At 36.3% G+C, this 124,098-nt stretch overlaps 1 protein-coding gene and 1 long non-coding RNA gene across 3 annotated transcripts; both read right to left on the bottom strand.

Annotated features, from left to right (window-relative positions):
• Positions 1 to 2,572: 2,572 nt before the first annotated feature.
• KCTD8 (potassium channel tetramerization domain containing 8) lies at positions 2,573 to 88,430 on the bottom strand. 2 transcript variants are annotated; one of them, XM_035325200.1, is made up of 2 exons: positions 87,490 to 88,422; positions 2,573 to 3,890 (listed from the first exon to the last, which is right to left on the bottom strand). In XM_035325200.1, exons 1-2 carry the CDS (start codon positions 88,331 to 88,333, stop codon positions 3,430 to 3,432), a joined length of 1,305 nt encoding a protein of 434 aa, XP_035181091.1. In that variant the 5' UTR covers positions 88,334 to 88,422; the 3' UTR covers positions 2,573 to 3,429. The 2 variants fall into 2 exon arrangements, with proteins under 2 accessions (XP_035181091.1, XP_035181092.1); XM_035325201.1 differs by lacking the exon at positions 2,573 to 3,890 and adding an exon at positions 83,594 to 83,985 and having other exon boundaries at positions 87,490 to 88,430.
• On the bottom strand, positions 3,897 to 22,763 carry LOC118166350. The gene is made up of 3 exons (XR_004750461.1): positions 22,753 to 22,763; positions 17,715 to 17,726; positions 3,897 to 4,278 (listed from the first exon to the last, which is right to left on the bottom strand). It is a non-coding gene; the product is annotated as an uncharacterized LOC118166350 (long non-coding RNA).
• Positions 88,431 to 124,098: the final 35,668 nt, after the last annotated feature.

Genomic DNA, 124,098 nt, shown 5'->3' with positions numbered 1-124,098 from the left:
AGAATAGAATAGAATAGAATAGAATAGAATAGAATAGAATAGAATAGAATAGAATAGAATAGAATATTTGAATTTTGTGAAATATTAGTTCAATTAGGAGATTGCTTCTAAAGGAAATTTTGTTTTATTTTTATCTGTTCCAAATCTTTAAAAACAGTTTATAATATAGCTTTTGGTATTGCTTAACATGTTGAAAATTAGGAACTAAACTTGGCAGAAATATATAAAGGGAGATAGTTTTACAAGTTAAATTCTCAATAACATAATGATTTAAGGTATTTTGTAGATTTAGAAAAAAACTTTCTGAAAACAAAATATTTTTTTCAAAAATACTTACTTTCCTTCCAGAAATAAGTTTCATTTATATGTTATGTGACCTATTAGTATTTTATCTTATATTGACTTTTATTTTTTTATGCATTTTAACAAAGCAATTATTACCTAAAACTTATAATATCATCTGCTGGCTAAAAGCAACTTGTTCTATAATGAGATAAAAGTTAATGTCATTAATCTAACTGTGAAATGACTGTAAATCCTTTAAAATAATATGAAAATTATAATTGAAATATTGAAAGAACTATAACAAATTTATTTTTGACATTCTTTTTTAAAAAAAATTAAGATTGAAAAAAATCAGTATTTTGATCAATCTTTCCTTTCAAAAGAATGTTTATTTTAAATGTATAAACTTCACATGGAGTGGGTTTTAATGTACTGACCACCTCTACTGAAAGCCAATAAGGGACACAGAATTCCAAGGTTTGTAGGCCTCCTCTGTAACAAAGTAGTTGGAAAAGAAAGACAATGAAAAAGACTGAAATGGATAAAGGAGAAAGAAACTAATTAGAAAAGTAAGAAAAAGAAGAGAAAGAAGGATGTAATCAAAAAACCCAGCTCTTACCACCTTCTGCTTCTATTAGAGAATTCTCTTATAACACTTGGGAATTTCGTGCCAACTCTATCCATCTAATCACCCACAAGCTCCTCAGTTACACCAAATGATGTGGCTTGCTATCTCCCTAATCACAGCCTGTAATCTTAAACCTGTAAATTAATAAACATATAGATGGGGTTGGAGCTGTAGCCGCATGAACTGTATGAAAAGTGTGACAGGCATCACAGAATGTGCCTGGAGGATTCACAGGAGCCATTGTTTTTTCCGTCTTTTACTACACATGCCAATTTTTCACTCTGAAAGGAGAGTGTGTGCTGTGCAACCCCCAGACCAAAACACTTCACATGAAGATGCTGGTGGGGTTGCTAAGTAACAGCAATGTGGTTTACCTGACACATCACTCGTACCTTGTGAGCACTTCAGTTCTCTTCAAGAATTAAATCTGAGAAATTTTAGGTAGTACAATAAAAGAAAAAAAAAATCTCATTAACAAAAAAATCTACATATTGACAAACTAGAAGGGATACACAGGTCAAACAAATACCTAGCCATACCATAGGCAGGTAGTGACTGAAATACTAAGAATAAGTAGCACAAAAAAGTCTCCAAAATCAATGGCAAGGTTTAATGGAAAGGTTCAAGATACTGTGTTAACCTAAAAGTCTTCATCCCAAATAGAAACAACATAAAATAAAGACAATGGAAAACTGCATAACCTGTGAGAAGCACTATGAAGTCAGATTAAAAAGGCAAGAAGAAAATTCAGCGTGAGATTCTCAATAATTCTCATTAGTCTTATTTTAAGTTATGAAAATGCTTTCAAAAGATGATATTTTGGAGTAAACTGATTAGTTGAATGGGATAAAGCAATAAGCTCCAGATAGTTAAAAAAAAAAAAAAAAAAAAAAAAAAAAAATTAATTAAAACACTTTTTTTAAAAAAAAAATTTTTAAAAAAAAAAAAAAAAAAAAAAAAAAAGGAAAAGCAAGAAGCCCTGTGTTGCCAGAAAAGAAGCCAGAAATAAAACATTTCACATGCATTTGTACAGTTCCTACAAAAGAATATGTATGGAATTGAATCCTGATAAATATGCAGGATAAATACCTCTGTTTGTGTGTTTATGCCCAGCTTTAATTTCATGTCTGTAACAACTCAGCAGTTCTCCTGCAGACCCCAGCAACCTTTACCCATTCCAAGTATGGTTGTCTGCACCATAGTTACCTTGTTATAATAACAAAAAAAAAAATAATAATTTTTCCTGTATCTGCTTTGAGAAATTAGGTTTGTCATAGAAAAGACTATTCACAGAAAACTTTATTTTGTAAATGTGTAAATTTTCTGTGATACTTTAAATCCTCTGTTTCTAAGATGATTTTTGTGGACTTGTCAAGTTTGGACTGCTTTCAGTTCTGCTAGTGAAAACACTCAGTGTTTTAGTTCATTTCCCCCCTGCAGCCTAGCATAGCTCTTCCTTCTGGAGTCTGTATTGTTGTTCTGATTAAATGGCACTGCACTAAACATTGTTCACCCACTCCTGAAACATGTTTTTTTTTGTTTGGCTTTTTTTTTTTTTTTTTTTAGCAAAGTAGTTATGAAAACATTAAACAAAACAAAACAAAAACAACTTGCTTGAGTATCTTAAAAAGGGAGAGGAGATAATGATAGCCAAGAAAATCTACCAGATGGTTCTTTTAATAAATACATTAAAGTCTTTTTTTATTTTTCTCCAATTTTAGCTACTAACATAACAGAAACTTTCAGACCATCAAACCAGTTTTCACAATCTGTCATAAGTTTGCATTTCACAGAAATAATCCTGACAAGCACTAATAGATGAACGTTGTTGGTGCAATAATAAAACAGTATAAGGCATATTTACACCATCCTTACATACAGAACACTGTACACACAAAAAAATCACAGACCCAGAACAAAGCAAATTCAATCCCTTAGACGTTTTACGTTTATAGGCTTGGTATCAAACAAATAATTCTCCAAGCAACAGACAACCTCTTGTTCTTGTGTGATTTATTTGTAACATTGTGCTCATGCAAAATAGGTATTTGCTTTATTGCATTAACATTGAAAGAACATTGGGAGTTAGTTCTGAAACCAGTTCAATCAAATTTTCAACCCTGTTTCTCTTCATCCATAGCAAGTCTGAGTCATTTTTATTTGTGACATAAAACGAGGCATTAACTGATGATTGAGATTTTTATTTGATAAATTCCAAAATGATAATGAAGCTCAACTGACTACAGTTCGAAAACCATCTTTCTTCACCATGCACATTTTTCTTTGCTATTATGAGGTGGTTTAGATGAGATACTTTTTTGTATTTTTAAGTTTCTATCTTTTTATATATATTTTTAAAGAAACCATGTACTATCCAACATCCACTGTTCACAGAAGGAAATAAGCAGCAGGAATAGCTCTGGTGGCAGAGTTGGCCAGGAGGAGGACATCAGTAAGTTAGTGGCAACTTATTAAACATCAAATGCCCCAGAGATATGTAATGAAAGAATTGAGTACTATAACCCATATTTCTGTAAGAGTTCAGACTGCCAGGGACGTTTGCGCTCTGGAAAGTAATCTGGAATGTGGATTTTTTTAAAATCTTGGATGCATTTTCTCATTTCTTCCTCAACACTCAGCTTCTCACACACTTTCTTTTTGGAAAGATTTGTTTCTCTGGACTTGCTAATGAGAGTTTGAAAGAGTTCACTGTTCCTGCGTTTGTCTGGCGGTGGCATCCACTGCACTGGGGCCTTCTTAGATGGACGATCCAAAGTCAGAGTATTTGGCTGGTGAGCTGTGGACTGCTGAGTGCTAGAAGCATTTTCTTGAGGAGTGCTTGCTTCTGAGTGGCTGTCACAACTCGAGGTGGACAACTCGTTACAGGAAGTCCCACTTTCACTACCCTTGTCCAAGACTTTGTCGTGCTTCCTGTCCTCATGGTCTTGTTTGGGGGAAACAGTTCTCTGTGGTGGCCCTAATACAAGGCAGGAAAGAAAAATTATTAAATATGCATTGGATTACACAGAAAACTGATCAGCTATCATTTAGAAAAACACGACGCGGGGTCTCAGCTGAGACAAAATGGAGGTATTTCCTTTTAGTCAAAAGAATTATGTCAGAGTGGTATGTGACTTCTAGTTCTGGTCCTACATGTGTGTTCAGTTGTCAATATCCTCACACCTAAAAATGTTTTCAGTGAGAATTCAATGCCTGCCTAGGAAGAATCCAGGCAATGATATGTGCATAATTCTCACAGATTATCTGCATCAGAAATCCCTGCAGGCAAGTTTGAAAGAGCTTTTTTGCCATTACATCCCAAAGAAGTTTATTATGAGAAATTAGATTTTGTAGTATTAGGAAAACTCTCTTTCCTTTGCTTAAAGAAAAATATTCCAAGGGCATTGATTTTTAAATTTTTATTTTCATTTTTTGAAACTAATTCATCTTTTCAGAACAGTCCACTGAAGCCATGCCCTACAGATGTCAGCTATGCAGAAGCCCCAGTCTCCCAAAGAGTATTAATCCCGGAGTAAGAGAGATCGCTCTGTACTGACAGTCTTTAGGCTTTTTATTGCTATTTAGTAGTTTTGTTATTTAGTTATTTTTGCCATATACTGATTTAACTTCCCTCCTACTGTCAGTTGTTATTCCAGATTTGCCTCAGTGCATGTTCAGGATTAGGTTGTACATCTCTTACTGCACAAGCTGGCAAGGAAAAGGAGGCTATGAAGTTATCAGCAATGAAGCACTCTGTAGCATCAGAGAGAGCAAGCTGATGGCCTATCAGCAAGAACTGCTCAGTGCTTCATGCGACTGAAAATGGGTTCAAGGCTTTATTCTCTCCAGATATTATTTTTGCTTTGAAGTCTTGAGCAGAATTATGAATGTTAAGATGGTTGTCGCTAAATCTGCACAAGTATTTTCATTTCCAAAAACTTATTTCAAAACTCCAGCTGTGAAATGATGTTATGCTGACATCATATAAACATCATGATGTCAGTTTGGGATACTATCTAAAGCTCACAGAAATATGTACAGAGGTCAACAGGCTTCAGATCAGAGCAAAGATGTTTAAACATCTAAATGAAAATGAAGAGCAGTATTTCAGTGACAGTTGTGTGTCTGCTAGGAACCCTGACAGAGTCCAAACAGCATCTAAATGTCTTATCAAACCTAGCTTATCCTTACAGTTTACCCAAACACCACAAGCATCAGCTACTGTCTTTGCTTGGACCAAAACTCTGGGTATGACAGCACAACCCTGAGTTAGTGGGACAGAGTTGCAAGGAGATTTTTGAGTCACTTATTATTCTGTTTTTCAGAATTACAAATTAGAAATATAATTACAATTATAAAGAATGCAGGAGCAATACAAACACTCTAGAGTCTTTTTGACAGTGCAGTTCTATGATTCAAAGGAATCTAAGAACATGGCAGTATTTTATGAGATGCAGGGGAAAACAAAACAAAGAAAAAACACAAAAACAAATATATAATAAACTAACAAAGCAGCACTCAACAATCTGCTTTTCTTTTGTTTAAGACAGCATCCCAAGATACTGTGCCACATTTCTGTAGTCCACCTGGAGAAATCCATGAACAATCAAGATCCAGAGAAGAGAAAACAATCTATCAGGGCTTCTACTTACATTATTCACAATGGAAATCACAACTGATTTTCTACTTCTTTATTAGAAAATATTTAGTGCACGGCTGCAGAAATTTCCCTTCTCTTTCTCTTCCAGAAACATGTTCACCCTCTTAAATAGATTTACATGTCTGCCTTCTATTATTGTATCTGGCATGTCATTTCATACCTCAAAACCACTGTATGAATATGCTAAATGTTGACAGTCAGCTGACATCATGGAATTACTCTGCCTGTGCAGCATGTGATTATAAAACTGAGCAGTTAATCAGATAATGTTTTCAGTATTGTTACTGTGATTTTCAATAACATAATTAACACCAATGTCTAGTTTACAATCATAGCTTCTTCAAATGTAACAACAGTCTGAGACTGAGAAATTAGTTTAGTGTTAGCAACACCCTGTAGACTTCAACTCTGTCTTTCCTGACCATTTTTTTTTTTTTGCTGTAACCACGTGAATCAGGATATTATGTCTAGTTGGTCTATTACTTCTTTATTGCTATTCCTTGTTTCTCCAGGGCTCAAACCTGCACTGGACTAAGGATATAATTCAAAAAAAGTATTGAAACACACATACATACTTCCAAGAATATATATATATATATATATATATATATATAATAAATCAATTTTACAGCTACAAGGTTATCCAAGTGCCTGATATTATCACGTATGTAAATGTTTATTTGGATCAGGGCCCTGAATTGGCTAAATTCACAATGAATTTAATCTATACACAGGTTTCTCTCACAACTCTCCTTTTAAAAATTAACAGATACTCCCTCAGAAAGAATTATTTATATGCTCCTGCACTTCTTTCTCAATAGCGCGTTATTAACAGAAGCAAAAGTCCTGCTGGATGAGCATGTTTTTTTTTCACAGTATTTTAGACCTGCTGAAACCCCCAAAGAATTTATAAATACACAATAAAGGGTCCTCCGAAGAAATTTGTTTTATTTTCAAAATAGGGATTATCAGATAAATTTAGATATCTCTCTGTTTCAGAAAGCAAGTCCTTATTGCCCTCATTTGTGACTGGGACTGTGTCATGGTGTGCTGGCTCCACTACACCTTCTCAGTCCTTCCAAAATATTGCTAAAGATGTTCATACCAGTCAGTCTACCTGGAAATATTTATTTTCCACAAGTACAGAATAGGTCTATAGAACAGAAACTCAGAGAAATTATATTTGCTCTACTGTGCATGTAACTAAAAAGCTTCACTGACTTCCAGCCTTCACCCTTTCCTGTCCCTCCTTTCCTGCCCTTTCCAGGACCTCTTACCTGCTGCTGGTTCTCCAAATTAAAGGAAGCTAGAAGTGAGTCACTGCATTTTGGTCCAATATGAGAATATTGGTAGTATGTGATTTGCATATGATTTTGCATGACATGCAGACTTTTATCTCATCATTTTGTATAGCTACATAGAATTTCAGTCTGGTACACAGCTTTGATAATAATCCTGAACGAAATTTTCTTCTACTTAGTTTCTCAAATTACATTATTACACAAATCCTATTGTTTTATGATTTATTCTTAAAAATCTAAGTAAAATTAACTATATTTAATAATCTATTGTAAAACAACAACATCAACAACAACAAACTCATCAAATCTCATATTATGATGGATCTTCTATCTTGTATATCTACCTTTTTTATTACTTTTTACCAACATTCAAAGTATTGCACTAAGCTAAAAGCTTAGAGAAAAGTCACCTGTGAATTTTTATGACAGGTTATGATTACTGTGAGAAGATTTTCATTAACAGACTTCTGAGTGAGTACTTAGTATGATACTTCCATGATAAAGGGATTTTTTTTTTTTTGGTCTAATTGCACCTTTATTTTTTAAAAAGACTTTTTTTTTTTTTTTTTTTTTTTAAAGAGCTATAACAAGATAGCTTTATAAACCCGATATATCTGTGGTTTGTATTGTTACTCTGATTTTCAATAATATAATTAACACCAATATCTAGTTTCCAATCACAAGGACACATACTCTGCCCCTGCGAGGCCTCACTTGGAATACTGCATCTAGATTTGGTGCCCCCAGCACAAGAAGGATGTGGACCCCTTAGAGTGGGTCCAAGGGTGGGCCATAAAGATCATCAGAGGCACGGATCTTTCTTCACGTCTCCTGTGAAGAAAGGTTGAGAGACCTGGGGATGTTCAGTGTGAAGAAAGGAAGGCACCAGGGTGACCTCACTGCAGCCTTTCAGTAAGGGGGCTTAAAAAGATGGAGAGCAACTTTTTGCTCAGGTGGATAATGATAGGACAAGGGGGAATAGTTTTATACTAAAAGAGGGGAGAGTTAGATGTTAGCAGAAAATTCTTCACTCAGAGGGTGGTGAGGCACTGGAACAGGTCGCCCTGAGAAGCTGTGGATGCCTCATCCCTGGAGGATTTCAAGGCCAGCTTGGATGATGTCATGGGCAACCTGATCTAGAGGTGGCATCCCTGCCCATGGTAGGAGAGTAGGAACTAGATGGCCTTTAAGGTCCCTTCTAACCCAAGCCGTTCTATGATTCTACAGTAATCTGTGGTATATTAATGATATTTCCACTGACAGGAGAAAATCCAGCTAATTCCTTGAGACCAGCATGAGATTCAGCTTGCCTCTTACCAGCAGAGTTGTAGATTAAAACTAGCAACTGTAGGTTCTGTGCTATATCATCTTATTGAAATCTCTTCTGTGAACATACACTTTCTGAAGAACTGTGCTTGATGGCAAAGAAGTTTACAAAAGGACCACTGCACTCGGTCCTCTGAAATGCACAACAAAATCAAGCTAAATCAACTGCTCTATGGCCAGAAAAAGAAATATTTATGTTGTGGTGTTTTTTTTTTGTTGTTGTTTGTTTGTTTGTTTTAATTGCAAGTAAAATAATTAAAAAGCAAATAAAGAAAGAAAGAAAGAAGTAAATACTCAGTTTTCAGCTTGTGTCTCTGGAACAAAATTTCAAACCGGTTTTTGGATTGAAAGCCAGATCCAAAGAATGCTTAGTATAAAATAGTGAAGTATTTTTCAGAAGGAGGATTGACCCAGCTGAGGCTTGGCTTTAGTCAATGCAAAGTAGAATAGCTTCAATAAGCTGAAGAGAATGTTCCCTTCACCTTCAATTACTCCGGTGCCTTCAGGGTAATATATACATTTGGAAGATGTGAGTTAACTTCCCTCAGGCACCAGAGAGAATTAGTATCTGGGAGGCTTTGATTTATTAATGCTTTAAGCCCTGAACTCTTGCATAAAAAGCCAATACTGTTGAAAAAACAACTTCAATACTGGGAGCAGAACCTAAATTTTATGTGACCTAAGAAAGCCAAGCAAGTCAGCTTGCAGATGAGACTGACACAGAAAGGTCTTGTGAATTACAGCATAGCTTCCTTAACATGAAGAATAGCACTTAGGTTACTCACATCTTAACAAAACAGTTTTGCAAATATGACCTTTGATCTGGCAAAGCTTCAGGTTCATGTCTTTAGGGTATGCAGATTGGTTTGGCTTCACTAACAAGCTGATTCTGATCTGTGAATCTGGTTCCAAAACTGCAGCCATTAAAAATAATAATAATAATAAATGTTTTAGACTAAAATGTTGACCCAATTCAAGTCAGAGACAACATAATCTGTGACCTTAAGTTATAAAAAAATTATTTCAAAAGAAAGAGTATTCATTGTAGTGTGAATGTATAAAAAAAAAAAAAAAAAAAGATTTAGAAAGATATATTCTTATAACATTTCAGTACTTTATTCAAAAAGTATATTTTTACTGATATCCCTGGAAAGTTTATCTTTAGTTGAAAACAAGCAAAATTATTGCAGATAATACTTTTGGCCCCAAATACTAGTGCAGGAACATGTGAAACTACCATGCTCTAAAGAAAACCTCACCAGAGCCTTAAATATCACCTTTGCTAATATACAGAAACTATAATAAATAATAGGGTATTCAATGAATCATTGTAGTAAACTAAAGAAATAATGAAAAAAATTATAAATATATATACATATATATTTATATCATGGCAATTATGACAGATGAAGGAAAAATATATTCCTTGATTTTTCTGATACATTTTACTACATTCAGAACTTAATAGGAAATACAAATTTCACCATATTTTTTTCCTGTCCTCTACTCACATGTTCAGGATACATCTCACACACTTTGATTCCAACACAAAATTTCAAAGTGGGAACTGTACACTTAAGTCTTACTGTTAATGTTTCAGAGCATTAGGATTTTTAGCAATGTTTACTTGTTGTTTGAATACGTGGATATTTCAATAGGAAGAATATGTGTGTAATTGCACATTTGACGAAGCATTTTATTTAAATCCCCTTACCTGCCATGAAAAGTTTAAATGTAGAGATTTTGTCTGTACTGGGCATAGCTCTCACAGGAGAAATTACCCTTTAATAGTGTTAAACTTGGTGGTGTGTGAATGTGGTACTTGAAGGGAATGAACCAATCCATCTTTCAGATTAGTACCACATGCCTGTAAGTGATAAGTGCTCTGTCTCAAAAGAAAAACAAAACAAAACAACACAACAACACAAAAATATTTTTTCTGTCACATTTACTACCACCTGATGTTAAATTAACTTCTAGAAAAGGTGTAGTAGAATGAGTTAAACATCATTTATTTATTGAAAATTTCTTTGTTTACTTCCAGTAAAGCTATATTTTAAATATTAACATTATTCGCAATGTAAAGAGATTAACTCATATAGAGGGAACTATATTTGTTATTTGGAATGACTGAAGATATGCAATAAGCACTCTGATGCCCAACTTGAATTCATTAGATACTTCAACCTAATCTTGTTCTGAACAAATAACAAAACCATACTCTTTCCATTTATTAGTTTTCTGACTGGGTTCTGACTGGGTAAGCAGAACAGTATATAAATATAGGAGAGAGTCAGAGAAATTCTGATACAATTTGTTGCATTCCAGTAAAACTAATGAAGAGTCGACAATTATAATTATTTTAAAATATATTAATCTGAAAATTGTGAAGATGTAACGAGAAATGTCATTTCTTGGACCCAAATCTGAAACCTTACTTAAGATAAATTTGATACTTAAGGACAACTTAGAAATGAGTGCATTGGTATATATAAAAAATAAAAATAATAATAAAAAAATCATAGAAACCAGTCATCTTCCATACCTTAATACCATACCAACAGTGAACAGACCAAACTGATTGTATTTCAGAAATATCTCAGCAACTTCTGGTAAACAACCTTGTCATTCATTTCCAAACTGTCAAGTAGGTTTGCATTCAGCTCTATGTGCTAATATTATCTGCCTCTTTTTGATTATTTTTCAGTGGCTAGCAGCGTTAAGAACTAAAATCTTTTGTTCTGTCCATGAGAAATGTTTATTAGTTTTCACAAAAAAGATCAATCTCATTCCTTAAAAAAATAGTTAATTGATATTAAACTATACCAAATCATCTACAAATTATTAATTTATTGATCTGAAATTTAATAAAAGTTATCTAGGGTGATATTCTCAATTGACCACAAAAAGGAGTGAGGAGAACAGTATCAAAAGCAGGACATTTTATCATGTAGTTCTTATAAACTCCCTTAAGACTTAATTGCTTCTTTCCCCTAGCTGATGCTGACAGAAAGCTTATCTTGTTACCATTGATCACTGGAAGAAAATTACTTAATGCAAATCCCAAGCTTCCATTTCCCTCTTAAAGCTAAAAGGAAAAGTGTCTTCTCAGTTCTTTCAACACCAGGACACTGGTCTAGATACTACAATAAAATCCCAGTTTCAAGGATCCAGATGTCTATAGGTTGTTCTGTTTTAACTATTTTCTTGAAAATACTTCTACCACAGGCTTAAATTACAAGAACAAAAAAAAAAAAAAAAAAAAAAAAAAAAAGTAGACAATGCACTTGCAAAAGCTTTATGGTGGCAGAGTGGCAGAGTGACAAAGACAATCATTCCATCTTCATATTGCAGAAACAAACCCTAGATGCATCTCCCTCCCAAGATTCATAGGACAAACTATAAATTACTGTTTAACCTGTGTGTTTATAGACTCACTATTCTCTTTCGTATCCTGTATCCTTAGGCTGCATTCAGAGAAAAGAGCTCTTGGGCTGGGGAAGGATTTTTAGACCCCTGTGCTTTCCTTGGATCTCTGAGTTTGCCAGATACTTGTGGCAACTTATCATTCACCTTCCTCACTCCCTTCCCCTTTCTTCTCAGAACATATTTAAGGATAACCTAATGAGGAATTTCAGTCTGTCATCAACTGCATTGCTGGCTGCTGCCTTCTGCTTTGTAAATATTGATATTGGTTGGGCATCTGCTCAACTGTGAAATAGTCTTTTAGCCACTGAATCTGTGTTTGGCAAAGCCCTAATCAGAGCTTTAGACAACATGAAGTTGAATCCCTTTCCACCAAGATAAGTAGCAATCCTTTTTGAACGACTCACATTTTGTTTTTCCTAAATTAGTTTTAACTTCTCAGCTGTCAGATGCGGCTCCCTGTGTGGCCACACAAATGCTTGTGCCAGAACAAAAGGCACCAAAGGGACAGGAAAGAATACAAGGGAAGGGATTGCACTTTTCAGAGAAGGCTTATGGCAACTTGAAACATACATGAAACTATAACTTGTCTTTTTGCTACACATACATACAGTCAATATATTGACTTAATAATGTCCTCATCAACATGTAGTTTACTTTCAATAAAAATATACTTGGAATGTAAAAAATACCCACTCCAATAAGATCTACCAAACACAATCTTATTTCAGTGGGACTTCAGGGATTCTGTCACTTCCAAAAACACTGCTACACCCACAGAAGCTCAAAAATTATTTCAGGACTGAAGGAGAGGGATTAAGACGATATCAGGAATCTTTGTTTTGATATTTTCTTTTAACGTAAATTCATTCACAACTCTTACATTGGTAAGAACTCTTCTCTTTGTGAAGGACAGCATGGGCAGAAAAAAGAAAAAAGGGACATAATCCATAATCTCAGACAATAAAACAAACATTTTCCTCCACAATTTTATTTCCAGTTTGTCTGGTATCATCTCACATTTTTTTGCTCTGTCAATTACATTGTCAATCACTTTAGGTAAAAATGTGTTATCTCCACTTCTTCCTTCCATCTCTTTCAGTTTCACAGGTTTCTTTCCTACTGGCATGCAAAATAAATTAATGTTAATGTGAATTTACAGAATGTGTATAAAACACACTAGCAGAAAGTTGCCAAAATACCACGCGTTGGCTTGAAAAAAAAAGTGTCTCATTAAAGAAATAGTTTAGACACCAGCAATTTTGGCAGGCTTACATGATACTAATGATAGCACTATAGGCAGTATTCAAGTACAAAATAATGATAAATACACACTCAAAACAAGTCTGTATTTTAATTTTGATTACTGACAGCTAGTTGAGAATTAAATGAACAGTTTAAGAGTCCACAGTGAATTTTCCTAAGAGTTGAAGAACTAACAGAGTGGCAATTCAGAATATACTCAGATAATATTTGTATAGTTTTATGCCTTTCCTTCCAGGTTCTTGGGATGTGTCAATCTTCAAGAATTCTGTGAAAGGACCAGAAATGTTTGTTGAAAGCTTTCCCTAAGTAACAGTGATGACCATCAATGAAATCTCTCTTACTTCTATGTACAAGCTTTGAAATACATTTCAGACTAACATTTCAGTAATAACAATGCCATTCATCTGTTTTATCATTAATGGCTGGTACATGGAAAATAAAGTAATATGAAATTAACGAGGCAACACATCCTAAACTATGTAAAGCACATGCTGATAATGGCACACTATCTTTAGATACAAATTCCTAGATCAGCCTTATGGAACATTCAAAGCATTCACTCTAATAACTACAGAAGATGTGAAAACATGCAGAAAAACAATCTTATTTATCTGGTATATATTTAAGTAAAATAAAAGTTGTTGACTATTGAATTCACTCCATATTTTCTCCTGTGCAAAAACAAAAAGAGTTTGCAAATGATTTGTATCTAAAAATATTACATATCTACACTTACTCAACCAAAATATTATGACTATATCACATAAACCCACAAACAGATACAAAGACTGAAGGCTGAATTCATTGAATAAATTCTCTTTGGGAAACAGTGAAACTACACAGATCACAACTGCAGTGCAGTAAAGGCAATGTGAAATTCTTAACAGAAATCCTGAGTACTTGCAGAAGAGCAAACTACATTTGTGACAACACAGAAGCAAAAGCATTTAAGGGACAGGAGTACACTGATCACATTTAAAAATTCAAAACATATTCCTAACAGCAATATATGAACCTTTGTTTTTCTTGCACTTCTTGGATAATATGTGAAGATAAGTGCAGCGTTATATATCTTGAACTAACCTAAATATGTTGTAATTTAATCTGATACAAGAAGTAAAAACGAAGACCCAAAATGGATTTGCTTTTATTAAAGATGTAGCTAGTATTAATAATAAATTTATTCCTCTTGCAATTGCAAACTATATGCTCTATTAATCACTTGCATTGTGCACAATGTAGTTAGGCTGCATCAGCATTAATTAATAGATGACCTTTGCCCCTAAACAGTTTAAAATCTAAGAACATGACAAGAAACAACAGATGGGAAGAGACAGATGGGAAAGTACCAAAAAAAATGCAGTTTAGGTCAGCATGATAGGCTGCTCGTCTCAGACCTCCAGCTGTCTAATCTTTTGTCAAGACTTATATGAGCAGCATAGAAACAGAGAGTTTTAAGAAGGATTTTGAAGGAGAATAAAACAATAGCAGTCCAGATTTAAGAGGAATTTTATCCTCAAGTAAGAAGCAGTATCAGCAATGACATGAATGTAAGCAATAGATAAAGTCACCATGGTCTGGTTGGAGCCATGAGTTACAATTACAACAGGAAATATGAGGGGCTAGGTGAAGATAGTTAACCAAAGGCCTGGAATGTGAGGACAAACCCACCTTTGATGTAAAACTGAGAAATTTAATGTACAGACTGAGAAACGGGTCAAAACAACAAACTTCTTTTTTAAAAAAATATTATTAATAGCACAGAGCACATGCTCTGTAAGGAGATAAAGGTATGTTTTCCACAGTTACATACTTAAAGTTTGGATGGAAGAGGAGGAAAATAAAGACCACTTCTTAAAAGTATAATTAATTATTCATGTTTCTAAGCAAGCTCATTTAAGTCTAAAAATCCATGTTGCTGTTAATATACACGAAAGTGCCTATAATCAGCTTTCACCCTATCACAAGAACCTGCTTCTTCAGTCTATCTGAATTTAATTTATTTCGGTAAGGTAGAAAATACCATTTGCCAGAAGATTTTTCTGTGTCCTCTGTTATGCAGCTATGTAGGCCAACGGAGCAGGCCAGTGCTGGTTAGCTGTTCCATGATTTCTTCAACGCTTCTTACAATACTCTCCTAAAGTGCTTTCTTGCACCACCCTAGGTCTTCCTAATGTAGTCCTCCCTTCTTCTTGCAGCAGTAATCAACAGCTAAATTACACCAGACCTGTTCTCAGCACTTTTAGGCTCTTAAGATCGGTCCTGCAGATACTACATATACTTCTGATTCTACTTAGCTTTCGTATGCAACACAAGGCACAAATTTGTAAAGCAGAGAGATCTTGCCTGAAATATTTATTTATTGCTAAAATCCCTCACCAAAAATATTTGCTGCAAGGTGACATCTAGTTGTGTCTAATTGTACTTACAATTGTAAGTACAATAACTGTAAGTTACAACAATTGTAAGTTACAATACAGTTGTGTCTAATTGTACTTACTTGTCTACTTGTACTTACAGGTAACATTTCCACCCCTGACCAAGTTAAAAAGACACTGGTTCCCAGCCCAGAGGAAACTAAGATTAGGATAGGTAGGAGGAATTCATCCTCCCCTTATTTCCAAAGTTTCAGATACCTTATCAGGAGACACAATAAATATGCATAAGTGAGATATTTAATCACTTAACACAGTTGCATGAATAAATTATGCCCATCTCAGACTGAAATGTGTTTATTTAAGCTCATTCTTTCTTGAAATATTAACTATATTTGAAAAGATCTTAAATAATAAAAATGTTAAATAATAAAACATGCACTGATTTTTCCACTATCCTGCAAACTGAATACAAAATGAGTCCAAAAGACTATAATTTCTTTCATTATTGTTAGAATTTTGGATTTTATGAAACATACCAAATCTTGAGAGATTCACAAAACTTGTCTTATTAGTGCAGAAATATAGATACTATTAGTCAGTTATCTAATTTAGCCCTAATAGAGGCAAAACAGACAAACAAAGAAACTACAAGAATAAATATGAGAATTTCAGAGAGATACACATTCATTTATACATTTTACAGCAATTCCAGTAAATTATTTGAATAATATTTGACTTAAAAGCAGTAACAACAAAAACAGTAAGAGCAGAAAAGAAAAATATATTTAATGTCATTTTGGGACAGTTGAAAATACTATTGAAAGTTATCACTTCAGATTTCATCTGCCAAACAAACCTGAGCAATTTTAATTTTAGCATAATTTTCATTTTTCCTACCTAATAGGAAAAACATTTCATAGAAAATTACAGCCTCACTCTGATTATCACTAACAGTTCTGCCTCAGTGTGACCAATGATAAGTCAATAATTTTTATACTAGAATTTCATTAAGTCTAAACTAATTTACTTTTATTTTATTTTTCTGTCTTGGACAGGCTCAACAGAGGATTGGCCAGCAGATGGAATAATTACTTAGGAATATTATCACCAAAAAGTTACTGGGTTACAATAGCTGCATTCGATGCATCTTAGCAAGTAATCATTCATAATGAATATAATCTCATTTTGTATTAATTGGCATCTTCATTGCATTCATCTAAGAGCTATAATATCTTAGCTGTACAAAAACACAAAAACATAAACATTAAGATTCAGAAGAAGATAAGAGGCAGCTGATATGAAAACACTTCTTTCTTCTAATGACCATAAGGTTTGGGAATATTTAGTCTTTCAGAATACAAGACTCATTTGTTACCTTCCAGGTGACAAAAAGAGCCTAGAATAAGTCGTGGTTCTGCATTTGGAAGTTTCCAACAGCATCTCAAACTGAAATCTGCTTTTGACAACAGCTGAGGTGGTGCTTATTTTCTGTCACAATCCAGAGATGACAAAAGACTATATGCATAAGGACTGTCAGGGGTGTATGATGTAACTTTAGTAACTCAGATTTCCAAGTGCTATCTGTGTGGTGATTAATTAAGGAAAGGCCTACATGTTACTTTTCTTCTCACTCTATTCCCCAAAAAGGAACCCAAGATCAAAATACTCCTCTCTTCATCGGCCTCAGGACTTGTTTTGCTTCCAAAATCTTGTTTCTCTTAATATTACTCATCTGATTGCCTCAAATGCTAGCTTCATTTAACCAAGTTTTACCAATGAGAGCATATCTTTCCTAATCAGCTGTACATTGAGCTTTCAAATGCAACAAGACATTTACACTGAACAAATTGGTTTTGTCTCAAAATGTTATTTTCTTCTGCTTTTCAATGTCATTATGAACGTCAGTGTGCCCCTGCCTTGGTGCCTGAGTTTCTCCATCTGTTAAATGTGGGTGGTCTCTTCTGAAAATGTTTTCAAGATCTACTGCTGAAAATATTGTATGATAACTGGATACTCATAATATTAAACCAGAAGAAATCTCACTGAGATGGGTTACACAATAAAGTACAGCTTGGGCAAAGAGAAAGTAAAATCAAGATCATAAACTCAGTAACAGGTTTATTTCTTGAGACTATAGAGGATATCCCCCTTTTTCATTCTTACTTGGTTCCTGCTCTGCTAATGAGTGGTATTCCATGGTATGACTGTGGTTTGACAAATTTAGGAAACCAAATGAGGCAACTACTTTGTCCTTAATGGAAAAGATGAATGAAGATCCAGTGATCTTAACGATGGTTCTTCTTGCTGCTTCTAATTGACTTTGATTTTCACTCATCAGTCAACAGTTTATGACATTGTTCCTTACTTCCTTTTAAAGAAAGTGCAAAGAAATTTGGAAAAGAGGAAGAAAAATGTGCCATTATGGAGTCCTGCATTTTTCACACAAAATACTGTAACTTACATGCTGAAAAACTAGCTTTCATGTTATCCTTAGTATGTATGAATGGCAGAGCTTCAGAGCTGCCTGTATTCCAGACAAGGTCACAGATGTGAGATGAACACTGGTAGGAACTTTTTTTAATAGAACAAAAATGTTGAGGTTTCCCTTGAAAGAGAATGTATTTAAAACAAAAACAACAAAAGAGGAACCAATTTCAGAACAGGAAGTAGTTCTGTCTTTTTATTTCTACAAGGACTTCTTCCACATTTCTTAAATTTCTTTCCCCTTATTATGATTATGAGGGTGAAGATTCTTGGCAAAATATATTTGTAATATCCAAGTCATAGTGGAGGTTTTACATTTTTTAAGTATATGACGGACTAGAACAAATTTGCTTCTTCTCTTGCTCAGGATGTGTGTTTTTGTGATTTTTGCCTTTTTTTTTTTTTTTGTCCCTTGTTTTAAGACAATTTTTGTCATTTCAGTAAGTTGCATTTATATATAATATATATACAATATATATATTAAAGATGAAATCCACATAAGTAAAAAAGTAAATGATTATTGAATTAACTTCCAATACCTTGGAAATTATCTGTTTTTCTTTTCTCTCTCTTTTTTTTTGGGGGGGGGGGGGGGGCCCCAAGCAAGGAATAAATTCATTTAAATCCATGTGCCTCAAATGTTTCAGCTTCTGATGAAACCCTTATTTTTCACTGAAAAAATATTTCAGCAGATTTTTCTGAACACAACCATATATATATATCCTCCTATATCTCCCTATGTCTGTAACACAACTGAAACAAAAGTTCTACAGATTATTATTTTATTATATATTTCTGAAGCTATTTAAAGTCTTTATGTGAAAGACTAAAACAAAGAAAGGGGCAAAGAATATGGACTGTTTTACAATGCATGGTAAAGTAATTAGAATAAGAGTATTTATGGATTATGCAGTATCTATGGATAATGTAGACATAGATAATGCAGTACTAAAAATATAGATATAGAAATACATTGCTACTAATGGTAAGACATTATATAATATAAAATATGACACTTTTTTTCCTCAGCAGGTGGAGGCAGGCAATTATTTTACAATCATCATATCCTTTGCTTCCTACTGCTATTGTTTGCTCAGTAATGAGAATTTCAGTTCTGGCACATTCATAGAGATACATTTTTGATAGCATGAATCAGATGCTGATCTGAGTTGCAGTACTGTAAATATAACTTCATTTCAGCAATGCTGAAGGAGGTGCTTTTGTCTTTCACCAAACTTAAAACAGAACATGAGTTCACTGACAACATCTCATTTATTATCATACATCAACCTGAATATATGCAAAAGAGACACAGTGTTATATTCAGCAATGTTATAGTTGGACCTGGAGGAACTTAACACCTTCTGAAACTTCTGTTTCAAAAAACTCACAAATGCATTCATAGTCATCATCAACCAGCACTGCTAGGATTGGAATTATTGTATTGCTCTTGCAGTTCATTTTTATTGTTTGTGTATTTAGATATGTTTTTAAGCATAGCTACTAGGAAAGGATTCATCATTTTTAGATGATGAATTATTTTCTGCCTTGTGGAACAATCTCAGTAGGCGGTCCAGGAACACAGACATCGAAAGCTAAAAGCCTGGAAAACAGAAAACTCTGCTATAGATTGCACAGTGAAACAATAGCTGAGTCAGGTTTCTCAGGACAACAATTTTGGAGTTGTCTAAGTTCCAGCATATATATTTAAATCTTCTTCTTTTTTTTTTTTTTTTTTTTTTTTTTAATGTGGTTTTCAGTTTTTCTGTAACTGGAGCATAGCTTAGAGATGTTTGCAAAACATTTCATTTGATTGAATGCTTCTCTCTTGTCATCTGTCATGTAAGCAATGAAAAATTTGGAAAATTTCCAGTCATGTTTTCCTCCTTCATATTTCTTTAATAAAGTCTTTACTAATTGTATTCAGTATCTCAGTTTAGCCAAAATGAAAGGAAAACCTTATGGCTGGGACGTAAATGAGTTAAAGAGGCTTAGAAATAGTAGTATATGGTGGTGTATGGCAGTATAAGGTACTATATGGTAGTATATGTGCCAGCTTGATTCCTTAACCCTTGTCCAAGCCTGGTTGTCAGGACAAAGTAGATTGATGTGAGAGCCCTCTTTTCCAAAACAAAAATAAAGCTCTTACTTGCATCAAGAGACACCCTGAGAATTGGCTCAGTTTATACAGAAGCAAATATTGCCTGATATGCACAATTTCAGACATAAGAAATAGTGCTAGTCAGTGAATGGGAGTCCACAGCATTAAACTAAACCCCCTCTGTGAGCAGCATGTCTTTTCAGGATTAACAATTTATGAAGTTAATGCAAATCTAAGTATGCAGCTGTCCTTTTCTATTTTTAATAAACAAAAAGAAAATGTCATGAAGCAAAGGGGGGAAAAAGCTGTTTCTCAGCTGCAACTGCACAGAAAACAGTGGCAGCATTATTCTCCGGGCTGTAAAATTGTACTAACCAGTTTTGTCATGGAGCTTAAGAATACAAGATAGGCCCTAACCTTTTAACTCGATTTATTGTGCCTTAGTGTTTTATTAAAGTGTTCTTCGAATGAACTTATTTTAACTGATCGTAAAATAAATATGAGTTTATGTGTCATGGCTTTGCATAAACAAGCGTTGCTGCTCTAAATATTCCAAGATTTCATTGACTTTTCTTGCTGTTTTATGCAAGAATTAATATAAATAATGTCTTAGTTTCCTTAAGCATTTAAGCATGAAGAATCCTTAACTGCTTTGCAAAATTATATACATGAAGGAAAAATTTGCAGCATTTAAGTGCAGCAGTCCTCTGAGTGGGCTTTATGTAAATATACATATTTTTCTGCTTGCCATGGATTTCTTAGACTTTGGTGATGGGTGCGCTAAAAATACGTTGATAGGAATAGAATCTGCAGCTGCATGAAAAGATGAATTCTGAGTAATAAATATTTTGCTAAGACATCAGCACAACTTCTCACTCATTTGAGGAGTATTGTGAAACTTTTGCAGCAATGATCTGCAAAAAGCCAGACAAGAGGAGGATGGATACACAAATACAAAGGTGGCAACCTCTGACTAAATGGGTGGTGAAGATGCATAGAAAATTGAATTTTTAAGCTAGAGAAAAGTGACAAGTGGTTTCCCTTAGGAATCATTCATGAGACGAGTATCTCATTTAGTATTTGTAGTAATGACCTCTGCACAGAAGCATGCTGCTAAAATGTGTTGTTGACACAAAGCTGCAAGATACTGCCATTAAAAGGGAAGCTGGAGAAACGAACTGATGCTGAAAACCAAAAATGTTAAAAATAGGATGAAATAGAACAGTATAAAAGGCATCTTGAACATTATTAACAAGAATTTCTTCCCTAAGTATCTGAGCTGGAAACAAAAGGATAGCAAATAATTGGTTGTGCTAATTGATCACAGTGCCTCTGAACAAAGTAATACAGACATTAAAGAGTAAGATGTATGCAATTCCTGAGCATGACAAGTCAGGCATACCCAGAAGAAAATGCTGATAAGCTCTAAAGAGAAGACCTGACCCAGAATACCACATTTAATTACGGCTTTCCACACTCTTAAAAGACAATTTCAAATCAAAGGAGGTGTAGAAAGAGCTAAAGAGCTTCTTTTTTCCTTCCTTCCTTCCTTCTTTCCTTTTTTTTTTTTTTTTTTTTTTTTAAAACAGAAAACAGAAATTACAGTGCTGGTACAAAAATAAGTTGATTTTAACTAATTATTAATATAGTAGTAGCTTTTTAACAAACAACAAGGTTTTGAAATTTGAAAAAATTGTTAACAGGATTCCATGTGGTTGCTTGTGTGATAGTATAGGAACAAATTCAGTAAAATGGTAATTGTCTTCAAGCCACATCTATGATGAGACATTCAGATCAGCTACAGCTTTGGATTTGCCTAGATATTTTCCTATTGGTAATTCTCAAAGGCTTTTACTAAATGAGAATTAACCTCCCCCCTCCACAAAAAAAAAAAAAAAAAAAAAAAAAAAAAAAAAAAAAGGGTTTCCTTGAGTCATTTCTGCTGGGGGCTACCAGACTTTTTATTTTTTTCTCAGATTTGCAAAACTTTACCATTCCAAGTTTCCAAGTGACCCTGTTATGGTATGAGGCAGAAGCAATATCCCTTCCTTTTCTCAGCCTATATAAAAGATCACAGTGTCCAAGCTTAAGGACAAACAAATGAAACACGTGCTGTCATGCCACCCTGTTAGAAATGAAGCTGGTCAGCTATACACAAAATATTAAAAAAAAAATCCTGCATTGTACTCACAAATAAAACACCCTCCCCTATAGGTATTTCTGAGAATTTATTAGCTCACAGTAGCACGTGTATTATATGTGTGATATTGAGAATATGGGGACCTTGGCCAAGCTCTAAGACCAAGACTGTGTGCCTTCCCAGGCAAAAAGAGGCTACAAAATATTTTGAAGTCAGATGAGAATAATGGGAAAAAAGCAGAGTCAAAAAAGTATTTCACAGTTCAAACTCTGTACTGATAGGGGAAAAGATTAAGCTGCATTAGAAGAGCTGCTGGATTTGACTAACTTTCATTATCTATTTAAAGCTATACATGATTCTCTTGATCACTTGGAAACAGAAGCCTGTCCTAACAGCTCGGTTTGGGTGTAATGGTAGCGGGTCCACCTTTCAGTGAAACCCTGTCATCATAATTGGTGAATACATATTCTGCATGCTGTTGATTTCATAAGATTTCATCACGTTCATGGCTGTCAGTCTCAGCACTCTCAACAAAGTGTTTCTTCCTCCCACATTCTCTTTAACTTCTTTAGCACAGGGCAGGTAGTAGAGCATGATGTTTATGCTGCCATCTTTGCTGCTGTTGTTTCCACATCTAATGCATCTAAGACAAGTTGTTAAATCATCATGAGAATAACATACATTATGAAGCAGATTATTCTAAAAAAAACTATAGAGTAATGGTATTTTTTACATAAAGCTAATTTCTCTTTATCACTACAATCTGCATAGGGCTAATTAGAAGTCTAGTAAAAATCAAATCATTAGTACTACAGGTTATTAAATACATTCATAAATTCATATGAAAACCTTTCTTCTAGTTCAGTAGGGTAACTTTTGAGGTTATGTTAATAACTTGTACAATTTTTCAATGCATCTGCAGTGGTTATCACTTACTCTGAAAAGAACTATACTGTGTACCTTTCCAGGGCAAAATTTAACATATTCCTATCTTTTGAAGGTCTCAGCAGCAACTGAGTATAATACAATATGCAATGATCAATGAAACTAAGTATCTGTTCATGGGAGAGGAACTTTAAAGATTTCCATGCTCAGTATGAAAACCTTATATTCACCCAACAGTTCACAGATCTGTGATTCCAGGGGGAAAATTTAGACTTCCCAGTCCCTCTGGAAACCACAGTGATGCCATGACATCACTGTACATGTACACTTCTCTCTTCTTCCCAGTATATTTGTAGGGCAGATGCGACCATACATCAACTAAAGTGGTCATCAACAGGGGTAAAATTAAGGGCTGTATAAAGTTAAAAGGCATAGACATCTTCTGGTGAATCTTAATGAATGGGGACAGATCTTAAGCTTAATCTCATCTGTTCTCTGTGCAACTCTGGAAGAGGTTATAGGCCCCTGAAACAACAAAAGCAAACAATATGCCTGTATCTCAGATACCTTTCAAGACAGCCCATTAATCAAATCTATTAAAATTTATATACATATATATATATATAAATCAGTGTTGTTTTAAAGGAGTAAGCACTAATAAATGTTTTATTATTCTTGTTTGGTTCCATCATCATACATCAGAGTTGTTCCTTCTATCACTGAAATACCATATATTTCTAATGTAAACAAGAGTACAACCTGTCAATTTATATCATGTATTTTTTACAAACTGTTGTGCCAAATAATCATGTAGTCCATAAATAATATTCTTGGTGAACAAGTCTACCAATATGTACCAAATACTCATACCAATAACAGAATATTTTTTTATATAGATTCATGTTCTCTACAATTTCATCAGTAATACTTAACTGAAAATTTAGAGAAAATCTGAATAGGTATGCCACCTCATTAATTAGCATCACACTGTGTGCAAAACTCTCCATATAAATGCAAGATACTGTATGCTATGGAGAGAGTGCAAAATTATGATTTGCGTCTGGACTTTAAATATTGGATAGTGTCTATGTAAAATAGTCTAATTGTATTGATATCTGTGCTGTTATGACTGCTGCAGAAATCCATTTGGATTTATGTTTCTTTTCCAAATTTCTATGTAGCCCAACCTCACTTTTACTACTCTAAACAGACGTTTCAGTGTTGATTTTCTTTATGCTCTGACCTTTATTAATGAAATACTGCGCAATCTTCAGATTGTAGTTCAAGTCTGAATTATGCAAAGGAAAGCTCTACGGATAAATAAACACTAGTAAATAGATGAAACTTCAGCTACTTGCCAAGGAGATTGTTCAGAATGTGTAATTGCAAGCAGTTTTCTTTGAACAATTATACCCAATGCCAACAACCTCTTTTCCAGACAATAACCCTACAACAGCTCTGTGATACTTCACAGAGGTATCTGTGAGGCCACTGCCCAGGCTTAAGCTTCCCATAACAGCCCCACACATCTTTTAATGCTGCATTATGCTACACAGTCACTATTCTGATGCCTAAAGATACTCATGATGAGAAGAGAGGGGTCTGTCCTGCAGCAGTGTTTCATAATGAAGAAATTGGGCACTGCAGTTTAGCAAGATATTATAGATAAAAATCACTCAAAGTTTCTTGTGGCAGAATGGTTTGGAATAAAGAAGGCAATTCTAGCTTGAATGCAAACTTACATATGGAGCTGTATTTGTCAACTTGTGGGATGCATTTTGGAAAAAATATAGGTGGAGAAAAAGAGAGAAGGATATATAAAATGATTACAGCTTCCTAGTATATAAGCATACATTTCCATGACCTGCATACTTTCAATATATAAACTCCTATTTAAAAACTAACAAAGAAAAAAAAAAAAAAACAAAAAACATTCTAATTAAAAACAGATATGTTGAAAAACAAAGGAAGAAGCATTTCCTAATCCTATAAGGTAAAGTAATACAATGCCAGCTAACGGCATAATGAGATAAGGAATACAGGCTAATTAGTGATAAAATGTCAATATTCCAATAGACGCATACTAGCAGTCCATTAAAATTAATTAGGCTCTCTTCACAAGCAATAAATCATGTAAAAGACAAATTGAAAAGGAAATCAGCTGACTACCATGAAACACTCACAGGCTGGTTTACCAAAGCTAATCTTTGGGCAAATTAAGGAGTAGCCCAGACATGTTAAACAGAGGATTTGAAAAAATGACCAGTGTATAATATTAGTACAGGATTAAGAGATTACACCTGAAAATCTAAAGGCACTGTTGATCTGCTCATGTTTTAATTATGATTTCATTTACTGATATCATAAAAAAATAAGTATTAGGAAAGCTTTGACTGAAGGGAAGCACTAGACTGGAAAACTGGGCTGCTTACACACAGCCTTATTCTAGAAGCTGTTAATAATTAGTGTGCAGCATGTAGGTGCTACAGCTTCATTCCATGTTCAGAAGGGCTCAATGTACCTGTTTCTGTACACACTATCAACTGGATTTAAACCTACGGGGCATGAATGGAAAATGAAGTGTAAATGACTCAGAGGCCTCATTTGCAGAATAAGGGCAGAGGAGTAGGAAGTGCAAGATGCATTGGTTGAACGCATAAAAGCAAGCAGGCAGAGGGTATGTGACTCTGCAGGCAGAGGGTATGTGACTCTGAGATAATAAAAGCAGCATTTCTTGGATCACCACAACACAGAATAGTGTTGTGCCAATAGGATACAACATATCTGTCTAAATTAAAATTATTTTTAGATTGAGATCAATGATGGGATTTTATATTTCTACGACTATTCTCAGCTCTTTATCAAAAAATGTGTGAAAAGGAAAATGTGACATTTTAAAAAGTGAATGAAATGCAGGGCACAAAGAAGCAAGAGGGGTTTTTTGTTAATATTTGGTAGAGGCAAAGGCACGATAGGAATAAGAGGATACAAGGAAACACACTTGCTGGCCAAATCTGAAAATAACAATTGAAAACTTTTTTTTTTTTTTTCTCTAAACTAATCACAGTAATAAAAAATGTATCTGATGAAACTAGCAGAGAACTGACATGGAGCTCCCCTTTCCCACAAGCTAGACCTCCTCTAGTTATATGCAAAGCAGAGTAAATTGAATCATAGAATCATAGAATATCCCGAGTTGGAAGGGACCCATAAGGATCAGCAGGTCCAACTCCTGGCATGGCACAGGTCTACCCAAAAACTGTTTACAGGTAACAGCTTATAGCAAAAACTATCCAAAAACTGAGTACAGATAACAGTTCATAGCATCAGTAAGCCACATTGAGGAAAGTGAACCTAAGATGTTTCCAACAAAGAACAGTTTATAAAGGTTAACTGCTTTATTTCACTTAGAAAAAACACCCGATTACAAAAAATTTCCATTTTACCCAAGAAATATTGGTATAACAATGACGACTAATAACTAATCCTGAGACAATTGCAAATTTCTATTAGTTTTTATTTATCCAGAAATGATGTTCTGACACTTTGCATTAATGGTGAAAGAGGAAAGTTGGAGAGAACCTTTCTGGTTTTGTGTGGTGTTTTTTTTTTTTTGTGTATACAGTAAAAAAATCTATATTCTTTTAAATTTCCGGTCTTAATCTGCTCCCTGGGAAATTAGGGGGAGGAGGAAAAGGAGAGGAAGTTAAAGGCAAAGTTTGACAACTGTTTGCTGGATTTAACTATTACTTTGTGCTTGTTTCCTTTTAACTATATATTAATATTCTATGAAATTATCTCTGTGGTAAAAATGCTAAGTGGAACGGTGATTTGCAGTGAATAATGGAGAGTAGCAGCAGAAAATAAGCTTTCAATTTGTAATCCTGTAAACTCTCAATTTGTGTGTCTCTGTGTGAGATTGCCTTAATGTAGTATCAAAAATACTTTAAACCAAAAGTTAATAACCCATCTCTATTAACTTTCTTTCATGTAAAAATAAGTCGAATATTGGCCTTTTTAATAGTTGTGCTTGATGTCTGTTCAAAATTGCTTCAAGAAGAGAAATTTTGTACTCTGTTTTTTAAATAATTAACTGATCTTCATCTGTATCCTGCATCTCTCTGTTGGACACCAGTGTGATTTCCTCCAAGAAATTTGACCTCTCAAAAGAAGTCATATGCAGCACAGAAAAAGTGGTCCTGAACTATAGATCTGGATTGGCGATCCCACACCAACTAAGCATCCCCTTGAACAGAGGTCTTAGCTCCATGCTTTCATATGCTGTCTGCTTCGAAGAACAGGCTCTCTTGGATTTTTTTTTTTCCCATTGTGCTTCATTTCTTCACATGGCATATGGTATACCTCAAACCAGACTTCAAAAGCCCATGGATCACAAAGTCAACGACAGTACTTTAAGAAGAAAAGTAGTGCTTAACAAAATGTGCTGCAGTCATGAGTATGGATTTATTTTCTTAGCTTATGTACAAAACTCTCACTCTGATAACAATCACTGGCTCTGTTACGCTTCCATTTCAGACTATCCAAGTTACTGACAGCTAACACATTATACCGAGAATTATCTATGGCATATTTTCAGTGCTACACCTGAGCACCAGGGTAGCACTAACATGCATCAGGCATATCACTTCTGGCATCAGATGAGCTTCATCAGCACTAGCCTGGAGATGTGCTCCACTTCACCGTATAGACCTGTCCTATGGGAGGGAAAAGATATCCAAGCTCCAGTAAGCTTCAAGCAGCTCATTCTTCTTCATTTTGTTTTTCATTATTAATTTGAAGATTCTCCTTATATTTTCCATTTGTAGAAATGGAATTCTCTCTATACAACCTCTGCATGGTTATTATGTTTTATATGCATTACTATTATGTCAGCAACCAGTGTGTCCATGCAGGAAAATGTAATCAATTATTACTTTAGTATTGTGTGGTTTCTGGAAGACTGGGACTTAACACCTGTCACTTTCTGATACATAAGGACTCTTAAACTTCCATTTTTCAATAACTTTACTGTTAAAGTCAACGTTTTCCTAGGGAATAAATATATAGGAAAAGTTGAAATATCCATGTAAGTTTATTTGCTGGATTTGTTTCACAATTACCCTTAAGAATGCAGGCATACTAGAGTATAGCTTGCTGTCAGTTTTAAAGCACTTCCCTATTCACATTATTGAATGAAACAACTCTGGGAAAATTCTTTAGTTAGGATTTGCACCCCATAGATGCAGCCACTTTCTTAGATTAACTTAGAATACCTATAAAGATAGGCTATTTCTGGTATTAATTTCAGGATTTAATTAGTTTGATTATCTAATTCCAGTTCAGTAAAGACTAATTTGCTGATTTGACCTTGCCATGATAGAATGTTTTATATTTGCTCAGTTAAAGTTTACATACAGTAGCCTAGGTTTGGTGATGTGTTGTAAGTGTTTTATTAAATCTTACTAATACTGTCTTTTAATATCTCTTGATATTAGAGGTGACAACAGGTGGTCCATGGGAGACTGTGAAACCTATGTTTAACAAAGAAGTTCTAGTCAATAATAGGCTTTACTATTAATTCATACTGTTTCCTTGTTTTTAAGAGGTTACTTTCACTTAATTAATCTCAAATTAAATTGTTGGAAAGTGTATGATGCTGCTTTTACTGGCTTTACCAGAATTTTCTATCACATGGGCAGAAAATGTTAGATTCTCTGAACTAAGCTTTAAAGACCCACGAACACTACTTCTTTTACTCAGAAAGGGAAGGAGTTGGGATGGGGGAGGAAAGGAAAAGCTTTCTGGACAACTTTCTTATGGAGATTCACAACAGAGGTGGTTACTGAAGCAGAGGCTTCTTAGCATTTGTCAGGCTACCGGCAATTCATCAAAATTTACAAACCATGTATGTTAGCTCTGGGGAGAGCAAGGGAGTAGCAGATTATCCCAGTCTCCACTACTGTACAGAACGTAGGAAAGAGCAGGAGATACCAGAGTGTCCTAATAGGTTATTAATTTATCTCAAGAAACTTTATAACTTAATATAGTGTCATAATTACTGTGTTTGCTTCAAAGCTTTCTATTCCTCTATTGGTGCACTACCCGTCATCTATGCTGCCCTTAACCCTTCCTTCAGATAAAGAACTAAAATGCTTTAATATTTCTAAAAACTAATAGTTGTAAGGAAAAGTTATTATTAAACTGTCAAAATATTAAACTATTTTTTTCATAGCCATACCTGCGAAATGCAAAAAAAAAAAAAAAAAAAAAAAAAAAAGAGAGAAACAGGAGGACATGTGGACTATCTAGCATTATTTCTTTCAAAACATTAAGTATGACTCCAACCCTGCATATCTATCAGAAATGGGAGCTTCAGAAAAGAGTTCAAAGTATTCCTGTTTCAGGTATCTATGATACCTATGTGTCATCGTATCATTGTTTATATAGCATCACTGTAAGGAAAAAGTGTTTTACTTACTAATCGAGAAAAACAGGCAATAAACACTTATTTATAAAATGGAAAATAAGTGATTCTGAAGTCAGGGCCTGTTGGAAATATTTTGAGTGCTATACAAGACAGTTCATTTATTTTATTAATCGACGCCAGATACTATGAATAGGTATGAATATGTTCCAATATAACTAAATTTAACACCTATAAATATTCAGAAGGAAAATGCTTTTCCTTCAGGGCATATATTCATTCATTTGTTCTACCTAACTAGTATCACCATCCAGATAAATTCCATGATGATAAATTGATATTATCCATGCATAGTGTAAAGGCTGTAATTTGTGACGGAATACTGGATTTTATTTTATTTTATGAATATGAGGCAGCAATTTCCCAGTAGTGATACTTCTAAATGAAACTGAAGAATTCTGAAGGTTAGTACTTCCTGAAGTTCTGAAGGTTTTAAAGCTTAAATAATTTTTTAATTAAAAAAAAAAAAAAGAGAGAGAGACAGAGGTACGGGAAGGGCTGCAGTGTACAAGAAGCCTGAAGGAGGTTTTTAGGCTGGATGACATGAAGTAGGCTGCAGACCATGACTTCAAAGCTATTTGTACAAGGTACAGAGTAACATTTTGAAATCTTTGAGGTTTGCTTTTTACATTTTCATTTTTTAAAACATTTTGAGTCACAACCATATATGACTGAAAAAGATTGATAGCTTTACCTTTGATGATAAATAATTACAGTTCAAGGATATATTTATTTAATCTGTTAATCAAATAAAACCTTTATAAAAGCCTGGATTTCTCATGTCTTTTAAATATATGAGAAAACATTAAGAATAAGCATGTAATCCAGCACAAAAAGTTTTTAATATATAGGTATAGGTAAATTCTAATTCTAATATTCTAATTCATTCTGATTTTCCCAGGTGTAATAGACTGAATTCTGCAAAGAAAGTTAGAAGTAAAAGGAGCAAAAAGATTATCAAGAAAATAGTTTTAGAAACATTTAGAAAGCACTTTCTTGAAGGAAAAGGCTAATTAAAGCATATTTTCCAATTTATGGATCTTAGTGCAGGGACTATATATATAAAGCGGAGGTGTTACAGGAACAGGGCATGAAGCCTCTGACTTTTAGGACCCCAATCCAAATTTTGTCAACAACTACTGCAGAATAAACACCACCAAATGAGCACTGTCTTGGTGAAATGGGTGTTTATTTTCTCCTTACTAATTATCTACAGACAGGCTGACTGGCTCATTATTAACTCAATTGTGTGGAAAAATGTGAGCTGGAATTTCTCTGCTGTGCATAAACTCCTTTGACAATTTGAACAGCAGCATGCTTTGCTATTTTAATAAAATTGTACAATGTTCTAACTAAACATCTCAGCATCTGAAAAGTGAAAATGTAACATACAAGGAAGGTATATAGATTACAGAAAATTAATTATATTTTTTTATTGATCCAGATTCCACCATTTCCTATTGTGATGGGAAGGGCCATACTGCTCAGCTAGTCCTTAGACCTCTACTGCAGTGTGTTTGCTTAAACAACTGCAGAACTGAAGAAATAAGAAATCTCCATCCTCACAATGGAGATCAAGAAAAACTGATACTCCAAAAAGATGTGCTAAAATTATTATTTTTTATTTCTAACAATACTTAATATGACCAAATCTCCTCTAAGGGTTCTATAAACTATTTGATAATGAAAACTTACAGAAAGACCCTAGTAGACTTAAATTATTGCATTTTACAGTGAATACTAGCTGTCAGGAAAAAAATAATCAGGCATCTAATAATAAATGATAATAATAAATAATTAATGGTATCATTCTCAGAAACTTCAGTTAATAAAGTTGTTTTTTGGATACTGAGAAGAGCAAAACAATATGACATAATTGGACTTAAAGGCAAAAATGGTAAGTCCTTTATTACAGTACCCAAACTCAGCAGTGTGAGAGGCATCAGCATATCCTAAGAACATATATTGGAAAGAACTTTTCTTACTTTTATGTAAAAGAGAGCAATTAAAAAGCCAGCTCAAGTAATCTCCATTATACAAAGCACCTACAGCATGTCCACCATGGTTTTATGCCAGTAATCAGCAGTGGCAACCATTTTTTTCTGTTTCAGTTTAGGCATGGATGCATTTTCAGTCTGAATGATGAGACTGCCTGAAATACAACCCTATTCTTGCCTGACAACCATGTCAGCCAAATAGAGGTGAAGGTCTTCAACCCTCTCAAGAAGAGAACCATTGTTTGACCCTGAAAGACTGGACACAAAAGTCAAAGAGTACCAGTTATCTACTGGACCAGAGCAGTAATGGGTACGTGAAACACAATTATCTTAAGTCTTTCATAGACACAAAAAGGCTACGTCCCATATATCCCATTACTCCTCCCTACCCATCAGTTTTCATAGTTTTCTCACCTGCAACACATACACTAAAATGGCAGGAGACAAGAAGACAAATGGAAGAAAACCAGATGAAATGGATGGATTATTTGAGTAAGGAATATCATCCTAAGCAGTAGCTACAGGTGAGACAAAAAGGTATTTTGCCTCCTTCAAAATCCGGTTATACATGGCAGAGTGGACCTTGTCAGAGAGTTTGAATTTTCTGCATGTAGCTTTTTTTTCCAGGAAAGAAAGCTGTATGCATTCAGAAGTGATATAGCTCCCAGAGAGTTTTATATATATATATTCTTATCAAAATGCAGTAAGTCAAAACAGATGTACTTTACACTTTAAGAATGAAAACTGATAGAACAAGAATGTTTAAATTATCATAAGTAAATAAAAATCATAAAAGCAAGGTAATTCACTTTCCCTAGTGCTTCAGGCTGCTCTTTTCTTGAGAACTGATTGAATAAGAGTAGTTATTTGTCCACTCCACTCAGTATTACTGGAATTAGCTCTTAATATTCAAGTTATAAGAAGCATCCTCTTAGCTCACACAGTATAATCAACCATTTTATGAAAGAATGTATTTCATTAGTTTTACTTTAGACTGGCAGATCTTGAAGAACAGAGAGATGATAGATCGATTTTTCTTTTCTATATAATATGCTAAACAAAAGAATTGCAAGGTATAATTTATAGCTCAAAATGATGAAGTGCTTTGGAGACAGCTCTGAAATAGTGATTCCAGGATTTCTGTCTCAACTTTTTTTTTTTTTTTTTTTTTTTTTTTTTTCCTATCGTGCTTCAGCCCCAAATATGGAACAGTCTTTCATCAACAGGTCATTTTATGCTCTCTTTTCATCTTTAAGAAAGCAGCCAGTATGTTAAAAAGTTAGGTTAACTACTGAATTCCAGGCCTATACTAACAAAATCAAGAATGTATGTTATTTTACCAGCACAAGAACTGTTAACTTATATCTTTCTGTAATCCACTTTATTATGTTTCTTTAAAGAGCATACAGAATTAAAAAATACGTTGCAAACTTCAGAAAAGTATTCCTTTTTAAAATGCATATAGTTTTAAAAACCTGTGTTTACAGGTACTGTAATAATAAAGCTTTTTTACATTTGTCACCAACTATTTTTTTAGTTTTTTTGTCACTCAATTTTAAGGAAGAAGATTATGACAGTATGATTTTGCTTAACGTGCGCTGTCTATGGAGTCTGTCTGAAAATAATCTGTACTTCACGTGGAATGTGAAAATTTCACATCTGCTGTATCACAAGGTGAAAAACATTTTAAAGGAACAATATAAAGAACTGGCTGGAAAGAGGGAGCAAAAATCCAGACTAAAAAAACAAAACAAAACAAAACAGAAAAAAAAAAAAAATAAGCATCAGAGTGGAACTTGGACAGGTTCCACAGAGTGGAACATGCTTCTTAAACTGATGATTCAAAACCTCTTTAGAGTTTATGAGTTTATTGCCCACAAAGGAGGCAAAAACCTATTGGCATCCCAGTATTCAAGTGCTGGCTAAACTTGAAATTCACCATACGTAGGAGGTAATTAGGCCTCTGGCAAAGTCAAAGCTCTGTGAATTATTAGATACAGAAATATAGTATTAGATTTCCAATGCACTTTGACAATTTTCTAAGGTGAAGCCTCACTGTAAAAGAGTGAAAACCACTGGTACACAAATATAGGCATACACACATTGGTCACCTGAGCCAAAACTAGATGCTGTGCAACATTTGGATCAGAGCTAGCTTTGAAGGGCAAACTTTACCTGCAGATTACCCTCAGCAGGTTTCATCTACAAATTACCCTAGAACAGAGACCACCTGCAATAGGGATGAGAGGATCCTTAATGCATCTCTCAAGGGCCTTAGGCTCACTCACTCAAAGCATCACATAGTCACAACCATTTGCCTGTAAATGACTCCCAGAAATCTGCAACTCTACCTGTGTAATATTCAGTACTGAAAAAAACACTAGCAAAGATGCTTCTTTCAGAGAAGTTATGCAAGTATTTCTTCGTAGAGGATGAAAAAGATGCTGTCTGACTGAACAGCAGCAAAAGCATCTACAGAAGGAACCCAAGGGGCTAACCCTACAGTCTTCATGTTTTGTTTCATTAAAATCTTACTATATTTTGTTTCATTTCATAAGAAGATTTATGAGCACCCTGAAGAAACACTATCATTTTTAGATAAATTCTATCTTTATCTACAGCAACCAGAAGACAAATCAATTTTAGAATACTAATTACAAGATGAGAGATACAAGTCAAGACACCCAATCAAAATCAGAAAAGCAATAGGGGCAGATGGCCTGAAAAAAGAATTCTTTCATGCAGTGCAAAATCTCTTAATCCTTAAAATGGTGAAAAAAAAAATCAGTTTCTAAAAGTATTTACCCTAAAGAGTTATATTTTTCATGTGATAACTATTTCTGATATTTTTCTTTTTATGCAGCCTTCAGTGTAGGCTGTAATGTATTTTCAAGAACTTCTATGTTTGGAAAAAAAAAAAAAATTACTTGAAATAGTTCAGTGGGATGAGGATTAACAATATTTCATTGTACTAAAAATAGTTCTGATAGGCTGTATTAGAATTTAATTTCATTTTTGGTAAGATTTCCTATATTATTTGATCTCAACCTCTTCTGTTTGGTGATTCATACTAAAACAGCAAAATATCACACAAAAACCAGGAAAGATGCATCCATGAAGAACATATTCTCTCTGGAAAATGTACACACTGGCTGATGTAGGCCAAAGCAAAACAAGAGCAGAAGTTATCAAACAGAGCTCTAAGTCTAGAAGTGTAACTGATGATGGAACACATGTGATGTTCCAGTATGATGGAACACAACTGTGAAATCTTTTTAGAGTGGTACTTGTTCCATAAGCTGGCAAGAGTTTTTGGTGAATTCAGGTTCTTATCAGGGACTGAAGCTAATGACAGCAAAAGCCTCATAAATAAAGTCCAATTTTCAATTTCTATTACATTAGACAAACAAAGAGAGTAGTAATTAGCAACTGCTTCCTCAGCTAGGACCTGCTTGGTAAAGTTCATACAATCTCTTAAAACAAATAACTGTGGTGTGCTAATTATGATTCAGATAGGCAGATTACCATTTCAGATGACCAGAGGGTTTAAATGCCTAAAAAACTGAATTGATCCTATGAGATCAGTTATATGAATTTGTAGGACTGCATCTCACATGTTTAGAAAAGATTGAATCAACTCATACCATTATTACTAATAGGTGAAAATGAGTACCTGGCAGAGATGTGTTAATTATTTCATTAAACTTATACTTATGAAATAAAAGAATTCCTCCTAATTCTTATGATATCACTCCACTCTTTAGTAGATTGGTTTCATTATTGGATTTAGAAGTTGACTTTTTTGACCTTATTTTGTAGGGAACAATCCAGATCGTATAACCTGGGTGCTGGCAGCACTAGAGATGAAGCCGACCTTAGCTCCTGTTAAATTCTTGCCTGCTTTTTGATCACACTAAGCAAGGTTGAATTCATTTTACCTGAAGGTGTATCCTGCAAAACTTAAAAGAGTAAGTGCTACAAAGAAGCAACAGAAGCACACATAATTTAAATGACAGCATGCTTTATACAGAGGGTTGTCAAGGAATATGACAAAACTATGAAGCAAATTGAACAGAATTTAAGGAATCTAATGCAGTTGGTAAAGCTAAATGAGAAAGATTAAAAATCCTAAATGAAAGAAAGGTCAATGGAAATTAAAATAGCTATAGATGTACAATAATTTTGGCAATTGCCTTGCACATTTCTAGTATTTTACAATTAAAAAAATGCCAATAGGGAGAAAATGGTTAGTAATAGCTTAATAAAGAAAAGAATTGGAAGACAGGAACTAGAACAAAACTTTGATGAGTCAGACTGCAAACAGTATTTCAATTATTGGTAGAGGTTTTCTTGCTAGTTGAAGTTCTCTTGCTGATGAAAATGTGTAAGGTTTGCCGACACGGCTCAAGTGACCTTTTATGGGTGTCATCATGAAGATGCTGTATGAAGACATAATTTAAGCAAAAATGGAGTGGTTTGCATTCACTTCTTCACATTTTTAGTGCAACACTATGCAACATTGACTCAGGCATTTTATTTGATTTGCTAATGGTAAATAAAACACGATTCTTTTTCTCTCTCCAATGCATGCACATACACACAACAATCTTAGAAAATTCTTGATTCTAAGTATCAAAGTACTGCAAAATTATTTATCTAAAAATAAAACTTTATGCTCTAATTATCAACAAGCTCACAAGAGATAAAACTACAGTAAGAAAAATGAGAAGAGCCACTGAAATGAATGAAGCAGTGCAGACTTCCTAGGGATAGTTTCCATCTGTACTCATGTCCGTGAGATGTCCTCATTTGCCTGGCAGTATCTCATTAAGATGAATGGGCCACTTCACAAGTCTTTGGAGAGTTTCTGAAAGGGCACAGAGACACGAAAGAGAAATGATAGTATTTACCTTCTGCACCATTTAATGGTTATTTACTGGCATGGGGATCAGGTGCTTTGCATTTTAAAGAAAAACAACAGAAAGATCCACTCACGTTCATAGGTTTCAGTGTTCTTGCCAAACCTTCCCATCCACTCTTAAGGGTTTTTGTTTTGTTTTGTTTCTTTTAATTAACTAGTTTCCTTTCATGTTTCTAATTCTAGGGTGTAGTAAAAGGCAAACTATAAAAAGTTACTATTAATATTGGTAACCCTCAAATATACCTTCATGACAGGAAAGTGCTAGCCTAAATACCTTCAGTATGTATAGGTTTAATTGTAATACCATTAAAGAAGCACATTTCCTTTTGGTACCTAAGGCACATTCTCCAGCTGATCTGAGAGTTGTTAGTTTGTCTTCAGAATTAACACCGACTGAAAGGCAAGCAGTACTTAAAGCAGCAGGATAAACCTGCTATTAGACTAGATTAATGGAATTTCAACCCACTTATTAAAAAAGAAATGGCGGTAGGTAGAAAGAAATGGTGATACGTAAAGTTCTGGTATGGATCTAATTATGCCAATGTTATATCCTGGGGAGCTGTAAAGGCTTAGACAATTTCAAATCAATCTCCTGTTCAAAATAAGCAGAGTTGGTACCTCCATCCACCACACTTTCTGGTGGGATTTAACCATGCACCCTGTCTTCTAAACCAATTGGCTCTGGATGAAGTTGGAGATTCAGTGATTCTGTGAAGACTGCCTTGCTGCCTGGGACTAATGGACTTTTCCTGATGGAAAAAAAGGACATCCCACAAAACTAGAGTCACTAGTGCACTTTCTAATTCGGTACTGATTCCTTCTCTGCCTTCCTAGAAGTAATTATAAAAGTAAGTCATGGTGCTATTTTTCCACTGCTAGTTTGAAGAGATAAAAATAATTTAGCAATACCTAACATCTCCTCCAACATTTGAGTGGGAAAAGAGGAAAGTGATTGACCCCATAGCTATTTGACGGATGGGTACACATGATGGAGCCAAATGCCTGATAAAGGCAGGAGATGTATCTTTGCAGCAACATGTGGCAGTCTGGGATATTCAGGATGCACATTAGGAAAAACTTCTGCACCGGGAGGGCAGTGTGACAGTGGAACTACATAGCTCTGAGAAGTCATGAAACCGCTTCCTTTGCAGTTTTCAGGACTCAGCTAGACAAAGCCATGTCTGACCTTGTATGAGGCTAGTTACAGGCCTGCTTCTGGCAGAAGACTGAAGTAGACAACCTTGGGAGACTCCTTCCAGACAACATTTCTAAGATTCAGTGAGAATTACAGACATAGAAAGCCCAGGTAGGATGCCTTATATCAAGAAACGGAACAATATTTGTAGAACTGGAAGTCAGATGGTTTGGAGGCATTTGAATCTCCTTCACACTGGGGCACTCTGGGATCATGGATTTATTTCTAATTAGGTTCTTCAAGTATGCCACGTTCATCAGTCCATCATAGTAAAGCTTTATAGTCCTAAGGAATCTGTACCTCTCTTGGTGAGTTTGTGAAAATGAGATCTGAATTCCTTTCTCCTGTTTTTTTAAACCATTGTCAATGCTATAGCATGTTACAGTACAAAAAGGTAACAGACTAATTTTTTCCTGAATTGGAATTTCTCATACCAACATTTTAAAAATCACTGGATATAATATGGCAGTCACGGAGCATTTAAGTTTTCACACTATTTTAAATTTGCATAAAGATAATTATTTATGTAGCTATATAAATAAAATTATAATCCAAATGGTTAACTGGAATTTATCTATATATGCTGAATATATTTGATTTTCAGAATTTTCAGCCTCTGTTGCTCTGGAGGATCAAATCTTTAGCACCACAAGATTTTGTGGCACACAAATGACTTTGTGGCACGCAAAAGGCTTTGCATAAAAATTTCTCAAGAAGTGGGAAATTTTCAACCTGATGAAATGTTTGTAATATCATTTTTCTATAGAAAGTACAGCTTACATAAATATTGCTCGACAGATGAGTTCATTTTTAAACAGTCCTTCTAATGCTTCAATCTTTTCTGTTTAAGAGCTGAAATGATAAAAAATACGCACTTTAAGCCAGTTGGGTTTGAGTCAACTTTGTATGAATACAGGTAGAATAGAGAAATTAGAACACTTGTAAGCAACTGAATAAATAAACATTAGTTATTCATGAAACAGAACAATAAATCTATGGACATTAATTTTGTAATTAACATGAGTTACAATATCAATGTTGGGTAGCCAAAGAACACTATTTACTAAAAGATTGATTTTAATAATTCTCAGATAAAGGGAGTAAATTTGGGATTCTCTCTTTTCCCCAGCTTTTAAAAAATCTAGTGATAAGAACAGCTCATGTGGAGTCAATTAGCTTCTCTTTTTCTATGTTGATGTCAGTTTTGCAGTTATACTTGGCATAACAGCTTTGATTAAGCATTTTATATAATTGTAAGCTTCCTGAGGGGACTTAGAATGGAGCTATCAGGTGCTTGGGTTACATTCCAGATGGCAAGAGATTTGCTCAGCTTCACACTCGTCTTCCCACTGATGATACTAAACCACTGTGGAATTCATTTGCAAGTAATTCCGGGAGCCATCAGGTTGAATTTCAAAGAATTTTAAATATCATCAACTCTGCTTTAAAAAAAAAAAAAAAAAAAAAAAAAAAAAATAAAAAAAAAGCAGATGAGTTGCTGTGGTTGTTTTTTAAACAATTCCCAGGTTTTCCCTTGAGTAATTTTTAAACCTGTGTCTGCATGCATTACACTCTAAAAACACTGCTGCTGGGGTAAGGCTATAAGTGAACTGAAACAGCCACCTACAGTTAATCCTTTTCTATTCCAAATTTTATGTGAAACTAAATGAAGTAGTCAACATTATCTAGAAGCAGATAGGTATGATAAGGGAGTCAGGAGAAGGCAGCCCATATTCAGATTGATTTGGGTTACCATCACACCTGGGCTCTATTTAGGTGAACCTACTTTAACACAGAAAATTAGCTTCTGCAAGTGAAGGAAAGTTATAAGGAAGTAATCTTCCCTGCAGAGACAGCAATGTTAAGGACATGTAGAAGCAAACCTGGGGACACAGCCACTCCATATTCCTGAGAGCTTCAAGCATGGACGGCTGCGAGGACAAACAGAATGACCATTCTCAGAAATCCCTAATATCCTGCTCCATGTTTTTTGTTTTTTCTTTCTTTCCTTTTTTTTTTTTTTCCATTTCACTGTTCCTAGTGGGCTGTTGATTGGATATACGTGTTTCTGAGTTGAAAGAACATTTTAATGTGTGTTTATAACACATGCAATGATAGAGATGAACTGGCTTCTGGATTTTTCCTATCCCGTGAAAATGGGCATCTAGAATGGGACTTGAGCACTGTGTAAGTATTTGCACACAAAGCTGCATCCCCCAGATTTTCTTTGAATACTGAAGATTACTAAACTCAGTAGGCACAGTTTAGAAACACTGCTTCTGGTAGACACAAAACTGACCCAATCTGAGCCTAGGCCCTGTCTAGCCTGAATTTGGCATTATTTGACTTCAGGTATCCTAAAAGACTTCATCAAGAATTTTAGGCTTAACAAGAACTGAGCCAAGTTCAGCAAGAGAACTGTTTTTGTTTTTTTTTTCCTCCCATGCTCAATAACACATGGCTGTGACAGCTTGAGGATGTCTAAGGAAGAGGTCATGGAGGATTCAGTGCTTTTTTTGCAGGAAATGACCAACAACCACAAAGTGACTGTCCTGCAAGAAGTCAGAAGAGAGGAGTTTGGAAGGATATTTTTTCTTGAACCAGAACCAAATTGTTATTCAGCATGCTGAACAAAATTCTCATCCAGAATGAGAACTGAATGAAAACTAAAAACTACACAGAGGTTACTGTCTATTAATAAAAGCTTATTAATTATTACAGATGTTGCTATTAGGGAATCACTCAAAGGTATTGCAACAGGTAATGGCAGTGAAATTAATGCCTGATAGCCAGGATGGAGAACAACAAAGACAGAAGGGAGTTCTTCAGTCCATGTTATCCACTTCTTTAGCTTATGATATGAGAAGGTAGAAGACCAAATACTTACATAAAACATAGGTTGACTTGATACTTACGGCAAAAGCTACTGGGGGAATGGCACAACTTTGAGTGGACTTCACTAGTATACCAGTAGAGTGTAGTTTTCAACTGAAGATTTATCAAAATCCTGTCTGACATAACTCATTATGCTCTGTAAAACAATCAAGGAATGTAACTGTGGGTAGTGATTTGATAAATTAGAATCAGCAATCTAGTGTCAGACTGTTTTAACAATGTAAGTCAAAGCCAAGGAACTCTTAAATTCTTTTTTTTTTTTTTTTTTTTTTTCTTCCCCTTTACACAGCTATTTCAAATTCCCCTTGCCTCTGCATGAGCAGAATAGAGAAACATTACACTGGAGCATCTTAATTTAGTAATAGTATGAACATGTACGGTTTCATTCTGCAAAAAGATCTCTGCTTTCTTATCACTAAAGTTTGCAGGTGTTAACTTCAACTGACAGGAGAAGAAAATGTTAAAACGATGTTTCACAACAGGGGATTTTTTGAATCAAAGAATTAAGTAATGTTAAATACAGAGTAAAGGTCAGATGAATACGATCTTGAAAGATCAGGATGATGAACTGAAAGTCTTTAAAGCCTCTGAAATCTCAGAAAAAATTTAAAAAGAAAGGTCAATAAAGGATTTTGTCAATTTGATGATGAGTAACACTTTAATGAAAAATAAATCTTATGTTCTATCAGATGATTAAAATGTCATGCCTGAACTATATTACTTTCCACAGTTGTAGCAACAGTTCTAGCTACATAATTGAGAATTAAAAGAACATTTTTTCAACTCAAATAACGTTATTATCAGACAACTATTAGAAGTTTCAAACAGTGATGTATAGGTTTAGAGTTTTTCATTAAAATAATCCTTAGAAAACAACACAGTAATAATAGTAAAACCCATATAAAGCTGAAGTTAAAGAATTAATATATAGCCAAAAGGATATAACCTTGATAAGATTTTAACTTTGAACCCTGTTTTGAACTTACTATAACAGACATTTAAATGTATTAGTACTGATATTTTTTGTGTGCTTAGAGCTGAACTCTTGGTTCTAACATTTTCATCCCTCAGGTTTTGTTTGTTGGCTTTTCAAGTATGAAAATACCAGCCCTGTATTTGAATGAAGTCTTCAGAACAGAAGCACCAATTTTAGACCACTATTCTTTGTCCTATTGATTAAAACAAACAAACAAACAAAAACATTAACTAAGTCTGCCGTGATAGGAAACAACCCAACAAAAAAAAACTGTTTTCTGCCATCTTGGATATTTGAACAATAAACAATAAAGGATTCCCTTTTCTGCAGTTCTTACAGATGTTTTTGCTCAACAGAAGAGTCAAAAAAGCACAGAGCTCCTTCTGCCTGCAAGGAAATCTTCAGGAGCAAAATCAGGCAGGACAGCAGACCTTTGCAAGTTTGCTTGTGATTCAGCTGATTTCAATTTTTGAATTTCCTTTTCTCTTACCTACTTAAGTTCTATGAAAGATAACTGTTTTCAAAAGAATCTCTGAAGTTATTCTTTTTATAAATAAAACTGCCAATAATTATCTCATCCCATCTAGGAACTGCTGTGTAATTATATAGCATCCAAAATTTAGGAAAGTTAGATTTCGATATAGTAACTACTGAGACTTCATTTGCTCTTCATAGACTTTTCATCTATCAATAATGTTCTATAAAATGTAAATGCAATCACTCAGTTTATGCAAATAATTATTCTCTATTCCTATTGAAAGCATATAATCCACAGGCAATAAAAAAAAATAATTTTAAGCTCCACTAATTCTTCACATAAAACTATTTTAGAACCTATGCATTATATTTCCTCATACTCATGTTTTGTCACTGCCAATACTCGTCAGAAATATCTAAAGAGATAACATTCTTCATCTCAGAGCAATGTTCAATTTTTTTGAATTAGTGTGTTATCATTCCTCCTGAAATAACATAAGGGAGCATTGTAAAAGTTTGCTTGTTGTTCTTGTATGGATAACCCATTAGGTATTTGGAGGGGTTTGGGACCATGTGAAGTGCCAAGATGTTATGAAGACATCATAAAAATATTTGCAGCTATATGATGATACTACATTGATGTCTAGTCAAGAAATAGCTTTGTCATGACACCCTGCTACCAGTACTTTTTTAAACAATAAATACCTGAAACCTGATTAATAATTAAAAAACAATCAAACATTAAGCATCCAATGAATGTCTTCTGAATTTTCATTCTTGCAAAGTTTTCCCTTCTCAGCTTTAAGACACATTCCCTACCTCTGAGATGGAAAAGATGACTATTGCCTATAGTGAGATAGAATGGAAAGTCCCATCAATAAATTTTTTTAATGCATGAATAATTTCATAGCTAAGAATGATTCCTCCCTTTTTGGGACTAGATCAGTCTGAGCCCAAGGCAGCCTGACTGACTTGCTAGTCACTTCAAGTAATCAGAAAATTTGTGGGAAAGATGCATTGATAATGAAACCATTCTAGTGTTTTTTCTTTTAATGCACACTTGTATTGTCCGTTGCCTTTAGTTGTTTCAGGAGACACACATGAATGTTTCAAATAAAAATGCAGCAGTTTCTTAGGAATTTACATTACATATATATTTCAAAGAGCAATTATGGGTCAGATGGTCCCTGGCTTCTCTGAAACTGCAAAGAGCTGCAGAAAAGGGATAAATCCTCCTTAGCCTGCCTTGTGCAGCCATCTGGGAAGAACAGCAGATCCAATTCTGAATTACATAGCAGTACTTTCTGCATTTTTGAGCAGAGAGGAATCTCCGGACTGCTTGGACAATCCCTGAAAGGCATAAGGAAGTGAATTTTCTGTTCTCTTTTAAGAGATGTTGCTTGAGGTGCGTATTATCTGCATGCCATGCCTCTGTGAGGTCATTGAAAGGATAAGGATTTTGCTGAAGGATTCAAAGGAAGAAAAGGAAATACACTGGAATGCTGGGATTACTAAAACTCTGTTTCATGTGACAGTCAAGTGTAAATAGACCTGACCCTGTGACCCTGTCAGATGTTTCTGCGTGGAGAAAAAAAAAAAAAAAAAAAAAAATCTATAGAAATTAAAGGCCAAGTCATCACTTGTAAATTGGTGGCAAATATTAGCATAGTCTTTACCCTCGAGGCAAATGAGACAGCTCATATTAACAATGAAAACCTCTCATGGCAAACAGTAAATACAGGGTTGTCTTTTTCAGGACGGAGGCTCTGGGTCTGCCTAGCCAAAAGATCCAGCTAAAATGCATTGAAGTTAGCAGTATCTTTTTTCCTAAACTTAAATAGGATCACAATGAAATCCCACAAATGTTCAAACTATTCTAAGAAAATCAACGAGTGTTCTTTTTTTTTTTTTCCAAATGGACTCTTGAAGCAAAATTGTCTCATGTCCAAAATAATTTTGTGATGAGAACTTTCACAACAGAGAGAAAGAATTTAAGGACAATGAGAAAATATATCAAAGTATGCAACACTGCAAGAAAAGGGGCAGCAAATCACTTTTGGCTGCTATTTTAGGCCAATGTTTTTATTAACTAAACAACCACAGAGAGTCAGCTACAGTAAAATAAATGTTAAGGAAGAATGAGTGAAAAGGAACAGAAAATATAGAATGCGACTATATATTTTTTTAAGAAGTACTTAAAAAAATGCACAAATCCCATGTTTAAATTTTCAGATGTGCATTTTTCCTGAATACAAATACTTGAATACTTGTATAGTGAATGACAGGCACAAATAATGTGATTTTTATGTAATTTTTGCAACTAATAAACTAAAAAATACCAATGTCACAGGAAACTATAGAAAAAGAATATTTTGACATAGAAATGACAACAGTGTAGCTTTAACTTTTATTCATGGAGGTGTTTTAAACTTTGCATATCTAACCTTTTTAACTTTGCAATATCTAACCTAAGAGATACCTTTATCTAATAGATAGATCTTATATATCTATTACTATTCCCCATGCATCCCAGAGCTCTGTACATCCCTAGGTAGCACTGTTTAGCCATTTCTCATTTATTAAGAAGGTTATTTATTAAGGGAAGGTTTATTAAGGGAAGGTTAGCACTGTCCTTTCACATTGAATGCACTTCTTTTGCCAGAATGGCCAGAGAGCGATCTCCTTCAGCTGAGCCCCTAGCTATGCTTTCTTTGGTGTGTGTGCATCCATAGCACAGTGCCAGGCAGATTTTCACTGTCAGTTACATAACTAGTTGATACTATACCACCAAAAATGGCAAATACCACCAAAAATATACAGCACCACTCTTGATTGAAGAAGACAAGAAACTTGAAAGGTCCAATGCATTCCTAAAAAAGACTTACAGTAAAGAACCTGTAAATCTTGTTAACTTCTATGTAGCTCTTACTACAACCAGTAAAATTCATACATCAGCAGACTAAACATGCAGTGCTACAGTGGTAAATTGGGACTGCAGGACTCACTCATCTTTTCTTTTCTGCTTATTAAGACCAGCAATTTTATTTTTGTATTTCTACTCAGTACCTTTATTCTCTAACACAATTATACATAAGAGATCAAAACATGGGGAAAAAAAAACACCTAACACTATCAAATCAATTATTAAAACTGAAGTTGTTTTTATTGTCTTGGCCTCAAATACTTACTAAGGTTATGAATTTTCTATAATTATACCTAAGGAATTAAAAACATGGTGCTAACATGCATTTCTGCTATTAACATTTTTATTCTAATGCCATTTAAATTAAATAATTTGTACAGTTTTATCCCTAAAAAATGAGGTTTATTTTTTATTTTCCAGGATAAAGAGTTATCAGTTTTACATTCCATTTAAAACAATCGTTGTAGCAGGCACTTTCCAGTTGAATAATTCCCTCCCTGCCCAGGTGTTCACACGTCCCTTGACATATGTCTCGTTTCTTGCTAAACATTTTTTCCAGCCAATGGTATAAGTTGGGTTTTCAAGTGCTGTGACTGAAGCTATCAAGGCGAGGAAATAAAAGATGAGCAGGTTCTTAAATGCCTTTATATTCCTTATTACTTTATTTCTATATTCCCTCTTTTCCATCTTACGAAATAATCATAAACTCATCAGCCATCCTGGGACCACAAACGCCAGGCGGCAGATATTAGCAAATCCCAGTATCTCAGGAGAGGCTGTACCCAGAAATATGATCGGTGTGGTTGCCCAAGAGACCAACACTGCTCAGTACAAAATGCTTCTTACCCACATCTGCCATAAGATAAAGTTATAATCAAAAAGCCTCCCATGAGTTCTCATGCAGTATTCTCTGAGATGCAGGACAAAATATGCCTGACTTAAAAATTACTCCTGCAGGCAACTTGTAACTATGTAAAACGCCCTTCTTCTGCCCAAACGAGCTTTCTCCCCAAAATACCATATTTTTTCCTTACTTATGAAACATCTTGCATGATTCACTTTTTTGAGTAACATCTTACATAGATTAAAAGTTTAACAATGTTTTGATACAAAGAGCCTTTGCATAATTGCTATAGAAAGACATAAAGCTAATATTAAATACAAAATTGTGTCACATTCTATACCTTAAATCCAGTTCAGTTCTGACAGTGTCTTTCAAAGCCTTCTTGCTCTCCCAGTGTTTACTTTTGTGTAAACTAAGTTCATCCCTGCAAATTATGGCAGTTGTCAACAACTTTAAGCTACTTGCAGTGGATGAGGAATGGCATTTTCGAGGTTACCAGGCCTGTGCCCTGTCTGGGCTTCTATTTTGTCACCTGTGAGGGCATGAATAGAACAGAACAGAACAACAGTTGGAAGGAACCTTCAACATCATCTAGTCCAATTGATGTCTGTATGGCCATTGCAACAGCCCTAAATTAATAATATGCCACTCCAGCAATGAATAGCAAAGGCTCTGAACCCCACAGTTAAGCCCATATTGTTTTGAGAATCCTGTTAACATATATGATGCTCCTGATACAGAAACAACAATCTAATAGGCAATTAAACTGATTACTAATTGCAATGTTTTAAGAAAGAAAAATTCCTGACCTCAGTTATACCAGTACCAATCTATTGTAACTTTCCAATAATTCATTAATGTGTTGTGTTTTTTTTTTTTGTTTTTTTTCTACAAGGTTCCAGACTAGCTATGAAGTACATCTTTTATTGTTCATTAAATAAAAAACATATTTTTTTACATTAATCAATTCAGTTTTCTGGATTCCAGGATGCTAACAGACATGAGCACATCTGCACCAGAAAAAAACAAAACAAAACAAAACAAAACAAACAAACAAAAAAATGCCCACTTCTAGAGCTGACAGCTCACATAACTAACACTTCATCTACCATATGATCTATTGGAGACCTTGATCAATCATAACTGTGATCTGCAGACTTAGGCATTCCAATTCATGTTAAAACTTTGCAATGTAACACAAGACTATTATACCTATCAGTTACAGGAGTGCCGTGTTCACTGAATAGGGTCTCCATCATCTGCTGTTTCCTGGCATTTCCACCTTTCCCTTTCTTCCTGGCCCACTAAGAAATTGGAAAACTACATCAAACTGTACCAGACTATTAAACCATGCGCCAGTGACAGCAACCCTACTGCAGAATTCCTCAATATAAGCAAAATATTTTGTTGATAGTTACATATGACAAATTTATCTCATTCAATCTTGTTACATATACTATCATTATTAATGGTTTCCTGATAGAAAACCATTCATTTTGCTATATTTTTCTAAAGTAAAAGATGCTTGTGTATAATACATTGAAGTCAATATATGCACTGTATTTTTGTTGTCCATTATGCTAATATTTTATTCTGAAACAAATCTCCAAAGGCCTGCTATAAGCAGACAGCAGATGGAGCTGATGAATGCAGCCATACATAATCATGGCTACTTTTATTCTCTTTATTGGCTGGAAAACTTCCATATGAAATATGTATTTTGTTCATGTACTCATACTCATTTCTGATCTACTTTGAGAAGTTCTCAGAATCAAAACTACATAGAACTGGAACTGAATGTATTTTCCATGTTCAGGGAAGACTTATTCTTCAGAAATGTGCAACGGAAGACTTGGGAGCATTCATTCAGCAGTGTTGAATGTTGCCTGTGAGGATGTGAACTTTTTTGACTTTGTGGAAAGTCAGTGACGATGGAAACACTCAGGACTTTGATGCTAAAACTGACCTTTGATAATTAGTTAGAAGAAGGGAAAAAAAGCAATCTATTACATGCATGAATAACCTTATCTTAATTGCCAGCAAATGAAACCAGCCTTCTTTTTTTAATGCCTCAGACTTCATTCACCTTAAAAACTTATGCTTATACTTGCAAGTTGGTACTTGCAGGAAACTGAAGCTCAGGAGAGTTCATTTAAGATGACTAGAGCCAAATGGACACATTTTGGTACTGGCATGGACAGACCAAGAAAGGGTAAATGCTTTGATCTGAACCCCAGCTCAAGTGAGATACAAAGCACATATAATGAAACCTCATTACAAAGCACTGAACCGACCAGTAAACTGTTGCCAAGAAAAGGATTTCACTCAGGTAAAATGTTAGATTAGCACTGTGCTGATTCAAGATTTTGGTTTATTTTCACATCTGTCTCTAGAATGAAATAAGGCTATATGGTAACATTAATGGAATATTGAAAGAACTATTATTAAATTTGGAAAAATGATCTTCTGGCTTCAGAACTTGACATTTTTACTGAAAAACTCACTCATCATGGAAGTTCACAACAATCTAGTTTCCCCCATGCTCTTCTCTAGGTTTTCATGTGCATGCAGGTCTTTCTGAAATCCCAGAGTTGCAGAAGTCATATGAATATGGTTGCTTTTCAAATAAGTCCCAGTCAGTAACAACTGTAAAATTTCACAGCAGGGTTAGACCACAATTAGGGTCATGTGCCCCCTGAAGAAGCATTTTCCCCCTTGTAGAAGCATGCCCCCCTTGTAGAATCATTTTCTACAAGCTTCAGATTTCATCCAAATATAAAAACCTGTTCATATTGTCCTTTTGATTATGCAAAGCTTTCAGGACTTAAATCAGAGTAAAAACACACCAAAAAAAATCTAATTGCTTTGACTCTGTGTCTTTCACACCAATGAAATCAGCAAGGGCAAAGTATAAAAAGAAAAGGGAAAAGTAGGAAGGATAATTTCAATGTAGTGATTAGATTCCTCATGTACTTGTCACTAAGGCACTGTGAAACATTAAATCATCGGAAGACCCAGCCACAGCACAGCTGTTGGTAGTTTAGCAATGTGATACACCAAGATCTCCCTCTCAGTAACATTTCTTTGTCTTTGCTCTAAGCAGTGGAAAAAATCAAGGGGTGGCATATCATTAAACTGAATTTATCAAGTAGAATACATTTTCAGTATTTAGTTTAAATACTTGGCAATTAGCATCAAAATTTTAGGATGTAATCCTGGGAAGACTTATGTACAAGCTTAAATTTACTCAAATGCTTAAAGTTTATAAAATGTATAAATAATTTTGATTGTCTAAGACATTCATTTAGTCCTTGTGATACAAAATAACATGCCTTTATATAAAGTATTACATTGCTGTCGTTATTTTTGCAATAGGAACTTATTGGAAGCTCACTCTGACTACATGGGCAAGGCAACATTTTCAAAAACACATGTGGATACTTCATGCAGGGAAATCTGGACACGGGAACATTCACATTTTTCAGAATTACAGTTCAAGGTTTACAAATCTCAGTGATTTGGGAATATAAAATCATTTGGCTGATTATTTATGGTTACAATTATGGCTGAGGTATGATCTGCCACAGACAATAAGATGTTAAGTTCTGAAAGAAAAAAAAAAAAAATGAATGGAAGCTTAGCCCTAAAAAACAAAGCACAAAAAATCAACTTACTCTTGTAAAGGCTCAACTGTATTTTAGAAAGACAATATTCACAGACAGCTTCCGTTCATTATGAAGCATGTTTCTAATTTCCTACTGCTGACTCACAGCAATTAAACTAGGAAACATAGTCCGGATAGAAAGACTCTGGCAGACAACTCACCGTTGGCTGATAAGCTTATTCACAATAGCAAATTTGGCTCTAGGGGCAAGAAATGAGGTGTCATGAAATCCTACAAAAGAACAGTTTTCATGTGCTTTAATTTGAAAATTACAGAAAATGGAAAGAGATGTATGGAATAATTATGCTGACAACACTGTGCTTTTAGTGACAGAAGACAAAGTCAGAACAAAAACAAGCAACTGAAAACAGAAGCAAGCTGGATAAAGCGCTACGTTCCTTTCCACCTGAATGTTTCTTTAATGAAGTAATAATCTGTCTCCTGCATTAAAGGAAAAGTTTTGCATAAAAAAATAAAATCACTGTTCTTCCAATATGAAAGCAACACATAGAAATAGAAATAAATAAATAAATAGAAACCACACATTTAAAGTGACAAGTTGCAATGGTGTGTAGCACAACAGAATTCAAGTAATAAATGGGGCTTTTGCATAGGATCTTTAGAGACATCCAGTTTTCAACAGTTAGACAAATATATACCCACAGAAGTTTCAGTAATGCTCTGTTGTAGCAATTGCTGAGACATTTCCAAATCTAACCTTTAATTGCTTGTGTTTTTTATTTCTTTATTCATAGAAATCAACTGTGAAACTAAGTGGCCACGGTACAAAATGACAGAATAGAGAAGCCTCGGGTAGCTGATTCCAGGCCCCGTTCCTGTGTTTGCACAGCAACTTTTTTTGTCTATGGCACATCACAGAAATGCAAGATCCCAGAGAGCTGCCTGTGACGTACAAGCTGGGACAAAACATCAATATTGCTTTCATCACACTCTCACAAGTATGACCAGGACAAGAAGTAATAAAAGAAAAAGCCACTTCAGCTTTTTCAGCTATCTAAACTAAGGGAACTTAACACCTTTACCTACATCTACAACCAAATAATAGCATTTTTATATTTTAGATGGTTCTGCTCTTTTTTTTTCTTTTTTCTCTTCATGTCCCATTCATCTCAGAAACCTTCCTTTAACAGGAGCTTTAGCTAAACCACCACCACCACCAACACATAAATTTGCTACCCAGTATTAACCCCCCCCCCTCCCCCTTTTTTTTAATCCTTTATAATGGTACTGTTTTCCATTTGGTAAAGAGTTTCTTCAGCTTTCAGAAATAGGTTCTCTCAAACACTGCATAAGTAGATTTTGTCTGGGATTTATACTTCTCTGCATTTGATATCATGTCTGTTGAATCCAATTGCCAAGATACACATTTTTTCTGGGTAAATGCTTTCTAAACTGTGAGGGGAAAACCATACATATTTTTTTCGTACAGCTAATTTTTACAAGCCATTTTGTCCATGTATCTTGTCTTCTATTTATAAAATAGGTGTATTTCAAATTTATTTGGGGTATTTCAAAATAGATTTATTTTTTACATAAGTGCCCTTCAAAGATGGAACAAATAGCACACGTTACTGATATTTCAGATCACCAGTAATAGAGGGTATTTTGTGTTGTAAGATCATGCATGTTGAAGAACACTAAGAGTTAGTTTATATTACAAAGAGTACTTGCAGGAGATAATATTGTAATCATCATTAAGGTGCAAATTGCAAATCTATTGGTCTGGGCAAGCCTTCCAGGCCAGACAGGCTGTACCTGAAGTCAGGGATTTCAACAGCCGAAGCAAGAAATAATTGTTTCCCACTCTGTCCCTGAGCATTTGGAGCTAAACAAATAAATGAAATAAATCTTTGATTGGTAGCCAACTGCAGAAAGAAATACTGAATAGTAGTGGAAACACTGCACAGGAACAAACACTATGTGCCTAGTTTTCTAAGTAAAAGTCTGCATCTGAATAAAAATATGTACATTTTAAGTAATAACATATGTGAAACTACAGAGCTTACAAATATTTTACAATCAAATACAGAAATGAATGTGATTTTTTTTCCATATGCAGACTATGTGAATGTCCATAACCATCTTATTGCCATTGAAAATTCTCAAGCACATAGTATTGCTTAGAATTCCAAGACTATTTATCATTTTCAAGGTCAGATGCTTATCTACAACCAGCTAGACCTTAATGAGTGCTACTGCTGTGTGACAGTAAAAATCTCAGATCACGGATACTTTTTCATGCTATGAAGAAAATAGGAGAGTGGGAAATACCACCTTACCTGAATATTGTAGAAGCACTTATAGTTCCCTACTACCAGTCTCTACTGCTTGTCTATACTTTTTCTCCTCTTACATTTCATGTCTCATTTATCCCATAATAAACTTCTCCTAAGCTTATAAACCTATATAAAGATTATACTCTATTTTTCATGAGCATTCTTCAATGAAAGAATTTCAATACCCTTGGTAATGGACCTCTGAACTCCAGACAGGAAATCACAGAGGCATCTGAAGCCTGAGACCTACCAGTCCTCTCAGTCGAAACATTTAAGTGTTCATGAATTCAATGACTAAAACTTATGAACTTACTTAAAACTAACTCCATTCTCAGCAAGTAAAACATTTGATAATTCAAAACTGTTCTATTCATGAAGGAGAAAAAAAATAAAATCAGCAACTACATTATGAATTATTTTCTCAGCTCTTTTCAGGACATTGTATTATGTGCTTTGTTGCCTCAAAGTTTTCTCTACATTAAACATAAATCATTATCATATTTTAAAATTTAATGAACAAGACATAAAGAAATTACAAAGGATCTGTGAATGAAAGTTACCTTAGAAGTGTCTTAGGTAGGTAAAGTTTAATGTTGGCTTTAAAATAAGTAGTTTAGCATCTGTCAACATAATCACCTACCTTTCACTATCAAAACACTTTCTTTTGGGTGAGATGAACTATATTCTATGGAAATTACATAGTTTGCAAAATTATTTTCCAAAGAGCATCCAGAAATCTATTTGCTTTGGTGTGACAGCATCTACATTTCAAATAGTAACATCAAAATATTTTTTCTGTCTTTATATATAAGTAGAGGAAGTATCACTATTGGATGACCAAGCATCTATACACTTTTCAGGGCATTTGATATTTGACATTATCTTACCTGTTCTTCATGCCTCTCCCTAGCTAAATACCCTATCTGTCCATATACATCTCTGATTAAATATTCTCCCCACCCACAATAATGTGGCTACTGACTATACGGTTTTGGTTTGAGACAGCACAGCCACATTAACTATAAGCCTTAAGGTGAGATATATAGTTTGTACTTCATTTGGCTACATGCCACTTTCTACATGCAGATCATCTTCCTTTTGATATTTCCATGTGCTATTTCCTCTAAATGCATAAACAGCTTATTTTGTATTACAACATTATGATTAGTTTGACAGAACCTCCTGAAAATATTTAAAACCTATTAATAATTTTTCAGTTTTATTCAGATGAAGCTTTACATTTGAGAGTATAAATTTACCCCCATGTGAAATGATATTAACACTAAAGGAGGTAATCTAATTGTCTTAAAAAAGATATACAACTTCAATCCTTCCAGAATCCTCTGGAGGTATCTCTCTGTCTCCCTTAACCATAAAATTAATAAATAAATAATTTTTTAATGACAGATGCTTTAAACCTTACCTACATTAGGTATTTAAAGGTTGCCTACGGTTCACAACATGGACATTCACGGTGGGCATATTCAAGGCATAGGCATGTCTTTGAAGTCCAGATATAACTGTTGGTATTTAGAAAAAATCATGGTATGGATAAGCTCACATATAAAAGAAAGGCTTTTAAAACACAAATTAAAGTGTTTGTGCAGTGGCCTGAACTTACTAGTAAAAAGGCCTTATTTGAACTGTGACCTAAAACCAACAATATCATTGCACCAACACCACTAGCAAGCATTTATTTTCAGATTATTAAAATTATATCCATAATAATATATATATATCCATCATAAAAAAATAAAATACTGGGATATGGTTAAAATTGCTTCTGGATAAATAATTTAGATATTAATAATATATTATAACTTTTGTTTAAATTTTTTATATTGTGCCATTTATTATTATTATTTCTTAAATATGTTTTAGCACCAGCAAGTAATTAATTTTCATCATACTTTCCAACTTGAAAGACTTCAAGAACCTAAAGGCATTCTGTGAAAGCTTTGAACTTTCTATTTCCTTTACTTTCCATTTCTCTCCCCTGTTCTGCTGGTTCATATTTACATGCTTAAAGATACAGCAAAAAGTAAAAAAGGCAGCTCAACCAACACCAAAAACAAAACATTATCAGAGCAAGAAGAATGAAAAGTAGTTCTCTATAAACATAGTTCACAAAGGCAACACAGACTGTTGTTGAAACAATTTAGTAAATGCCTCTGTAGTGACACTGTTGTCAGTAAAGTTTACATCACATCTCCCAAGCTACTAAACTGAATGTCCTTGGCATTCCAGTTTTCTAAACCATGAGTGAAATCAGTTCTCAAGTAGACTTAAATTACTACACCATGATGTTTTGCAAATTTCCCTATGAATCTGTGACTTTTCAAATGAGAACTTTTATTTGTTATAGACGTCTTGGAAACATAAACCATTGGCTATTCCCAGCTAGGATTGTCATTTTGTATATAAAGAAGTAAAATCATCCAAGTATTTTACATTTTACAGTATTCTGAAACAAACAAAAAAAAGCTACCAAATTTATTCCAGAGCATTTCCAAACATTCATGACTACATAATATCCAGGTGGAATAATCAGATTTCTGTAGCAACAGTTCAAAAAGTACAACTAAAATCCTCCAGAAACTTATTTAGGAACAAGGTGTAGTTTTCAAACACACGTGGGATGCCTTGACAGTTACATACTTTACTATGAATCACTGCTGGTGATATATGTATGGCACTTAAGTCTACTATCTCAGCTATATTTTGCATGGCTTTTGAATTAACACTATTATTTTTAATGTAGAGCATGTGCCCAGAAATAGATCTACTGGTTTTGTTAGCAAAGTGTTTATATATATATATGTATCAGTCATATTAACAGCACTATTATAATTCCTTTCTTTTTTTTTATGAATTAAAAAAAAAGTCAAGTTTCAAAGTATTACTGAAGGCAATTAGTAAGCAGCAAGTCTATTGCCAACAGTTTGCATTTTCAGTGCCAGTCATGAAATGACATATGGATAAAAGCAGACAGGCTGCTAGCTGGCAACAGGATACATCAACAATGAAAAGGACAACATTAAAACAGTCAACATTAGTGTTTTCCATGTTAGGCTGTTGATGAGTCCTTGAAGAGATTCAAGGACTAAGGAAGCAAAGGTAAATGGAAACCTTGGTACTGGTAAGTGCAAAGAGGCAACAGCAATAACGGCACTGGACTTGCTATTTTTCTCTCTGAAGAAGGCAGCAGACTCCTACACAGACGGGAAAATAAGAGCAGGTGGCAAAAATGTGATGTATGTGTAAAAGGACACTGAAGTTATTTGAGGTATGAATATCCAGATGAAATGCCACTGCTATATAAGCAGAATATAATTTCTTGCCTGTGAGGAAATAAGGTCACACACACTGTTCTTCTCCATGAAGATCCAGCTGGAGTGGTTTTGATCATGTTATTACCCATAAAAAGTCACATTTTCTTGCTTTCTGCTTCTTCAGCCCCACAGGTCCCAATCCCCAAACACCACACCAGGCCTGTGACATGAGTGGTGAAATGCTGCTGAGGAATAAACACAACCAGCAGGAGCATGTGGCATTGCTCCTCAGGGAAGGAAGCAGCAGCCCTGAGTGCAAGCACTCAGCGTAAAGGGCTGCTGCAGTCACTGAAATAACGTGCTTGCCTGTAAATTAGATCAGCCCAGCTGGGATGCATTGAGGAAGTCAATGTAAGTGCATTTGCACCATGGGATTTAGTTTCAGAATTATGTGAATTAGAGAATAATTTTGAAATGAGAGAGATTACTCCCAAGTAAAACCATGCGGTTCTTTCAACTGCCCATGCTTGCCATTACGGTTGCTTATTGTGCCTTCTGGGTCGAAGAACGAGGCATAAGATGATATCATAGCCAGTTACATTTCTGCCTGTGTCATCTGTCATTGATTGGAGATTTCAGTCCCATAAATTCAGCAAACTGATGAGAGCACTGCTGCCCCCACTGCTGAGCTCTGATGAATCATTGCACGCTGCGATGTTGGCCTATCATTCAACTACATGTTGTGAAGGCTGTTTCATCTCTACATTACTTCATTGCCATCCTTGTGGTGTTGCCACCGCTGCATTGTGCTGCCAGATCCTGCCACTCCACCTGTAGCAAATCTTAAAACATTAAGAGGTAAAAAAAACTCTGAAAAAAAGATTGAGAAGGGAAAAATCATACCACTATTCTTGAAGAAGACCACTGAGCCATCCTAACCACATTGCAACATATCCAAAAAATAATCTGTTTGAAAGCATATCCATAAGGAAGTGATAAATGAGTATATCACTACACAGATTATTTGATGTGACTTGCCAGATGCCATCCAAGAAGCCGGTTTTCTTGTATCTGTGCTGAGGCCTCTGAGCTTTTCCAAAAAGAACCTCCAGTCTGTGGCACTCTTAACTGAAATTAGTCAAGATTACAAACACCTACTGTAGCCGTTTCTGCTTTTTGACAGGTGTGACTAATGAGCTTTTGTCATATGCAATGGCCCTTCATTTGACAAAAAAATGAACTAGTTTAAGCTATCATCATCTCCAGTTGAACACTCTGGGTGGATAATGATGCAGGCAGTTGAGAGTGTCATAAAGAACTGAGGAAGACTGGCATGTGTCATGGTTTTGGCTGGGACAGAGTTAATTTTCTTCATGGAGGCTTGTAGGATGCTGTGGTTGTTTTTTCTGATGATACCACACTAACATTTTGGTTGTCGTTGAGTGCTTACATAGAGCCAAGGACTTTTCAGCTTCTCATGCTACCCTGCCAGCAAGGAGGTTGGGGGTGCATCAGGAGCTGGGAGGGGACACAGCCAGGACAGTTGACCCAAACTGGACAAAGGGGTATTGCTTACCACATGGCATCATGCTCAGCAATAATAGCTGGGGTAAAGAAGGAAAAAGGGGGAGGGAACATTGGGAGTAATGGTGTTTGTCTTCCCAAGAAACTGTTATGCATGATGATGAGCTCTGTTTTGCTGGGAATGGCTCAGCATCTGCCTCATGATGGGAAGCAGTGAATGGATTTCTTGTCTTGCTTTGCTTTGCACATGCAGCTTCTGCTTTACCTAATGAACTGTCTTTACCTCATCCCATGAGTTCTTCACTTTGCCTTTCCAATTCTCTCCCGTTCCACCTGGGGTGAGTGAGAGAGTGGCTGTGTGGTGCTGAGCTGCTGCTGGGCCTAATCCACAACAGCTTGTCAGATCCTACACCCCATAGCAGGTCATTTCCATAGCTGGACAAGGACAATCTGACAGCACAACTACAGCACAGCCTCCACCTGTGTCTGTTGAATGCATAGGATTTTATTCCAACACTGACCATCCCAATTGATATCCAGACACTCCTTACTCCCTGGCACTGTCCCTTAGGAGACACACCGCTGTTGTGCTCGAGGTACATGGGGGGGGTTGCAGTCTCCCATGAAATGTGCCCAGCTGAGAGTTGTGGAAATACTGCAGATACATCATGCGAGTCTATGTTGTGTGGATGGGTATTTCATACAAGGAGGAATGCATGTATGTACAAGGGAGGCTGCAGTTCTGGTGGACAGGAGGAAAGTTGACAGCATGTAGACAAAATAAAAATCATATACGTGGAAGAGATTAAACTGGACTTAAGAACTGCCCCCAGAAACCTCCTTGACAGACCAGGCAGTAGAGGCAGGAAAACAAAGTTATATATACCTAAATATGCATAATATGCTGTAGTTATACCTAAATATACATAATATGCTGTGAACAATTATACAGCTGTAGAGCCAGCTATACATAGCATTGCCCTGTGCAGATATTTGCTCTTCAGTGCAGGTGGGTTAATCACCAAGCTGGCCTAGTAAAGTAGCCCTACAGATCTTCTGTGGAGCCAACCCTATCATTAATGGCTAAGGTTCTGTCTAAGATATGAGAGACAGGAGGCTTCACTCACACTACTGCCAGAAATCTGACAACTTCTGCACTAGGGGTTTCAGAGAATCTGGAAGCACAAGACAAACATTTTAGAAGACAGTGGAAAAGCAAAGGTTGTGGTTATTTCACGTAATCTGGCTTAGAGGAACCAAAGATTGGCCAGATGATTTATATTCTTCTGTGCTTACAGTGTTGAGCACAGGAACACTTAAGGTGCGCCATCTATTCCAATTTCCACCCACTTGCTTTTTTGGAAAGGGGACTCTGCCAAAATGTGCTCTGATGAGAGAGACACATGTTTCAGCCCCATATAGTTTCATAGCCAGGAGGGATGAGCAGAGTTTAATGCATGCCTCTTCACCAGCTGTTGGCAGGCAGGAGATCACTGCAGGATTAAGTAAACAAAAGCAATGCACTTAATAGCAGATCAAGGTACCTGTACAGAACCATGCTGCAGGCTCGAGGACCTTAATCTAAAGGTGAATATACAAGCATTGAGAGGGAGTGCAAGAAAGAAGGACCCAAAACAGGACAAAAATCATTGTTTGGAAGCATTGTTATTGATGGAAATTTTTAAGATATATAGCTCTATGGATTTTACTTGGCCTCTTCTACAGACTGGAGAGGAATAATAAAAATTAAGGACTATATTGCAGGGACCCTTAGCACTCTTCCATCCCTTGCCTTCTCCCTCCTCTTTCTCTGCCTTGCTCCTATTCCTGTCAGCTCATCCATGCCTTTACACTTCTGGTGACACCTTCAAGGTGTGGAGCACAGCCAGACACTGGGGCAGGGTCCATAAGGTGAAGCTGATAGAGAGTAGTCTGTCACCATTTTGATGCTAAGACAGAAAGCTGCATCACTGCTTTCCATGTGTTTTGTGCACACTTCACAGGCTCATAGCTGCTTACACATCTGGAGGAGGCTAAAGGAAGAGGTACTACTCAAGACAAGTATCTTCTTCAGAAATGACAGAGGGAGTCTTGCAACACAGATTCAGTAGGAAGTTGCAAGGAAGTTTCACAGAGTTTCACAGCTGGCAATGACTCAACAACTGAGAGCTACTAAGCAAGAGGCAATCTTTGTGAACACAGCTGAAATGAACAGTCGGTTTATTAATGGCATGAAAGTTCACAAAAATAGGTCACAAACGCAACAGGCTGTAGTAGCATGGGAACAACAAACAAAGCACATTCTGCTGTGAGGCAGAGTCAGAAGTCCAAAATCTGAGTTGATATTGAAGTGTGAGTTACCAGTGGAGCTCTTTCCTAACAGAAATTGGTGTTTATATATAAATATATGTATCCTCCCACCATTTTTCTTTTATATATAATCATTTGCTAAAGATTATGATGAAAGTGTCTAGGAAATTGAAGACACTTTAAGAGCAGAAGCTACACTGATTTTACTGGTGGTTGTGTGCTGGTAATGAGGAATCCTGAAAACTAAAGATTTAAATATGAAACACACTCTTATCTTCATTACCACATGTTCCAAAAACAAATGCTACCTATGGTCTTACTAGCAACATCAAAGCTTTTGAAATTTTTGTGAAAGTCTTACATTTTCCATTTGGCTCAAAGACACAGAGGAAGGCTCTTCAAAGCCTTTGGGAACACATTGTAAGCACAGTTATATTAATAAGAAAATGTCCTGGCCTTGTAACAAAAAGACCAGCTTGCACATTATATCCAAGTCCACAGGGACATATGCAGGTGGACTAATAGGCAAAAATACCGATACCAGCTTATTTCCATTTCAACAGAAGCCTGATACAACATATTAGATGAGAAAGTTGGAAATCTTTCAAAGAAAAAACTGTTTGGTATTTTAAAAGCAACTATCATTTTAGCATATTATGTGGAACTGAAGGCCAGAGGAAAAGATTGTTATTGAAAATCCTCATCTTTTTTCTTTTCCTTCTTACTCAGATAGTGCCTGACAGACACATGTGAAAATGTAGATTTTAACCTTTCAGATATCTACTTCACATAATTTCAGTGAGTGTAATATTATACTGTCATATTTCTCCGTGAGGCAGTTGATGATGTTGATGAAACAAATGGCATCTCATGATTACAGAGGAAATGCCACTGATTGACCAAGAATTCAATTATAGGCAGCTCAGGGAGAGAATGTGAAAGATTCCACAGCACTGCATGTTAACACACAATACACCACTCTGGAAGTAACCAAAAAGTGTAAAGCTTTTTACCCAAAACAGAAGTTTCTCTCATACAGCTTTGAATATATCTCAAATAGAAATGGCTATGCTAAGCATTTAAAATTACTTTTGTCAAAAATAAAAAATAAAATAAAATCAAAAACTTCGTATTACTTGTAAAATTTACAATTCTATCTAACTTAAAAACATAATGATCATATCTTTTAAGTGGATTCCCATTCTACTATTTCCAAATAATGCTACAAGTAGTCCATAAATAATAAGCAAGATACAGATCAGTGTTTGTGGTTGAGAATCAATGGCTCTGACAGTGCCAATGATACCTTCTGTTAAAATAAAATATTGTTTCACAGCCAAAAATAACATATGTGAATGTGTGTATAATTGACACTAAAACTCACGGCATGCTATGAGAAACATTCAAAACAATTGATAAGAACTTTAAAATTCTGAATGTAGAAGTGAAAATATCATAAAGTGGGGCTTAATACTTGCTGTGAAAGGGATCTGAAACAAAACCGTGTGAAATTTAAATTGCATGCTACTTCCTATTTATTCCAAAGTGCATCTACTCCACATAAAGTTCTGAAGTGGACTGCCTTATCAATTTGCTTCAGAAGAATTACATTGCAGGAACAGTTTAAGTTCAGTTTTCACCAAAAGCCCAAGGCAAGCAAAATGTCTAAGTTAGTAGTAAGAATGCCTCTTTGCCGCTCGGAGAGATAATGAATCCTATTACTAAAACACAGCAGTATGCCTAATTGTGAAGTCACATGCAAGTTATGGCTTTAACATTAGCATTTTTAATTTTAATCCTATTTTTAATATAGTTTCCTAGCAAATTGGTACATAAAAAATGTAAAGAGGAAACAGCAGGCAACAATCAGCTCTTGATTATGCACTATCAGACTCTGAAGGGGTTGGATAACTTAAGTAACCCCAAACCATATATAATACAAAATATGAGTAATATTAGGCCCTAAGAATACACAGCAAGGTTGTTACAGATGAGCATGGAGTACAAACATCCCCAGGGTAGCACCCACCAAGCAGTTAGGAGCATATTGTGCATTCAGCTTGGGCATTGCTGCACTCCTGCAACAAAACCAGCTCAGGTAGAGCCAGCTCCAGTATCTCTGCACCAGAAGCACATTTAACCCTGAAACTGAGTAATGCATCCATGGAAAATCAAGACCTGGCTATACCTGGATGATCTGAGTCCATTTGTTAAATGCATCACCTCTAACTGTGGTTACAGCAAAAGAATGGAAGTTTCCCTTGCCAGGTATTGTGTATTGAACAGTGTTTTAACTGTTCAGATCTTCAGTGCATTAGCTATTTTTTCAATTTAAAGACTAAGATAACATTTCTCCTAAGAAACTTTCACCCAGTATTATGGATGTTGCTTTAGCCTACTATTTTGCTTCTATTAGTTATTAAGTTTCGTACATACACTCAGGATGGAGAAGTAATTTACACTTAATTGACTCAATGCATTTTCTTTCTACTTTCCTTTTCTTCCATTCTATATCAAACACATTTATTCATGTAATTCCTCACCTCAGTTTTAATTCTGCAATACACTGTAATCTTCACTTACTCACTCACTCAGCACAGCTCTAATAAATACCTTGCAGATTCATATTAACTTCTCTGATTGCCTTACACTATATTTAAAGTAAATGGTAATCCCAATATGTCCTAGAGATGATGGGAGCAGTAAATCACACATTTAAAGTGCATTAAAATCTTCAGGTGTGAGGGACTATAAATGTTTAAAATATCACTACTGAATACTCACTGTGGGAAATAAGACTAATTGCTGTTATACCTCCTCATAATCTTATACTGCCATTGTCTCTGGCAGAAAATAAACAATATGCCAGAGCCTATTTGTCTTGCTTCAGTTAGGAGACCTAGAAACATTTTTAGTACAAACTGTGGGAACAGCTATCAAATACAAAATATGACTGAAGGGTACTGCTAAACTCACTGACTAGTTGACTGAGTATCACGTTAATGTTATTTTGTATTTACCTGTACAAGACATAGAATTTTGAGACTACAACCTACTACAATCTTTCCATTAACACATGCTAAATTTGTAACTTCCCCTTATAATTACTAATATTTAATGAATCATGTAGTTAGTACCATTTGAAATACAAAAATTGAACACGACTTTTAAAACATCCAAATGTTTAAGAATTCTATGCAGTTAATTTTCCTGAATATCTACATTAAAGCTCAGTAATAATAAAATTCAAAAACAAGAATGCATTGGGTAACAACATACTTATTAAAAATTTAAAAACATATTTTAATGACAGGATAATTCAGTGCTGAATGTACAATGTAAAGTCATTTTAACCTTAATGTATACAGCTGTATGGGTACTGTGGTTCAGCAGCACAGTTAAAAAAAAAAAAAAAAACGTAATTAGACCAACACTTTTCTACAGAGAAATATGCTGCTATTATCTCAGTGGGAGATAACCCTGGCCTTTAACTTGAAATAACTCAGCAAGTTACCTTCCTGATAAACAATGCAATATTAATATCACAGCTGGGAGCAGTTCTCTGAACACTCACAGCAGGTATCAAATTTGTTGCTCAATTTTTATTGGAAATATAGCATTCCTTTCAAATGGACATATATTTAGCTTCAAGAAAGAGGAACAGGTAGAGTTCAAGATATAATTAATTTAATATTAAATTAAAGGACAAAACAAAACATGGAGCAACAATCATGGCAAGAATAATGTTAAAAACTGTTCAAACCACGTGTGATGGTAAGATTCTTAAATTGAATATACTTCTTAGTAATACACAAAGAAGCATATAAAAATTGAAAAAAAACTTAGGGAAATGCTTGTGAGTGAGTTCAGTTTATGCTGAGATTCTGAGACAAAGATCATAATATATTATGGTCTCAGAGATAACCAACTTTTTTTTTTGAATCCACTTCAAAATACATCAGTGATAATCCTAAGCATTTTCTACGCTTCTAAAATACAAGAAACAACGCTGTTTTGAATTGGAAAGGGTGAAAAGTCTGACATGGCTATTTATTCCACTTTTGAACATCACCAATCCTAACAGACCACTTCTATACCTTTTAAACCACAAAAACATCAGACAACGAACATCATTTTGCAACAGACTGAAATCAAATACAATGTAGAAGTGCAGTAGACTACTCTACTCAATTTCCAGATTATTGCTACTTGCATAATCAAGGAATTCTCTTGAAAAAAAAATAAACTGTACTTATCATGAGATTTTCATAACAAGATATTTTCCAATAGCGAGTGGTGACAAACGCAACTAAATGTTATGTTATTTCTTTCTAAGCTTAATTTTAACCATAGCTCACTTTGGCATTCATCACAGCTCTTCTTCCCTTCTATTAACACCTGAGATGCAAGTGCACTGAAAAACTCAAAAATGGAAAAACAGAGTTTTCCAAAGGAAAAACGAATGCTGCAGGCAAAATTTGAAAATTGCTGATTCTGTCTCTGATGTTTAACTAATAACACTTAATTATGATGGGCACATTGTGAGGATTTTTGTTTTGCAGTATTCAGAGTTTTAAAAGCAACTTATACGTAAATTTCAAAGAGCAAACTAGTATCTGTTTGAGGAAAAAAAAGTCTTTGTGAAAAAAATACTTTATTCTAAAATATGTAAATGCTGCAATAATTATAAAATCTCATTGGATGTATTCTATACAATTCTAACTCTTTTTTTTCCCCCTGAGGCTCAGATGCAGAAAATAAAGGCACTGGGAAAATCAGAGGAGTGGTAACACTATCAAATAAGAGTACACAACAAAATCATACCTTGATCGTGTTAGCAAACAAACACAGAAAGAATACAGCTGTTCCTAGAACGGACAAGAAGGCCTATGTGAACTATCAGCAAATAAGAGCAAATCACAAAAAGAATAAACTGATTCTGGGTAGAGGTAAGGCTGGACATTTTAAGGTGGCTTCTAGCCAACTAAAGTATTGACACTGGACAAAGTGATAGGCTTTAAATTGACACAGACATACTAACAGGACTACATAGGCTTATTTATTGAGGCAAGGGGCTGGACCTGAGCATCTGCAATGCCACGTCCAGGCTTTTGGCTTACTTTCCTACAAACCAACCAATGTAGCTGAAAGTTACAATAACAAAGCTATTTGCTCTGTTGTCTCAATAGCTTGCTGGAGGAAATCTGTTTTATCTTTATCCTTTGCCTTAAAATGCAGAACATATTCCTAAATAAGGATTGAGAGACAGATAATTCACCTCATCTGATTCTCAGTGATATTTGATTTATAATTATATTTTGTTCTTTATTGATGAGATTTGGGTTACCATACCTTTCTTACAAATGTACACACTGGATTACATAAAAGAATTTAGGTGCACTTCTCAGAGTGACTGCTAAGAGCTTTGCAGGAAGGAAGGCTGACTGTGAACAGAGGAAACAAAGGTGCTGTCATTCATCTCCCACACAGCTGTGCTAGAAAGAACTGAGAATATCTAATTTCTGCAGACCATAGCAGAATGATTGCCATCAGCTCACAGAAATAAAATTATTACTGTATTATATTAATTTACATATGCTTTAACCTATGTGAAAACACATCAGACTGTAACCAGTTCCTCACTGGACCTTAGCTGGATACAATCCTTCCTACTCTTCCTCAGCAGAACTGCTTAAGTGTTAAGAATTTGTATTTTGGGGTCCACTGCAGTATTACAGGAATTACATCTGCCACACAGGTATTGCTTTTCAGAGAACAAAACAACGAGGTGTACAATGCTACAAAACAGGCAATTTTGGCAATTTCATAACACAAAGGCATGCAGTGCTAATTAAAATATAGGATTTTCATGTTTTATTACATGTTTTTCATAAAAGTTCTGTAACAAAATGAAGCTAAATGCTGCAACTATCTTCCCTAAGCTCTTCCACCCTATAAATACAACAGATGAATAAAACTTTCAAGACAATGAGAAGTTAAATCGTCTACACAGATTGCCACTGAACACTTCTGCCTTCATCTGTAGTCATGCTGACTGCTGTTCATATTGCCGGTATGAGCCAGGACCCAGAGAAATGCAAAGCATAACTCATGATGCCAAACGGATCTGTTCATACCATACAACAGAACCACATAACAAAATCAAACTTTTGCAAGTGTTCTATACACAGAACTATGGAAATCTAACATTATTTTTATTTTCAGAGAGTCCATTTCCATTAGTTAAAAAGTTTCAAAGTTCTTATAAGTGCTTAAAACCATTTGTAAGCTGAAAGGAGGCGTGAGGTAACATTTCATTTGACAAAAATTATACTCCATAAAAAAAAAAAAAAACTCCAGTCAAGAAAAGGAGAATCACAAACACAGGGTGAAGCTAGCCAGACCAGTGAATCGGCAACCTCTGTCTAAAGATTTTTTGGTAAATACTTCAAAAAAAAAAAAATGAACAACCCCACCACTCCCCAGTGATTTAAAAAATGCAAACAGATAGGAGGATCAATATATGATACATCCTTTACAAACAGATGGAAAAATGTGATGTGACTTAGAAAAAAATCTAATTTCCCCATGTTATTTCATTCTTCATTGTGTCATACAGAAACATGGAGCTGCTCTGAGGGATTTTCAACTGGTTTCTGACAGAGTAAATAAACAGTTATTAGCACTAAAAGGTATGGATTGAAGGTTTTAGGGCAGATATTCTATTTTGCAAAATTTGTTTCAACTGATTCTTTAAATGTCAAATAATAAAGCAGGTACACTAAGAACACAAATGACAAAATATTAGGCATATCCACAAAGTCCAAGAGGAACATACATGTGAACACATCATGTTCTGGGGTTTGTATTACTGTTTGATTAAATAAGCTTTATTTAGCCACTGTGAAAAGAAAATGGAAAAGGTCTCTCCCAAATACTTCTGTCCTCATTCTCAGTTTCCCATGTCTTTGAAGCATCTCAGCTCCCTTCCTGCTGTGACAAACTTGGCTTTCCCAAGCCAGTCCAAGGAAAAACAGCACTGGCACAAGCTGCCCCCTCTGGAAGTCAGAAGCGAAGGCCCTGTGGTGGGCAGCAATTTCCAACAGGCTGGCAAGCCTCCAGTGTAGCATCCCAGACTGAAAGCTGTCAGCACTACAATTGTGAACTAAAAGAAAGAATAATTTTAATAGTGATACTTAGTATCCTCGGGACCAACAATTCTGGATATTTAAATTAAAATGCCAGTTCTGTTTTTGCCTCCTGTCTGTATACAGCACTGTGATCATCACATCATAAATATCCTGTCTTTTGTTGCTGACTTCTTAACACATGGCATGATTGAATATGATCTTCCTTTTCCTCTCAAAGAATTCCTCTTGAATTTTAATGGCTTGTGATTCTCTTGTTGTCTTTGAAGAAAATATTGTTTTCCATAAAAACTCAGTTCAACATTAAGTTTCACAAAGTTAACATGACAATGAGGTAATGCTAAAGTTGCACATCTAAAGCCTGAAAATCAAGTCCACAGAATACAGGATGGGGAATAAAAATAACTGAGCGTGAATTTTTAGGACAGATGTTTTCTGTGTTTTCTTAAATATTTTTCAAGTTGGATAAAATTAGCCATTTTCCCATTAATTTTTAGGGATTTTTTCCAATAAGAAAATTCATTACATAATTGCATAGCAATATTAGCACAAATTATTTTATTTCAATTTTGTAAGTTTATTGCCTCTAACTGGGAAGGACATAAATCTACCTCTCTACCTTTGCTGCTTTTATATGAAGTGAGGCAGAAAGTAACTGCAATAAACAACAACATGGAGAAAACCAGACAAATATTGTAACAGCTTTTATTTTATTTTTTTTTTCTGTAATAATAAATAAAAATGCAGAAAGTTTTACTTTTTATGCTATAAGGGCAGCCACAACTTGGCTTTTCAGCTGGACTGAAGACTTGAATCTAAAGCAGAAACCAAAAGTAGTGAATGGAAGCAAAGGACTTTGAGTGTGTTGCAGAACTTTACTCATGAAGAAATAAAAAAAGGAAGGATTAAACAGCGAGATCATGTATTTCAGCCTCCATTTTAAAACATGAATTGAAAGAAAGAATAAGGAATCATGACATTTTACAAAGAAAATACAAACCTCTTTATCTCTACTATGCCACCCCAAGAACTTACACCACTGTGGAACAGAATATGACCATGGGAAGTAACAGTTAAGGCAGAAATCAGGAAGACAACAGGAGTGCATAATGAATATTTTGCAGGAGTATCTGTGACAGGAAAAGCCATTCAAAATTTAATTTATGATAGGATGCTTTACCCAGATCCAATGAGTTGGAAGGATATCTCCCAGATGATGTTTAGAGTAATTCAAGTGTAATCTGCAGAACTCGACTGGTAAGCAATTGGATGACATAAAAGCCATCACAAGGAATGCTAACGTGAATGTAGCAACAGTAATAACTCCGTGTGGAGGTGACATTTCAGATCCAGGAGGAGGCAAGCAAAACACTGGGGAGGGAAAGAAGTAGTAGGAACCCATAATTAATGTGTTCTTCATGAATGTCAAGATTATCAAAACTGGATGGGTGTGACATTTTGTTTTGTTTTTCAAAAACACAGCCACAGCAAACCCAAGAAAATAGTCTGGAAGAGTACATTGCCTTTTTGAGGAAATAAAGCTTGGATTATGGGTGTGCAAATTTAACAAATGTGTATTACTTCTGCTTTCAAAGCCTGATTCTTGTGAGCAAACCGTTTACAAATAAATCACAGATATGAGTAAAGACAAGTCATTTGTGTGGTTTGAAGAATCCTGTCATTCATTTGTTCTTCAGATCTAATCAGAACTGCCATATGAGCAAGATAAAAATCTGCTATTAGAGCAAGATGCTCATGGATTGCCTGAACACAAAGATTGCTGCTTCTTCTCCAAATGCTTAACATTGCTGTTAAAAACCATGAGAATGGCTACAAATCTACTGATGAGATAAACAGATTCTAATGAGACTCTCTAATTATTTTTAAAATAAAGTAGATGTTACATATCCTTGCTACTTACATTGAATATTTACAATTTATCTTTCTTCTTTTTAAGCTCGATTTTGATCTGCATAGTACCTAGCTTGGTTATCAGAGCCTCTGAAAATTCAATTATGTTAACATTAAGGAAATTCTAGCAGAGGGGTACACAGAGGGACCCTCTATCTCTGGCTACCATGTATCATCCAGTATGTGAAACTGTGTGCTCACAACAAAAGACTGAAAGGAAGACAAAGTCTGGGAGTAGTTCACCTACTCTCCGACTTCTTTTTTTCAGACTTCCCAAAGATCTGTATCAGAAAGAAAATCCAAATTCATCATCTGACTACAAGATGTTTGGGGAAAAAAAAAAAAAAAAAAAAAAAAAGAACATAAAAAACAACAGCAGCAGCAGCAATAATTCCCCCCATTTTAAAATTCTGCATAATACTGTTCATATAAACAAATATTGACTTTTATAAATATTGATTGCATAGATATTATTTTTTTTCCTTAAAATATCTCAGACATTTTTCCTCCAACAGCTCTGTGCCATGTCTCCTCCTGATGGGAAGAAGAAGCCTAATTGGAAAACAAGTTTCTGTTTTATATAAATCTTCAAGGCACCACTTTTATATTTGAATTCAGAAAAAAAAAAAAAAATGTTGCAAAGTGAGTAGGTATTTTTCTTGACAACCTAACCTGATGATTAGAAAAGTCAGAGGTGGGAGGTCTATATTCAGTCATTTGTTCTCTCTGATTTAAAGAACTGGCAACTTCTACCTCCCACATAATTGTCCTAAGAATTAGGCTCACTTTCTAGCACAAAGTTCCTGACAAATTCTGACATAACACCATTTGTTGCTTTTCCTAACAAATAGAGAATAGTTTAAGTCAAATACAATTTGAGCTGCATTTTTATAGCAAGCCATCTGCATCTTCTGGCAGAATTATGTAATAAATTATAGGCAGGACTACTGCTTTCTGTGAACTACAAAAAATTACAGCAAGTAACAGCAGCACATTTGCTAAAAGATAAAGTTTCTGTGAACATCATGGTAGAAGATAGGCAAACATTCCTTTGGCTTTCCTGCCAGCAGTATTAATGAAATTTCAGCTCGTGTGGCAGACCTAGTAAAAACCACTGAGAGAAAATTTGTTTTCCTGCATTTCAATTCGTTTTTATCCAGCTCATTCAGTAGGGATGTTGCAAAAAAATAAATCCAAATAAATAAGGCAGAAGCTGCATGCGTTGAGGTCCCAGGAGACACCAACTTTAGTTAAATTTTCTTTAAGAAAATATATTCATGGCAGTAGTCTTCCCAGCCCCAGGCAAAAACTTTCCTGATTTTAAAATGCTTAACCCCAGTGAGCAAGATAAAGGTGGTGCAGCAAATTTATCTCCTTTAAGTATAAATTTGAATGAAACTTGAAACAATGATCTTATTTCTGAGCAAACCCCACCATGAAGAGACTCTTCAGGAAATCCACATTGAGAAAGTTATTTCTTTGGTAGCTCCTGACTTCCTGATAACTTTTTTTCAGTCTCTTTTATGCCCTCTTTTTTCCAATTCTTTTTCATACAATCAGTTATTCCTGCATCAAACCTATTTTTTCTTTCAACTGCTACTTTTCTTTTAAAGTGTTTAATTTCTCCTGGTACTGCATGTGACTTTTTAAACTGCAGTCTATTCATATTTGCCGTTTTTCATAATCCTAGTGTTCTTACACAGGAGGATCAAAAATGAGAGACAAGGGTTGTAGTGTTTTTGTTTTTGTTTTTTGAGGGATCTGGTTTTTAATAACCTTACGTTTTTAAGCCCCTCGCCCATAAATTTCAAGCATTGTATCTTAATTTCAAGTTAAATTTCAACTCCAAGCTTCCTGCTTTTAGATTTCTCTCTGAGTGCGACCATCCAGCCAATTCCTTGCCCACCAAGTGGTCCACCCATCAAATCCAGGTCTCTCCAGTTCAGGGACAAGGATGTCACGCCAGACCGTGTCAAAGTGACTTTGCACAAGTCCAGGTAGATGACATCAGTCTCACTTTTCTTATCCACCAACACTGTAAGCCTGTTGTAGAAGGCCACCAGATTTGTCTTGCATGATCTGCCCTTAGTGAAGCCATGTTGTCTATCACCAATCACCTCCTTATTTTCCATATCACTTTGCACAGTTTCCAGGAATATTTGCTCCATGACCTTGCCAGGCACATAGTTGAGAGTGACTGGTCTGTAGTTTTCCAGGTCTTCCTTTTATTTTCCCCCCTTTATAAAAATGGGTGTTGTTTCTCTATTTCCAAACAGTGGGAACTTCATTGGACTGACAGAACTTCTCAAATACGATGGATAGTGGTTTAGCAATTTCATCTCTAGTTCCCTCAGGACTTTTGGGTGCATCTCATCCCATGGGCTTGGGCACCTTCAGGTTCTTCAAATGGTCTCAAATCTGACCTTCTCCTACAGTGGGCACTTTTTCATTCTCCCCGTCCCTGCCTTTGGATTCTCTAAATTGGGTGGTATGGCTAAGGCCATACCTAGGAACTACCTTCCCTTCCCCCCCCCCCCCCACCCCAGTCATCTCCCTCTGCTCTCCATCCCCACCTGGTTTTCTTGGAAAGAGAAGGAAGCTGTGTTTTTTTTTCTCTCCCTGACTTCTCAGTGTAGACAACACATGGCTCAAAACTGTGAGGCAATCTGCTCTGAGTCTGGATGTATTCTCAGTTCTAACTCAATAAAATGCTTCGTCTGAAGTTCCTATGGATGCAATTCTTTAGGGACAGCACAGAGAGAGAGATCTGGTTCATCCCACCTACAGCCAATGCAAGCCTAGTTCAATCAGTTTGAATGGATTGGCTTTTATACAACAGAAGAGGGGAAATAATTTGCATCTTCCTTTGCACACCCATATGTGGCTGATTGTAATCCAGTCTCCTCTGCAATTCTTTCAGCTATGTATGTATAAGGAAGCAAGAAATAGAAGCATTTGTTTCCCCCTGGATAAATTAAATCAATTCCCCTATCATGCACTAGTGCTAATGCACTGCCATCTAGTGTGTAAAATCAATATAACAAAAACAAAGCAAAAAAAAAAAAAAGGTTCAGCAACATGGTAGATGAAATGCTCTCAGGTTCCACCAAATGTTTTGAACCTATATAAAACATTCAATTCATACTATTAGTCACTCTTCTTTAAATATATATATATATATATATAAATCCTGCCTTTTATAGAAAACTGCTTGACTTGACAGACTGCAATGGCTTCCATTAGATTGTACTGTGTCAGGGCAGACAGGTTCATCAGAGGTCTTCATCCCTGTAGCCTCATTTGAAGTGATTTTGTAAAGCTAAAAATAAAATTCTACAGTATTTAACACCAATAATTTTTTGGTAAAAGAGCTTTTTCTTAATTAGCACAAACTTAATTTCAGAACAGACAATTTCAAGGCTTTATTCTCTAACTCACGGTCTATGAAAAGCACTGCATCTTAACAGATGGACTGCACAAGGAGAGATCAGGGACTCTTCAGTTTCGTCTCTTCATCAGCTGAAGATCTTCTCATATGTTTCAAGAAGATTTCTCTCAATACAGCCCCAAGTTTTTGTTGTTTTGCATCCTGTGCAATTATCTACAATTGCTCAATGGACACACAAAGGACCTGACCTGTTTTACTTGGACCAAATTTGCACTGATGAAGTTATGTACAAATGATATAAACCAATAGCATATGGCATATAATTTTACAAAGACTGCAGATTTTTTATAAAGACTGATTATCATAAATTGTTTCTTATTTCTGTAACTTGCTATAACCTCTATGTTACCACTCTGCTTATCAAGAATTACTCAAGCAACACTGCATTCTGCCTCTTTCCCAAACTATACAATGACAGAGTTATTTTACTGGCACAGATATTTCTTATCATCCCCACCACAAGAAAATCCTGCTTTGAATCCAGGCTGAACCAATGTCTCTTAGAGTCCACATAGCTAGTTTCTGCATCTTGATTAAAATGTAGTCACTTTTTTTGTCAGTATTGTCACTTTTTTTTAACAGTATTTTTGAAATACTGTTAATTTGGAGGAGAGAAAAGAGAAAATGTATTTATGTGCCAGTGACACTATTTTCCTATCAAATGTTATAATATTAAAAGAGAAATAAGTGGATAGAAAATCCTGTATAAAAGTAGAAATCAGAAAGAAGAATTATAAAAAGCATAATTACTTTAGCACAATCTTCTATAATTGATAATATATTTTTATTTGATGCAGGATTTAGCACTACATACAATGATTGCTGAAATCAATAACTGTATTTTCATACAATTTATATATAAATATAAACTGAACTAAATGCAAAGCCTTCAAGAAGCTTTCTCCCCAGATGAAACAAATAGTTCTTAGTTTATGCAAAATTATTTAGGAATTCTTTTGTGTTACAAGTCATACTGTAAAAGAAATTATTTCAACATTAAACATTCTAATAATCATGAAGGATCAATGAGATATTTGTTTGACTATTTAAAAATGTATGAAAAAATAACAGGCATATATGATATGGCAATAACATCCTGAAACATACTGGTGCAGCTATCTACTTCTTAAATGTTAATAAAAAGAAAAAAAGCAAAGTATCTTGTCAAGAATTTAACTCCTGTCAATAATTTTATAAGGGAAAATACTTTTCGTAAAGTACTTTATTTATATTCCTCCCAAACCGCCACAATATGACTCAGAGTACTGAGCCAGGGTATCACATCTAGCTAATGCCTTTTCTTTAAACATTTATAGATAGTTAAATATACATACAATATAAGATATATAGATTTAAGGTTATGACATCAGATTTAAGAAATATTTGGAAATACTGCATTGATAATTTGTTACTGTAGTTTCAATGGTAATACACAAATAAAGGTAGAAAGAGTACTGAAAAGAGGTCATAGCATCAACAGACACTAAGCTCCTCACTCGCATGATCATGCATAAATGAAAGGCTTTTATCTTTAAAATAAAAAGCAATTATCTGCCCCTCCAGGTTTTCTTCCTCCAGGAAGAAAGGATGACAGACATAAACAGAGTAATGAGATCAATTAAACTCATCCAGAGATGAGCCTAAAAAGTCCTGAAATGACAAAGTCAGCCCACGCAAATCACTGAGAGGTTAAACTCCATGGCTCACTGCATCTATGACATAACACCAACTTAGGCACAGAAAGGATCTACCAAAACCTCATGGCTGCTCTTCCTCAGGAACCCTTCCTTCCCTCTCTGCTATCATGAACAACTGGTCTATATGTAGAATTGTCCTATCCTAGACAGAAGTCAGTTCTTTGCTTATGGAAAGAAGAAAATGGAGCTCATAGTTTTGAATGTCTAGCAGTTTCTTCTAGGTGTACTACAGCAGATGAAATAACAGCAGGAGAAACCCATAATAAATTTCTTCTTTTATCATAGACTGTACACAATCAAGACTTTTTCCTTTTGCATTAATTATTTGCATAATTAAAAACAACTTAAAAATACACACATTTAAACTCAATATAACTTGTAAGGCAAAAAACTGTATCATGACAACATTTTTTTGGTAGCATCTTAGCATTTTATTGAAGATGCACCACAATGCATCACAATATGGTGGACATGAAGCCTTTAAACATCAATAAAAGGGAAAAAGTTCTAAAGCATCTTCTTTTTTCTTCACAGTTTGTTAGTTTGTCATGGTGGTAAATCAGACATAATGATAAAAAAAAAAAAAAAAAAAAAAAAAAAAAAAAAGACTTTCTAGCCACTGGAATACAAAATCACAAATACAACACTACAAAAAGCAAAACAGTTATTCCCCCAGTGAGGTTTGTGACACTTCCCTATTAGGCCCTGGATAGCTTTAGAAATCCACTATAGATCAGGCATATCTTAGGATGAAGGTATGAATTAATGAATCAGTACTTACAGATAGATTAATATAAATCCAGGAGAATCACTAAAAAGTAATTCAGCATGGTTCATGTTTGCTTTATGATTTGTTTCTTAAGTTTTCCAAACTACCAAAAAAAATCTGCTCAGCATATTTTCAGTTACTATGCAAATTGACTCAAGCTGTGCTGGGGAAAAATACAGAGGCAAAAGTATGTCACACTAAAGAAACCAAACACCAATCAAAAATATAAAAGTAAGGAAAATCCCAAAGAAATCCAAAGTGATCTGTCACATTTTTTTTTTCAAGAATTGCAATTGAAAATGGTTAGAGATTTAAACAGTAGTGATTTACTATATTTTCTTAACACATCTTTCTTCAAGCAAAAGGTGATCAACTACCATAGTAACATCCAACATTAATTTTGTAAAATTTGTGTAAGGTACTTTCTTATATGTGGCCTGTTCAACATTCTATGGTTTTGAATTTAAGTCAGAAAGTCCTGTAAAAAACATTTTCCTGGAGTATTTGTTTCAGTTCGGACTAGAGGTAAGATACAAAAAAGTAAGTAAAATGATAATGTTAAGTTCAGATTTTGAACCTCGTGACATTTGGAGCAGTCAGAATTTAAAGCTCTCTATAATCTACTTCATTTACCTGAAGCAGTTCCAATACTAAGTTAAAACACCTAGCACAGAATCACAGGGTAATTGAGGCAATCTCTAATCCAACATTCTGCTCAAAACTCAAAGCAAAAAGAAAGGTCTGGCATCTATGAGGCCACACCAGGTTAGCAGAACTTGATCTTGTTGAGTCTTGAAAACCTCCAAGGATGCCCAACATACACAGCATCAAGGCACAGCCTATTCCAATGCCTGAATGCCTTAATGCAGGAGACTTTTTCCTTCTATCAAGGAACTTATAAGTCTATTAAGAAAACTGAGTGTTACACAGCTGCTACAAGTAATACGGAATAGTCATAATTTACTGATCCATAGTCTAACACCACATACCTTCTTGGACAGCAATTATGGCAACCCATTCTGAACAACCAGTAATTACCCAGTAACTTGCAATAGCTTTACTATACAACTACTTGATAGTAGTAAATAGCTTTTACTACTATTGCTGTTATATGTACCGCTGCTATAAACTGATTTAATTGAGCAAAATAATGACTGAGAGGTAAACACTGAAAACTAAAAAAGGTAAATTTTGGTAAAAATGTCAATTTCTGTATTGCTAAACCTCTGATATAACCACAGGATAAAGAAGTCAAACAAGTATGTTTTTTTCTAAACCAGCAACATAAACTTCAGTTCTTCTGTTCCTATTGTTTGACTGGTACTCAAGGTGCAGATGCAAATTCTCCCTGAACTTTTCTGAATTTTCAGAAAATATATTCAAGACCACATGCATTGATTTGGAACTCAATTTTAGACTCATGCTATTCTCAAATGTGATTAATTATATGGTTCATTAAAAAGGATATCTGTTGTTGCTAGTAGCCTCAATATTGATTAAAAGAAGATAACTGTTTCCAAAAAGATGTATTAAAGATTTAAAAAGTGCATCTTCTGAAACTTCAGAGTATTTTTACTGTTTTCAGAAAATGCAGCTAAGCAACCCCCCAAGCTCCTTTAAACATTTCATGCATCTTAAGTGTGACAACATAGACAGGCTTGCGTGCAGTCACTTTGTCAATACTAATTAAAAATCAAGAGCTTTTACGTAAGTCTAAAAAGCAAATATTTTTTTTCCTAGGTGTTTTGTTTCCAGGTTACTTATAACACAAGCCTTTCTTTTCTACTCCATATTTTGTACCCAAATGTAAAGAATATTTGGATCAACCTTACAAAACTGAAGATCACTATTAAATAGATGATGGTGAAGATCACCAATAGATGAATGGTGAAGATCACCATTTCAGCAGCACCATTGAAGAAACTCAAATAACGCGCTTCGTCACTGAATAAACATTTGCTAGGTATAACTCTTGCCTTCCTGGTGTCTTTGACCAGAAACCATTGCTTTTCATGTGTAACTGAAGGAGTTATTTCTCATTTATTTTGTGTCATAAGAAGTTCATGAAATTGAATGGAGGAAGGAAAAAAAAAAAAAAAAAGAATCACTGCCCTGGGATTTCAAGGCTCTGAAGCAATGCCGTGATGGTGGCCTGCCATGAGTCCTCGGAGGACACAGCTCTTGGATTCTCTGCTTGTAGTCCCAGAAAGCAGACAATTGCAATTTTTTTCCACCCACTGCTGCCAGGCCTGGCTTTAAGGACCCTGGCCACCCACATCGGTCTCCTGCACAGGCCAGAATCCCCTATCAGGTCCAGGACCCCCAGCAAGGCCACAGCAAGGACAGGTTCCATGTCCCCAGAGCCCAGCCCTGGGCCCCAGGCCTACAGCCCTGCTCAGCCCATCTAGCCAAAGACACCGAGAGGCCCCCACATATTTTTGGCAGCACTGACCCACATTCAGCTCGCCCCTAATATGTCACATCCCTCAGACAAAAAAAAAAATAAAACCTCTGAATAGACCCAAACATGTACTTGCACAGACCACGCAGGCTTTATTCATCACCTCCACAGCAAGAGGATTTAGGAATAAAGCACTGCCAGAGCTCAGCCACCAGGGATGTGATTAGACAGGCAGCATTTACCCTAATCTCTTCTACAGCAAGTGCCTTCTTCTTCCTGTTAATTAAATGTGATCACAGATGCAGTTATTTAGGGGCATAATTTCACCAATTTAGACACCAAACTACTTCCATTGCAGGTGGAAAATGCAAGTAATGAAAGGGTGTGAGTGAAAATGTGAGTGTTGTTATGACTGGAGGCCAGGCTGATGTCTAATGATCATATGAATATATATAATCTTGGCAGGTTATGGGATAAAACAAAAATTCAATCAGTACTCAAAATGTCACATACTAAATAACCCATAAATTTCTGAAAAGTTTGTATCTTTTATCTAAGGAGTTACAGCATTATTCTAAAGCTTACAGATATTGTTATCTGTTACCCTCAATTTTTGGAGGGGAGGGATGGTAGCTTAAGGATATACATTTTGTCTATCATTGTCTATAACATTTAGAAATGTTATATTCATTGATTACATCCCCAGAGACAAACTGACAGCATGAAAAGATTTCATATGAAAAAAAAGAAAATGGTCAGAAATTGATGTTTGAGTTATGGCAAAACTGAAACAAGTAGCAGCTATGTGTAGCTTTCTAAGGAATTGTTAACATAAAAAAATTAAACTCTACAGGTATTAGAAAGGAAAAAATGCAAGCAGGATTACAAATTAGTGCTCATAGTTATATTCCTTTCATGTTTTTTGTTATTGTTTTAATATGACAAGGCATATGTCCATACACAGATACTGACAGTTCCTGCTCTCAAGAACTGGTTCTAAGAATGGATGCCAATTAAAAAGGAAGGTGGGGGGTTTGATGCCAGAAATTTGGAAACAAGAGGACATATCCAACCTTACTTAAGCAACTGTCCTATTCTATCTTGCATCATATATAGCTGAATTGTTTTGATATTTTTTCGTGAAGTCCAAGTAGCTTCAGTAATATTGATCACCCTCCCTCTTACAAGATTGCGTGCAGTTATTTTTAGAAGGATGGAATGAGTGATATTTTTATTCCTAAACACTGGAAAGAGACAAAAATAGGTGAAAAGGCAAGACCAGCCATGCCTCCACTTTGTTTCTGATCAACTAAAAAGCCACAGTAGGCATTAACAACATAAATAGCAACAGCTGTCTGCAAACAACAATACTGAGAAGTTACTGGCTATAAATGGGTGACTTAAGAAAAAGGGAAATAAAATGTCTTTATTAAGAAAGACTAGCAGAGAATGTTTTCTAGCTTTAATGTGTAGACAATACAGTGGAGAAAGACAACCCTGATAAATTTTCCAGACTTACTTTATCTGCCTTCTAACACTTTTGTAGTTTCTTTTCATATTATTTAGTATTCATGAATTCCAATGAGAATGAAAGAACCTTGGATTAAAGACCACAAGCATTACAGAATACTTCTATTTAAATATAACAGATATTTATCATTACTCCGGAAGTTTTGCTGGTATGGTGGTTTTAGAGGGGATTTGATTAATAGGCAGGAAAAAACAAAAACATCTTGTAATAAACTTTTTAAGTTATGAAAACATTGAAAAAAACTGTATCTTACCTTTTTATTTATATAATGGGTATATATGCAATTCTGGACCTCTTTAAGATCATCCTTAAAATATATTTCACTATATACAAATATTGGCACCACCCTTTTTTTTTTTTTTATTATACTTACAAAGGGTCAAATAATGCATATACTTCACAGACTCTCCAAGTTACATTCATGCTCTAATTCAGCTATTATGGAGCACAGTTAGGAAGGAATAAGTAGATTTCTCTTTGGCATTTTGATATTAGAAATACTGTGAATTTAAACTTTCAAAATATTTAGCTGAGCCCATGTTCTTTTCACTGAAATTAGATATATTTGGAAAACAAAAGTAAACTTGTGTGTCCTGTCAATAATAGGCATAATAGTTTAAATACACGGTCCAGTGCATACCACTACCAAACTTTCCTCTTGGTGTGACTTGTATCCAGGCTAGTCAGAACAGGGTAAGAAAATGGCATGCAAGCTTTAGATCCTCATTTCTGGAGCAAATGGTGGAATTGAGGCAATTAGCTAAACAGAAAGATGAAGGAAAAAAGCAAAGCACGGGGGGAGGAGAGAAAAAGACGAACAGAAAAAAAGATGAGCAAGTCTGAGATGAGAGGCAAGTATCAGCAAAGTAAGAGGCAAGTAAGCAGCAAACAGACAAATGTGGAAAATGTTTAATAAAAATCCTCTGGATACACTTATGTCAAACAGAAAATGAAAATCAGCCCTAGAGACTCTTACATCTCTCCAGGACAGGGAGGAAAAAAAAAAAAAAAAAAAAAGAATTCTACTTTTACTAGGTGGCATAGTATCCACTGAGCCCACTTATGGTTTTTTCATATACAGCTTGCCACCACCAAGTAAGTAAATGAAATCAAGACAAGGAAAAGTGAACTGATCTTCCAAAATAAAATTCTTCCTCTTAATAAATTCGTTTATTCTGGGAAATTGCTTATTTGTGCAAAAGGATAAGAATGCCTTGTGTTTGAGCATTTAAAATCATACTGCACATGTCCACTTTAATTCTTTTGTACCTTAAACTGCAACCATCGGATAGGATAGACATGGGTATTTCATTAGTAACCTGAATAAAGAAAGGAGCTTGCTAACTCTGCTGGGGAAAAACCTTTGAATCATGAACAATGTTGCCAGATTATACACCTATGAGTACCATTAACCATGTATGTACATGCATGATACACATACGTATGCATATAGACATGCTTGCATTAGAATTTAGACATGAATTTCTTATTATTTAACAAATATAAAAAGCTTCATGGTTATCCAAGAGGTATACTGGTTATATTTACTGGTTAAAAGCCTCTGGAATGATAGCACACATTAATAACTTCCATGGAATACACTTACGTAGTTATAAACCTTGAAAGAACCTATGAACATCCACATTCAAAAATGTATATACACAACAATTTCACTATTAACCTAAGTTGCAGAAGTCTGTTTACAACAAAATGCGACAAGGGTCCCTGAGCACCAACTCTTCTCTCTCTGGGAGTATTTGTTAATACTACTAAAGAGTAAATCCCAGTAAGGATGAAGAAGAAAAGATACAAAACACCTCTGGAGTTTTTAACAAATAAATAAAATATACTGCCTGATTTCATTTCTGAATCACATCTTTGTGCTAATGCAAAGAGAACATCTCTATATATTATGTACAGTAAGACTGAATGCATACTAAGTGAAGACCTGGAATATTTAATTTCATTAATAAAAAATAATGACTGTGTTGATTTCTCTTTAGTTTTTCATCCCTCTCTTTCTCCCCCGAAAGGAAACACGCAGCATATCTACTTCCATGCATTAGTTACTCTTGCTGTATGCACTTGCACTTTGGATTGAGTTGTTTGTCTCTGGACTGTTATTCATAGTGTTGTAAAAGTGTTGTAGAATCCCCTTCAAAAGGAATTTCTATTACTTTTTTATTTTATAATCCATTCTGGTTTTCCTTATTCACTAAGTGCATATCATTGAAACAGAAAAGAGGTCGGGCACAGCACACAGGAGCACTACAAAGCAAACTTGACAAGCACACAGCCCAGAGGCAGCAGAAGCCGCCTGGAGGCAGTGGCAATCCCTTGAGGCAGTGGCTCCCGTCTCCTCTGTGCTTCCTTTGCTCAGAGCCCCTGCAATAGAGTTCAGGCATATGAGAACAATGAGAAAAACTGAATTTTGACCAGGCGAAACGGTGATGAATGAATCACTGTATTAGCCATAGCTGAGAGCAGTCCTCCTACTCTTTATGGCCTGGCTGGCACCCGTAGGGTAAAGAATGGGTGAATATGTTGCTCCCAACCTTGTGAAGACAAGACAGAAGTCATACCAGCTTAAACATTTTTAAACCATTGTATTCATCTCTTCATTAAAAACAGGAAACGTTCATTGGCACCACTGTCATATTTACATGTGTGGTGAAGTCCTGAAAATGTTTAGAGATGTGATTACATAAATAGAGTGACAGCTTGCAGCTAGATGCACCCTTTCATTTAAATGTCTTCTGAAACTAAATTGTCAAAATGTAACAAACATAAGTTGAGGTACCACATTCTGATAAAATGCAACCAAAATTGAATGGCTGCATTCAATTATTTTACAAGTGCCATGAAAATCATAAATCATCATTGCTTGCCTCCTGCCAGGATTTTGTGTACTAGAAACAATTATGACACTAAATAATTACTCATGTAATTTGAATTTCACTTTGATGTGAAAGACTAGTGCAAGGCAATTGGGTGCCTCAGTCCCAGTGAAGGTCTATCTCGCAGTTGTGAAAGGAATTAAGTGTGCGTTTCACACACTATTTGTATGACTAATCCCACTTCGGTTAAAAATAAAAATAAAAAAACACTGAACAATCCTTAATGTGTATGAGGCAAAAGGTAAATATGCAAGGGCCACCACTGATTTAAAAATAAGAGAAAAAAGTAGTACAAAATATTTAAAGAGACATACTTAAACTCTACTGAGAATGATAATTTAGCACTTTTTTCTCCTAACGTTTAGTTAATATATGAACTTTAATTAGAATATAAATTACCTCTCCTCAAAAAGAACATGCAGTTTTATCAAGCTAGAGTGAACAACCTCCCCAGGAAATCCATCATGAAGCATTTGATTTGCTAAAGAAAAATGAAGTTTTGCCAGGTAATTTTTTTAAAGGATTTTCCATTGGGCTTGTGGCTCAATTTAAGAGCCATGATTTGAGAGTGCCATTACTATTCCTGCCACTTTAAGTAAGAAAAGTCTAGTGATGAGAAATTAAAGTCATCCTCAGACACAAAAATACCAGTATCTGCTTGCCAAGTTAAGATGTTATCTGGTATAGTGACTCCAGCTTTCCTCAACAATTATATCAAGTCAAACAACCCCCAGCCAAAGAATTAGCCTGTAGCATGGAAAAGCCTTGGAAATGTGAACTTGGGTAACTCAATTCTGTAACAGACTTCTTAACGTGACTCTGGCAGTGGAGCAATTAAGAGATAGAAAATGAAGGGAAGCCCAGAGCAGGGCCATGTTATTTACGTTTCCTACAGTGACACCCAGGATGTGCCTAGCTGCTGAGAGAACACAGAGCAGTGCTGCCTGGGAGCTGTACCAGGCACCACACGGGTCCTGGTCACCCCACAGGAGTTAAAAGGATGCACACCTCTTTCCTTCTTTGTCCTAGATACCTGCCTCAACAAAGACGTCACTCTTAAGCTGGTAACACACCAAAATGTGACTGATTATTTCTGGATGGTTTGTTCAGGTCATGCTGATGTTCAACTAGGCCACAAAGAGTGTTCTTCTTAGGCTTAGGTTAGTAGAAACCACTTCAGTCTTTCCTCATGCCCATAGCATTTTATCTTTGAGAGTTGGCTGACAGGCTTTTCATTTCTGGGGAAATATGTTTAAATGCAGAACTGTAGCAGAAAGAGGATAACGTGAGTATTGTTGAGCTCCCTCTTTGTGCAGCATTCAGTGAATTTTTGCACACTGCACAAATTCTAACAGTATAATGAATTCCATATTTGCTGCAAAGGAGAAAAGCAGCAGCGAAATTACCAGCCATATCACACTGTGAAAGCAAATATGTTTCAAAATATATTTTATTAGCAGTAATGTTTTAATTTTAAATCACGATGTTGGAACAGCATACTATGAAAAACTTTTGTACACAAATTCTATCAAATAAGATACGATTTGCTCATTCCACTGTCAAAATGTAAATATTTCCCTGCACCACTGTCATAAATCCTTGAAAATGCATGAAGTGATCTGACACCAAGAAGCAGTTTTCCTGAAAAATATTAGAGAACCAGCAAAGTCAGCTTCTCCAACATTATAACTTTGTTCCCAATGCATAAGAAGTATAAGTCTGGAATAGTTATCAAAACTAGTGTATTTCCATTTCCAAATACCAGAAATAATAGCTGCTTGTATCAAGGAATCTGTTACTCATCGAGTAGTGTTCCTAGTATATAATACCAGGAGAAGATGTTTCCTCTGACAGTCTCCAATTTTACTTTTAAAATACTGTGCAAGAGTCCCAATTCCTAGCTCCAAACATTAAAGTGGTTATACAGTACTTAAACATTTAACTTTATTTTAATAAGAGAATAACGTGTTATAATGATTCAAGTTCAATCACAAATCATTGTAGAGTCTTGTATACTTCTATCTGAATTTAAGAAAATCAAAAAAGTTCCCAGTATTATTTTTAGAGCAGTGTCTTTATACACTAGCTGTAGAGAAACTCTAGTTTTCATTATTTATTAAAAAGCAGAATTTGTTCTAATTCCTTTTTAATTTCACATCTTTAAAAAAAAAAAAAAAATCAGTCCCTGAAATTGAGTCTGTAGATTGAAATGACGACTGAAATTAGAATACCAATTTCAGTGAAATAATTTGGACTACTATGTCAAGTGGTGGCATAAGGAAGATATTCTCATAATAGTAATTTATGACTGTATGCTTTGATTCATCCTTTTATGTTCAGGGACGTGCATTTTGGAAGATGACAAGATAAAGCATATACTATTACTTATATATTTTTAAACAATATTAGAGTTAACTGGATTAATAAGCAGAACATCCTGAAGTTTTATGTCAATTCTCTAAAGTCACAACTTACAGAATCACTCTAAGTTTTAAAGAGCTTCACACAATAGTACCACCAGGACCAACATTTCTAGATTCTGATACTGTCAGAAATCTAAAGCTTTCCTACATCACACTTGTGATGCAGGGAGACGTGATGGATTAAATCCACCAACAATTTCCACTCAAATCTTTGAGACTCCAATTCAGGCTCAGAAAAAATAGCCCACCTTAACGTTCCACTGAGAAGCAATATCCTTATTTTACTTTCGGTTTAGTCTCCTTTCTCTTCTAAGCCTAGTAAGTTCCAGGTATTCATTCTATACATAAAAAGGGAAGTTTAAAAAAAGTATCCCAGACACACTCCATGTAGCAAAAACACTACCAAATAAATAGTGATGGATGAAGAGCAGCTTGGCATTGCCGGAGAAACCACCCACAAGATGGATCTCTTTACATTGTTCCCTCGGAACAGTTTAGGGTTACCTGCCAACACACCACCCCCTAGGTATCCCACTGGGATGATGAACTGGATTTGGTATTTACAGAACAATTACCATCTCAAACTATTTTACCTATGTTTTTTCCTCCATGTTTCAATCATCACCTTCTATTTTCTTCTCATCTGTATTAAAAAGATGCAAACACTGAGGTGGCAGTGTGGTATTTTGTTTACTTGTTTGTTTTTTGGGGTGTGAGTGGTTTTCTTTTTCTTTTTTTCATTGCTTCCAACAGATCATTCCCCTTCTGATTATGAAATTATTATCACTTGTTTATGACAATTTCCACAGAAACCAATGTAATCACTGTGTGCTATGACCAAGGGTAAAATAAGTGCCATAAGTTCATGCAAATGTCACCTGTTATAAATAAAAATAGGAGACACGGAAACAAAATGTCACATGAAACAGGGATATTGAAACAGAATACATTTTTTTTTTCCCACGAAATATTACTGTCTTCTTACAGTATGCATGTCAATTCAGAGTGGATAGCTTCCAGCTGAGCATGATGCTCTCAGCACCCATAAGTCAGATTGTGTAGCAGATGTTAAATGTAAAATCCATTAAGACCAATTAGATTCTACAGAAGAAAAAAAAAATACAGTAATAGCATGCACAGGCAATTCTACATTACACAATAGTATCAAGAGATACCATGAACCACAAAAGACAAAAGCTTAAAAATGTAAATTACACAAAATCCTTACAGAGACCTGCTAATGGAGGATCTGCTAAGTTGTTTGCAGCCATGTGAAGTAAGGTCTCCTTGCTTCTGGTTTCCCATCTCCATATAGATAGCCCTCACAAAAGTTCCATCTCCTATGCACACCAACAGGTAATTAACTAAACAGTGGTCCACATGATGGCCTGAAACTAACGAAGCAAAAGAGCTTGAGCCTCTTTCCCAAACTGCAGGCACATTTCACACTGTGATAACAGAACCAAATCACTCTCCCATGGGCTAAGGTCTGTAAACTTCAATAGCCCTAGTTAGTCTTCAGGCTCTGAGCAAGTATAGCTCAGAGCTGAGCTATTGGGGGGAAAAAAAAAAATGAAAAGTGATGCACTCTAGTAGAGCCCTTTTGATACCACATTAAAAGCTACCAATTTTGTCGGCCATTAGGAGAGAGAGTTTGTAATAGATACATGGAACAGATCTGTTGAGCACTTTCCAGAACTGAGCCATCAGTATGTAGTAATTGTGGAGACAAATGAAGCAGTCACTGCACAGGTGATAGTTTGCACACCACTGGAAGCAAATAATAAATCTTTATTTTATTTTTGTTAAGAATTGTGCATACTAAGAAAGCCTGTCTCTATGTGTCAGGACACATTGCCCAAGACTAAACCATCATCTCAAACAACCACTGGTTCTTGAGTCAGAATTGAATCAAATAATCCATCCATGGATACTAAGCAATCTAAAAACTAACTAAATTATGTTTAGTACCCAAAGTGAATTTCATCTGTCACAACATTCAAAAAAGTGGAAATTACTTTCTTAAAAAGTGAGATGGTCTTTTCAATTCAAAATACAGAAGATAGAGATACACTAGAAACAGACCTGAAATCCATTTCCCAGAGCAGAGATTAAAGGCCACCTTTGGCCTTCAGATGTTCCTTAGTAGCTCAGAAAGAAACTCATTCAGCCTGAACTGATCTAAGGCAATGCCTAGAACGTGTATATCCTCATGTATTCTTCCACACTTCCACAGTTGTCCTGTGGACAACTTCCACAGAGTTGTCCACAGGAGAAACCTGTGTGGCTGCTACAGAATTACAAACTAACAACTAATATAGCTGCTGGTCACAGGTGCACATGATGTGTATGTACCAAGCTGTGTTTATGTGAGTGAATAAGCAAATATAGTCCTGGCAAATGGTCTTGGAGAGACCACAGACAGTAACCTTGACCAGCGTTCTCCCCCCTGGTATACAGCAGCAGGGCAGGCTTTCAAGGTGTGCTGTCCCTTCAGTGCATCCTTTATGCAGGAGTCAGAAACTACAGAAAGCACCCAATCCATCCAGAGCCCTCCATTATAAAGCATGGTTTTATCAGAGAACTCCATCAGCTGGACATTTAGTCAGTTAAAAAGAAAAATAATCTCTAAAGCATTACCTCAGGCATTGTGCTCTGCTCGTTTCTCTTGACATTTGGGTGACTTTTTTTTTTAAGTTGTCTCAACATTGCTACATTTTGGAAAAGTCTACCATATAATCATACAGAAATTTATAAAATTACATTAAGCAAAGTTTGTCAAATGCAAAACTAAGCTACAAAAATTAAAACTTGTTCACCTTCTTTTAAGCCTACTTTAGTTCAGCCATTGTCTGTACCCAGGAGTAGGGAAAAATAATAATATTAGGCAAAAAAAATGAAGTCTTCAGTTATAAAATTAAGTATTTAATTACCTGTTTTATTTGTTATAACACAGTAAGCTAGAAGCCAAAAAAAAAATCAAGGAGAAATCATGGTGTACAACATCCAATTCATCCCTGGCATGATTCCACATAGATCAGTGGCATTACACTGGGGATTAATTTGGAATGCTGATCTGAACCAGAGCACTGTTCTATACAGCCACCTCATCATAACACACACACAACAATCCAAAACATTGTAAGCATCACAAATGCCCACAAATAATTAGGCACCTAAAAAAATCTATGTCTGAGCAAACAGAACAGGCTATTTCATAGTCTTGATAATAACAGTAAGGAATTTCTACTGTTTTGAAAATTAGTAGGTCCCTCTTTTTCAGAAAGGAAAATTAATTAACACATATTTTACAAGATTAATTCCGCACAGAAGAAAGTAAAGCTCCTCCAACAACTCAGTTTTTACATCTCCTAATCAGATATGACCAGCTTGATAGGTTACATAATGAATCTTCAAAAGCTGTTTTAATATAGTTTTGAAGACTGAAGAACTGAAGTTTGTTCACCAAAGGGTGGTTACCACCTATATAACATAGAGCAACGTGAACTATTGAATAAATTTCTCCTCCGAAGAGAAAGCCATTCACATCTCCCTCCTCTACTAAATCCTGTGCCCAAGTCCGGTTTTGCACATAGAACAGGTTGCTTCTGTTTAGCCCCACTCCTGGTGGAGTTTGGGGTCGTGTATCCCACCCAGGGGCAGATGGATGCTCGACTAAAGCGCTCCTCCTGCCCTCAGGCAGCGGGAGACCACACAAAGGCAGGAGGAACAAGGCAGGGGATGGAGAACAGCAGGGCTCTCTCAACTCCCCAAACACACCAATAAGGTTTAAGGCTAACCTCTGCCTTTTAGAGACTAATCTCTGCCAAGGGCTGGTGTTTTCCATCCAGCTGCTGTTTCAGCAGTCCAAACCCCTGCCCTACAAAGAGCTGAGTACTTTGCAAGACAGAAACCCGGCATTCACCATCACTTGATTCTCCTAATTGTGAGTGAACCGCAACCTTTAAGGTTGCGCAGAGCCAACAAGCGGAGTTACTTAAGAGCTGTGTACACACCACGGAGTTTTTGTGTATGCATTTGTTTTTTTTTTCCTCCCTTGGAGCCAGGCTCCTTCCTGCTCCCCGGGACGTGGCTTTGCCCTCGCTGCCCTCACCGGGAGCGCACCCGCTGCCAGCAGCGTGCTTACTCCGCAGCTGACAAGAGCTGAAGGCGATGTGGTAATGAAATATTAAAAACCCTTCCTCTCTCCCAGCTCCAGCGGCGCAGTCCCCGCACCACGGAGCGGCACAGCCAGCACCGGGACCCGCCGCGATGTCCCCGGGGGAGACCACGGCACGGGGCGCGGGGGGGGGGGGAAACCGCTCCCGTCCGCACTCCGGAGACATCAGGGAGCCCCCGGCTCCCCCCCACACAAAGTACCGTGGCAGTGACAATGCTTAAAGAGGGGTCGCAGCCCCAATTTTCCCCCCAGCTAGACGTTGCTGCGGGACAGCAAGGTGGTTTTAGGGTATTTTTTTAGGGGGAGGAGGGGCAGCAAGGTCCTTTTGTTTTTTATTTAGGGGAGCATGGAGGCAGATTTAAGCGGACGCCGCCGCGCAACTCCTACTCCCCCCCCCCCCCCCCCCCCCCGGGAGCAGCACTTACTGAAGAAGATGTACTCGGTGTAGCTGCTCCAGATCTTGTCGTCCCTGTACTGGTTGATGAAGGCGGCGGTGCCGGTGGAGTTGCAAGCCACCATGTGGAAGCCCGCCTCGGAGAGCCGGTCGAAGGCTTGCTCCAGGTAGGTGAACTTGAGGTAGAAGCGGGAGGTGTACTTCTCGGGGGGGCGGTCGGGGTCGCGGCTCTCGTTGAGGGTCTCACCGAAAACCTCCTTGGCCAGGGCGATCCTGCCGCACACCATGATGCGGGCGACGCGGCGGAACTTGGCGTCCGCCTGGTTGTCCCGCACCGTGGTGTAGGAGCCGCGGTAGCCCACGGTGAGGAAGCCCGAGCGCTTGTCCAGCGCCGCCCGTTGCAGCCGGTCGCTGCTGCCCTGCGAGTTGCTGTCCTCCAGGTCGCTCTGGCAGCCCTCGTCGTTGAGCGAGCTCTGCTTGGTGACCTTGGGCGACAGCAGCTTCACCAGGTCGCCCAGCTGGAAGTACTCGGCTTCCCGCAGGAGCCGCTCCTTCTCGGGGAAGTGCTCGGGCAGCGCCAGCTGCTTGTCCCGCAGGTAATCCAGCACGTACCTGAAGAGGAAGCCGTCGCGGTCGATGAAGAAGCGCGCCCGGCTGTCCCTGGGCAGCTGGCGGGCCGCCGCCGGGCCGCCCCGGCAGGGCGAGAACATGGTGGCTAGCGTGCTGTCCGGGACGCTGAGCAGCGTGGAGTGCCTCGTCACGTACACCTGGCCCCCCACGTTCAGCTCCACCACCTCGGGGAACGGCGAGCCCGACGGCCCCGACACCATGTCGCTGATGGGCAGGATGCTGCCGCCCGCCTCCTTCAAAGCCATGGCTGCGAGCGGGCGGCCGCGAAGGAGGGTCTCCCTCCTAAAAAAGGCGGCCTCCCTCCTTCCCTCCCTGCCTGCCTCCTTCCCTCCACCCACCCCACCCCTCCTCCTTCCCCGCCGCGCCCGGAAGCGCCTGGACGGAGCCGCCGCTCTCCGGCTCCGCCGCGGGGCGCGGCGCCGGCCCTCACCTGCCCCGCGGCGCCCCCTCGCTTCCCCGCCGCCGGGACGGCCCTGCCCGGCCCGGCCCAGCACAGCACAGCCCGGCCCGGCCCCGCCCCGTCCCGCCCCGCCCGGCGGCGGGGTCCGCAGCAGCCGTGGTCCCACGGCCGAGCAGCCCCCGGAGCCGGCTGGCACTTGGCGAAGCGCTGCCGCGCTGCCAAGCACGGCTCAGGGGAGAGCCAAGCCCCTAGCCCGGCTCCTCCCCTTCGCCTCGGCTGCTGGGTGGCTTTTTTTGGTTCGCTTCGGATTATTTTTATTTATTTGTTCCCCCCGCTTAAAAGCCTCTCAACCTCTCCCCCATATCCTTCTGTCTCCCATACGCTGCCGCGCCGCTCAGTGCTTGCAGAGTTTCACAGCCAGAATGACGGTGGTCCGTCCAAAAGTAGCATCCAGCAGGGTGCATATGACAACATATTTCACCGTATAATCAGCATGCCTTCACTGCGAGGGAACGGGAGGAATTTAATTGAGGGCATCAAGGAAATGGGTGTTCAGCCATGCCAGTGGTACGGCTCTGACAGGCCGTGTTGGGACGCAAATGCTGCATGCATCATGCTGCTGCTTCACTGGGACACGGTGTGCTGGGGTCTTGATTTTTGGAGCGCTGTGGCAGAAGCTCAACGCGCTCTCTTGCTTCACAACAGAACTGGGGTGATTCAGAGCAGAAAAGAAACTCAGCTACCACCGGGATCCAGATGCCAAATGCAGATTTTGACTTGGAACACATCACCATCTGGATTGTTGGCTGTGCAACAACTAAATTTGTACTCTATTTAAAGAGTAGATTTTTTAATTTTTATTTATTTGTTCTTAGCCAGAGCCACAGCTCACGTGCATCCAGATTTCTGATGCATGTACTTTCAGTCTGTGCTGCTGGAACGCACTAGAGTGCAGACTTGTGCCCATGTATTGGAAGATAGACGTGAGATTGCTCTTGCCAGTAGAAACTGAGGCCTAAAACTGACAGGATTTCTCAGACTCCTAGTGGCAGATCTAAGTGTGACTCCATTCTGCTGGGTACTTCATGGCAACACTTTAATGTTTTATGATTCCTTACAAGTTAAGTATTTAAACCTTAATTACGCCATATAGACGTGGTAGCCCAGCACATTCATAAGTTAAATAACGATCACACCAGTTTTCAGAAGACATCCATTCACAGGTAGATACAGTTGCAGGCTGTTACCTCCTCAATAGAAGGTGCTGGTGAAGAAGTTTCCTTCAGCAGTCACCTAAAGCTCAGTCATGTTCTTCAACCTATTTAGAGAGAACTTCTCTAGCACGGTTATCTCTCCAGCACTTCATCCCACCTGCCTTAGTACCTCTTCTGAGGTGGGATGAAGCAGTCTATGGTGCTACCATATCCCTCCATTTGTTGTCAACAAACCCTACATCTAATGTTTAGAGAGCATTCCTAACTCTCACATGGCTAATGTCAGGGGACGTGCATCCCACCTACCCATTGGAGATGAGTAGGTGGGATGGAAAATGTTGGAAAGACTGAGAGAAGACTTCTAGAAAACTAGGTTATGTTATGCTTCAAACTTAAAAATTACTTGGGTCTGAAACTTATTAGAGAATAAACATACAGAAAAGATCTCTTCAGTGCCTCTTCTTGACCACATGTTAAAACTGATGAATAGTTTTGAAAACGGGGATGACAGTAAGAAAATAAGCAAAATTCTCTCTCTTTGGTTATTTGTTTGAAATGCTTTTGAAATATATATTATTTATAATAGATACATTATTTATAATATATATTATAGAAAAAAATATATATTCAAACTGCTAGACAACAAGAAAGCAGGACATCACTGTTTATTGACCATTTTGTCACATATTTCTTTAGGTGCAAATCCTTAAGGCATGAGAGAAGACAGTTTCCTTGTCTTATTCGTGCCTGCAGGGTTTCTTCTTGAGAATTCAGTTGAAACATTTCTGCTAATTTCTAAGAGGACAGATTTCATACCTGCCCTCTTCTGTGTAATATGGAATAATAATTTGTCCATGTCTAAGACAACTTGTGCCAAAGCACTGCATGGCTGCGATGTGACAGCATTGCACCGATGAATGGCACTGAGGTGCTACCATACCCAGTGCAGTGCAATTAGCAAGGAAACAATCACTGCTTGTCTTTCTCATCTCCAGAAACACATGGCTACCGCACAACTGTGTGTTAAACTTTCTCTCTACTGACTTGTGTTTGTAAGGACATAATCTAAGGATATGCAACTTGACAAATGTTAGAGTGAGATCATTTACCACGTAGGATTGCCCAAGTTTGGCAGGTTGCATAGGAGTCATGCATAAAACAAATGTTAACATATTACTCAGAGAAAGTAGGTATTTCTTCTCAAGATTATTGGGGGGGAAGGAAAAATGAATCCTTCATTCTTTCCAGGCTTAACAGCCATTGTCTGAAGCACTGAAAAATCACCATACTGAATGCTTGCAGTCATTTCTGCATTAAGCTCCTGTATGCTGCCAATTATTTGGTCAGTTTATGGTTTCCTCTGTGAATAAGTACATTCTGTGCCCAACAATGCATATGTCTGGGTCAATGACCAAACCTCATATAAATTTCAAAAGTAATTTTTCATGAGAATGGGGCGGAGAGAACATATTTGTGCTCTATAGGATAATAAGTCTCTTCTTCCTTACATAGTATGTCCCAACAACATCCTGCAGTGCCATGTGGGTGAAGCCTGAGGCCAGTTCAACAGAAACAAGTAAATGTGCAAGTACATAAGTAAATTTCCTTATGCTTCAAATGGGTGGTGGTGTTTGATTCCTAAAGCAGAGGGGGAAAAAGTGCAGGTGAAATCAGGAAAGTGCTTTCTGGAAGCATTTTAAGATAGGGCAGAAGACCTCATGTAGGCAAGAATTTCTCTTTGAGATTCACCAGTCCTGGCCTTAGGTAGGCACACTGATGCAAGCAACAGACAGCAACAACAGCTGGGAAAGCAGTCAGCCTGGACAGACACAGGCAGACCATATTCCTCAGTGAAAAAGCTTCCTTTTACCATAGTCCTTCCTGCCATGGAGTCATTCCAGGTGCTGGCCTGATCAGGCTACATGATAAATCCAAACTTCTCCACGACAATCATGCTGCGAGGGGAAAGTAACAAAAAGGAGGGTCAGGGAGATCGTCCAGACTGTATCATCCAGATCGACTGGGTCATCCTTATGAGAAATTCATATAGATACAAGCACGTGTTTACTGCTGCTCAGACTGCTCAGTTCTGAAATGGAAAAGAGGATATTAGAGACTAATACATTTACTTGGCTTATTGCTCTGTCAGTTTTTGAACTGATAAAGGTTTACACCTGTAAATTTTTTACACCTGTAAAAGGTAAGTTATTTACATTTTTAAAATGTTTCTGTAATCTCTGTTATGAAAATGTATTTGGTTAAAAACTGATAAATAATATATGTAAGGTTTCTGAGAAGAAGAGTGCTGAAGGTCAGAGTTACCTTCACAAGTGACTTGTCCCCAGACAACAGTTAAGATTAGAGCATATATTTTAAAGATACATTTCAACATTTTATAAAGAGATATTAAAAAAAAAAAAAAAAGAAGTTTGCTATTACTATCCAAGGTGGTTTCTGCTGTTAGTCTTATTTTTACATAGCTGAATAATGCAAAATGAAAGATTCATAAGCACTTTTCAAATTAAATTGCAAAATACATCATATTCCCCTAGTGAAAATGAACAACAAAGTAGAGGATAACATGTAGGAGAAGAACAAACAATGAAATTGGCTGCTTAATCAGAGGTTCTTAGAGAGAAAATTATGAAAACTCTGTAATCCCGGTAAGTGAATAAATTAAGTGAACTTTTTTTAGCAAGAAGACTCTTCTGGCAGATTTCCAGTGAAGTCAAAATGAATTGTTTCTCTGTCCGGAATTGCAGGATCAGGCAGGAAGAGTATCAATCAGAAAAAGTTCCATATTATTACAATGAGAGGGTCTATAATAATTACAGAAATCACCTCCTAAGCATTTAGGATGATTATGTTGTCTTTCAAGAACTCATCAGTCTCCAAAAAATGACACTAAAATTGTAGACAAGAGTGTGACAAACTGCCAGCAGAATTGGATTTCTCTCTCAGTAAGCCCTAAAAGAATTGGCCACTTTCATGGTTCTCTCCTCTTTTTGTTATAATTTCTGTCATTTTTCTGGTTATTAATATTTTTGTATTAAGAAGTTGCACATCTCTCTTGTTCTGTGTTGACAAAAATGCAACATTTCAAAGAAATGGTTGTTGCTTTTTGTTGTTGTTGTTGTCTTTTTTTCCTAAAGACTGTGAGCTTGTCAGGTTTCCATTCATCTAACAGTGGTCAATTCGGTATATGTATTGTATTTGCTCCTTCTTGGGTCTTCTCCTTACTACATTTTCCTTCTAGTCCTGAATCCATCTTTTATAACCTTAGAAGTATTTCTGTGTAACGTTTCATTATTCCAAAATGATTAGAGTTCTGTCGTACAAGAATTTAGAAATAATTTTATTCATGTGATTAATTCTCAGAGTTAAGCAGAAGCACACATGTAAACTTAGTACTGTGGGAATTTGTACATTCAGGACCTAAACAGCATTTCGAGTGTACACAACATTTCATACATTTAAATGAGTATTATAGATTATTTAGTTGTACCGCTGGGACTGAAATCAGGAGAAACTAATCTGCACACTTGATTCTCAGAATGTGGGAACTTTCTTCTTTACAGTCTGTAGTAATTGATTGCTCTAATGTAAGATGCATTTTGAAATGTACCTGCTGGTTATTAATGTTTCAGAGATTATACATTCTCAGGAAGAAAAGATGTGGTGAGAAGTTTTTTTTCAGTCATGTTAATCACGAAGAATTTAGCAAGTTTTGCTTCTCAAGGACTGGAAGTTTTAGTCACTAACAGCTAACATACTTTTTTTTTTTTTTTTTATTATTATTAAAGTATTTACAAAGATTACCATTGTTAAATCAGCTCTGTTGTACTGTGGCTGAAGTGAGTTTTTTTAATATTCATTTCAACAACTGGACAAGCTTTACGTGATGAGTTCTTAGGGTCCAAAGTCATCTATGGAAGTTAAAATAAGCTGGGTCTTTCATACTGTAGCTGTTTGAAATGTTCCCTATACTACATATATGTATGAGAGAACACACACACAAAAAGAATAACCCCAGGAATTATAAACCAGCCTAGCTTCATTACAATATTTCAACTGTATTATTTTATCCAAACAATTATGAGAATAATTTGATATTTGGTGTTACTGGACTCATTACACAAAGAATGCACAATTTCTTTTGCTTAAGATTAAAACATAGTAGAAAACAATATAGCACTCTGAATTAGCATACCCAGAGTACTTAGGTTCCTTTTCAAAATGGAAATGTGTCTTCTTTGTGAATTTACACTAACCTAAATCTAGCTAAATTCTAGCTTCACTGGAGCAAATTTTACATTTAGCATACTCTGCTTCTAACCACCCCATAGTAAGAATGTGTTAGCTTGTTGTTAATTAGGCCTAATAGTCTGAACAGTTATGCAAGTGTAACCTGGGTATAAGGACATTTTTCTCACTTTTCTCAGTGTAGTCTGTATTCAGCATTTGGATGTACTATTTTTTTCCGTCTTCTTTCATTTATCTTTTTAAAAAACCCTCTTTTAAATGTTGATCAATGTGAAGTGATCTCCATAAAAATCCTGTGTATTGACGTTCTGCTCAGCTGCTCATTTCTTTCTTATTCTCCAGCAGCAATTTTCCAAAGCCTGCTAAAATGAACAGCCTGACAGAATACACATACATCTGGCACAGCAGTGTTTCATTATAGTGAAGTTAGGTTACATTTCATTAATACCTGGCTCCTAAATATTAAGTTTTTAATATGTCCTCTTAATATAGCAACAGATATTATGCAGCTATGCTCCTTTTTGCTATTGTCCAAACAGGGATCCTCATATTCTCTTGCTGCCATTTCTTTATGAACGTAAGTTGAGACAAATTCAGAAGCATCAGGAACCAATAGCACATATGGGTAGTGGTACGCACTATGTGCTGGAACAGCTAGAGGGAGTCTGACTGTAACTGTTTTGTCAATAAAAAAATTGATTTTTCTGTTTTTGATAAATTCTACATAATCACAGCTCCCTTTGGCTTCAGCTTGTGTTTGTGGTATTCAGGAATTCTTATAAGTAGGCACTTAATGTCTGAGTGGGTATATATCTACAGTCTAGCACATGGAAATTAATGCAGAAGTGTTTATTTCAGGAACTCCCTCCAGTGGTACAAATTATGGCTCCACTAAACTTGGTATAGATTTTTCCTGTTTGCTGTAGGTTATCTAATATTGGAATGGATGATGATAATGATCTTTTCCTTCTTCATTAAGGTAGAAAGTATCAAAGAAAATATAATGCACAATACTTCTGCAATGTAAGATTATACCTGAGTCAAATGCACATACCCAAGAAATGTCATGTTTCTGGTAATATCACAGCTTGCCATATTGTACATCAACACTGCTGTTGGATGAGTCAAAAAGGATGTGTCAGACATGGCTCTTATTCTACAAAACACTTAAGGCCAGATCTATAACAGGATATACAAGACCCTATCATGATACACTGGAATTAATGTAAGTGAAATGCCTAAACAGGAGATAAGTGCTTCAATACTTGGGTCTGGATATATAGAAACTTTTGCAATAACAGCAAAAAAGAGCCCCAGTGGATATGATGAGGTGGATATTCACATGCTATGCAGGATCAGAGATTATACTGTCTTTGCTTCTCTGTCAGTTATACTGATGTTTCATTAGTATGAAACAATATTTATATAGAGCATAAAATAATAATTCATAATGCTTTAAAGCATACTGTCTACTCATTTCGTTCTGAAAGAGACAAAATTACATAGTGAAATATGAATTTCTGTTTGTTTCTTCTGTATATTTTTTCTTCTTTCTTTGTGTACTTGATACTTTCTTCCTAACATTCCTTTGAAGAACAAAATCAGAATATAAAGATAGAATTTCTTTGTCATGCAGGGAGCTGCATTCACAAAAGAAAGCTGTGGAATGGATTATAATGATAAATTAATGATAGCTTTAAAGTAGAAGAAAAATTATGAAAGTGACAAGGCTTCGATGAATAGCAAAGTAAATTTACACGTGAATGCAAAAATCAGTATTAACTACTAATAACAAAGTGCATTTGATTTTTCAGCCAACAAAATTGTTGTCACTATCAAAATAATATTAATAAAAGCCACAAAGTAGAAAAAATAAAGTTTTTTTTTTTTTTTTTTTTTTCTGTGAATGTGTGCTGGACTGACTGAAAGGATTTAGAGAGGGCTACCTCCCATTTCTGAGAGGACAATAAAAAAATGAAGTTGGGATTTTCACAGGTGCTATGGAAAAAAAAAAAAAAAAAAAAAAAAAAAAAGACACAAAACCACACATATAACGGGACAATAACACCAAGAAAGGCATATTTCATTAGAAACACTGTACAATGGTTTTTTCCTTACTCTCTTGCTATAGTTTATGACCATTCATGTCGTGATTGACACTTTTTTATTTGTAAGAAATGAACCTCCTTATCAAGTGTATATGTATGTATTCTTTATATTAAAGTATGTCAAGTAAAATGTTGTTAATTAACTGTAAATAACTACTTCACTGTTACATGGTTTTTATATCAAAATAGGCAATTACATCATGTATATATTGATATATTCATTCCTGCCGACCTTTTCAGATTTAATATATAGAGTGGAGGGAGGAAAGACTTCTAGAAATGATCTGAGGGCACCAGTACTCAAGTGTTTATTTGTTTTCTACCATCATAAGAGTATCTTATGATCGATAAGGGAGTATCTTATAGTCAGCTGAAGCTATTGAAGAAAAGCCAAACCCTTCCCAAATATGGCCTCTCTAACAATTGTATGCATAGAGATGACGAAAACAAAAAATAGTGTAAATGCTAACAGGAAAATGTACTTTTGTGGTGGAAATGTGCTACATAGGAGATTAATGGGGAATTTATAGTCATTAATATACAGTAATGTAAGCTCAATAATAAAAGGTTGTTAAAATGCCTGTATAAAATGGAAAGAAGTCTAACAAAGTAGGTAGGAGAATGAGAGAGCTAGTCATATGAAGAAAAGTAGGATATTACAGGCATAACTTAAATATGGCTTGAAGATTACATTAACTGGGCTATTAACAATGAAAGATATATATTAGATGAAGCCAGCAGAAATGTGAAATAGGAAGTCTGTGCAATGGGAAGCCTTTACCTTCCTTATGAGCAACTACTCTTATGAATGAAACTACTTCATCCCCTTTTACTTGGGGGCAGAGGACCTGGAAAGGGGTATAAACTGTTGTTCTATCAGCTTAAATTGGCCATCCAATTCAATGTGGAGAGCCCATTCTATGAGAGAAGGGTTTCCTTTTTCCTTCTTTCCCATGACAGGTGTTCATATTGGCACTGATTTGCTTATTCTTCAAGTGAAGAACAGCGGCCACCCAAATTCCTGAGGCTGCAGTGTCATTAGGGGTTGAATTTGAATAGGTCTCAGAGAATAAACTAGTTACAGAAATATTGTATATTCCGCCTTCTCCAGAAAGAACAGCTCGAGTGTGAAATGACTGAGGAAATGAAAAGGCATATGGAAAGGTCAAGAGAGCTTTTGGAGTAATGGGAGATTTTCTTAAACTAGTCATAGATTTGAGAGAATCAAGTGGAAGAAATGAAGCTAGTAGTGTGTATGTGGAGATAAAACACAGCTGCAGTTTTCTATGTAATAAATTTTAAAATACTTTGAGCAAAAATACTGCTGATAATCACAAAACCTACAAATGTGGAGAAGTATGGAGGATGTCAAGCTTAAACCTGAAATTATAGCTAAAAATAGAGGTGAAACAGAGGTATGTCCTATTAAACATCAAAATGCAGGAACTAATAATTAAAATACAAAAGGTTGAGGCACTAGGGAACTCAAAAGATAATTCAATACAATTATTGAACATACTAAAGGTAGCTGGTGCTGCATGCAGGAAATGAATGTAATATAAATACTTATAAATAAAATATTAATAAATTATTAGAATTAAGAGCAGAAACATTGCCACACAATTTTGGATTTGACAAATAAACCTTGTATTGTAAATTATATTAACATTGATTTCAGTTTTATGTGCATACCTTGTATTAAAATTCATGAAACTTTTTTGGTTTTGTTCATTTTTCCTTCTGCTGGAAATTGGGAATTAAGAGATCATACTCCTAAAACAACAGAACATTCGAATCTTCAAACTGACTCTTTTGTCTTTTTAGACGTTTTTTTTTTTTTTCTTTGTGTATATTCCAATTTTTTCTTAAATTGAGGTTGGCAGCCTGTGCTCCATCAGCTCTTGGGGTTCACCAAAATGTAGCTAAGGTAAGCAGAATTAACACTGACCTAAAACTAACATTAATTCTCAAATATTTTGGTACTGTGCAGCAAATTACTTCAAACATCTTTTGTAACTGGATTGGAGAAAAAGCAGAAAAAAAACCTTTAATATAATTTGGTTGGATTTTTATTTTTTTCAGAATGTGACCTACAAGAATACTTGCACTGATTTTTCTTGTTTTTATTCCTATCTCCCGAGCTGATGACAGTTTCTGTTGTTACACACAAGAACAACTGCACTTCCCCAAAGTGAAATACATCTTTTTTATTATTTATTTATTTTTTTTTCTAATATGCGTCATAGAAAAAGAATTGTGCTAAGCTGCAATATGCTAAATGATCAAATTCTAGTAATTTAACCTAGTGAGACTTCACTGTGTGTAAATCAGTAGAATTTGGCCTCTAGAATCATGTGTATCTCTGGGAGAAAAAGCACATTTTTTTTTCGGTAATGTTAAACAAGGAATGAGTGTAGCCAAACTTTGCACGTGTGGAAGGAATACGGTCTCAACCAGTTTATTCATCCTGTAGGCATGATACTGTAACATATAATTAGATTTCTACTGCATAGTTAATCACAGAGGCTGGTTTCAGATGAAGTACAGTGTCTGGCTGCCATCCATGCATTTTTACTGTGCTAAAAGAAAATTTGTTGATAGTGTCAAATTCATATTCATGAATATCTGTGGTTGAGAGAGCCCTACCTAGGAACAAACAACACCACATTTTTATGGTGCCACGATCAAAGGATCAACACATTTAAACTCTTTTATTTGTAAAGAGGTAGAGACAGAACACTTTTTTTTTTTTTTTGTCTTCTTGAAAGCTTCCTGGTTTAGTTTTCTCATGGTTAAGAGTTACCTCTATTTGTTCAGTGATGATAATGGGCTCAGGACATAGATCAGAACAGACATTGGCCACGGGAGCCTACAATTCAAGAGAGGTAATAAATTATGTGGTGGACCAGGTGTATTCCTAATAGAGCAGTGCATCGAATATATTTTCATACTGATGGGTAATAATACTTCCTAAATAATTGATTAAGGCTACCTGGCCATTGGGAGGCATATTTCCAGGGAAGAAAATGATTGCTTTCTATAGCATGGAAATCACTTTGGAAGAAGACACCTTGGTATTCCACTGATCTATAAGAATAACCATATGGGGACACTAAAGGAGAATGCAGCAGAATGGGATGGCAGAGCTGAGATTTATCTCCTAGAGACGTAGAAGGTAAAGAAATTGAATAAAATCCAGGCCTCCCTGAAATCACTTGCAAAACTCTCATTTACTTGGGTAGGATTTAGTCCTGGAAATCGAGAGTTTATCTTTAAGCTCAACTAGTACTCTGATTTAAAAAATTCCAAGTAGACAAATTCATAGTTATTAAAACGCAGAACAGTAATCTAAAGACTTTAACCCTGATATGAAATAAGTTACTTTACCATCCTCAGCCTTTTTTAGACCAATGCTGGCTTGAGGGGATTTGTTACACTTGGATGAAATATCTGAGACAAAAAGCTCAATGAATCATGCAAAAAAGCAGTGAAAGTGCTGGGAGGTGCAGAGGGAAAGATTGCCTGTTAGGGGCTTAAATAGAAGGGAGAGTGGAAAGGAATCATTTTTTGAACACATAAAAATATCACCTGAAACAAAAACCTCCAGCTCTACAGAAATATACTCTAGAGACTTTAGGGAAAACTAATTTTAAATGCTGTTTTTCCATGTCTTCTTTTATAGAGGTTTATGTCTGATCTACAGCTATTAATGATGAAACTCTCCCATGTTAAGAAGCAGTACTGGGCCTATGTACTCCCTAAATCTCACTTAAACCTTCCAAATTGGGTGTAAGCGAGACAATAAAATGCAGTACACTATTGTGAATAATGCCAGATAGCACATTTTCAAGTTATAATGAGATAAAAATACATTTATTTTTTTTTCTTCAAATGAGCAGTGAAATGCTCTCACCATGGGTCAACAATGCCCCATTGTTTTGTTTTCACCTGCATGCTTTAGGCAAATATTTCATTTCATATTCAGTTGCTATACTGCATAGCTTGTTATACAGAGAGTTGTCTGAGTTAGGTTACATTTATATTCAAATGACAAGTCATGATTCATTTTTTAAAAGATCCTTTGATAGCACTAAATAGCCTGATTAGAAATATATCATTATGGTACATTATGTCAACCAAATCTTTATGAGGCAGCATTCAGATTGGCTTTAATGTTTATCTTCAGTGACGTCCAGAAACGGAGACTGAAGCCAAGCATGGTCATGCCGAGAATGGAAATTTGAAGAGTCTTTTTCATTTATAATAAACACACCCAGCTGGGAGCACAGCTGCTAACTAGGGAGCCAAAGCTCTAGCTTCCTGCTACCTGGGAGGGTCTAATTACAAAACCACCTAGACTGGCTCTCAAAACTACAATAGCAGGGTCAGGAGTAATTTAGGCATGGTCCAGAACGCTGTCAAAATAAGGCATCTGAAACACCACCATATCACTAAAGCAGTGGGGATATTTTATACAGTAATATAAATCCAAAGAGCTATTAAATGAAACTGAAGTAATATGCTTCCAGGGGTATTTAACTTCAAAATCCTATTTGACCCAGTGTGCCTGATCTCTTTTTACAAAGTCATTTGGAAGATAAACAAATGAATAGGAATTTTGACCTCAGTGCCAGGGAAGCTCATGGAGCAGATTATCTTGAGTGTCATCATGCGGCACTTGCAGGGCAAGCAGGTGATCAGGCCCAGTCAGCATGGGTTTATGAAGGGCAGGCCTTGCTTGACAAACCTGATCTCCTTCTATGACAAGGTGACATGCTTAGTGGATGAGGGAAAGGCTGTGGATGTGGTCTACCTTGACTTCAGTAAGGCATTTGACACCGTCCCCCACAGCATTCTCCTCAGGAAACTGGCTGCTCATGGCTTGGACTGACATACGCTTTGTTAGGTTAAGAGCTGGCTGGATGGCCGGGCCCAGAGAGTTGTGGTGAATGGAGTCAAATCCAGTTGGAGGCCGGTCACTAGTGGAGTCCCCCAGGGCTCGGTACTGGGGCCAGTCCTCTTTAACATCTTCATCGATGATCTGGATGAGGGGATCGAGTGCACCCTCAGTAAGTTTGCAGATGACACCAAGTTAGGTGCGTGTGTCGATCTGCTCGAGGGTAGGAAGGCTCTGCAGGAGGATCTGGATAGGCTGGATCGATGGGCCAAGGCCAATGGTATGAAGTTCAACAAGGCCAAGTGCCGGGTCCTGCACCTGGGGCACAACAACCCCAAGCAGAGCTACAGGCTGGGAGATGAGTGGTTGGAGAGCTGCCAGGCAGAAAAGGACCTGGGAGTATTGGTTGATAGTCAGCTGAATATGAGCCAGCAGTGTGCTCAGGCGGCCAAGAAGGCCAGCAGCATCCTGGCTTGTATAAGAAACAGTGTGGCCAGCAGGTCCAGGGAAGTGATTGTCCCCCTGTACTCAGCTCTGGTGAGGCCGCACCTCGAGTACTGTGTTCAGTTTTGGACCCCTCGCTACAAGAAGGACATGGAGGTGCTCGAGCGAGTCCAGAGAAGGGCGACGAAGCTGGTGAGGGGCCTGGAGAACAAGTCTTACGAGGAGCGGCTGAGGGAGCTGGGACTGTTTAGCCTGGAGAAGAGGAGACTCAGGGGTGACCTTATTGCACTCTACAGGTACCTTAAAAGAGGCTGTAGCGAGGTGGGGGTTGGTCTATTCTCCCAAGTGTCTGGTGACAGGATGACGGGGAATGGGCTAAAATTGCACCAGGGGAGGTTTAGGTTGGATATTAGGAAAAACTTCTTTACTGAACTGGAATAGGCTGCCCAGGGAAGTGGTTGAGTCACCATCCCTGGAGGTCTTTAAAAGATGTTTAGATGTAGAGCTTAGGGATATGTTTTAGTGGAGGACTTGTTAGTGTTAGGTCAGAGGTTGGGCTTGGTGACCTTGGAGGTCTCTTCCAACCTAGACTATTCTGTGATTCTGTGATTCTGTAAATAAGTAAATAAAAGGGGAATTAAGAAAGAAAAAAAAAAAAAAAAAAAAAGGAAAAGAAAGACACTGATAGAAGTGAAAGTTCAACACTTAAACTGAAAAACACATTTTAAATAAGTCCAACTTCTTTAACAAATCTCATTAAGTGAAGATCTAGAATATCAGATAGAAAAGTATTCCATACAAGTCCATCTTCCTTATTCTTGTTATAAGAACAAAGGCTATAATAAACAAGGAAGCATAATTGTCTTTACTATATTTAGATACTCTTGTAATTACACTGCAATTTCCTGTATTTGGGGAGACTTTAAGATAGTATAGGAAAAAGATTTTATAAAAAGTAAAAATTGAATTTAATTAGTGAGTGGTGAGATACAGATATGGATCAGTAGTTCCAATAGGCCCCCTGCTCCAGGATTTTGCAATTGTTTTCCTTTGTTTTGTGTGTATCAATAACCATGTTTCTTTATATTTCTAACAGAAATGGCCAGTCTCTGTCAGCCCCTTTTCTCCACAGAATCATGAACAAACCATAACTGGTTTGCTTATTCTCTCTGGCTTGGCGCCAGCTGGCTGTGGCCAGTGGAGAAATTTTTTGTAAGAAGGGAAAAGCCTTCCTCTTCCTCAGTACCCCACTTCTTTCTGGACCTGCATAGTAGGAGGAATGAAGAAGGAACAGAAAATTTCACAGAAGAAGAAATTAAGAGGTTATTTTCTTAGCACAGACTGCTGCTTCATAATATATGCACAGGACACCTGAGAAGACAAAAAAAATCTCAGAAACCTTTTAATACTTTTACTTTAGGATTACTTTGTCATTTCACCAAACTGTGAGGCATGCAAAATTTCAGGGGAGAAGTTCTATTATGTTTCTATTTTCTTTATCCCTTGAAACATTTTGATTATTCCTGAGTTCTTTGGCGTTAATAGCCTGAAGACTCACCAGTATATGACAGTCCTGTAGGACTTTATGAAGTGCAGTTCTCCACATCAAACCACTGTATGACATGTGATGTACTTTTTGTGCACTCTGCTTCTGTGTAGTTGCAGAAGGAACATAATGTTCAGACAAATTAAGGGAACCAGGCAGTGGCAGAGCTATGTTTAAATGAGATTTGGATACCCCCAAGAACTACAAATCACATCCAAATGTTGATCCACATTGATTTTTGGTATAGGAATTTATGATCACCATGTTTTTGAAAAATGGGTAGCACTGAGATAAGTCTAAAGTGCTTATAGTCTTTTCCTTCATAATAAGCTCATGGCAAAGAGCGGCAAGAGTTCATGAAACTATCTTTACTGATAATTTAAAACTACCATAGCTATCACTCTTGTCCTCTTCAATCATTTATCATTTTATTTTCATTCAGAATCAGAGAAGAATTCCAGGTATTTTTCAAAGTCTTGCATGCATAATTAAAGAATACAATTCTTTCCTGCAGTCTGTTGTCTAGCATGTTTTTCCTTCAATGTAGTTACTAGGGCAATAACTTCCTCAAGCACTATATTAACTGAAGTTCAGTCCAATCTTCACATTCTTGCAGGTTCCCTCAACACACTCTGGAGTGCATTTCCACAGCTGCCTCCATAGGGACCTTCTCTTGGGGTCTAATTGAGGGCTACTCCGAACACAATTCCAAAAAACATGTAAGGGAGTAGCTGCTGTCTGAAGCAGCTTTGATGAACAGGCTGGAATTAAAAGGGAAACAGTTAAATGAAGAAGAACATTCTTCATTTACCCTTCTTCCTAGTTTTCTACCACTGGGCTATGTTTCAAGAGGGTTCAGGACTCAGGAATAGATGCTGTCTTATGAGAATGCAGAGTACAAGCTGTATATGCAGTTTCACGTGTGTTGTGTAGGATCAAAAGCTAAAAGCTAGCTTTCTCATTTTTATTAACTAATCAGCTGCAAATCTGCTTCTTTTAAGTGCATAAGGGTTCTATTCTTTCTAAGTATCAGCTTCCTATTGATATTAATGAGAATTACATGAGCTTAGTTATGGTGATATTAATTTAGTCATAGAAAAACATTTTTCTGTTTTAAGTAATTTGGTTGTAATTTCCTAGGACATATGTGTTTTTTTTTTTTTTCATCAATAGAGGGGCCTGTGGTTTACACTAACACTTGTTAAATACAGTAGAGTATTTATATCAATGTACAACACGTACTACCCTACCTTACTGGAATGATCTCATTTTGAAGATTTCCTCCTACAGGAAGGAAAGATGTGGAGAGTTTTATTTGTTTTTCAGTAACTTATCTATTTCTATTGATTTTTAAAACTCTTTATCAAATTGTTATTGCCTGGATTTATAATTCCTTAACCCTGAGCTTTATTTCCACTGTAGACATGCTAACTCTGTTAATTATTCAAGAGGCTCAAACAACTTTCTACCAGTAGTAACCAGTACAATAATGTTAAAAATAAAGTGTTTTTTGTTGTTGTTGTTTGTTTGTTTTTTTAAATGAAAAAAAAAAAAAAAAAGTGAAAAAGGCAAGATTCTTCCAAACACTAACCTTCCAAATGTTTCTTGGTTATTTAACATGGGAAATAGCATTCCCATGAAATCTACTTTGCACTAACAGCCAGGTGATTTCCTGATGCAAGTGGTCCACAGAGGGGAGTACAGATCTTACATCTCCTTTGTGTACGCTTATATGATAATCTTCCATCCAGTTCTTAATCAGAGGAAAACTCAGACAAAAATGCAGGACAATAATCTACTTTAATCTACTGCAGAGATTAAATGGTGAAGATATAGTTAATGGAACTTTATTTGTTAGTTCTGAGAAAGATTGCTACAGCAGCCAAAAGACACACACCTATATATCATAGAGCAGTGCAACATCTAGCAAAATAAGAAAAAGGCTTGTTGCTGTAAGCTTCCTGGTAAAAATCCCTCTTAAATCACAATAAAAGACTCAATCCCTAGCATAATACTTTCTGAAAAGAAAAATATGGCCTGCCAGTATCCTGCCTTTAGCTAGGAGGTTGGGAAGATTTCATTCACTGTTTATCAGTGTTTATGTCCATGCCCTTTCTGTACAGATGGAAATGTAGTGAAGCAGAAGCTATTTGGGGAATATAAGCAGGCTGGCAAAGGCTTACAGCAAGATATGAAAATAAAAGGCTCAGTCCTATGTGTCAGAAACAGCAATGCAAACTAGCTCCAAATCTGGGATGAATCCTTCATTTTTTTAAGTGTTCCTAGTTTTATTTTTGAGAAGTTACTGGTCTTGAATTTCTGTTAAATAAGAGCTGTTAATCAAATGGTTGTTTTGTGCTTCAATTACATATAGATGGATAGCTGACAAAGAAGGAGAAATAAAACATCAAATTACTGTGTCTGAAGGTTTGTTGAATGTTCACCACAGTGTTTATTGTGTCAGTGTCAGTGGTGGCTTCTATCATGTATTTATCTGGCTCCTGGTCTAATAAATGAGCTTGATGTCTCCCCGGGGATTGACACAGATATTTTGTTTTCTATTGAATACAGGATATCTCTACAGTCTTTCAGAAGTGTGTGTTTCAAAATATTGGAAACAAGAATTGGAATCATTAAATGAATGTATCCAAACATGCTTAGGTACTTTTCCTCAAAGGCTAACCAAATCACAGATCCACAAAACAGAGAGAAGAAGAAACCCCTCAGACACCTCTATACAGGTCTATAGTCTTGAAGCCCATGCTTGGTGCAAGCAGTTAGGACTGACAACAGACAAGCAAGGAAGGAAAGGAAATTTATGGACATGCGGTCATCCCCAGGGTATTAACTGCTCTGGGACCTGCCTTAATCTTTGACTCCTCCACTTTATATTATTGCTGGAAACCATGTCCACTGCACTGTAGCAAGTCCTAGGTCTAGGACTTGCTCTGCTCGTGTCCAGATTGATTTTGTCTATTGACTCCATGTTTGTCTAAATCTGCCTATTTAAGAGTGACAGCCTCTGTCCCTAGCACAGTATTCTCATCTGCTTAACAAAAGAAAAGGGTTGAGGTGAAGTAGTTAAAGTAGTTAAAGTAGTTATCTTGTTGCTATTTAGTTTAAAACAAGATGAAATGCAGATTAAACACTGAGAGCAAAACCCCTGTTTAAGGACAGTCTCTCTGGAGCACTTTAAGCCCTTCACAGATAAATTAAAAAGTCATGACAGATTTTAGTGTTTTGTAATCTGCCCCTTTTCCTTACTGGTTCCACAAAAAGGTTGATTTTAGAGGTAAGGAAAAGTTTTTAGATTGCCTTGTCTGTCCCATGCCAGGCTTGGACTACGTTCACTGGTATTATGCCAGTTTTCTAGCCACCTCCAGAGCAGCAGCTTATTTTTTCTCTTTGTCAAGGATACTGCTCTATTGGCAAGAATAGTATGAAAAAAAAAATATATATATATATATATATATATTAAAAAAAAAATACTGCAGTATTTTCTATGGAGACCAGCCAGGAGAAAAAAAAAATAAAAAATAAAAAATAAAAAAAAGATTGAAGTAAGAAAATGAGACTGAGAGGAGAGACAAAGAAGGAAATAATGAAGTAGAAAAGAAAAAATAAAGACATGAAGGAGCAAACAAAATTATCAGGGAAAATAGCAGAAACCTAAAAGGAAAAAAAAAAATCTTAAAATGCATATTACTGGTAAAAAAAATCTATATTTTTTTATCCTAAAATATTCATATGTTGGCACAAAATTGTCAGAAAGAGAAGAAGATAAAAAGAACTTGTCATTTTTTTTATTTTATTTTTTTTTTGGTCCTTAGTATTTTCCTGATGTTCACCAATTAAATTCTATTCTTTTATTCTTTGCCCCATTTTTTTTTTTTTCTTACTGACTTTCTTTTTTTTCCTAGCCAGGTAGCTTATGCAGTATTTTTACTAGATTACTGGGGCATCTTATTACTGTTTTTTGTTGTTGTTGTTTTTTCATGGTGAATCAACTTTTATTATGTCTCAGTGCAGTGACTTACTCATTATCACAATAGCCACAATCTTTGGCTATTTAGTATTACATTCACTTTTAATATTTCTCTTTTAAGTGATTTTTTTTTTTTTTTTTTTTTTTTTTTGTCCTGGTCAAAGAAGTGGAAAGTAATAATGGGAACTCAAAGACTGCACAAGGACAAAAGCAATAATGATTCATATTTCAAATGAAATAAGAATTACTACTAACTTGCTTACCTTTGGATATATGAAACAATAATAAAGTTTTCATTATTAATCTGGGAATAAAAGGACAGGGCAGTCAAGAATAGGCAATAATTCTGGACCAGATCTCTTCTGTAACAATATTAATTACTACAGAGGAGCATAGCTCTAATCCAAGTTTGTCAATATATGCAAAGACGTTATTAGGCACAGTAAAAATGTGGACATTAGCCAAGATTTTTGAGAGTAGTTTTCCAAGCTTTATTTCTCTTAACTGTCCCTAAGTTCTCTCTGCTTTGCTGAAATACATATTTTGTACTCCCACACACAGGAGTAACATTGTGGCCATGAAAATTCTGGCTATTCATAAAGAACTTTCTTTTTCTCTCAGCAAATTGAATACTAGAGTGGATTTTCTTTAATTTTGGCAATTGTAATTCCCAGAATATGTATAGGAATATTCTTTTGATAAGAATTATTAGGTCATTGAGTCCACTGGAGTGAAAATGCAAAAAAGATGTTATAAACATTTTGTTCAGAAAACTGCAAAATACTTCTCAATGTATGTGGAAGTCAAGAATTTGTATCATAAGGGATAAAAGGGAGACTCCGAAGAATAACCAATGTCCCAGAGCTGGGTAGCGACTGGGAATTTGTTAGGTGAAAATTCCCAGGACATCACTTCTCATTGCTTGTTATTACAGGCAAACACATTAGCTAAGTCTTTTAGATTCATCTCATTGATAAATTCTTCAATTCTCTTTCATGGCAATATCACATTGGCATCTTGTCTTTTTCCTTTCACATGCCAGGAGTTATTTGACAGAAAAGAAAATATTTCTCCTACTCTGACATTTCAACAGAAGAGTCCACTGTTTATAGAATAAATTCTTACTGTAAGTCCATAAGTTCATGTCCTCCTATTTAACATTATTACATTTCAGCTTCGCTTTAGCCTAAGGCTGGTTCTTTTATATGACATTCCAGTCCTTCTCTTAGCTGGAAATATTTCACATCTGATGTTCCCACATTTTGCAGCAAAAAATTGTGGAAGCACTGTCAAAGTTTAAATCCAATCAGTATTTTTTTTTCTAATACGGACAGGATTTACATATCGATTATTTTCTCCTGATTTCCTATTGAGACTATGGTTTTTCTTTTGTTTTCAGTAATAGAGGCAAGTCAGCCAACAGAAAACTCAGTCTCACACATCATGGTTAGTAGCTCTTTTCATGCCATCTTTCAAAAAATTTTCCTTATATGTTTTATCACAATTGGTAAAAAAAGTCAAGATGAGTTTGCCAAAAAACTTTCTCACAATATATGGCAAGCCAAAAGAGCATATGTTTCATACATAGCTCTTCTAGCTGAGAGAAGGAAACTTGCCACAACAGTGAGTACCACACTCTCAGGTACTGGTGGGAAAGAAGCATGAATTAGCAGTTCTTACAGAAGATGTGTCTCTTCAAGAGACACATTGACCTATAGGTGAAAAAATATGCCAGGTCCTTTCAATATACATATAAATAAAATAAAATCCAAATAACATCATAAGCTTTCATTACTTATTAGTCTGCTTTGAATATCAGAAAAGTAAATCCCACTAAATCCTACATATGCCTCTGAGGTAGTTTAATTACTGGTAACAACTGTGAGAATGGTGTTTCAAGTAGGAGAGTGTAACTATTTAAATATCATGTTTACAGCTGCATCAAACACACACAGGTAAACTGCTCTAGTGGTGGAAGTCCTGATAGCCATTACGGCTTGCAACATTTATGCTCCATTCTAAATGCTGAATGGAGTCCTCAGGACAAAGCTGAAATGTTCAGGCTGTTGCTTAGATACTACTTTCACAGACTTCATATGAAAAATTTACTTATGCAGGCAAATAAATAGATAAGAGTTAATAGGCTGAACCTACAATGGACAAATACAAATCACTGCTTTTACAGTATATTTGAATTGGAAGAAACAATGTGGAATACGTAGAGGACTTGCACAGTGCAAATGAAAATAACTGTGTTTTGCTGGGATATGTCCTCCATGCACGGATATTTGAGGCCAATTTGTCTTAATGAAAAGAAGTTACAGTAAGAAATTACATGAATTTGAGTCACAGTTTATCTATGGGTATTCTTTCTGCAATAGGATACTTGAATATTGTGTTTGTTTGCCTATGCAGGAGTATCTTACCATTTGGGAGCTTGCAGATCAAAACCTATATCATATCCTGAAATTTGAAAATCACCTTAGTTGCGTACACGATCAGCTTTATTTCCTACCCCAGAAGAGTTAAATTTGCAATGGCTCACATATTGTATTCAGCATACACAAATTATATCTAGTAAAAACTGCTTTACTAAAAATAGTTGTTGCTCTGCATAAGTATTAGATTGGTTCCCGCTATACAATTTCGTCAGTAGAAAAATAAACAAACAAACAAAACCCCAACAAATTCTGATATGTGTTCTGCTTTACTAATATAATATTTGTTTTTTTGGCACCAATAATTACTGACTCAGAGCAACACACTGAACAAAAAAGGCTCTGTGTAAAAACTGACAGTTACATCACAGTAGCAGAGCATGATGTAGTTATGGTGACACACACTATTCTTGTGATACGCACTACAAACTATATAGGATTTTTGAGTAACTCCATTTTGTTCTATTGAGCAAAATGAAATGACTACACAGATTATTACATTTTGTCTTTTGTTATATTTTTTGTTAATCCCCTGCAGGATAAGTGTGTGTCTTCATAGGCTTTGCATTAAGAAAACAATTGTGAAAGCAGCAGAAGCAAAGAATTCAATACCCAGATTACACTGGCTGAAAGGATAGACAGACAAATAATTTTGAGTGATAAAAACAGTTATGTATTCTAAGAAACCATTCAAAATCTTCAAAATTTTCTCTCTTTGAACTAGCTTTTAAGTGCTTATATGGTTCTGCCTTAAAGATTATATATATGTATATATATATATATATCAGTTTGTCGTGTATTTTATATGATTACTACAAAAATTTTAAAAATCATTCAAGGTATTTAAAATGAAAAATCAATCTAATAGATTACTTATTCCACATTACTTGTACTTTTCATCAATTTCCACTACAAAAGTGTATAAACTATCTCTTATGTACCACTTCTGCTGCAACTTCCAGATGAATACATACATATATATGCTATTTTTTACATTTCTGAACCTGACTCATACCTGGTAGTGAAAAGGAACAGAGTAAGTACTGACAGAAGCACCTGTCTTTAAAATACTTTTATAAAAAGTTAGTCTAACAGGGATGACATTCTTTACATTACATACTATCTCTGTATAGTTATCCCAGGGTAGGTTATCACTTTCCAGACATGGGTTTTGGTGAGAGACACTGAATTTTAATGACTGATTTCAATGTTTACTTTTATGAAATAAGCCATGTTCAAATATTGTCAGTATAAATATCCTTAGAAAAAAAGAACTTAATCTTCTCACCTGGAATCACATCTCAGCAGAGGTGATCAGTTTTGTTTGGTTTTCTTTTTCTCTAAAGGAAAATAACCTTATTAAATATTATATTTTTATAAAATATGATGTTTGATTATTTTTTTCTCAACTTTTCCTTAAAGAATGAAGTGTTGGTTTGTTTTCTGTCTACAGAAACATGTGATTATTTAAAATCTATTTTCCATTTAGAACCAAGCAAAATTAGCCCAAATGTTTAAATATCCAGAAAACAAGGACACCTGAACCATTTAATTACTTCTTTTGGCAATTTATAATCAAAAAGAGGAAAGTCATGTTATAAACTTCCCAGCATGAATCAAATACTATTCCTCAGTTCCATTCCCCTGCATAGGACCACACTTTCCTTTACTTAGAGGAAATACCACCTTGTCTCAGATGACAAAGAGATCAGGGGATGCCTATACAGAAAACTAGTTTAACAATCCACACCTATTTGATGCTTGTAGGTTTTTCAGAATAGGATGTAATGTATTCATTTCCTTAAAAAGCTTGCTGAATGGGAGCAGGTAAATGGGAGGAAAAAGTCTACTCAGCCTTAAGGTCACACTCTGCATGCCCGAGAACCAATGTGCCATGCAGATCCCTGATGTTCAGGTCAGGTACCCAGCAGGACACTTGGCAGCTCCCTCTTGACCCATGGCCACAGAAACCAAGGTGTGCAGATGCAGGGGATATATGCTCAGGTCTTGTTCTGGCAAAGAGTCCAAAAGCCTGGAGGTCATCCCTCACAGTGCAAGGGCTGGGCAGGATTCTTGTATCCCATGCTGCAGACATAGCCTGATTTACCCATCTGAATCTTCATACTTCTGAACTTGTCCTTGCTAACTAGGGTCTGGTTCCTGTTGGATTAACTTTCCAGAAATGCTATAAGTGTATATTTACCCCTTGATAAAAGGTGATGGAAAGAGATATTTCCTAACACAGTATTCCACTGTAGAAAGTACCAGTATGGGGAAAAAGGACTTTACAGAGGAATGTGTCATGATTTATGTCTCTTGGTATCTTGTTTTAGCAATGGTGTAGTTCTACAGTCTGATGGAGCTTTTGAACAAGTGCCTGAAGGAATCACACTATATACAACTGTGCTTTTTATTGACTTTTAGTTGAGGTATTTTAATGTTTCAGGAGTAGGATAGGACTTGATTCCTTTCCATTTTTACCAGAAGTGATGCAATGGATAATATTGGAATAATCATAGATGCAGGTACTTCTATTCATAACTTATAATCGTTAAAGTCTAATTTTATGCACATACTGTTTACTGAACTGTACATTTAGAATTAATGTTCAAATACAGTGTATGACAATTTCAGATAAGCCTTTGGAACAGTATATACTATATTCATTCTCCCTCTAGTCAATCAGTGGAATTTCTTCCCCTTTCCCTTCCTTTTCCCTTCCCCATTAAACATTACAGTTCACCAACAAAAGTAACATGCAGACAGGTTCAGCTAATGTCCACAGTCATATAGAAAATTGTAAGAACTGCTGTTTTCAATGACTAGCTGATGTTTGCACTAATAAATAGTGAATACAGAGCTGAAAATTTCAATATTATTATTTTTTCTTTTTTATTATTACGTTTTGTTGATTGTTCAGCTGGTCTCAGGCAAGTTGGCTGGTTTCAGTAGCCCCAGTTTCTCAAGATGGTGTGGATCCTGAGACACATATAAGTCTGCTAAAAACATAGCAAAACAATAAGGTTTAATTCACCAGAGCATTACAGCTCTTGTTCCAACACTGAAGATCTTTGGTGATAGTTTCATCTTCAGAGGAAGATTGCTTTTGTTTCAGTCAAGAAAACTGTCATGTTATATATATATACTATATATATATATATTTCTTTTTATTGGAGACAATCAAATACAACAAAGAAAATTCACAATTAATTTTTTTCCAATTGTTTTATTCATTTTGGCTAAGCCTGTGCTTAATTTTTTACCTGTAAAAGTAGCTGTCCTTCAAAAGGGCATGAAATGGGCATGTAAAGCATTGCATGTTTTTAATTTATTGGAACGGTACCATCTATTTATTTCTTCATTCATTCATTCATTATGCTCTCTAATGATCTTTACACTTATGAATAATGAAGTCACAGAAAACTGCAGTTCAGCAACAATATGTCACAATTTAAGTTTATGAGCTGCCCCTTTGAAATCACATGTATTAGAGGGCAGAGTGAACAATTTGGAAGCTCAGTCATGAACAACAACAACAACAATTTTTTATATAACTTATCTGCAGCACATTCATCAGCCAATGTAACTTACAACAGCAACACATATCCTAGAGTACTCAATATTCTGTACAAAGAAGAATGGAAACACATTTTTTTTTTTTGTAATTACAAAAAAGTATCCAAACAATATAACCACATATTTTATTTATGTTATACATGACAAAATTATAAGAGACTGGACCAGTAAATGACAATACTGTTTCCTTCAGTTTTCAGCTAGCTGAACTCATTAATGCTTACTCCGTTGATGTTAAAAACCTTAAATTATATTCTATGAAAACATTTCAAAGACATAATTTGGTTAATTATCTACTGCTTTTCTACAGGAGAGGAGTGTTCAAACCACAAGGCAGTACCTGGGAAGGTATTATCTCCAGGAGGGCTTTGCCACTGGTTGCTTGAAATGTCTCAATATATCTTTCAGTCAGTCTGTTTGTGGCAGGACAGTGAAGAGCTGATGTGACATGCTTGATATGATTTCTTCTGACAAATAATAGAAACTCTTTGAGCATGAATTGATTTCTATTGTCATGTACAATCTGTTCAGAAGCTCTCTGTCCTTGAAGAGAAGAGTCTTGAGAATTCACCATCTGGGCTGAATTAGCTGAATACATATGGAATAATTCAAGCCATTTACATTAGTCATCCACTACAAAAATATATGTATATACAGGATATATGTATATATATATGCATGTATTCTACTAGTGATCCATGTAATTTTTGTGGAATCCTCCTCATGGAGTTGGAGCTACACTTGGAGACTGACTTCTGAAGGGCATTCCTGCAGTCAGGGAAAACATTTTAGAGTGGCAGAGCACCAGGGCTAGAATGAATGCAAACATGCAGTCAATATGAGCAGCCAAAGTCAACAGCAGTAATCTTCCAAGCAGAGTTCAATGAGGACAGAGACAGCTAATAATCTTTTCCTATTATTATTTAAGGGGTGAAAAAAAGGGAAAGAAGAAACTGAATATTTTTAACCAAATACAGCCTTCAGTTATTTTTTTAATTCTCCAGACTAACCTAAGAGGTTTTATGTCAATCTGGACAAATTTGGAAGAGCCTTAGAAGTCAACAGTCCTTATAATATGATTATCTTCTATGTATGAATTATTACTCTTCCTTCATATGGAGAATCAACTTAAAGTAACTTTAAGTTCTTGTGTCATGGCAGCTTTGGATGATATAAACTTCTCATCTCTGGCAGAAACTTCCTGAAGGTTTATACATCAACATCTAATAGTTAGTGCAGAGGAGGCAACATTTCTCCTGTGCTAACCAAGAATGACAGGTAACCGAGTACTGACAAAGCACTGGTATTGTAGTAGGGACACCTTAAATCAATCTTCCAGTGAGGAATACATGTAAAATGTATTAGATTCACAACAGACTCTTGTTAGGGTACATATATGTGCATATGGCCAGCCCCAACACACAGCTACACTAAAAAAATAACACCAGGAGAAATTATAAAATGCTGTAGAGGGCAACAAAAGGGTGCAATGTATATGCAGATATTTAATCCTGACTTGTGGCTACATTAACAACACAATGACATAAGAAGTAGCAGTAATGAGAAATATTATTGATTAGAAAAGAAGGTTACTAAATTAAAGCAATTGCTGATCAAGACAGAAATTACCAGTGCAAACATACCACAAATACTGAAGAGGTATAAAGCACCAAAATTAGGAAGAACAGGAAAGAATAGAGACAGACTATATCTTGGAGATGATACAGGTAGTAAATGAAAACCCTTGGAAGAAAAAATAGAGAGAGGGGGAATACAAGCAGAAATTTTCCATTTTACTCGCTGAGTACTGAGTACTTGTTGGGCAGCCTTCTGTTGATCTGCTTGGAGAAGGAAAATAAAGCCTTTATTGCTTTGATCGTATGTGTTTCTGACTTTTTTTTTGTTAAGAGTATATATGAGGTGTTTTCCCTAAGGTTAGTGAGAGAACACCTGGAGGGGGTGGATTAATCCTAATAGCTGTGGTATTTAACTTTCTGCAGAATCCGTATTCAGAGCTAGTCATCTAAGCTCCCTTATAAAATTAATGGGCTCACAAATGCCAGCAAGCTTAACAAGCCATTCCTAAGTGATGCGAAACACCCAGTTCCTTATGCTAAGCTGAATTCAGTATTCAGTATGGATGCTAAGTGCCAAAACTGGTTGTCACTTACCTGTGCTCAGAGTATTAGCATGGAGGTAGTATGCCACTTTTTTACTCAGTCCTGTAATAGGAGAGGAGCAGTTTGGTTTCTTGCCTGAGTTAGATCCACATCTCCCACAGCATAATAAGAAGGTATATCATGTGGAAGACTCTTGATCTTTTCCAATATACTTTGTATAATATACTTACATAATTAATTTATGTTTGCAAATCTTCTAGTGTAAACTACACTAAAATGTACTTTTATCATTGTTTCTCTTTTTGTGACCAAAGAACATGGTATAACACTCAAAAAGTGAATAATCTTGGCACAGCGGGAATATCTGACCCATTAATACTCTCTAAGCTAAAGTATGTTGCTGGGATTGATAACATGTAGGGTTAATTTCTGATGCAGAGATAATTTTGTACCTATAATTTTCAATGACTTCAAATTCTAGCCCTAGGAGTCTCCTCCTGCCTGCCTTCTGCAGGAGATAAATACTAACATCTGTAGCAGACTGGCCTCCTCCAGTGAGAAAAACATTAGATGTCCAGTCTGGGAATTTTACTGGGCCTCAGGCATAAGATACATGCTGAACTGCTCAGTGTTGTCAAAGCTTAGTTTCTACAAAATGGATATCTGGAGTACTGTTACATGTCCAAGGCACCTTTATGTTTATGACTAAAGTTGCTTGGATAGCCTCACCAGAGTTATACGGAAATTCAGAATATATGTTTTGTATGTCCAAGCTTTACTGGCAAAACTCAAGCACATGCCTGTTTTTCATATGTTCAAAAGTTCTGGTTCTAATGTGAAAGACCCCACATGCCTTGTGCTGAGTATAGCTAATTTTTTCATGGGGGCTCATCATTTTTAGGAATCTGCAGGAATTTTATACCTTGCTGATTACAAATGAGCTTCTTACAGCCATTTTCTGAAACGGAGGCTGCTCACCCTTTGTTTTACAGTACAGAAGCTCAGCATATGCTGTTTACAGTTTTATGTTACCTTCAATATAATAAGGCCCAGGCGGGTGATATCTGCTTTAGAAGCATTGAGTTTTTCCACAACTTTGTGGTTTTAAGTAGTCTCTGATTGCTCTGCTGTGAAATTAGAGAAACAGCATACTTTGTACCAAACTCCATTTTAAGTTTTCCCCCTTCCACTTGTAAAGGGAACAAATAACACTACATTTATTGTCTGCTAAATTAAACAGTTGTGGAATTGCTATAATGTTCCCAGTGGCTGCCATGTTGCTATCTACAAGCTGACAAAACAGAAGTCGTCTCATAATGTCCTCCCGGGACGGTGGTTTGCTTTTTGTGTTGATCTGAACATTTTCTGTATATGTTACAGGTTTTGGTGCTTTTTCTTCAACCAACAATCTTTTGTGTTGTATGACCACTTTCTACAAGAAAAGCAGGCAGTCTAATTTTATGTGTTCACTAAAATACAGTGAGACTCATTAAATCAGACCTTTTTAGATATCTCAGTAGACTGTCAGGCCCTCATTATAAATAGTTATGTATCATCTCATATGTTTAATTTTTTGACATTATTGGCAGTTTTGGTACAAAAATATTGAGAATTATCTTGACATTAGAAGATAGGTGTACTCACAGCACATGCCCTATGAAGAGAGGTTGAGGGAGCAAAACTAGTTTAGACAGGCAAGGAGAAGTTTAAGGAGCAACCTAAGGGCAGCCTGCAGCTTTCTGAAGGACAGTTCACAGAATGGCTTAGGTTGGAAGGGACCATAAAGATCATCTGGTTTCACCCTCCCTGGTGAGAGACATCACCCACTAGATCAGGTTGCTCAGGGCCTCATCCAACCTGGCCTTGAACACTTTCAGGGATGGGGCATCCACAACTTCTCTGGGCAACCTGTTCCAGTGCCTCACCACCCTCTGAGAGAAGAATTTACAAACATGCTAAGCCAAAATCCTCAGCTGCGGTAGATGGCATAACAAGAGGCAATAGCCACAAATCATGGCTTGGGAGGTTCAGGTTGGACATCAGGAGATGGTGCAGTACTGGAACAGGTTGCCCATGAATGCTGCAGACATGCTTGGAAGAATTCAAGACCTGGCTAGACAAAGCCTTGGATGATATAGCCCAGTGCTGGGGATAGCCACTCTTTGAGGGGGAAGGTTGGACAAGGTGCTCCTCTGTTTTTTCTTCCAGACATTTCTATGAGTCTGTGATGTGTTTCTGTCATTTCCTCTTCTTAGTTCAGTAGAAATGCATATAGAAAGCTGCTCTTAATCTACAAATGGATTATTACACTGAGTGTGAAAATAGTTTAACATGAACTGATTTTTATTTTTATTTTTATACAGAAAATAAGTACATACATGAAGGACAATGAGGATTCTGGTTATGTAGTAAAGCTTCAAACTGCTCTTCCATTTTGCATGTGGCAGGCATGGAAAGGCAGAACTCAAGAGAGAACTCAAGGGAGAAATCAAGGCTGGCATTCACCAAGACAGTAGAAATAATCATATGAATTTTATTTTATTTTATTATTTTTTTTATTTTTTTTTCCCATGGAGTAAATGTATGTACTCTGCACGTTATAGTGCTTGGGGAAGTGATTTTACAGACATGATTTACAGGATCAGTAGTCAGACTTCATCTGTAATATTTGAAAATCTTTTCATTGTTAGTTTACAAAAACAGCTTTAAGAGTAAATAGTTATACTCCTTGATTCCCTTAAGGATACATACAGACTTGCTATAGATTAGACACCTCCAAGAGACCTTTCAGAATGTTATCAAGGAAACCTTTGGGATCTAAGCAGAGTTCTTTGATGGATTCAAATACAGCCGCTGCACTAAATATGCATCTCATGAAGGGAAAGTTGGGTACTGAATAATGAATTCTGCCCAAGCCTCAAGCTCTGCTAGACTTCTCCCTATAACTTTCTGATTATTTGGTAGTACTGCACTAAAGAAATAGATTAGAAACTAACTGATCCCCTTCACAACAGTGACCTCAATTTTGTAGATGCTAAGAATCACAATCCAATCAAACAGTCTCCATCTTTTCATTAGAGACAAGCATTTTATTTTACTTCTGATTTGTATTTATTTCTTTCTTGAGAACATCTTTAGATTCTAACACCAAATAAGACCATTTTCCCTGAGGTATATTGTGATTTCTCAGCTTGTGAAGAGAAAAAAGTTTACAGGAGGCTATGGCATCAGTTAATTTATTTACAAGAACTTGCTTCTACTGATTAATGTTTGTCTGAAACAGAAGGAGTCTGCTTTCAAGTTTTTTCATTAAAAACGTGAAAGCAATTTTGCTATCACAAACTATTCTTTGTCAGGCATGTCACAGTTATTTTACACTCCAGAGAAAGTCAAAAACTCTTTTTTTCTTTTTTTTTTTTTTTTTTTTTTTTCAGTCCTTAAGCCTAAATCCTGCCATTACCCAGGTATTTGGTGTTGCCCAGACATCTCACGTCTTGATATTCCTAAGATCAATTCACTGATATTTTTTAATGACTTTACTCCAGAATTACTTTGGTGTAATTCCAAGTAAAACCTGATCTTCTTTGAACTAGTTTTCCATCATGAGTAATTGTGTTTAGTATCATTCTTGGACTTGGAGGGAAGACTAATTCTCCTTACTGAAGGAACCTGTGGATGGGATTGTACATTCAACATTAGCCTGGAGGTCAGCCTACAGGATCAGTATTCCTTATTACTTTAAATGACAATTTGGATTGACAGATTTACAAAAGGCAAAGGGCACAAGCTGAAACACAGGATGTCCTGTCTGAACCAAAAACACTTTTTTACTGTGCAGGTGACTGAGCACTGGCACAGGTTGCCCAGAGAGGCTGTGGAGACTCCCTCCTTGGAGATTTTCAAACGCCACCTGGACATGGTCCTAGTCAACCTGCTGTGGGTGTCCCTGCTTGAGCAGGGAGTTGGACCAGATGGCCTCCAGAGGTCCTTGCCAACCTCAGCCATTCTGTGATTCTGTGACAGACAGTGTAGATGTAGTGGCTTCCCCACAGTTACCAGAAAAACCTGATTTATATATAATGAAGATGCAGCTCTCAGAATATATGGTGAGTGATGCATTGCTATCATAATATCATTTCTACTGTAAATATATATGACAATAAACAATACCACATGATCTGGTGTCTGTGTGCCCAGCCCAGCCACACTTGGTACTGCCCATACTCACCATGCTGTATCCACTTCTCTCCACCCCATGCTTTTCAAAAGACCTGGGACTGTGCTGCCTAAATGGCTTCCCAGTGCCACCTGAGCAGTGGTGAGAAGAGACAGGAGGTGGCTGGCATCCTTCCTTGCTTCTCAGTCTGCTGGTGGCATATCACTCCCCAGCACGATGCAGGACCCTGCCAAGAACTTCTTTTTTTTGAGAACCTAAGTAGGGGGAAGAAGACCACTGGGCCTAGGAAGGACAGTGGATGAGGGCACTGTAGTGATAGTGGTGTGATAAGGGACTGCAGAAAAAGAGAAGGGATTGTGAAAAAATGATCACATTTCCTTTGTCCAGCAGCATCTTGTGTTTCTGACTACAGTGTTTCTGTCTCTCCTGATGGTTCATCTGAATGGCCCAATGCTTAGCTCTGACTGGCCAAACTGCAAAACTTTGGCTCAGATTGCTGAGGAAATTCACTGTTGTGAGAAAGAGCTGTGAAGAAATCTATAGCAGAGCCATAAGGAAAAACTTAGAAAGATTATAAAATCCTAAAAGGAAATCCAAGGAGCTGGATGACAGCACCTGGAAACTGAGAAAGACTATAGCCAGCAAGTCTCTTCAAGCATCTTTTTGGGTGGTGAGCATGCATAGCATAGCAGCTCACTAGCCATCTTATAGAAAAAAAAAAAAAAGACAAAAAAAGACCAAAAAAATGTAATTATTTTACACTTTGAAGCCAGATACATGCTGATCACAGCATCTCTTTGTGCAAGGCTAATGATGCCTGAACAAAATGACCCAGTACGACAGGGTTACACAACCAGTCATCACCTGCATAAAAATCCTAAGGATCCCAGACTAACCACCAACCAGACTGATTAGCAAATGAAACAAAAAAGAGACACAACCTCCCCCTGCTCCTTGTACACTTTTCCAGGGTTCATTTACTCCTAGTTGACAAGTTTTAATAATATTGGGATATGTGATGATATCTATTATACTGGTTTTGGTGTACAGTTTATGAACATTTCAAATGGCATTCACCATCACTTCCAGGAATTTGTATATTCTCAATTTTCATAGCAAGCACTAAAAGCTCTGCCCTAACACCAGGAAATCTAGTGAAAGTATTTCTATTGACATTGATGGGTGATGGGTCAGGATCCAAATGAGGTAGAAAACTATTTTCACTACTTGCTGTTTATTAGAAATTAATCTAAAGAACAGCAGACTTAAAAAGAAAATAATGAAAATATGCTACTCAGTCTAATTGCTTTGATGTTATAGAAGTATTTGCCTAGCATCAGATTAATTGGTATGAAAGAAACATTTTGGACTGACAGAAAATCTTATCTTTCATTTTCCTTGCTTCTTGATTTCAGCTCAAATTACTTAATAACAGAAAGCAACTTTATAAAATGCCACTGCATGAGAAAAGGGATAAGCAAAATAATACAAGCACTCCTGTGATGAAGGCATTGAACTATTTTCCTGTGTTTGTATAAAAAAAAAGTATAGAGAATAGCACAATTTCCTCTTCTCTATACTTCCAAGTAATAAAAAACTACACAGTGCTTTTTCAGTGATCCAAGTCAACTGAAATCTGAGACATAACAGCTTAAGTCAGATTTGTATTCCTGAAACTGAAAACAGCCCAGCTTTGTCATACTATCCTTTTTGGTCGTCTTATCTATTTGTGCCTATGCCTGCACAAAACTTGCTGTCGCCAAGTGATATTTGTTGGTGTGGGGATTTCTTTTGGTAAACATGGTCCAGTTAAACACATGCTGAACACGAGTCAGCACTGTGCCCTGGCAGCCAAGCAGGCAAACTGCATTTTGGGATGCATTAAAGACAGCTAAGCCAGCTGGTTCAAAAGAGGTTATTCTCCCACTGTATTTAGCACTGAATATTGCATGCAGTTCTGGGCTCCAGAATATAAAAATGATATTAAAATACTTGAATGCATTCATAGGAAGGCAACAAAGCTGGCAGAAGGTCTGGAAGGCATGCCCTATGAGGAGAGGCTGAGGACACTTGGTTTGTCCAGCCTGGAGAAAATGAGGATGAGAGGCAACCCCACTGCTCTTTGCAATGTCCTCAGGAGGGGAAGGGGAGGTGGAGGTGCTGGATTCTGCTCCCTGATAACCAATGACAGGATGCATGGGAACAGCACAAAGATGGGCCAAGGTAGGGTTGGACTGGACAGTAGGAAACATTTGTGTACTGTGAGGGTGATCAAATGCTGGAACAAGCTTTCTAGCAAGGTAGTTGATGCACCATGCCTGTCAGCGTTGAAGAGGCATTTGGACAATGCCTTCCTTAATATGCTTTAACTTTTGGTTAGCCCTGAATTGGTCAGAGAGTTGGACTGGATGATTTTTTAGGTCCCTTCCAACTGAACTATTCTATTCCATTCTATTCTACTTTACTGAAGTAAAACAGGGTAGGATTTTCCAGTTCTTCCAAAGTTTTGATGACTGTTGAAACCCCAATTCCCCCTCAAATTTCCAGTACTCAGGTTGTGTTGCTGTTTGTTAAGATGAAATTGTGATTTGTATCTCTGCTTTGAACAAATAGGCAGACTTGTCAGGAAAACTGTTTCAGATGAAAACTTTCCACCAGATCTATCAAAAAATCATGTGCATCTATTTGCTAAAATAGAGTATGCCCTGTCAAGGACAAAGAGAAGAAGATACTATAAATAGTTGGTAATAAACAGAATATCAACAGCATATGATGGATTAACTGTAGCAATGAGTTATTGCTGACCATGCACATTATCTTGTCACACTGGACTGCATAATAATAGTATTAGTGGATTTGGCTGCAAAGATATTTCTGGAACTCATTGAGCTGATTATTACCTGCAGAAACAAACTGACTGATAGAGTTACAGATGTTTGATTTTTTAAAACACTACAGGCTATTTAAAAAATCAAGTTCTTCATCAATTTAGCTCAGAACTACTGAACTAACATCTTGTAGGGGTCACTTGAGCAATTTACCAAGTTCCATCTAACAAGGAGCAGTGTGCTGGATCCAGCTCTGCCAGCCAGCCTGGTGTTGTGATCTGTGTGTACAGTTGGAAGTCATCATTCCACACAGTGACTGCAAACCAACAAGTCAGGAGACCTGCAAGACAGACTAAATTTACCACAATAAACCAGGTCACATCACAAGTTGGGGATGTTGAATGTCTGGGTAAGAGTCACTCAGTAACTCTGACTTGGAGACTGAATTTCAGAACTGATTTTTGGTAGAAGCCATTTCCTAACCCTTAGTTGTTGTGGGACAGACAGCTAAGCCTTCCCACTGGCCAACATATACACAGGTTTGAGTGCTGAATTTAATTTGATATAAACAACTCCAGTGTTCTCAGCTGTGTCCTATAGGACACACCCCTCATGCCAATAAGCTGTGTAAACACTTCTTGGTTCTGCTGTAGTTTACGTCCCCCATTAAGACACCCAAACTAGGACTGTGAGTTGCTCATAACTTTTCTTCATATTCATTTTAAACTTGGTCCACCTTTATTTTCCACTCTTCATGTTGATTCTTGGAGGATCACCAAAGGTAGATAGAGGGGGACTCTGAGGTCTTGTTTTTGCTTCCTCACCCTAGGGAGATGTGGCCACTAGGAAGAAGCAAGGTGTTGCACAGCAACAAGGGAAAAGGCAGAGAAGGAAGAAGAGAGCATGGCAAACAGAAGAACATCCTTATGGCCTGAGGCTAGCCATCTGGTTCCAGCATGCTAGGCAGGCAATACGCCATTCATGATAAGGGATGTCCCAGCTGAGATGCAGACCATTAGGTATCAAAGCTGGGGGCCATCCGTCATGCGGAACTTGTGTCCCAGTGAAAAGATAACTTGTTAGTTTGGGAAATGGTTCTTCACTACTATTTTGTGAGAGCTGAGTTCAGGCTCCATCTGCTGAGTGCCTGGTAACCTTCAAGGAGCTAAGCTCTCCCCTCAGCATATTTAAGAAATGTGAAACTATCATTATCCTCACTGAGGAATCACAAGACCAGATCCTGATAGATGCTTGTCTCTCAAGAAAATCAGCTGGATGCATCACTAAACACCTCTGGGATTCAAAGCCTAAACCACTGCCCAGAGTCCCATAGGAAATCCAGTGTGATTCAGAGTTGAACTGAGCACAGCCACAATCTATTGTGTTAACCACAGTGATTACAGAGCAAAATGCTTTCTGGGGTGCACCAGTCAGGCTATACTTAGAGAAAGCTTGGCCATGTTTTAATGAAGTGTTAACATCAACTGTGCCCTGCTAGTCGTATTTTGCTAGTATAAGCTGTTGTGGGAAAGAGGCACTATTCTCTGCTTGTACCTTGCCTAGCTATCATTCTTGATTAGCAATTAGGCACTACATAATAACGGTGAGGATGAGAATAATAGTTATAAGAGTCATGGTCTCAAAGCCCCATCTAGCTCAGTATCCCATTTCTGACAGTGGCCAAAAGTATGTTTTTTAGCAAAGAATGGGAGAAAGTGGGCATGCATAGAGTGACTCTTCCCTAGCAATAAGCATTACATATGTCAAATCTGAAACCAGATTCTCTAGGTGGCCTCAGTTGCATCATCTTCTCTGTTGTAACTTAATGACTCAAAACCAGAAAACCAGGAGATTGTTGCTGTGCCTTTAGCATCTGTGCCAGTACATAAATATTTGTACATAAAACAAACATCCACTGCCCAGAATATGACACCTACCATTCAAAAGATAGGTGCATATATCTTCACTACAGTCATTTAAAAGGTCTACTGAGAGAAAGATTAAAGTTCCTACT

The sequence above is a fragment of the Oxyura jamaicensis genome, chromosome 4 (assembly GCF_011077185.1).
Source record: "Oxyura jamaicensis isolate SHBP4307 breed ruddy duck chromosome 4, BPBGC_Ojam_1.0, whole genome shotgun sequence".
NCBI lineage: Eukaryota > Metazoa > Chordata > Aves > Anseriformes > Anatidae > Oxyura > Oxyura jamaicensis.
Note: the sequence above shows the minus strand (reverse complement) of the source record. Positions and strands in the feature narration are given on the sequence as shown.

Bases quoted from the DNA above. Each gene is read 5' to 3' on its own strand.
- KCTD8 (XM_035325200.1), bottom strand. From the start codon at position 88,333: ATGGCTTTGAAGGAGGCGGGCGGCAGCATCCTGCCCATCAGCGACATG. The intron at 3,891-87,489 runs GTAAGTGCTGCT...GCCTTGTATTAG, and splicing joins CACCGAGTACATCTTCTTCA to GGCCACCACAGAGAACTGTT.